Below are 127,581 nucleotides of genomic sequence, written 5' to 3' on the forward strand. Positions count from 1 at the left end.
TTTAGGTAAGCCTTCTTGGGAGAAGGGGGTGGGAAGAGAAGAGGGGAAAGTTGTTTATGGTGGATTACAAACCTCATGCTTGGGGCAAAAGCTGATTGCCTATGGGAGTCAGGAAGGAATTTTCTCCACCATCAACACAAAATTGACCTAAAGTGTGATGGAGGTTTTTTGCCTTCTTCCAAAGCATCAGGAACCAGCTTTTGGCTGGAACATTCTGTTTAGATGTTTGTTGTGCAAAACTTTGCTTCTAAAGAATTTATTAGCAACTAGTGAATATTTTGGAGGTTCTTATATATAAGATCCCATTTGACCATAAGAGTATTTACACATCTTTTGATCAATGACAAACCTTTTTCAGGAACCTTCCTACAATTGGATTGAAAGCTAAGTTAGTCCCAAGAGCTGTAAAACCATATTTAGAACATGTTCATAAGGAGTGTCTGCAAAGTTGCACAATCACTGTGTAAACAGAATGGGGAAGGGGGAAAATAAATTATTACAAAACATTTCTGGTATTTGAATTTTCTTTCATAATTTGTGGTTTGAAATGGAACTGGGCTACTAACTAGTCATCTATTTTTATCTATCCCTAGAAGCATGATCTTAATGATTATCACCTCTGTAATTTTCATGCCAGAGGGAATAACATCAAGGTGTTTGTCACCTTTAAGTTTGGGTAGTATGTTTTGTTTTTTATTTGAAATGAAAATACAAGTTTGAACATCATCAGCCAGAAACTGAGAAGGACTTGTCTTTCTGCAGCTAATACTGCACATTAATTAGCCTGGAAAGACTCGCATGAACTGATGCTGAGTGAAGGGAACAGAAAATGGAACACTATGCATACTTCACAGCAACACTGGGTGATGATCAACTATGATGGACTGTAGGTCCATGTCCTAAAATGGACATTTCAGCAGGATAACAGACAATTTTGAAAGGAAAATACCATTCAAATCCAGAGAAGAAGCTAAGTTTAAATGCAGACCAAAGCTTACTATCTTCAGTTTTTATGTATTTTTTCCTGCTTTGATTCTTCAACAACATGATGAATATTGATCTATATACATACATGTATAATCTATATTTGGTTTCTGTCAAGAAGGAAGAGGGAGAAAAATGTAAAACTCAATCTTGCAAAAAAAAGTTGAAAATTATCATCATATGTATTTGAAAAAATAAATGTTAATAAAATACTGAACATTAATGATTCCTAAAATCTTTTTTGTCACACTTGCATTCAAAAGGGGATGCTATGTCAATTCAGCTTTAGGGAAGGCACAACTTATCAAGTGCCTAGAACACACCTGAATAAACACCTAGGAAATCAAAGCATTAAATGCCACACAATACATTTCCATTTGGATTGCTAAATATGCCAGAGATCCCTACCTCTTGTCTTCTGGGATGAAATTGGTACCAAGATCCTACTCTAATTATAATATAAAATTGCTATGCTGTGTACCATTCATATTTCAAAGACAAATGTTTACCCTCCTAGTCTTTACCGTTTTCATCATTCATGATCTTAAGAAAAGCAAACAATCTTGAGTAGTAGTTGTCCCACTGCTGTCCAGTTGATTCCTTTTTTCCCTCTCCTGCAAGATATCTTAAGTTTACTGGCTAGATTTCTTAAGGCTTAAACCCAAATCTTTCTGGCTCTCATTAATTGGCTAACAATAAACCACAGATCAAGCCCCTACCAGGTCATAGTTTGGGCCTTGATTGGCTCAAAGGGAATGGAAATAGCAATTTTTTCTAATTGATTTTGGTCTGAAATCTGTTTTTACCTCATTTCCCCCTCTCATCCCCCCACTACACAAAAGGGGTCATTCACTGCTTCATTTCTTACCTAGCCTTAATCACTAAATAGGATTACTCAGTCAAACCAAGACCTTAGATTAAAAAGGTCAAGGTTTCCCACTGCATTCAGGGTTCTCATCTTGATCCTATCCATCTACTAGATGACCCACAAGGCTGTGTGACATTGCATACATCCCTTCACTTCTAATTCACTTGTATGTCATGGTATTACCACCCTGATGTCATGGTCCTCTTTGAGAATAGAATGAAGGACAAATAGTAACAATTATAACTTAATCAAATCTAAAACTCACTACTCCATACCTGTAACCCTGGGAACTGAGACTGCTCCCTCCCTTCAAATTGGAGAGGATGGACAGTGGAGAGCTTCTCCCAGATTCTTCTACTTGGCTATATAGGTCATGTCTCTGACTTAGGCATTCTTCTTTCCCTACCCCCCACCCCCGTTTTCAAGGCATTCTTCTTTCCCTACCCCCCACCCCCATTTTCAGTTTAGAATGTGAGCTCCTTGACAAGGACTGGGTTTTGCCTTTCTTTTTTGCTCCCTCCCTTCAAATTGGAGAGGATGGACAGTGGAGAGCTTCTCCCAGATTCTTCTACTTGGCTATATAGGTCATGTCTCTGACTTAGGCATTCTTCTTTCCCTACCCCCCACCCCCATTTTCAGTTTAGAATGTGAGCTCCTTGACAAGGACTGGGTTTTGCCTTTCTTTGCATTCCCATTCTACAAAAAGGATAACATTTTGATAACACAGAAAAATAGGGTAAAATGAAAAGTCATCCATAACATGGTAGTTATAATTTTAAATTGTTGGGCTTCAAACTTTCAATAGTTGGATCTAATCCCCATTTTTCAGAAGCACATAGAGTTGTAAGGCTCCTCAGTGAACTACCTAGCCTATACACCTCTTATAAAAAGGTGTGTGTGTGTGTGTGTGTGTGTGTGTGTGTGTGTGGATACAGATATGCACTGGTACATACTTGTGCATACATGTATTCCCACTTTTCAGGCCATTTCTCTAATATAGCAATAGACTGGGTCTTCCTTCCTTAAATGGAACTTTCTCAGTTCTTCAAAAGAATAAAAATTTCCACACCAGAAGAACGTAATTACCCATGATTCTCTTAACACATTACCATGCCCCATCCCTCTCCTCCCCAGTCAATGTTTTCAACCTCACACACACACACTCCTTTCCCAGCTCTGTACACCTTTGTGAATAGTTTCCCAGTCTGTTCCACTTATCTTTATCCATCTCCTTCAAATCATTTCCTTTAAGATTTCTTCCCAGAGAAAACCTAGCCCACTAATCCATCCTTCATCCTGTTTACCTTTAGAGTAGATGGTATCTTTGAAGGATATTAATTTATATTTTTACTTGTATACACAAAAAAGCATCCATTCCACTTGTCTACTGTATTGATGTTTTCAATAAGTTTTTCTCCCCTTTGTAACAAATTATTCAACACAGTGAGAGTTTTACTCACAGATTCTTTTTCTGTTACATAATGGTCAGTCTCTTGGTTGGCTTGATATTTTGTGGACGCATCTTATTTGAGTGTCCCTATGTGCAGTTAGTTTTGTGCTATACAAGGGCAGTTAGTCTTATGTATGTCTGGTGTATGTAAGCATTTGAGAAAACAGAAGTTTCTAAAACAGGGTCACAAAAGTCAAAGAAAGTTAATTTCAAATAGTAACCTTTTAATTAACCAGAGTTTGTTTCACTGTTTTCACTATCATTCTCCACAACCCCAAATGGAAACCCAATTTTGTAAAATCAATGGTAGTTTTAATTTCTGAATTTTCATACACTGCCACCTGCAACAGCAACCAATTAATACAATACACAACGCATACAACCCAGTGCCAAAAATGTGTTGATGCTTTTCAACAACAAAACCAGATGGTTCAAGTAGTTCAGAACAACTATATTACCAAAATTTTCTGTGTGCTGTGTAGCAAGAATCAATGGCCTTATAATGCTTTCACAGCTCAAAAACATTTGAGACCTCAAATGTGAAGTAGGATTTTATATGAGCTGAAAGGGACAATCTTATCAAGTTCATAAAATGAAATATTCCTTGGGTGAAGGGAAGAAATCCCATGATATATAATAAAATCATCTGATCATTCATGATTATTTAATTTTTAATTACTAATTATTGGTCTCTAAAAGGAAATGTATATACTGTTTTGCTACAGGGAAGCAGTGTATGGCTATTAGTAATGGAAACCAATAGGCCACTGGCCAATACATTTTTCCCCCCTAAGACATTTAGGCCCATCCACTAAGCTCTCATGATTTCTGAGTCTGGAAAAGTAAAGAAAATGCTTTCAAGTATTCAGTTACTATCAAAAACTGGTATCAAAAGTAATGAAGGACCTAATTTCTTCATAATTTCACTTTTCAAAAAAATAACTTAAGAGAAGCAAGAGGTCCCAGCCCTTTACTTTATAATAAATACTATAGAACAACTATAGTTTCTTAAAACATCGTGGAGAAGAGTCTGTGTTTAGCACCTCAATCATTGTTCTTAATGTTGGAAATGTCTCTGATACTGATGGAAGACTCTTGTAAGAAGGAGATAGACTGAAAGAGAAAAAAAAAAGACATGAAGACAAAACAATTTACCTAAAAGAACAAGATTTCTATTCACTATGTATTCAGCTATTCCCTAACATATAACATATAAGTCAAATAGGGTAAGGAGAGAAATTAGAGAAAACAGTTTTTTGTCAATAGATAGAAAACAATAAGGATTCATTTATTCAGTAAGCATTAGGTACCTATTATGAAAATAACAGACAAAACCAAAATAGTATCTGCCTTCAAAAATCTTACATTCTATGGGGTACACAGAGTAAAGGGGGGTGAAAATAGCATAAATTAAAAAATTACATAAGTATATAAAGCAATTTATATATAAGGTGAAGGGAATTAAGAGAAGCTTCCCCTCAAAGGTAGAACTTGAAATGAGCCATGCAAGATTTAGCTAATTAGTTGAGTTAGGAGTTTTGTCAATAGAAATATAAATGAACCTTTTATCCTCCTTTGTAAAGTGAATAGCTCTTTTTTAAAATGTTATTCCAAGGATAAGAAGATGGTTCAGAATTATGTGATAAAAAGAAATCTAACCTTAATCTAAGGCATATTTTTGAGAAATAGAAAATTTTATAAAAGGTAGTAGTCAACTGAATGAATGAACCTGAAATCAGAGAAGTTACTTGATAGGACAAAGAATGATTGTTTTCAATTAGCTGTTGACTGCTAAATTAAATATAGTTCAGAGGAATACATATCTGAAAGGCTATCCAGCACAATCCTTTCATTTTTAAATGAGAAAAATGAGCCCTTTGAGATAAAGAGACTTGCCAAAGTCACACAGGTAATAATCATCCAAAGCAGGGTGTGAATCCAGGAACTCTTGACACCAGAATGAGGGAGCTTTCTAATAACAAACTGGGTAAAAAGCTCCCTTTTAAAACTGAACTCACTTTAGAACTGACTTTAAAAAAAATACAAATTACTCAACAATTATGAGGGTGGCTACTCTCATGGATTTGAAAGAAAAATGAGTAGAGAGATAGAATCTCAAGAGTGGGGAAAATGAAAAAGGAGGGAATTCAGATAGCATAATCTGATTATTTCTCTGCAGCTCAAACATGTCTCACTTTGGACTGATTTAACCATCTTTGAAATTTCTGTTGCATTTCTCCTCCTACCCCAACATCTACGTTAAAGTCACTGACTTACTGCTGACTATTTGTAACTACTGAATAATAAATTCTCAGATGAGAACTTTTATGTTTGTTTGTATTTTGTTTTTTTAGGGTTTTGCAAGGCAATGGGGTTAAGTGGCTTGCCCAAGGCCACACAGCTTGGTAATTATTAAGTGTCTGAGGCCGCATTTGAACTCAGGTACTCCTGACCCCAGGGCTGGTGCCCTATCCACTACGCCACCTAGCCGCCCCAAGATGGGAACTTTTTGCTAACCTAACGATGAAGACATCTCAAAACTGAAAATAAGGAAAAGAGAAATTTAAGGAAGTTTTTTGCTTAATTAAAAATCCAAAAATTGATTGTACTTTCAAAAATTTAATACAGGACAAATGGCACCAAATATTTCAGATAACAAATTACTTTTCTAATGATGTGGAAAAAATATGATTATTTTGAAAATAGACTGGAAAAAAAGATTTTGTTTTATGTTGTAAAAAAAACTGTTTATAACTCGTTTTAAAATCCATCTTATTTCGATATACCAATTCTTTTAAATGCCCACTCCCCCCCAAAAAAGCTAAAAATATAAAACATAACGAAGTTCACTGGTCAAAAATGATGCATAGCTTAAAACCTGCTTCTTTAAAGATCTAAGAGTACTGAATAGGTACTTGCTATGTTCAATCTGTAGCAATTTTTAGCATTTCCCCAAAAAACACTTATTTACCTTTGTAAGCTCATCCAGCTTTTTGCTATTTTGCTAAAGGCCTCTGATCCTGGAGCCGTCATAGCTTCAAAGTCAACTAACTGGAGTAGGGGAAAAAAATGCAACTTTAGCGTAGGTAGTTGAATACTAAAGAAAATAGCTTGAAATCAATCAATTTGCCTTGAAATAGGAAGCATTCACAAACTGAAACTTAATATACAATTGACAACTTTTTATTTCAAATTCTGAACATACCTTTCCTTTGGGAATTTTTCCAGCTACTTCCTTTCCACTTGCCATCAATGCACCCACAATCACAGAATAAGCTATTACACTACATGGACAGAAAGCAACAAAGATCAAATTCTACTCTGCTTCTATAACCTTCTGTTCACCTTACCTAAACTTCCGTGTCTATATACAACAGTATTATGGATCCTAAGAATGAAATTCACACAAAGATTTTAGAGCTAAACAGGCCCAGAAGAGATCATCTAGTCATCATTATACTGATACAATCAGTTTGCCTTAAACCTAAATAATAAAACTCAAATACACAACATCAACTGAATTGTCTTAAGAGTACAAGTGGAAAATTAAATATCGAGAAAATAAAACATTAGCCAATAGTACTCCTTTCCTGTAACATGAAACTCAACTAAAATAGTTCCTATAAAGCATCAGATCATCAGAAAATGCCAGTTTTTTGAAATGGGACTTGTCTTATTCCTTGAAGAGATCTTCTGGGGATCTCCTAATACCAAAGAAGAAATTCCAAAGATGAACTTCCTGCCTTCAGTTCTATAAAAAGAAAATTTGTAAACAATATTATTCATGAGATTTAAATTGTTAGTGCCTAAGTTAATAAAGCTAATTTCCACATTGATATAAACAGACTAAGTTTTAGTACAAAATCATTTCCTTAGCCTTAGTCCGATCTTATTTTAATTACAATGAAATAACCACAAAGTTTTGGTCACTATGGTTAATGTTAAAAATATTAATAATGTTATTAATGATCAAATAGATCGATAATCTCATTGCTGTGGATGTCTGCTCAACATTCCAGATCAAAACCCATGTTTTCCCTGCTTAATCCAGATTTATTTGCCCCTTTTAGGTTTATAAAAAGCATTATTCATAATCATGTTGTGAGGTAGGTGCAAATATTTTCCCTTGTGGATGAGGAAACCTGAAACACTAAGAAGTTAACATGGTTTTCCCCAATTCTCACATGTAGAAACTATCAAAATTGATATTTGAATTCAGAATTCCCGATTTTCAGGCTCCTGGTAATTGTTGTAGGTGACCTTGAAAATAATACAGTCACTTAACCTCTTGGCAATCTTGGCAACTTTCTAAGATTAAAATATTCAAAGAAAGTGACAACCTGCTTGGTGGAAGGATTTTCCACACCAGAGAACACCCAGTGAAATCACACGTTCTTGCTCCCATGTCTGTTTTCCACAAAGTGCTACTCCAATGCCTCAGCACATATCAAAAGTGACCCTGGGTTCCCAAAAGTTTTTATGCATGTATACTTATTTACACATGTACAAAAAAAAAACCACTCCAGCTTTAAAACTTGGATCACAACATTCCATGGCAGTAAAAAGATAAACCCAGTCTCAGCATGTGAGACCAATGTGAAAAGTGACTTGTTATAAAAGCTTCCTTATTTTATTTTTTAAAGACTGACTTTCCCTATCTTTTGTCTAGGTTGGAAATTCAGAGGCTACTTCTACTTACAGACCTGACTCCTCTACTAACTAATTGGCTCAGGAGTCAAAATAAACCTGCTTTGGGTTTGAGCTCAGCTGGTTAGGAAACTTTGGCTGAACTTCTCTCTTCAGGAGCTCCTGGAATTAATGCTGAATTTAATGCACATGCTAATCAGGATAGATCAGAGAGCCTACAGTCCAGCCTAGCTTGGACTACAGGCATGTGGTATTATGCTTCCTTCTTGATAAGATACCTGGATGTTTTAAATCTGTACCTTCTTCATACACTGATGAGATACAGTTCAGTAAATAAAAAAAGATGATTTTTCAGGCCTTAAGCAAATAAGGTATATATGTGAAAATATTGATCAGAAATAGAATAATAAAAACATTAAAGATATGAATTTTAAAAAGGGTTAAAAATTAAATATCCTAACATGATCAAGAGAAGGAAGGAGACATGTTCAGCTACTTAAACTGAAGTCTTTTTATATCAATGTGGAAATTAGCTTTATTAACTTAGACACTAACAATTTAAATCTCATGAATAGTATTGTTTACAAATTTGCTTTTTATAGAACTGAAGGCAGGAAATTGGAATTCCTTCTTTGGTATTAGGAGATCCCCAGAAGATCTCTTCAAGGAATAGGACAAGTCCCATTTCAAAAAACTGGCATTTTCTGATGATCAGGAACTTTTTTAGTTGAGTTTCATGTTACAGGAAAGGAGTACTATTGACTAATGTTTTATTTTCTCAATATTTAATTTTCCACTTGTACTCTTAATGCAATTCAAAGAAAGGACACAATTTTTATAATTAAGAAACATTACTGACCTGGATCCTCTGGAGAGTGGCATTAAGTTATAGAAATAGTAAACTAAGGATAAGATTAGGTTGCAGACAGCATCAGCCTCCTGGAGAGGGAAACAAAAACCCATGAATATCAAATACTGGATTGCAAAATAATTATCCATAAGACAACCAGGAATTATTTTCATCAAGAAAAATGTTGGCTTATTCCTCCCTACAAGGAACAAAACTGTCCAGCTATCAACTTATCCCTAATAAGTTCTCAGGTGTAGTCTATACTGAACTATCTTCTTTCTAGAGAAATTGAATGATTTCCATTTTGAATGTTTTCCCTTTCCATAAAAGACAAGGCACACATGCAAACCTAGAACTAAATGATTAAAGAAATTTAGTTTAATGTGAAAATCAGATAAGTTTTAAGTCTTTTGCTAACATTACCTCATAAAGGCTCACGATGACATATACAAACTGATAAATTGATGCCACAGAGAGGAAGTGATTTTCCTGGGGTCACAAAGCAAATCACTGATGAGACTGAATTAGAATCTAAACTAGGCAAACAATCAAGACTTAAAGTTAATAAAATAGGAAAGATCTGAAAAACACAAAGCACAGATAACCTGAAGTGCACTCTCATTACTGTGAACAATTCAAAAACAAACATGCCATAGTTAATTTAAAAAGAAGGATTTCACATAAATAACTAACATGAATTGAAATATTTATTCATAGAAATAATGAGAGAAGGAAAATGACAGGGAAAAGAGCTCATGTCATTTTCATCATACAGCAGTTTCTCAAAGTGTTCTAGCAAAACCAAAATTATATCAGTCTACAGTACCTTGCTTTTAGCTGCATCATTTTGTTCCTAAAAATGGAAATCAATCATTTTGTTTCCTTTAAAAGAAGTTCCTAAATTCTAGATGATTATTATAGTTTTGCTGTTCTTATGTGGATGTTTAAAGAGCAGTGTCAGTAATTCAAGATCGTTCCAAGAATGGTATAGGTTTTGATAGTGGAAAAAGAATATTAGCAGAGACATAGAAAAAAAGATTTACATTAAGAATTAATCTCAGGGGCAGCTAGGTGGTACAGTAGATAGAGCACCTGCCCTAAAGTCAGGAGGACCTGAGTTCAAATTCAGCCTCAGATAGGTAATAATTGCCTGGCTGTGTGACCTTGGGCAAGTCACTTAATTCCACTGCCTTAAATAAATTTTTTTTTAAAAAAGAATTAATCCCATTTGGGGAAAAGTAGAAATAATAACCTACCCCAAGTTCTGATGAGAGAATTAATACTTTTCCTTTAGTTGTGAGATCTTTATACAGTGCATCTATTTCAGCATGATATAACTGTGTTCTTTCTTCTGTGGTTTGTGTTTCCACAGAAAACAATATATTGCCAACTCTAAAAACAAAAGAATGAACAAAAATGTTATGATTTACACAATTCATTGGGTGATTCAAATATTGAGGATAAAAGAAGCAAAACTGAGAAAATGTTCTTGATGTGGCAGGAAGATAAATAGTTAAAATTTGCCTATGTTCTCTTCCACTGAATTTGGTTCCTACATGTAATATGCAAGGAAGCCATTTCAAAAAATGCAAAATGTAAGCCAGTCTGCTTTGACTGGTTGTCTCTATGAGGTGAGATCAGGGGAAAATAGCTCCCCATCTTAAAGGCTGACTTAGAGCTGTCAAAGAATATCATTTGAAACAACAATTTATCAGAGAGCTGTCACTGTTAAGGTTGAGAGTTACAGATTCTAAAAGAATGGCACTTAACAACAGTGAAAACTAGTGTGGTAGGCAACAGTCTCTAGACATTAGAAGAAAAATTCATATACACTTAATACTAAACAATGGTCTTGATTCCACTGGAAGAAAACTAATCCTGGAAATCTCTTATAGCTAACCCAAAGGGACATAACTGTGCATTTTAGACTATGTGATATACTAAAATCTTTTGAGTATTCTTGATGGTTTGTTATAAGATAGCTCTAGATAGTTTATAGATGAGTGATTGTATGCAAAGGGGAAACAAGTGGCCTTAATCAAGAGCTTTAAACAAGGTACAAAAAAATGAGGAGGTTGAATACAAGGTAAAAATATAACATGCACACCAGACCTTGGGGAGGTAAACTGTTTTAGAACCTTAAAAAAAGGTAAGAGCCCTTAAAATGATTAATGAAATATAAAAATAAACACAAAATGAAATGGATCTTCTAAATAAACACCTCTAAAACATTAACTTTAACTTTACTAATAATTAAAAAACTGTAACTGTAAATGAAAATAAATTTGAGGTACCAGCACATATGTAAGAAATTGGCAAAAATATAAATGACAAACCTGTAAGTTAACAGGCACATTCATACACTGCTGGTAAAATTACAATTTGGTAGAATTTTTTTCAAAAGTGAATTATAAAATGGATGATACCAGTGGTGGGATTCAAATAAATTAATAACTGGTTAGCTATATCAGTTCTGTTGAATCAATCTGATTCACCTGAATTCCACCACTGGGAGAATTCTGATTACAAGTACAAACTTGTAATCAGTGTTCAACATAAAATTAGGTATCAGTTCTGCCGGAATCAGTGTGAAATGACTGAATCCCACCACTGGATTCCAGTAATTCCACTACTAGAAATTAAACAGAAGAGAGCTGTCCTTATAAAAATGTAGTACTCAAAGTTGAAAAGGATCTCAGAGATCAACCAAATATTTCGTTTTATAGAGACAGAAATGAGGGCTCCAGAGAATAAATTATTCAAAGTTACTAAAATAACCAAATCAGGATCTGAACCCAAGTTTTGGGGTCTTCAATCTAGTATTCTTATCATTGTACCAAAATGTCTTAGTAAGTATAGTACTTTTTCCTCCATACCAGGGATATATGCTGAAAGCCATTTGGATATTTATAGCATTCATTCAAGGGCCATACAAAATTTTAAACTTAAAAATTAACCTGCTAAATATGGTCAAACATTTAATTCACCTCTAAAGAGCTCCTAGATTTAATGAATTTTAAGTCTCCCCAGCAGGTACTGTGGCAGTACCAGAGCAAAAGATCTCTTGGGCCTTATACTGCCCACAGACCAGACCTTCCTCAACCCTGTTCTATACCCTACCACCTCTTATTAATAGCTTATCTATTATAGGTAAGCAAAAAATGAAAATGGACTATATATTCAATGGTTAAATAATAAACAACAGGCTGAATGAAAAACAATCAATGTAATGAAGTAAATTTGCTATTAAGGAGTTCAAATGAGAACCAGCATAGCACAATGTCTAGAGAACTAGAATCAAGTCAGGAATAACAATAAATAAGAATAATTAATATGTCTATGTATATACAGGTCATCATGTTTGATCTCTGTGACAACCTGGGGAAACCACTTAACATTTCAATGCCCCAGTTAACTCAGTGGTTATTATATGTAGATCTGATACCGATCTGAATAGGTGGAGGGTCTTTCTCACTGAAAATTTCCTAAACATACCAATGCAATCTTTTTGCCCTCCCCCAAAATACAGGGCAAGGGATCGATAAGAAATTAGATCAGATTGCCTTCTGTCAAGGGGAGGGAGGAAGGGAGGGAAGAAGAGAAATATAAAACCCAAAGAAAATTGTCAAAAACTACTATTGCATGTAGTTGGAAAAATAAATAAAATATTTAATAATAATAATAAAAAGAAACCAGATCAGACATGAAATAACTGGAAAAAAAACAAGCTACTTGGAATAATACTGTTTATTTTACCAGGTGAACATAATATGGAAGAGACAATCAAAGATACAGAAATGTAGGATCAACTGACAGAGAAGGAAGTAAGCATTACTCTGAGCTTTAGTGTTGCCATCTGTAAGATGGAAAAGTACAAAGTACCTACCTCACAAAGTTGTCATGGTGCTAAATAAAGAACATATAAATTGCCAAAGGGCCCAGGATTAGATAGGAAAAAAGAAGAGGAGCCTTCTTTCTTTTTTGAAATAACAAGTGTATTTTTAAAAATCATCCCTGACACATTTCTAGAATGGATTAATAAACTGATAATTTGTGAGGATTTAGAACATCTGAGTATAACAAGCCACTAAAACCAAAGCCATGTCAGACTAATGTGATCACCCCTTTTCTGACACGATTATTATTATATTGGTAGGAGAATGCTAAAAAGATAGTTTATCTGAATGTCAGCAAAGCCAAAATCTCTAGCGATAAACTTTGTTGCTCTGCAGGGACTGAATGATACTAGTTGTATATACACTGTAACCAGCTGAATGGATAGAGTAGTGGTTGGTTAAACTCAGGCAAAGCTTTGGTTTTCACTGTTATATCCAAAAGAACTCATTCATGCTTATCAAATTCTCAAGTTGATATCTTCTATGAACATGTCTTAGCTTCTCAACTAGACCCAAGAGTTCACAAAGGGGGACTTTCTTACTGTTTTATGTGTTCCTGAATCTGCAATGTCTACCAAAACAGATGCAGATGGTGACAATGACTTTTGTTTATCCAACTTAGTAAGCTACATCATGTATACCAATACAGCTCCCTTCATTTGGCTTAGGAAGATTATTTTTCCCCTAACATTCCCTGAACTTCATTATAAAGAAACTTCACCCCCAAAAGATCCATTTATTGAGGAATCCATTTATTTAAGGATCCTATGCATGCAACTGAACACTTCATAAAGTAGTATTATCCATACACACTAAGGAAGCAAAGATTGGAGACTAGCTCAATATTACATGATGCTTCATTTCCCTCCTGACCCTGATTTCTGAACTTTAAAACCATGCCCCTATGATTATCTTCTCCTGGAACTTACAGAATCTGGGCCCTCTTTGACCTGGCATGTAACATCCCTCTATGAGACTTATGTTCTTCTCCCATTGGGGAGTTCCTCCTGGAGATTCCATGATCTGGAGTGGAGGAGCTCAGGTTGTCTATCTTCAGTCTATTTTCAGCCCTATTTCTGACTTCTAAAATTCAAAATCACATAATATGCCAGGCCTTCAGTACCCAACCTCCCTCATTTTTCAGCTCCCTTTTGTGTATCATAATACCCTCCCCATTATAATGAATGTAAACTCTTATAGGGTAGGGGCTGTATTTCTTTTTGCTTGTATTTGCATCTCCAGCACGTGTGTGTGTGTGTGTGTGTGTGTTGAACAATACTGGTTTTGGAGTAGCCTGAAACATAATGATTGAAATAAAAAAAGTTAAGCACAGAAGTTCTGTACTTGATTTCCCTTAGACTTCCCCACCCTTTATTTTATTTTCTTCAGTTTCCATTTTACCCTTTCATTTCCATTCCAAATCATTTGCCAATGACTTCATCTGCCCAAATTTGATCACACTTTATTTTCAACTCATTTCAAGAAAAAATTGATTTCACAGCTCTGCCAGTGCCTGAGCTCTCTGTTTAATCTTTCCTCCCTTCCCTAATCACATGCAGATACAATTCTTCCCAACTTTGATAATCATTCAAAATTCTAATGGCAATTTTTGAGATAATCTCCTATAAGGTCAATGATTCAATATGAGTTTCCAAAGATAAGGGAAAAAACAGTGTTTTCTAGAAAGTCTATTAGAAAAAATAAGGAAAACTGCTCAATTTGAGTTCATCAGAAACTTCAAAGTGAAGACATGCAGTTATCTACTATATCAAATTAAATCTTCAGATACCCACATAAGCAGCTACTTACTTGGTAAAGACCTGGTGTCTTAGTGTCTTTCATTCTAATATGAAAATGAAAATTAACTAGATTATCTCTGTATATTTCTTATGCTATTCTTGTATGAAGATCACACACACACACACACACACACTTCATGTCCATATTTTTATACTCACACTTTTTAAAACATACATACTTGTCTCCTGTTATAGTAATTGTGAATCCATCATATTCCTTCCCTTGATCTTTGAGGCTGGGAACTTTTGTATTCACAGTGAACCCATCTCTTGTTTTACTGTTAAACTGCTTTCAGGAAGAAAGAAGAGCAATATTACTAGTCTGTAAATTCATGGCTGGTCCTTCCCAATGCTCAATAATACACATTTTTCATTTGGTTGTTTTAAACAAGGCCAGCCTGATGCAATAAATGAATTGACGTCTAACAATACCAATTAGTTAATATGGAATGGCATATCTTATTTGGTGGAGTGGAAAGGCCCAGAACTAGGAATCAGGAAAACGGGCTGTTCTATTTAGAAACTGTAGAATTTGGAAAAACATTTAAAATTTCTCTTAAGTTTCAGTTTTCAAAGAGTAGGTAAGCAGCACAGTGGAGAGTGCTGGCTCTGGAGTTAGAAAGATTAAAATTCAAATCCAGCCTCAGATACTTACTTCATGGCTGAGTGACTCTAGGCAACTCATTTAACCTCTACCTGCCTTAGTTTCCTCAATTGTGAAATGGAGATGATGATAGCACCCTCTCTGAAGGATCAAATGATAAAATACTTATAAAGTGCTTAGCACATTATCTGGCATAACATAAAGACATAATAGATACTTTTTCTTCTCCCCCCCTCCACCTCATATGGTGTATCAGGAGCATGGACTAAAGATCCTTCCAGCTGTAATATCAGATAATTTTAGCTTGTTGCATGTAACACAACAGATTCATTCTAACAATCTAAGATTCAATAAATCCAACTTTTAACTTATCCTTGAATGTAGCCTAGAAAAAAAAAAAAGGAACAGTTTATAGGCTACCCTGATCACCAGAACAAGTTCTCCTTTTTTTTTTCATTCTAATTATGGCCACCCACATCCATGTGTCTTGAGGAGCAATAAAATTAATTCCTAAGATAAAGTTAGTATTGTATGGTAGAAAAGAGCAATGGATTCAAAGTCAGAGGATTTGAGGTAAATTCCAACCTCTGCTCTTATTATTCATGTCGCCTTAGGTAAGTCACTTAACCTCATCATTAGTAAAAATGAGAGGATGGAAGAAAATGTCTTCTGAAGTCCTTTAAAATCCTAAACCTATGATCCTGGAGTGTAGACGGTGTTTAATAATGCTTGTTGACTGGTTGTGTGGTATGCAATGACTTTGGAGATGACTTACACATATACCATGTGTAAACCAATATTCCATCATCTTCATAATGGGCAAATTTTAACAAGGAAAACATGAAATGAAACTTTCAGTCTTTAGGCTGGGGCATGCACATCAGTACTTTGTATTCAGTGCACAATACACTGAGTTTAAATTGTTTTTTTAACAACTTAATAACTGTAATTTGGTCTATTATGAAAAACAAGCTAATTTGTGTCAGAGAACAAATGCCACAACTACTTTGTATGTACTGATCAATGAGAGTAATAATGCTAAAGGAGCCCAGGTCATTTAATTTTTTAATGGTTAACTTGCCAATTTAAAACTGAAAATACTATGGTATTTATGTTTAAAATAAGGCCTTTAATTTAAGTAAATATATGAAGGACTTTCTAAAATCACTCAATTTTTTATTTTGACAATACCTTTAAATCTCTTATAAAAGTAACTCTAAAATAATAACTCACTAAGTTAGAAACCTACCTTAATATCCCATTAATTCTCCTTGAGGGTATAGATGACCTCAGTTTTATTTTATTTTCTAATGCTTCTTAGCGTTATAAAATTACAAATAGAATTTGCCTAAAATATCTCAATATATGGCAGTAAAAACAATAAATAAATGATCATATAAAAATGAGACAAGGAGCTTTCACAGATGTTAAAAATTGAAGATTACTTCAGATACCAATTGAAAACTGATTTGTCTCTACTTCTCCAAAAGAGAAAAGCAGTCCAACACTGGTTATTTCAAATTGTTGACTTTCCAGGGAAGACAACATGAAGTGAAACACAGTAAATTAAGAAGTTGCTTGCAACAGCAGTCATGTGGAATTTGGATAAAGAGAGCAACAGAATAAAATAGAAACTCTTACCACACATATCAGAAGACCACTGAAAGCACTAGAAGGATAATAAGCAAGGATCAAAGAGTCTTGATATTGGCAACTAAAGTAACAAAAGTAAATTTGATACTGAAGCAGACAATATCTCACCAAAGTTATTATCCAGATGTAAAATGAAATGATGAAAAAAAGAAGTGTTATCTTTAACTTATGCTCCTGCTGTAACTTCTTAAGGTTTAGGTCCTTTATTACCTCTTGCCTGAACTATTGTAGAAGCCTCTTAAACTGGTCTTTCATTCTCCAGTCTAATCCTTCTCTAAATCCATTCTTCACACCACTGACCAAATAAGCTTCCCAGCAACACTGTCCTCTGATCACATCAGGTTCTTATAAAAAAAAAAAATTATTTAAAACCTTCAGTAGCTCCCCATGACCTTTCCCAATAAAGTATCAACCCTAATCCTTGAATTCAAGGTTCTCTGAAATCTGCCTCCAATCTCATTACAGCCTTTGTTCATAGCACTTTCCTTTCGCATACTTTTTGTTACAATAAAGTACTACTTGTCTTCCACTCCATCTCTCATTCTCATCCTGCCCTCTGATTTTCTGTGCTTTTGCTTATGCTATACAACATGCTTACAATGGATATCTTTTAGCCCCTCTCCCCAGTCCTATATATCTGCCTGCTAAAGACCAACATTTCCTTCAAAGACAAATTAAGGATAACTTCCTCCACTAAACTCCCTGAAACCCTCTGCCCTTAGCTGAACATGACAACCTCCCTTCACAAATTTCTCAGAGCAGGATGTCAGAGCTCTCTCCTTTGTATTTTACCCTCCTAGTTTCACATACCTTTGTTTAAATGCCATTTCTGGACTATTCAATTGAAAATGCCCTGAAAGTATATGTCATATCTATCTTTGGTTATCACCTTTTGCATATACTAGGTGTCTTGCATATATTAGGCATTTTATACTCAATTCTTTTATTGTATTTAAACCTTTTAAAAGTATATCTTTACATTTCCAATATTCTGTTATCTAAACACTTTATTTCACTTTTGAAAATAAAAAAAAGCCAAGTTAAAATACACACATATATATCAATGATCCCTCTGTACTGAAGCCAGCCACAAAACTGTTCCTTTCCCGTAAGTCAAAACCACCCCATAGTCCAAATGATGACAATATTAACAAATAGATGTATACACAAAAAAAAGCAGCAACAGGTACCCTGTCTTGAAGTAACAAAATTCGCTTAAACCCTCTATGTTCTTTATCAAATTTCCTTTTTGCTTTTTAAAATAAAGATATTTATAAAATACCTCCTTTCTTTTATAGATTGTTACTGCTTAAAGATGTTTCTTCTTATAATGAAGGTATTTGATATCTCAAAGATAAAGAGTATCTTGTCGTAATCCAATGACAAGTCTAAGTGACTAAAATGTTTTCATGTAAACTAACTATAAGGATCATAATTAACTATAAGAAATTCAGAAGTTTCATCACATTAAATATTAACTTGAATAAATGGAATCTTTTATTCAGAAACAACACTTTCAAAACAATTTTTACAACAATCATCAAATACACAACAACATTCACTTGAGGGTAGGTATAATTTAATAGTTAAAGAAAATGAAGCTCAGAGAGGTTAATATGACTTTTTTTCAAATTAAGTGGCTTTTCAATCAAACTAGGACTAGAATTCTAGTATCTGAACATTTAGTTCAGCAGTTTTTCACTAAGCTACCCAGCATACTCATTCAACTAATTCTTTGTTTTTAGGTTTTTTTTTTTTTTTTGGTAAGGCGATGGGGTTAAATGGTTTATCCAAGGTCACACAGCTAGGTAATTATTAAGTGTCTGAGGTCACATTTGAACTCAGGTACTCCTGACTCCAGGGCTGGTACTCTATCCACTGTGCCATCTAGCCACCCCATTCAACTAATAATCTTAAGAATAAATTATTTACATTTATACAACACAGAATAAAGTTCAGGAAATTCATGTCATATTTTAGAGTGATGATGAGTTAGTACATTTTGGGTTTACATTAAAAATAATAAAAGCTAGCACTTCTAAGTTTGTTATATATTTGATCCTTATTAAAACTTGTGAGATAGCATCTATTATCACCTCCATTTTGCAGATGAAGAACCAAGACCATTCCAAGTAAAGTGACTTGCCTGAAGTCACACAACTATTAAATGTCTGAGAAAGAATTTGAACTCAAGTCTCCCTGACTCCAAGTCTCCAGCACACTATTCACTGAAATACCTCAAAATTATGACTTATTCGATGAATTAAAATACATGATAAATCAATCCACTCCCTCTAAAATTTTACACACACACACACACACACACACACACACACACACACACACACACTCAATCACCACTCCAACAATAAAATAAAGGACAAAATCTTAACCTCATTCTTGGCATCTATCATTTATACCATTTGATCCAAAAGAAAAATCAGGCCATAATTAAATGATTTCACAATTAAATTGATTAAAACCAGTCATAACACAGCAAACTATGCATTTAACAGTACCTTCTTTTGTCAGTAGTTATATTTCCAAAAGCATCAGAAATTCATAACAAAGTTACCTTCATAATTGGAAGAAGATCTTCTACTTTGTGTACCTTTTCAAGAGCTTCTCTGACTTCTAACAGTCCTTTGGGATTATTAGCACTAAAAATACAGAGGTGGCAGTTAAAGTTAATGCATAAATGTAATAATTAGCCAAACTATTTTAGAGTAATTTTCCATTTTCAATTGAAGAAACTTTTTCTTAGTCATGAGTTATTCAGAAAGTGCAAAGTTAGTAATTAAGATATATAGGAATTTTCTGAACCATGAAATGGACTTGATGCTAATGAGCTTTGAGAAAAAGATGAGAACTTGGGTTTTCCCCATTGAATTGATAGCCTTGAAATTGACAGTGTGTACAGTGTTTGTGAATTAGCATGAATCTTTGTTTTTCCTATGCCAAAAATAAAAACTAAATATAGATTTTTGATTCCATTTTTCTTTCACAAAGTATATTTTAAAATTCAGTTAAAGAATAAAAACATCTGTTTTCTTGGGTGTTTCCATAACATTTCATATTTGCATAGAATTTACAATCATTTTTATAGAATGGTTGAATGAGATCCTTCAGCAAGTGGACAAGCTGAAAAGTAGAACTGAGAATTCTTTATTCTCAGTCTTATGTTTATTATATGTAAGCCATCAGTTCAGTTCAGTTCAGTCATTTTTTTCATTCATGTGCAACTCTTTGTAACCCAGTTTCTTCAGCTCATTTTACAGATGAGGAAACTGAGGCAAAGAGATTTAAGTGACTTGCCTAGGGTCATACAGCAACTAAGCGTCTGAGGTCAGATTTGAACTCAGGAAGATAAGGCTTTGTGACTCTAAGCCAAGCACTCTATTCATTGTGCCACCTGGCTACCACATAAGCATACTGCCTTGCAATTCATCTTCTTCCTCCTCCTTGATACTATCCCTCCAGAGTTTTTGTCACACTGGTCTCTCTCAGTTCTCTATTTGGGTTCTTCTCTTTCAGGTTTCTGGATTAATCTAGCTGTCTTTTTTTTCTCTTTCTCTTGGTGATTTCATCAAGTTTCATCAGGTGTCCTCTTACCTCTAGTCCCACATACACATTCCATACTAGATGTCCTACAGGCATCTCAAATTAAGTCCAAAACAGAATTCATAATCTTTCCTTCCCAAATTCACTCCCTAATTCACAGTCTCCCTATATCTGCTGGCAGTACCACTATTCTTTTGATCATAACTTTAATAGCCATCTGAATTTCTCATTCCCTTTCACCTCACAAGTACACTCAACCACCAAATCTTGTACCCATAATCACTGTCCCTTCTCAACATTCACATAGTCCCTTATCTTCATTCAGGATCTCATCATCTCTCACCTGGACTATGACAATAGCCTTCTCCCCAACAAGCTTCCCTTATTCCTGTCCTACCCCGCCTTTTCAATCCATCCAGTCACCTGGATGGTCCTAAAAAGTCTAAAGATAACATTCCCTTGGCTGCTAAGATAAGACAGAAATTCCTGCCCTTGATTTTTAAAGCTCTCTGAAATCTGGTTCCAGGCTTCTTTTGTATTACTCACCTCTAAACACTGTATGGTCCAGCTAAATTGGCTGATTTATTATTTCCTCTATACAACATTCTACTTCCCAGGTCTATGACTTTGCATAGGCCAGAAGTATAATGTACTCCCTCTGCAATGTTGCCACCTAAGACCCTAGATCCTTCAAAGTTCAACTCAAATGCTTCCAACATAAAAAGCAATTTCTCCTATCAATGTCAGTGCCCTTCTCCCCCAAAATTTATACTCTCTCTCCCTCTGTGTATATATGTGTATGTGTATCTCAAAGCTCATTAGCATCACATGCACACACACACACAAATATACACACAGTGTGTAATTGTATGTGTGTATGTGTGTATGTATGTATAAAGAGAGATCTGTATCTAAATCTATATGTATTGGGTTGTTACTTTTTTGGGTACATGTTATTTCCTCCCAAAAGAATGTAAACTCCTTGAAAGCAATGACTGTTATATTTTTGTCTTTGTCTCCCCAAAAACTAACACAGTACCTGGAAATTATGGAGTACTAAATAAATCCTTGGAAGGAAAGGAAGGAAGGGGAGGGAGGGGAGGGAGACAGGGAGAGAAGGAGGAAAGAAGGAAGGTAAGAAGTAAAGGAGAGAAGTAAGGAAGGAAGAAAAGGAATGGAGGAGGAATGGAAGAGGAAGGAAGTAAGGGAGGAAGAAGAAAGGAAAGAAAGGGGAGGCAGGAAGGGAAGAAAATGAAGGGAGGAAGAGAGGGAAGGGATTTAGACTGATAGAAGACTATGGCTTAAATCACAGGGTACAGTACAGATTCAGAGAAAATGCCTGTTCTTATAGGAGACCAGAGTTAGAGAAGTTAGACTGCTTTTTTGGAAGTTAATAAAAGACTAAACTCTAAAGATTATCACTACAGAGTTCCATGAAGTAGTAGTGAAATTTTTAGTATATCCTGCAAAGTTATTATGAGGGAGAGATAATGAAAAAGACTTTACAAATGTATTAATAAAAGTCCTACTTGGTCTATTTAGTATGTCATCTTTTTTTTTCACAAGGGAAATTAACTACCATATATAAGATTTATGAGAAGCAATTCAGTAATATAGAAGAGAAAAAGAAAGGATTACCCATGATAGACAAGAATCCTGTCTTTGATAAAATGAAGTATTTTCTCAAAATATTCCAGGTATCTCATGTTAATCACTTGACCCCTATAAGATTCAAATAAAATATGCTTGTTATTTAATGAGAAACAACAGGGTTCAAAATTAGCACCAATGAAAATGCCATTTAAGAGTTCTAAGGAGGGGCCGCTAGGTGGCACAGTGGATAGAGCACCAGCCCTGGATTCAGGAGTACCTGGGTTCAAATCCAGCCTCAGACACTTAATAATTACCTAGCTGTGTGGCCTTGGGCAAGCCACTTAACCCCATTTGCCTTGCAAAAATATAAAGAGTTCTAAGGAGAACCAACTTAAATAAGTTTGTGGAAATGGGCTCATTTCCCATTAAACAAAAAAGGAGAACTAAGACAGTAAGGAAGATTCTCAGGAGATCTCATGGCTTATCAAAGGCCTGTCTGAATATGAAAACACAAGGTGAGCCAAAGTTTGAGGACACAGGAGAGTCAAAAGGACCAGTTTCTTGAGATAATTTTCACACATCAAACCTCTTGGCCTTCTACTTTCAAGGTATCAGATGCCTTAATAGGCACATAATTAAATTGAAACTTCAATATCAATTCCTTTTTGCCTTCAAGCATATTTAGTCTTTAAACCATAAAAATTCTCTATAAAGGTCACAAATTATTTCATAAAAGAACTCAAGAGATCATGAGGGGGCAAGTAATTCATCTCCTGAGAATGAAAAAAATTCAAGCATAAAAAAATTTCCTTTTATTAAACATAAACAAATCCAAATGTCAAGTAGTTTTGTAAATTAATAGTCTCATTTTTGGAATTAGAAACATTTAAAATGTGAAAAAAGATATATTAATTTTTACCAAAAATTTAGGAAATGGGATCTTGCCAAGAATGGAGAACTGTTTTCCACAGGCCTGGCAACTTACAGAGAAATAAAAAAGTTTATGTTGGAAGAGATAAAGAGTTATTATGAAGGGTTTTCCGGAACAGAGTTAGGGTACAAGTTTCCATCCCTACAAGGAAATGAGTTGTGGATCATCCATGATCTGCCATAATCTATTCATTAGGATAAAACTCCTTTTAAAATAGAATAATGAGCAAAAATTCATACCTGATTAGATTGATGTGGTTATTAAAGCCCCTACTAAGACTTCGAGCTGGCATTTGATCTAACCATAATACAGGCTGGTCTGGATCAGCAATCCTACAAAACAGAGCCTATTAAAATCAAAAAATTTATAAGGACTAGAAATGATCGAAGGTTTTTTTTTAAAGTTATGCAAAAAAAAGGTACTAAAAATAAAAGCTGGAAGTTTTTTTGTACCTCAGAATATGAACTTGGAACTCAGAATATTACAAAAGAAATAGAACAGATTTTATTCTCACAAAAATGAATCTCAGAGGAAATTCCCTCAAACTATGCTTATCTGGTTGAGTTAGGTAAATTGTGAACAAGAGGAATCTATAAACCATGGCCAGGAAATATTTGGCCAGCAGGTTGTATAAATCATTTGGTCTGGCGCTGTTCAAGGCAATTGCAGTGGGACTTGAAATTCAATAAATTTAGGTTCATTTTAATGGTGAATTAAAATGTTTGATCAAATATAGAAGACTCATTTTTAAAGTTGATAATTTTGTATGGCCCTTGAATGATATAAATATCCAAATAGCCCTTGTGAGAAAAAAAGGTTCCCCATCCATGCTATAAACTCAAATACCTTGCAACAAAATAAGTGTTCTTTTTTCAAAGGGGATTGTGTTGCACCTCAATATAAGACTTCATTTGCAAATGTTTCCAAAGACTTGGACAGAATCACTTCAAGACAGTGACTGAAGCAATCTCATATTTACATATTTACTGTGTGTTGGGGAGCAGAACACAAGTTTGTGATAAACCTAGAGAGCAGGGATACCAGGTCTGAAGTAGTACACACTAAGCCAAACAATATTCAATGCCTTTGTTTTGATTAAGTCAATTCTTTTGTTCATGTCAACTAATATCACTTCAAAATGAAGCTTAGAGCTCAATCCTGGATCATTACCTTCGCCATTTTACTGCAATATCAAACATATCTCTCCACTGCATCAGTCGGGTTTTTCCATTCATTCGTACTTTTGAGTTGGCCCATGTCCTTTGCACAGCTTGCATGACTTCTAATGCAGCCAAACCCATTGCTAAAGGGCAAAGAATGTTCAAGAAAATATGTACTGTGAGTTCAAGAGGGAAAAACTAATTTTCAGACTTACTGTAAATTTTACTAGTAAGGAAAGCTGAGATATTTTTTAAAAGAATAAAAAGACTCAAGAACATCTCATTATACTAACCCTACTTAAATCTCTAAATGGAAATGAGAAGTTTCTCCAAAGGGACTCACTCACTTCTATGCTTGTGACTAAAACTTGAAGAGTATCAGAGTCCCTTCAACAGTAACCTCAGCTCAGCAGACCATGGAATATTAATTACTTATATCTATAATCCAAAACTAAGAATAATAATTACAAATAATATGTGTAAGTTTTAGAGTATTCTTATCCCTGACTCCCCCCTCTAATTCCCACTCTCAAGAGTGGTGATATCAGCACAAAGGTCTATTCTGATCAAATGCCAATCTGATAATCTTCTTTTAGTTCTCTGGTATAAGAATTCAATAAGCTTAGCATAGGTCCTATACATGCTCAAGATGGTATGACATTTCATGCATAAATTATTCATAATTTGGAATAGCAAAAAAATAGTATGACTTCTTAAAAACATAATTCTCCATTTCTATTGTGATCTACTAAAGAGTTAAATTAAATTTAAAAAATGTCAACCTCAACAAAGAACAGGGAGAAATTATTTCCACTTTCAGATCCAATTTCTAACACACCTCGGTGTATTCTCTTATTTGGCAGGAAACCAGGTGTTTCATATTGCATGAGTGATCCCAAACGGTCAGCTACACAAATCAGCTCCTGCACATCAGGCTTGTAGCTCTCAAAATTCTGAGGCAACACATCTCTGGAAGAAACATTACGCACATGATAAGGGCTTTTACAAGAATCATTTGAAACCCAATTCCACCTAAGGAGAGATCATTTCCTCCTCTGGGAAAATGAATAAGTCAGACCTAGAACTGAGCCTATGCTAGCAAAATATATTACCAACACAATCTCTACTTTGATCTCTCTGCACTTAACCAAAGTCTATCAAAAATGAATCAATTAAAGAGGGAAATTACAGAGTCACAGATATACACAGCAGGAAGGGACATCAAAGGTCAGATTTGTATGAGTCTTTTTTTAAAGTTATTAAATCTTTAAAACTGTTCTAGGAATTTTGTTACCCTGTGTGAACACACACACACACACACACACACACACACACGCCTTAAGAATGTACAACTGCTGAAGAGACAAAGGCAAAATAAAACAATCCCTGACCAAGTCATTTGTGATACTGAAGCTGAATTCATACATTTTTACCAATAGGTTTAATTAATTGAAACTTTCAGTGTATATATGTGTGTGTGTGTGTGTGTGTGTGTGTGTGTGTATGTGTGTGTGTATATACACACACACACACATATATGTATGTATATCTCATAAGATTTTGATTTCCAAATCACCTGCTTTAGGTATTGTTCGAGTGGATAGGAGAGATGGTAGAGAACAGCATATATCCTTTCTTGGAGCGAACTAGTTTGAACTGATAACATTTAAAAAAAACAAACTTATTCTGAAGGAATTAGACTCTAAATGTCTCACACACCCATAAAAAGCACTTTTAGTTTGGATTTCAATTTGGGGCTATAGTAAATCATATAAAAAATACATAAACAAGAGGGAGAAAAGCTATCCTTAAGCAAGTTTCAACTTGTGCTAAAAATATTCTCAGTTCTATTAACTTCAAGAAAAGTTAACTTGAAGGAACATGTATTGAAAGTGTTTCTGTGCATGTACATGGCAATGAGCTGGAGATCAAAAAAAAGACCTTCAATTCAATCACTTACTTGATATGGGGTTGTAGACCTGGCTGCTCTTCATAATCCTCTATGAGAAAGGGCAAATTTTTAGCCCAGTGATCTTTGAAGCTTCCAGGCAAATCTACATCAATATTATACTCTGTAAGCGGGGTATCGAGGTGTGCATGAAGATATCGAGAGTACTCTGGACAAAAGGAAGAAAGTTAGACCCACTCAAACAAAGTGCCAACAGCATTTTATTCCCCATGGCTAAGTGCCTCTATTTGGGAATTCAAAATGGTCATTCTAAATATTCTGAATTTAGTAAATCACCATGATTAAATGATAATAAAAAATGAAACAACTCTGATTTCAGGTGTTAAGCTAAAAAGGTCAAATGAATTAAAGTCATTTTAGATTAAATTCACCTTTCCTTCCATGCATAATAGCAAAGATCTGATTGTCTCAATCCTAGGGTCAAAAAGATTTTAGATGACTTCAGAAGACACATATTTATCCTGAAGAAGATGACATCATGAAACCAGAGTATGAGTTTTATTATCATCATCACAATAGCCATCATTTCCACTGAGCTTTTAAGTTTTCAAAGTTCTTGACTTATGTAATCTCATTTGGTCATCACAACAACCCTGTGGGGCAGAGGCTACAACTGAGGTTGTAAAATAATTTGCCCAGAATCCCAGAGCTAATAAGTAGCTGAGGCAGAATATGAACCCAAGTTCACTTGACTCCAAGTTGGGTGTTCTGTTGCACCACCTGACTGCTTCATATGAAAGGCTATAGACTAAAAATGTCAACTCAACCCCTAAGTCAGAAAATATGGAAGTTAATAGAACAGAGAGGAATAAAAATAAGGTGAAACTGTGAAAGACATGATTTCAACTTTAAAGAAAATACTACAATGATAAAAGAAAAATGCTGAGCTCAATGATTTTAGAAAACATAGAAAGACTTACACAAAATAATGAAGAGTGAAATGAACAGAATCACTGGTGAATTGAATTAATATGGCTCCAAAGGAGTAAGAAATGGGGAGTTGTTGTGGTTTTTTTTGTCATTTTGGCCTTACCTCGGAGGTATTTCACTTTCAAATACTCTGGGCTAGCCTTCTGGCCTGGGAGAGGGTCATTGAGCATAACTTTAGTTTGTGCTTTTATTCCTTCATAGAAGTGTCCCATTGCCACATGGCTGAGTCCTTTCATATATTGGCACACTTCATTGTATGGCTCTAGTTGCAAGCACCTCTGGAGATTGATTAAAAAGAAAATATTATCACATAATATGTCAGGATTAAAACAACATCCAAATTCTTTATTCAGAAGTTACCTTTAAATTAGTTACTAAATTTCTATACTATCTTAAACCAGATCAAATGCTTTGTAAATGAGCCTCTGTGGTATTTATCATTGGATTTAAGGATTATAGATTTAGAGCTAGTGGATTTGAAGTTCAACTTATTCATTTTACAGATAAGGAAACTGAGGTCTAAAGAGGTTAAATAAATAACTTGCCCCCAATCATTCTGGTAATAAGTGACAAGAGCAGGATTCAACATTCTTTTTCACTGAACCATGTTGTGCCTGTTATATTCATTTTACTGGAGCACACATAAAAAAATGATCATTCAATATTCTAAGAATTCCATGCATGGTGCTCACCTTGAAATTCTTTAGGGCTTCCTGTAAGCTGCCATGATGATAAAGCATCATCCCTCGGAGTTGGAGGGTCTGTACGTGATTCTGGTTGAGTAGAAGGGCCCTTTGAAAGCTCTCAGTGGCTGCTTCAAAGTTGCCCAGTTCTCTATGTATGTCACATGATAGTTAAGAACAGTGTATGGACAAAATTAGTTATCATGTAAAATCTGAATTCTAATCAAATTTATAATGTGCTTATTCGTTTTGATGTCAATACTGTATCCCAAACAAGACCACTGACCAACTATATGAATTTTGGCATATTATGTTCTTAATTCTTCCACTAAACCATTATCCAAATGTTATAGTAACAAAAAAAATGGCTGTGAGGCAGATTGAACTCTAGAGAAAAATTTCACCTTACAAAAAATTGTAGGAAATGTAATCACCTTGACCCATAAAAGCAGTTTGTGCTCCTAGAAAACAAATTTGCATTTAAAATAGTAATTTTTAATCATTTTTTTGTAGCATGAACCCTCTGACAACTAGAGGAACCTATGGACCCCTTTTCAGAACAAGGTTATTTTTGTTTTTTCAAGGCTTAAGTGACTTGTCCAAGGTCACACAGATAAATAGATATTAAGTGTCTGAGGCCAAATTTGAGCTCAGCTCCTCCTGATTCCAAGGCTTGCTGCTCTATTTACTGAGTCACCTAGCTATCCCTCAGAACAAGATTTTTAAATGTATAAAACAAAATACAATGAATTTCATGGGAAACCAAATATAATAGAAGCCAAATGAAACTCCATACAAATAATGTAAGATGATCACTTTGATTCATAAAGGGATTCTGCTCCTAAAAAAAAGCTTTCTAAATTAAAGATTCTTAATCTTTTTTTTTTTGTGACATGGCCCTCTTTAACAATCTGAAGAAATCTCTGGATTCATTCTTAGAACAATAAAATAAAATATGTAGGATTTCATGGGAAACCAATTATAGTAGAATACAAAAGAAACCATGTAGAAAGGTTGTTTCATATGTGTGAATGTGTGTGTGTGTGTGTGTGTGTGTGTATACACACACCAAATATATTGAAATAGTTACCAAAATATTAAAAAACAAGCACATTTATATATTCTGGATCAAGAATCCCTTATCTAAATAGTTACTGACCTGAAAAAGACAATACTTCCCTTCCTTTAAAAAAAATAGAATTTTAAATCTGTAGAATTACAGACTTTCAGATTACTACTATAGCTAGGGAGAGTTGAAATTACTGACCCTATTTTACCCAAAATCAATTAAAGGTCAGAGATGTTAAGTTAAACTTAAACTTACCATTAATTCCTTGCCTCTCATTCATTTCCCAACCCCTTGTAATCTGGTTTCAGCTGTACCACTCCCTAAAACCCTACATTCTAAAATTGCTCTCTAACAAACTGTAATATAAGAATGTGATAGAGTATTATTATTCTGTAAGAAAAGCCTGGAAAGCTGTGCATGAACTGATACTATGAAGTGAGAAGAACCAGGCAAATATTGCACACATTAATAGCAACACTGCATGATGATCATCTTTGAGGGACTTGTCTTCTTTCAGTAGTTCACTGATCAAAGACAATTTTAAAAGACTTGTGATGGAAAATGCTATCTACATCCAGGGAAAAACTATGGAATCTGAATGCAGAGCAAAGCATACTATGTTCCACTTTCTAAAACTTCTATTAGGTTTTTCTCCCCCCTCCCCTTTGGTTCCAATTCTTGTTTCACAACATGACTAATATGGAAATATGTTAAATATGATTATTGTACATGTATAACCTATATTAGATTATTTGCTGTCATGGGGAAGGAGGAAGGGAAGGGAGGGAGATAGAAAAATGTGGAACAAAAAAGTTTACAAAAAGATGAGTATTAAAAACTATCTTTGAAGAAAACAACTATCTTTGCAGCTAATCAAAAAAATAAAATAACATTTAAAAAAACTGCTCTCTACAACAAAATTCCCTCTTTTGATCACTAAATCTGCCTTTTCTCAATTATGATCTTATTTGATCTCTCTGAAGCTACTGACCACTCTCTGCTTCGGGGTACTCTCTCCTCTGGCTTTCTTGGCATTTCTCTCTTTTGGTTTTTCCTCTTACCTGTCTGATGAACTTTCAATGTCCTGGGTTGGATCCTCCTCTTCCAATTCACTAAAAGTAAGCATCTCTCAATTTCTCTGTCCTGAGACCACTTCTCTCTCTATAATCTCTCCTTTTAAGATTTCATCAGCTCTCATGGTTTTAATTATTGTCTCTCAGATTTATCTACCTAACCCTAATTTCTCTTACAACTCCTGTCTCCTATTGTCAACTAACTACTAAAAATTTAATTCAGTAGTTAAAGAAGCATTTAAAGCAGCAACTACTATGTCTTAGGCACCATGGGAAGTGCCAAGGAGTCAAAGACTATAAACAATCCCTGATCTCAAGCAACTTAAATTCTAGCAAGGAAGATAATATTTAAGAATCCAGCTTCAGGGTGGACAGAAAGGTCCAGAGGTCTCTACGGTACTTCCAAAGGTCAGATAACAATACCTAGGAGTCTAGTATGGCTCAGAGGGAGCCAGGTCTCAGGGCGAGCTAGTATATGGAAGGAGTGTGAGAGAAAGAGGCCCAGCTTATTAAGGGGAGTTTTTTTCAATACAGAAAAGAAGTTTCAAGAGTAGAGAATTAGAATAATGTTAGAGTAGGACTTGGGCAAGATAGGGTTGAGGAGGATGGGGATAAAGGAATCCAAATTAAAAAATGGACATGATTTCTTCCTGCATGAACAGTGACTGATTTATAAAGGCACCAAAGAGAGAAAGAGGAGAAACCATACAGTCTCCAAGGGTTAGTACAAATGGGGCTGAATTGAGAAGTTGGAATACAAGTGTTAGAGATGTGATGTAGTTGTTCCCAAATTAGCAAAGGGTAGTGGTCAGTTAAGTCTTGGATCTGAGGTCAGCCTTGAACTATAGTTCTTTCTGGGGTGGCTAGGTGGCGCAGTGGATAAAGCACTGGCTCTGGAGTCAGGAGTACCTGAGTTCAAATTCATCCTCAGACACTTAATAATTACCTAGCTGTGTGGCCTCGGGCAAGCCACTTAACACCATTGCCTTGAAAAAAACTAAAAAACAAAACAAAACACTATAGTTCTTTCTGTTTCTCTTATGGGAAAGTATAGAAGGTGGTGCTCTTTCTGCTGGCAGTGGATGAGAAATGCTATGCAATTATAATGATCAAACAGAGCTCTCCAAGAGAGGTATGAGATGATACCTCCTCCATTTTTTTGCTCAAGTGGGGGACTATGAGTGTTGGGATACAACATAGAATGACAGGTTTTTTTGGATATGCTGTTGAAATTTTGTTTTCTTTCTTCTTTTATTCATACTTTATTTTTAAGAATAACTTTCTAGGAAGGATGGAAAATGGTATAAAATATAGATGATGTAAAAATGAAAGATATCAATGAAAATGTTTTTTAAAAAAATTTTTAAGATAAATAAGAGGAGGTCCAGGATAGAGTCTATGAGCACAGACTATGAGGCATGGCTCAAGACCTAACAAAGGGTACTGAAGAAGAAATAGAAGAAAGCTCAAGAGAGAGTAATCTCAAACAGAGGAAGGCAAGAATATCTACTAGAAGATGCTAATTAGAATGTCAAATGCAAAAGGATTGGGAGGGGGTAACTATTTGATTAAGTAGATAATAGAACTTAGGTAACCTTGGAGAAAAGTTTCAAGTATATGATCAGTAAAATAATAGGCATTTTACTATTCTGTACAAAACTACTTGGAGTTTTTTTGTTTTGTTTTAAGATTACATCAGAGTCTAGTAAACAGGGCTATCTGTCATGCATAAAATAGATTTAGTTTAATTTTTTAAAAGTGATTATATGAAAAAAGATTAGGTTATTATCTCACTGTTACACATTCATATATACCTGTGTAATGATCAATCTAATTTTTTATATAATAAAATTTTTTAATTTAACTAAATCTGTTTCAGATCCCCTCCATTTATTAAACTTTAGCAATCTAAAGAAAAAAAAGAACAAGAGTTTTGTACATAATGGTGAAATACAATGGGGGAGAGCAGTCTATTATTTGATTACTACTACTACAGAAGAATTTAAGATGAAAAACATTTGTTACTTCTTTAAAGTCAATTTTCTTCATGTTTTTTCTTTGTTCTAGGAATTTCTACTCATAACCTTTTGTAATGTCTTATTTTTGTCTCTTTGTATTATTTAATTCTTTGCCTTCTGTCTCTTTTTTAAAATTATTTTTCTTTTGTTTGTTTTTTGACTTTCCCTAATTCCAGGATCTGCTTTAGATAAATTGAGCAACATCAAACATACATTCTCAGTACTTTTTTTGGTACTGAACAGATTTCACAGTAAAGTATCTAAAATTCTTTATTTTTTTTGACAACTAATTTTGTTTTTTAGGTTCCCTTTGCACTAGACTCGGGCAAGTCTTCCAACATCATAAATGGGAGAAAAAATGGTATATCCTACGAACCACAGCTTTTTACCCCAACCTAATATTAAAAACTTCTTTTAGTGTTACTATCATTTTGGTTGGTACTCAAATCAGCCCCAATCTCAAAAAATACCCAATCCCTTTCACTCACCTGTAGGCCTGACCAAGACTTTTATATGCATCAATAAAATCAGCTTTCTGTTTCAAGGCTTCTTTGAAAGACTCAATGGCTTCCTATAAAAAAATTTAGAAAATTTGTGTAATTCTATTTTGTGTTTCACTGATAAACGAGAACTTTTAAAATATATAGATACATATGTATTATGCAAGACTTCTTACAGATTCTTTAGAGAAGACTACCAAGAATGTGAGAAGAAGAGGGTGCAGCAAGACAAAAGAAAGGGCACTAAATACTGTACGAATCAAAAGGAAGCAATCTCCCCACTCAATGGAAAGAATAAGTTTTCTAAATTTCTTATTCCATTTCACAAAGTACATTTATAAATCATAGAATTTTAAATTCTGCTAAATAATGACAAAATTCCTATGGCAATACTACTCAATGAATAAAGGTCTGGAAAAATATGGTTAGTTACGTCATTACATGGAGACCTGGTCTCAGAATAAGCAAGATCTGGGTTCAAATCTCGATTCTGATATATGCCAGCAATTTAACCTCTTTAATGCCTGGAGGCAATGTTTAAATGCTTTAAGTTGTAGAACAACTGCCAAGCTCCCTTATTGAGGGAGTTTCATGATAATATCACAATAATATCCTACAAATGTTGAATCCATCCATATAAATCTTTATGGTATGCAAAAGAACTTTATATCCAACATATTATTTTATCCCTAAAATAATTGTGTGAGTTAGGTACTATTAAAATCTCAATTCTACAGATGGGGATAATGGGACTAAGAAAGGCTAAGCAAATGCAAACCCCTGGGGAAAGATTCAAATCCATTCTTCTTACCTAAACATTACATCCTGTAGACTATGTATAACAGTCATTAACATACTGAATTAGTTCAATACACTAATAAAGGGGAGGATCAGTAATAATCAATCAATAGCTAATAATAATAAAAATAATAGCTAACATTTCTATAGCACCTACTGGCCAGGAACAGTGTTAAGCCCTTTACAATTATGATCTCATTTAATTCTTGAAACTTTGGAAAGCAGGTACTACTATTATCACCACCATTTCAGAGATGAGGAAACGAAGATTTGCAGAGGTCACACAGTTACTAAATATCTGAGGCCAAATTTGAATTGAAATTTTCCTGATTCCATGTCCTGTATTCTAATTCCAGTATTCATCAAGTTACCCCAATAAGCTAGATTTCAAAAAAAATATATTAAGTCTAAATGAAAGTCTTCATAAACAAGGGATAATTCCAGGTTCTGAATTCCAGAGGATTTAAATATGCTAAAAAGACAAAAGAACAGCAAAATTAAATGTCAATCCACCTAAGTTTGGAAAAGTTTGCAAAATTGTTATTAATAAAACAAAAATCAATTCATTCTCCTGGAATGACTTAAATGCTTCAAAAGTTAGAGGAAATTAAAAAAAACTAAAAAAAGAGGAAATTATTTACTGGAATACTATTTTTGGAAGCACATAGTGTGCTCTAGTAACATGAAAATATTTGGCTATAAATAACCTATATGTAATATGTGTCATTATATTTATGGCATATTGTAAAAGTTAATAGTAAACAACCTATGCTGTTACATTATTAAATACTAGATGTAGAGAGAAAATCAACAATCTTCACCCATGTCTTCATTATGCACCACAACAAAAAATTGTGAAGGCATCTTACAAACTTGTATGCGCTTCCATCCACAACAAAGAACAAATAAGTTCTGACCAGAACATCTGTTCTTGCATTATATAATCTTCAGTAGTTTCAATTAAAAGGATTTCACTTCAAAAATTCTGAATGTATATAAAATCACACTTAGTGAATATATTTAAAAGATTACAAGAACCTTGTCTCTTATACATAGTAGGCACTCTAGCAGTATTTTCCCCAAACCACTACAATTTCACTTTTTAAATTAGTCCTTTCTTCATGTCCCCTCTTTGCTTTCTTATGAGCGATCATCTTTATTAGATAGAGCAAGCAAAATTTATGTTTGTTTTTATTTTTAATTTTTTAGAAGACTAATTAAAAGGGCAAAAATGCTTATTTGCTAATCCAAGTGAATTTAAATGTATATTTCAGCAAAGAAATACAAAGAAAAGTCAAACATATATCTTTTATTTTACACATTTTTAAAAAATAATTGTGATTAGGTTCTTTTCTGGATACCAAATATGTTCTACCTATTGTCTTGAAAGATTACTTTTTAAGCCCTAAAGTTGACTATATTCTGCTTTGTTCTAGCCATTTCATCTTTTCTTTTGCTACCTATGCTAGTTAAGTCATTCTTTGACTTTCTAAAGTATTCATATCAGATTTCCCTTTTTCTTTTAAAAATGTGGGGGGGGATTTTTTCTTTCAAGTTATTTCTTGACCAGGTTATATTTTTCTGTATTTCCCTTTATCAAAACACAGGAAGGGGTCAGGGGCGGCTAGCTGGTGCAGTGGATAGAGCATTGGCCCTGGAGTAAGGAATACCTGAGTTCAAATTCAGCCCTTAGACACTTAATAATTACCTAGCTGTGTGGCCTTGGGCAAGCCACTTAACCCCATTGCCTTGCAAAAACCTAAAAAACAAAACAAAACAAAAAACAGGAAGGGGTCATAAAAGAGGCAAGACTTGAAACCCAGTACAAACAAAAAGGCAAAAAAGATCACAAAATGATCTATATCCCATCTCATTCTGAGGCTGTCTAACAATACTAAGAAAAAAGACAGAAGTGGTTTGTAAAATTATAGGCAATTCCAAGTAGCTAATGGGAACATTTCAGGGATACAACTTGAACCATGCAATTTTGGATTGTTCTAAATAAAAGCTGACATTCAATACAACTGTTAATTTGTGGCATTTTTCTCAGTTCAACCTAGGTATTTTCTGACATTATTTCTGTTACTTTTGACATTTGTGAAATTTTTTAATGTAACATCACCTCAATTCTACTTAATGCTATACACTCAAAGCTTTGCTTTTTTATTGCTACTGTTTTACAAGTCATGTTTGAATTCATTTTTAATTCAATTTAGATCTAAAGGAACTATTTTAAGAATATGAAGGTAATAAACTCATTGGTCCATGTAATACATAGACTCTAAAATTCACAAGAGGGACAATATACCCAATTAGCCAGAGAATCTGAATTAATTGGTGTAGTTTTTACTTTGTCAATGACTCAGTCTCCCATTCCATAATTCACAGGCTTGGTAAAAAGATGAGCTATTCTCCACAGAGTCATAATCTTCTCTGAGAGAACTGCAGTAAAAAAAAACAAAACACAATGGCTATTGCTATTAACACTTTCATGTTATGTTTGTCAGAATATATTCATTAACTGAGAAATCTGAAAATTCTGACAGCCTACTTCACTTCAGGTTACTTAAATTTTAAATAAATGATTAATATGATATTTCTAGGTTTCAGTCACAGAGCTCCAAAGTAAACTTAATTTAGTAATACAGTTGTACCTTCATTGCTAACTATACCCATCTTAACATCAATGTGCAAATATTGTAGATGGGTATAGTTTCAAATGAATTGTTATCTGTCCATTTTGTTGTCTGCCAGATTTTAAGGAGGCAGAGACAGAAATGCCTTGGTCTTCATTCTGCTAATTCCTTCTCAGTCATTTTACTGTGATAAAAACAAAACAAAACAAAATACAAGTAGAACCATTTGCTTGCTGAGATCATTTTAAATATTTTCAAGCTTTGAATAAAATCTTAGCATATGAATTTTTTTTTAATTCTTTACAGAGAAATGTGTGGGGTAGACTAGGCCCAAGTCTTTCTTCTTCCAGGTGATATGAAAATAAAGGGAAAGAACAGAGGATAGGCATAGGCAAGTTGCATACATTTATTTGAGAGCTCCAAAGAATATCTAAGGGATAAAGGCTCAAATGAGAAATTTGTAACAGATAGTAACACAATGCCTAATACATTTTAGATCCCTTAATATTCGTAAGTATTTACTTATTCCCTTCTCTTTGAAAGTTTGTATCCTTGCTTAGGAATAAGAGCATGGTAATATAATATAATAAAAAGAAATAGAACTAAAATTCAGTGTGTTAAAAACCCAAAGGAAATAAGATTAAGAATAAAATTAAACTTTTGTATATATTTTCTTCTTGGCAAGAAAATGCATATGTATAGTATGAGGAAAGTAAGGACAAGTAAAACATTCAGAGATGTTTGTGAACTGATATTACTGTGAGGGAGGGATGGATATACATGTAAAAAGTCAAGCTGTATTCTTCAATCTATTAATGATCGATCAAGTTGGCTTTTTTTTAAATTCACAACTCATCTAGTACAAACATGGCTAACAACACACACCCTTCCCCTATACACACATACACAGTGGCAAATACTTCTCTCAAGACAACACAATTATAGGACAGAAAAAATGTACATATATAGAAGCAAAGAGTTAAAGGGTTTTCATTGATTACCAATTAAGTAGAATGGCATGGTTGTCACAAAAGTTGATGCCATTTTAACATATTAGGAGAAGTACTTTCTTTATCTCATAGGTTGCCATGGACAAAAAGAAGTCACCAACTTAACAGCCTAATGAAAACAGGTCTTCTCAGTAATTAACAAGGGTAGAACTCAGAAAGCAGATTTACGTTACCAGTATCATATTTGAAGCCTTTTTAGTATCAATGAACCACTAAAGTTGGTTCAAGAGTTCATGCTCATTTCCACAGTATGATGAGCCACACAAATAGAGCTTGGAGAAGGGAGTCTCACATAAAATTAACATCAAACTGAGGAAGGAATGAAAATGAAACAATAAAACATACAAATCATGGCAACAATCTCGTCAATTTAAGCAACTTACTGATGCTGAAATATGGAAAACAGATAAATCAACAAGGATCATTATTATTTCTTAATGAAGTTTACTTAAAGTCATCATCAAAATAAGATAATAAAAAGGGTCTAGAAACCACCTTAGCTTACAATACTTGATCTATATAACAAATGGAAAAATATAGAAGCTACATTAGTCATAATAAATTCAGTTGTAAGATCTCATAGAGAATGGCAGAAGATGGTGCCCAAGTGTATTGCTTCACAAAACAGTAAGAAGGCATGAAGAATACGCTTAGGAATTAAGAGTATAGTAGTATAAGAGGGAATACCAGAATTCAATGTGTTGAAGGGAAAAAGAAGCTTCCAGAGAACTTGATGAGAGACTTGCTAATTAAAATAATCTTAAATGCATTTAAAGATGAAACCAAAAGGAGGATCATAAATAACAAATAGAAAATATCTGAAAGAGTTCTAGTTTCTCCAGCAACAAAAGTAAAGTTGGCACATTTAGATTGTAGCATAATAATCCCTGATATCCCATGAGATTGGAGAACAGCACAAAAGAAACGGATGTAAAAATCAAGTGGAGTAGATTGAGAATACCCAAAGTTGGATGTGACAGGATTTTCAATCTAATCTAGGTATCTGATTTAGGAGATAACAAAGACTTGAGGAAAAAAATCTTAAAACTTATAAAATAGATAAAAAAAAAAGGAAAAGGACCTATCTGTACAAAAAATATTAACAGCAGTTCTTTTCTGGTGGCAAAGAAATGGAAATTGGAGATGCCTCTCATTTGAGGAATGGCTGAAAAAACTGTGGTATGTGATTATGTTGGAATACTATTGTGCTATAAGAAATGATAAGCAGGATGCTCGATGAGCTAATGCAAAATGAAATATTACAAAACATCAGCTGTGAGTGACTTAGTTATTCTCAGCTATACAATGATCCAAAACAACTCTGAAGGATTTAGGTTGAAAAATGCTTTCCATCCCCAAAGAAAGCACTGATAGTGTCTGAATATAGATTGAAGTATATTTTTTTACTTTATTTTTCCTGAGGTTTTTTTTGGGGGGGGCCATCTATATTTTCTTTCACAATATGATTAACATGGAAATGTTTTATATGGCTACCCATGTATAACCTATATCATAATGCTAGCTTTCTCAATGTGTATGGGGGGGAGAGAGGGAGAAAATTTGGAACTCAAAGTTTTAAGTTATTCTTAAAAATTTTTACATATAACTGGAGGAAAATAAGATACTAAATATATTTTTTAAAAGTGACTAAGAAAATCAAAAATAACTCAACCACATACCTACTTTTCCCATCTCTTAAAAAAGAAAAGTCTGAATGAGTAATCTGCACATAAGAAATAGCATGGTAAAATGAATATAAAGAAAAATTTAGAGTTAGAAAGTTAATGAGCTTAGATCTGGTCTCTTAAACATGCTAACTGTATTACCAAGGACTAATCATTTACCTTCTTAGTGTCCTTAAACAATAATGGAAAATTATTTGTTACAGATTAATTGCAGATAAGCAAAGGTTAGAATTTCTATAGCAGGGATTCCTTAAACCAAAAATCTGAGGTGAGGACAAAAGATAAGTTATATTCAAAAATTATGTTCTATAAGAGATCATATCTTTCATAACTGACTTCTTTAAAAATTTTATTTATTTAAGGCAATGGGATTAAGTGACTTGCCCAAGGTCACATAGCTAGGCAATTTATTAAGTGTCTGAAGCTGGATTTGAACTCAGGTACTCCGACTCCAAGGCCAGTGCTCTATCTACTGCTCCACTTTGCTGCCCCTCCATAATTGACTTTTAATGATTATTGCCGGTTGACATTAAATTAAGTAAAACAAAAGTCAACTTGAAGATAATCTTCCAACAAGTAGGTTCCCATGAATACTTTAGATAAGTGCTATGTTACCCTTAAAAAACTATGCAAATTTCAGTTATTATTACTATTTTTAAAGCCATAAAAAATTCCTTGAAAGGTAAAATAATAAAAGTAATATTATTTGATGACCCTCTAATCAAAACCAAGGCAACAGACAGGGAACCATATGCTCACTATTGGAGCATGTCCAAATAGAGGAGGTATTCCCTAGAGCTAGTAAGGTCCTCCAGATGATTTTATTTGTGACTAACATTAAGCTAACTTTAATAAGACCTAGAACATTTTACATAGCTTCATGAATTAGATCTGGAGCTTGATACAATCAGTAAAATGTCACCTGCCATTTAGATGGAATCCTTTGTTAAGAATGGAACCTGCACTGGATATCCTCCATGATACTGCCAAATGCTTTTAGTAAGCATGTACCTATCCCCTGTTCATGTCTAATTTCATGTTAATAATAAGATCACAGAAAATCATCTCTGTTAAAGCATCTAGAAAGTGACTTTTTATGACTTTAGTTTATACAAGGAAGATACCTTGTTAAAGTCTTTCCAGCTGTACTTTACTCTACTGAATGTTTTTTACCATATTGACAATAAACACAAAAATATTTTGTGATCTTACCTTTTAATCAACTATGAAATTACAGACCACTTGTGAAAGCCTGTAAAGTCCTTTCTCATACAAAAAGGAATTTGGATTTAGAGCTGGGAGGGAATTTGGATGACACAGATGATGAAACTGAGATTAGTTGGAATACCCTCATTTCAGATTTTTTTTTCAAAAATTTTGTAGTGTTGAGAAAGTAGGCATATGAGTTAGTTAATATTTTTCCAGTTGCCTGATTACAAGAGTAATAACATCTGTAATTTTTCCAAGCTTTTAACACTTTACCTTTATTCCAGTTATCATAAAAACTGACTATCACGACATATTAAAAATTATATGATCTCAAGCAGATCTCCTCTGTCTATGTACACCTCCCCAGTTTGACTGCTCCTTCCATTTCTTTTTTTTTTTCATTTGGGTTTGGGTACTTTTGGCATGATTTCTACATATTCATGTAACAAAGCAGTAACTATGGGGCAGCTAGGTGGTGCAGTGGATAGAGCAGTAGCCCTGGAGTCAGGAGGACCTGAGTTCAAATCCGCCCTCAAACACTTAAATAATTACCTAGCTGTGTGACCTTGGGCAAGTCACTTAACCCCAATGCCTTTAAAAAAAACAAATTAAGAACTGTGATGAAAGAGTTCAAATGCTGCAAGCTCCACTGTCAATGGAGGACAAACTTTGTAAGAGAAAATTTTTTTGTACTTAATAGTATTTTATTTTTTCCAATTACATGTAAAGATAGTTTTCTTTTTCTTTGTTTTCAAGAACATCATGTTTACATGACCTTTTTTCACCATTCTTTTTTATTTTAAATTTATTTATTTTGAATTTTACAATTTTTCCCCTAATTTCACTCCCCTCCCCCCACCCCCCACAGAAGGCAGTCTGTTAGTCTTGTAAAGGAAATTCTAGGAGACCTTTCCTATTTTTTGTTTATTGTCCCAGCTTGACCTTTAAGTGCTCTTGGGATAATTTGTTTTAACTGAATCTTTCACCAAGCTTTCAGTAAAATTATATGGGATGGTACTGTTCATAATGCAATTAGTAGACAGTTCAAAGACTTTACTAGTGTTCTCATGATATTAGGAGAAACTGAGGAAGGCCTCCAAAATACTGAGTGATTCATTGTGTCTACTTTATGAGAAAACAAGAAACACAGATGTTAGGCATGAATGAAAAAGGTTATATCACTGGAAGAAAACAACCCTATCAAAGAAATTATAGATCTAATTTGGATCTCCTCAAATTCTTCCCCCCACTCTTCTCTAAGATTGTAATAATGAGTGAATACTATAAAATAGTATTAATTCTGGCTTCCACCTCTTTCTTTGAAAAGAATATCAAGTGTTTGCCAATCAATACATTTTCTACATATGTCTGGATCCATAGTTATTGTTATTACTATACATTGATTAGACTTCCGAAAACATTGATAGTGTCAATTTCTATTGTTTGTATATTTCCCATTTTTAATATCAATCATTTAAAAATGTTGAGCCGGATCAATTTTAATTGTATGCCAAAGATTCTCATTGTCATTTTTTTTTCTGATTTGATTTTAGGGGCTTGGACAATTAATTTTGAAATAACTCACATGTCACCAAGCAGTGGAAGAACACTAGATTTGGAATCAGAAAATATAGCTTCAATTCCTGTCATTTATGAAATATGTAAACTTAGGTTTATTTAACGTCTCTTGAGTCTCAAAGTCCTCATTTATGAAGGGGACTTGATAGGTGATACATCTATGATCTTATGATTTGTAACCAGTTGTTTTCTATACATTAAGATAGAGCCAATTTCATGTTTTATGATGTTCATCAGGACTTGCTATGCTTGATGTCTCCAAAAAAAATGTTTTCGGGGCATCTAGGTGGCACAGTGTATAGAGCACCAGCCCTGAAGTAAGGAGGACCTGAGTTCAAACCAGCCTCAGACACTTAATAATTACCTAGCTGTGTGACTTTGGGCAAATCACTTAACCCCACTGCCTTGTGAAAACCAAAAAAACAATGTTTCATGATACAAAATATGTGATATTTTTCAAAACTTATATACTTTGGGTTTCTAGTCTCTTACTCCTAGTTTCCAAAATTTTTCCACTGTCCTTCCCTATGTTCATTTCTGCATTCTACTTTTTACGTGTGAAAGTACACGTTGGTTTAATTTGGAACTTTTAGGAGTTATTGATATAATTTTCCTTGTCTTCTGCATTAGATGTTAGAACCTGAGCTTCAATCTTCTTCATGGCAGTCTTTTTACAGGTGTCTATCATGAGCAATACAGCATAAGATAATCAATTGGTTCAAGAAATGCTTCTTGTTGCTTCTAGCCAAAGAAGAAAACCCAACTTTGACAACTCCTTTAACTGCTACTCCAAGAAGAGCCTAGGGAAACATTCTTCCATTTACCAGAAACTACAAAAAGTATAAACCTTTATGATTTTTGTTTATAATAAGATCAATAAAGATATGATTTGGGTCAACTAGTAATAGTAATTTGCTGGTCATTGGACTAGTAGCTGACATTTTAAGAATAAATAATTGAGATTCTATTTATAGATTGCTTTAAAATGGTATCATTCTTAGTACCTTCTGCCACTCCTCCTCTTTTGTTGTCCTATTCTGTCTTTAAGAATTAGGAACAACCATGCACATAGGACGGAGGGTCCCTTTATGTTTCCTTATATCATAGGTAGTCAAGGTCAAAGACTTCATTGTTGAGTCCGGTAGGAGGGAACTCAAGCAGACACCAATATGATGCATAAGCTGGTTCATTTATTGATCACAGGATACATACTTTTATACTCTACATTTATGTAACCAATTACATAAGCATATTAGCAAGCATTTTTTTCACATGCATACCTTGTGTATGTCTTAGGTGAATGTTTTGAGAACCAAACAGTGTTATGAGAAACAGAGTGCAGATTGTTTTGAGAACAGTGCAGAAGGTAATTTTCTCAGAATGTGCTTTCTTATCTGAGCCTGGAAATACATCTTGTTAGCTCAGACATGCAGCTACTCCCTTATCTAAGCTCTGAAGTACATCTTGCTTGTTAGAGCACATAGCTATTTCTGTGTTAACCCTTCATAGCTCTTAGCCTGGAACACATATGACACCACACTTCATCACCTCTTGGCGAGCCTACTGGTGAAGTGCTTCTCTATTCTTCACTAGAATGGTCCTCAGAAAGCAGGTCCAGTCTGATGTTAGGACCAAGCATACAGTCCTTATAGTACAGTATATGAGGTCATAGTTTAAGCCTGCTGTCATATTCTCCCAGATTCAAAGATCACCTCCATACTACAATAAGGCATCAAAGTAGGAAATTTTTCTCCAGGGTTTCATGTACAACATACAATCATTTTATCTGAAATCCAACTTATCAAGTTAAATTTACTAACTGGTTTTAAAGAGTTGCATTGGTTTCTTTGGTTGTTGATTTTAAATAGTCTAAAACTAGAAACACATTAATGAGATCCAATGTATTAAATAAAACAAGTCATTAAACTATAATTTGTAGACCAAATCTGGGCCTCTTTTAGTACTGCCTGCAAGTTAAGAATGGTTTTTATAAAGCTTGCTAGCTGCTGCCCTAGAGAAAATACTTTATAACAAATTTTAAAAATTAATTGTATCTTAAAAGAAGCCACTATTTAAACCTATACAAGAATACAAAAAAATCAGTCCTTCAGAAATAGTTTCCAACAATTCCCATATTCTAGAATCAAAGTAGCAATTTTTCTGGTAGCAAAAATCTAGAAATCAAGGGGATATCTAAAGTACTTGAACAAACTGCAGCATGTAAACATACTGGCATGTTATTTGGTACTAAGAAATGATGATTACTAGAAACAAAGAAATAGAGGAAGATATATATGAACTGATGCAGAATGAAGTCAAAACAAGAGAGTAATTTATATATAAAGACTAGAATAATAATCAACAAGAACAATAAAGGAAACTGACTTCTGATGTGATTGAAATAACCAATTTTGGCTTTGTAGAATAGATGATTAAACACATTTCCCTCCTACTGGTTACAAAAGGTTGTATATACTGATAGTCTTTGTCAGAGTTCATTGGTTTTGTTTCTTTCCCTTTGTTTACAACAGAGGCTAAATTTGTCGAGAGAGGTGTGAACTCTCTCCATATTTAACCACAACATGAACCTTCTGCTTTCCGAAAGGGTCTGCTTTCCAGAAAGGAATGTTGTTAAAAAAAAAAGATACCAACAAAATGTATTTATCAAATAAATCAATATCTTATAAGGAAAGATTTGTTTTACAATATTTTTACCTTCAAAAGGCCTCTGTGGAAGAAAGTTAAACCTTTGTACAGCATAGCTATAGGCTGGTTTTTGTTCAGTTCTAAAGACTGCTGAAAGTCTTCATGGGCTGTTGCATAGTCCTACAAGAAGGAAAGGGAAATCATTGAAAAATAAAAAGTATTCTTTGTCAAGACAAACTTCTAATTCATTTTGTTACTAAACATAAGCATCTGGTTTTGGGACTCAATTCAAAATTTATATTTCATTCACCAAGATGCTTATGATTTTCTTAAGAAAAATTGGAAAGGAAAAATCCCTCACAAAGGCTAAACTACTTTTTATCTCAATTGTAAATTGAATGTATTTCATAATGTGGCTACTTTAGCAGTCAATTCTTATTTTCTATTTTTTTCTCAACACGAATCTTGTTTTGGCTCCACCAAAAACTACTAAGAGGACAAATCTCCTTGTAATAAACTCCAAGGAACTGTTAAAATTATTTTGTTACTATAATCATCAGAGAAGCCACAGTCACATAATATTTGGCAGACTCAGAATCAAAGCTAAAAGTTAAATTCTGATGTTACTAATATGAATCTATAATAGCTTTAAGGGAAGTGAAAATACACCTTCTACACCAAATTTTCTTCTTCTTAGTTTTCTTATCCTAATCCAACAGTCAAGTAATATAAGCCACGAAAGAAAGAAGCAAATACAGGTCCCTTAGCATTTTTCTACAGAATCTTACTGTGGGGAAAAAAAAAAGTTTTCAAAAATACTTTCTACTGCAAAGCCAAAATATAGTTAGACCTACAATCCCTCCCATCATTATCACCAACAACAGTTTTCCGAAGCAAAGGGAAAACCAAATCTTCCTTACCATAGTGGAAAATGTCCCAAAGCAAAAACAACTCACCTCTGATATGAAATGCAAGGTGCCTCTATGTCGGTAGAGTCGTGCTGATGGCTGCAGTTGAATAGCTTTAGTGAGATCACTTACTGCTTCACTGATTCGTCCCAGAGGGGAAAGTATCTAAAACCAAGACGTTCCATTAAGCAAGAGGGAGATCTAGGTCACCTTAAAATTGATGAACCCTTTTAATATTTCAATACTAATTCCAAAGTTCTGTTTTAAAAATCAGTTTTACTTAGCAGAACTAGTGGAACCCTTTGTACATTGCTCAAATATACAAAGAAAACAAAATGAGATATTTCTTTGTCTGATGAAGAGCACTGGTGAATTGACTCCACAGCAATTGCTGTCCTATTATTTCATATTCTGAGTTATAATAGATCCTACTTTTCTTAATATGTACACATTTTTCTTCTCTTGTTATTTAGTTTCAAATTCTTTTGATATGCATTGCTTATAGCTAAAAGGATTCATCTGGGTGATGCCTCTGAATACTAAAACTAAATCACATTTTTGGACATATTTCCTTGCTTACCACAATCTTTAAATATACACTCCATGGTAGCAAGTTCTATATATAGTTAGGTTGAAAGACAGCTTGCAAATTTCCAGCCCTTCATTTGTGTCTAACTTGATAGACACTATTTTCACTGGTTAACTTTCTAAAGAAACTTTATTCTTTTAGGATATATTTTTATGTTTGACCTTCACTTGAAGATGAAATTAAGATCTTGAAAGTTAAAGAGAGGGGCGGCTAGGTGGCACAGTGGATAGAGCACCGGCCCTGGAGTCAGGAATACCTGACTTCAAATCTGGCCTCAGAAACTTAATAATTACCTAGCTATGTGGCCTTGGGCAAGCCACTTAACCCCATTTGCCTTTCAAAAACCTAAAAAAAAAAAAATGGGGAAAAGAAAGTTAAAAGGAAAAGATAAACTGATGACCATATGGCAAAGAGTAACCCTTAAATTATCAATAGGCCACTTATGCAGCAAGAGCATCTCTCCAGAACATAGGTGGGAACCTAGAGATAAGCCAAATTAAAAAAAAAATGGGTTCTGAGCAGTTAAAATTGGTATTAAGAAATCCAAACATTGTACTCAAAGTAATCATTCTCCTGTCTCAATTAGCAACTATTTATTCTCAGATATAATCCTAAAAATTATAGAGTGCTGGACTCAGAACCAAGAGAACAAAGTCTAACATTAAATACATGAAAATAAGACATACTATACTGTGGGAAATGTGCTTTACAAACTCTAAAGCACTAGATGAATATGAGATTTTATTGTCGGGTTTCTCAATTCACTGCAAAACTGAAATGGATGAAGCTCAGAGTTCAGAATAGTGACAGCAAGCAATAAGAAAAACAGAAATATGATTTTAAAAGCAGACAATTAAGAAATCAAAGATCGCAGTAGTCTGGGGTCCATTATTATATATGTGTATACTGCCCCATGTACTTCAGCAACTCTTTAAGGTATCATTAATCATCAGTACAGAAGAAAAATGGATATTCAAAATGATGGGCCTTAGTCAACTACATCCAAAAGATGTTTTTTCTGACCACTAAAATCTATTTTTAGGCAAAAAAATTTCAAGTGGAATTGCAATCAACATAGTAAAGGAGATTATAAAATTTCATCAAAACCCTTACTATGCAATTAAATCACATTTCTAGAAATGCTCATTCTGCATATTTTTAGCACAGTCAAAGGTAATCAGGCCCTTATATCACTTTACTTAGGGCAAGGGGATAGAACATGAACATACTTTGTACCCAAGAAACAAGAGCACCAAATCAATCATTACTCTTATATATTAAGCACCCACTTATACACAGTACTTCTTTGAGACCATGTAAATAAGAAAATAAATGATTCTATTACCAATTTATAATAATACATATTTCACTCAATTTTTGTTTCTGATTCTTATCCAAAACAAAAACAGAAAAATTGTGGACTGGCAATCAGATGTCTTGCTTTAAGAAAGATTTAAATTAATTATCATCTGAGAATTGATACCTTTTTGATAAATTTTCATTTAAGAAAAGGTTTTTAAAAAATAGTTTAAAATAATCAATACTTATTTCCTTTTCTTTATCTGAGCTGTATAAAAAAATGAAATCTTTAAATCAAATGGGAAAACTGTCACCAGAAAATTCTAAGATCTATCTAATTAAATGACATGTCAGAAATCACACAGAAATAAGTTGCATTTTGGCTACAGCAAATATGAGTACATTGTGCATATTGGTACTTAAGTATGTTTGCTAAATGACAGAATAAAAATATCACATAAATATGTAAAATGAATACAACATGAAACACTAATAAACTGCTATATCTTCACAGAGATAAAAATGAAATTTTACACAGCTTTTGTGGTTTTTGCTTTTAACTACGACCATAGTTTATAATTATTTCTAAAATCAACTTATCATCTTATATTTTACTTTAAAATTTCACAATAAAAACCAAAAAATGATGCCATAATCCCTCAAAATAACAAAAAAAGTTATTTTACTGTTTTTGTTTATTGTGGTCCTTATACATGAGCTCAGAAATATGAAAAATTTTCTTGTTAGAACAAGTACCTTTAAAGAATTTGTTACCAATAAAAGAACATACAGTACTAGGATAGAAAAATTTGAAAAGGTGAAAAATTAAGAAGATAAATTTAGAGACACTAAAATCCAAAAAATGTACCAATGACTGGAAAGGTAAGGAGAAAGTTCAGGAAACTCACCTCGGCTCGCTGTTCAAATACTTCTGGACGATCTGGTTCTAAGGTAATTACTCGACTCAATTCAAACAAAGCAAGTTCAGCATTCTTAATGTCCTTATAAAAAAGCAATTAGAATTTTGTATAAAATCTATCACTTCTCTTCAAATGATTTTCTGATAAAAATATTATTTAAAAAAGCCACAAATGATTAGATAGAAATCAATGAGTAATGACAGCTATATCCAATACCCTTAATCAAAATATAACCAATCATTCCTTTCTACCATATCACCAATAACACCTTTTGAATTAATGAGGTCTTAATTAAGTCCACCTTAATCTAACTAACTGTACTTACAAATTAATGCATGTACTGGTCTCAAGAATTTATCTAACATCCTAAAAATGCATTTTCCCAAATTTATAACAAAAACTCTGATGGAGACCTAAAATCTCAATTTCTATGATTACCATTAAAAACAAATTCTCTAAATATGCCCTTACTAAGTAAGTAACCTTCAAGGGCATCAGTTTTGTTAGGGCAAAGGGAGAAAAATGTACTAAATCACAGTCACTATTAAAAACCAAAAGCATTTAACTACAATTTACCTATTCCTTAAAAAGAATGTAAATTTTAAAATTAATCTTGAGCCAGGCTATGAAGTTCATTGAGGAGACAAAAGAGAGGCAGCTCATGGGCATATTTCTAGAACATATCTATTTCTGAAGCAATGAATTCCTTAATTTCTGGATGAAAACAGGTTCCTCGACATACTAAATGATCCAATTTAAGTTTTCTTTGTATTAATACAACAGGATCAAGAAAAAGGAGATGTAACTTCCTTGAGAGCAAAGACTATATTTTCATTTTGTCTTTTCAACTTGAGTACATAGCACAATACCTTATATTACTGAATAGTTTGTTTGTTTTATTCTGGATATGTGATTTTACTGAAATTCCATCTAAGTAAACTCTACCATTCTACTTACAAGTTTGTTGGCCAGTTCTGGATTTTTACAAACAATTAGCGGTTTCTAAATAGCAAAAGCTTTAAAAAAAAAAATTTCCTTCCCCAAAAAGAAAAGCTTCAGTAATTTACAGTATAGTATTCATGGCAAGCAAGTTTTTAAGCACCAAGTTTTAGACCAAGCACTGCCTCCAACACCCAGTTCTGCCCCTAATTTCATGTCTTTGCTACAGCTGGCATTTATGACTGTTTAATATTTCTCTCTCTTCCTCTCCTCTCAGAGGGACTGAGGGAGGAAATAAATTAATACCTGAATATTCATTTGAGCTCTGAAGAGTACTAAAAACAGCATCTGGAGTCTCAGAAGGACCTGAGTTCAAATTTGACCTCAGACACTTAATAATTACCTAGTTATGTGACCTTGGGCAAGTCACTTAACCCCATTGCCTTACAAAAATCAAAACCAAAAAAAAGAGCAGTAAAAACACCCAAGATAATATTTATGAAATATAAGAATATATTTTTCCCCCAAGTATAAGAACAATTCAAGGATGTCTAAGGAAATCACAGGAGAATTAAAAGTAGCTTCTCATTAAAGTTAAAGGCAATCCCTAATATATTTTCAGTCCTCATCATTTGCTTTTGATTGTGTTCCCATAGGATTCTGGATCTGAAATTCAGAGGAATTTTAAAAGCCACTGAGTTCAACTTCCACCATTTTAAAGACGGTGACTTGAGGTCTAGAGAAGTCAATTCTAATAGACTGACAGCTACTGAAAGGCAGACTTTTTCATTCTAGCAAAACTTAGCATCTCTGCCACCACCAAAGCATTTAGCTGACTCAATCCAGATTCTTCCATATCTATCAAAGTCAAATAGAAACAGGGGCCACCCTTTCCTACATAAGGATTCTAGTGATTACATACTGTTTTAAAATATAATGGTATTCATGTGTTTTCATTTATTGGGTTAAATATTTCCAAATTCTATTGTTATTTTGTTCAGCTGCCCTGGAGAGTATTGCAGGCTGCATGGTTGACAGTTGTATGTTTGACCCCTCTCTGGTCTACATCATATTAACTCTCCACTGCTTCTGGGGGTATACCAGCAGTCCTGGTCCTATTCAACACTTCTTTGGTCAAACTTCATTTCAGGAACTGTAGAATAGATCTGGTCTGATTTAATATAGCACAATTATGTGAAATATAATTTAGCCTTTCTTTAAATGATCCAAAGATAAACAATGATTAATTGCTTTTCTGTGCTTTAATGTCCTCAAAGGCTACTGAAGTGTATAGGGCTGTTGTTTATCCTTATACCAAATGACTCCGAACCACTTTTTTAATTTGCTTTTAGAGCTTTTCTGTTTCCTCTCTTGTACAATATATTTTAAAGGATTTTCATGAAAAAATCATTCAAATAAAAGAAATTATAGTATTTAGAGGGATGTGCTTCAAATACTTAGGGAAAATCCAATTATATTCCTTGATGATACAAATCAACACAGTCTTCCTACTAAAGTCATCATTATCAGTTACTTACCTGTAGTCCCTTCTTTCCATAAGCTATCCCACGGCCATAAATTGCACTAACAAGTTCTGGCTCCTCCTAGACAGGAGAGTAAAAAGATAGCAAGGCATTAATAAAAGAAATACTAGTTACTAATTACGGTAGGGTATGCCTCAGGTAAACACTTTTTCTTCAATAGGCTAATATCACCTGTGAGTTAGTTCAAGCAGGATATTCCAAGCAGCTTCTTTTGGGAGAGTATTAGGTAGAAGGGAATCAGAGGATTCAATGCCTGTTTCCATGGGGACCAGAAGGCAAGGGCTGTAACAACTTCTGTGAAGGCATCTGGGGATGATGGTAACAGGGTCTCTGGTAATGATGGCTCTTATGGAGCAGCTGCCTAAGTAGTTTCTTTGATAAACAGTTGGATGGGGGTGAGAAGCAAATGAACACAGTCAGTTTTGACAACAAGAAGATAAAAGAGCTTGGAGGCAGTTGGAAATGATCTAGTAGTAAGGTAGGTTTGGTGCTAGGGTGCAAAGAAGTTTAAGACTGCTATGGAGGTGAGCAGTAGTAATACTGAACCAACTCTAATAATGGGTGGTAGATAGGGAAGCACTAGGGGTCAACAGCAGGGCAATTCACAGGCAGTCAAACAAAGTTCTAAAAGCAGTGTGCAAGAAGAATCAGGGTCCTTCCTCTAAATAGAATTGTAAGCTTCTGGAATGGGGTGACAGACCTGAGATAGTGTCAAAGTAGTAGAGTTTAGGGATATACAGAAGAGAAGGGCAAACTCAATCAAAGAGGAAAGGGGTGTCTCTAGAGTTATATGAGCCAGGGAATTGATTCTGCAAAACTGACTAATGTTGTTATTGATGTTCAATCTTTCTTTTTTTCCCTTTCTTTTATTTGTTTGGGGGGAGGGCGGCAAGGCAACAGGAGGTTTAAGTGACTTGCCCAAGATTACACAGCTAAGTATTAAGTGTCTGAGGTTGGATTTGAACTCAGGTCCTCCTGACTCCACGGCTGGTGCTCTATGCACTGTTCCACCTAGCTGCCCCCACCCCCAACCTTTATTTTCAAAGAGGACCAATGATATCATTGGGTGGTGTCTTGACTTGCACATAAACTGGATTAAGTGAAGCAAAGTTGTCCAAATTTGACAGCATCATTCTCTCTTCCTGAGTCATCCAAGTCCAACGGCAAGACAAAAGTCAAGACAACCAGCAATGCCAGGATGCAGTGGATGATGATGGCATCTTGGAGGTCTGACCAAGTTATAAATACTTCCTAGTACCAACTTAAGTTGGAACAGGATATTTTCATCCTCCCATTCCACTGGGGAAGTCTTCACATGTTTGGGGTAGACCTCCCCTAACTCAACAATAGGTTTGAGATACATCAATTATCTTCGACCTAGTTTAGCCAGTATGTTGAGACAGTTTTACCCAGTATGGCCTCTGTACATAACTACAGTTTCTTAGAACCACAGGCAACAGTTGAGTACCAGGTGGACACTAGAGGAAGATAAGCAGCTCTGAAAAGGGACTGAAAAGCCCCCTCATCAGAAAAAGGGTAAAAACATTACTTGTACAAAAATATTTATAGCAGCCCTGTTTGTGGTGGCAAAGAATTGGAAATCCGAACCAGAAAAACACTGTACACCCTAACAGCAACATGGGAGTGATGTTCAACCTTGAAGGACTTGCTCATTCTATCAGTGTAACAATCAGGAACAATTTTGGGCTGTCTGCAAAGGAGAGTACCATCTGTATCCAGATAAGGAGCTATGGAGTTTGAACAAAGTGCAAGGACTACTCCCTTTAATTTAGAAAAAAAAACAGATATCTTATTGTCTGATCTTGTTACCTCTTAGACTTCTCTTTAAGGATATGATTTCTCTCTCATTACACCCAATTTAGATCAAGGTACAACATGGAAACAAAGTAAAGACTGACAAGAGTGCTTTCTGTGGGTGGGTGGGGGGAGGGAAGCAAGATGGGGGAAAATTGTAAAACTCAAATAATATCTTTAATAAAAATAAATTTTAAAAAAGCCCCCTCATCAAAGGTGTTAATCCTTCTTAATATCCTGTAAAATCCTAATGTACTCTTATACACATTGGTTAAGGAATCAGAGTAGCATTGATGGTAGGAATCCCAATAAAATTACAGAATTCTTTAAGCATTTTGAAAGGCTGGAAGAATCCCACTCACTGAACTCATTACCTGTTACCACCTCTGCAAAATAAAACAGGTATCTAGAACACTCATACAAATACAAAATTCTAATCACTTTTCTATTAACTTGTAAGTATTATACTTTTCTTAGTCCCCAAGTAGGACATTATAACTCAGGGATTACTTGTAATCAGAAACCTTATACTGAAGGTAGGATAGTTTTCCAGGTTCAACCATAGTTTGAACAAAATAGTAAATCTATATACCTCCTTCAGTTATTATTCCATGCTTACCAATAAATTACCTTTTTTTTAGATTTTTCAAGGCAATGAGGTTAAGTGGCTTGCCCAAGGCCACACAACTAGGTAATTATTAAGTGTCTGAGGTCGGATTTGAACCCAGGTACTCCTGACTCCAAGGACAGTGCTCTATTCACTGCACCACCTAGCCGCCCCCAATAAATTACTTTTCATTACTAATTAAGTTCCCTAGGTATCTTGAAACTTAGAGATTTCCCCTAGTAATAAAATAAGAATATGCCCAGTCAGCAAAAAATTTTTGTTTCTATTTTAGTTTCTTGTGAACTTGGCTAGCATAAATCAGTCCTCTTGAAGCTAATCATTCCTCAATGACCTAATGAAATTGGATTTCATTTAGTTTGGACCTCCAAGACTAAGGACAAAGATGACACCACAAATAGACATATAGCTTTTCTTGAGACCCTGCCAGCCTCTTTGTAACCAACTTGATTATAATACAACTCATTACTAGAACACTATGTCTTATTTCTAGCCAGCATTTTCTACTTCATAAAAATAAAAATTTCTATAAAGAAATTCTAATTTAAACCACATTGCAAATATAAATTTAACTTTAAAGAATCCTACAACATCAGCTTCAGTGAACAAGACATAGACAATATTTTTATGGCCCTCTGGAACTTCGTTGTAAGGAAGATGTTAAATGAAAAACATCTTCCATTCACAGAATGCCAATTTCCACAGTGTATGTATTTTAAACAATCCAATAACTTTTTCTTCTGTGAATCAGTTATATGTTTCAAATTGTCTGTTATCTCCACCATCACCTGATTATTTCCAGGAGTATTCAGTATACTGGTGTAACAATAACAATAGCTAAAATTCACAACCTAGAACCTACTTCCAAAGAAAAACTGCACACAACTATATATATATATATATATATATATATATATATATATATATATATATATATATAAATAAAATTAAAAATCAGTTATAATCCTATCAATACCATATTTTCTCAAATTCAATCTACTAGTAAATAAAATACATTACATTTACAAAGTTATAAGTGGTTTTTTTGCTTGTCAAATCATAACAACAGATTGTTCTCCTTAAACACATGTACTGGGAAGGCAGCCAAGAGAAAGAGTTCTTGAATAATGAGTAAATTAGACAGTTACTGATTTCCATAATTGCTTGTTACAAATAGTTGTCAAGAATAAACCAATGTTTGTGCCTGTAATTGTTCCAATGTAAGTGAGCCCTTTCTCGATCCATGCAGGTAGAATCCTTTGATGCAAAGGCTTCAATTTTATAATGTTTGAATGGCTAGCAACCACTACCTTTTAAGAAATCATTCATAAAGTAATTCAAGTCTGCACTGAAGTCCAATGAATGAACAATGACAATCCATAACAACTTTCTAGGATTTTTAAAATTCACTAAAAAAAATTAATGCTCCAAATAAGAGTATAAATGTCATTCTATTCCTTTTTATTTAATAAATCCTTAAACTGGTTATTCTACCGATACTCATGCAGAATAATCATATATATAAATGAAAATCTTTGAGTACTGCTTAAGGCAGATAATGAATAATGATTAAGAGAAGGTATAAATCAACAAAATGTAATGAGTAATAACAGAGAACATAACTAAGTAGTAAAAGAAGGAAAAACCCAAAGAATCTGAATTACAATTTGTGAATGCAAATAATCTTTCTTAAAATCAACCAGCAAAAAAAAAAATAAAAATTAAAAAAATAAAATCAACCAGCAATCTATACAATGGTCCATATATCTCCTTCAGAGAAAAAAAGCCATAATTGGATTTTAACTAATCAATTTCTTTGTGCAAAGACAATTATCACTTAGTCTTAATTCAATGATTCTCTGCCTGTAAACTAGATATTATGATTAAAAATTATTGCTTGGGCTTGGCAAACTTATCTTCTACAGACCAAGTAATAGTTTTGCATAAATACATTATTTTTCAACTGTATGTAGATCCTTTTATGATTAATAAAACAAAAAATTAATTTGATAGAGAAAAAAGGAAGAAACAATAAACCAGCAATTATTCCAACCACCTAATCTAAAAGAGAGCCTTGAATACCATTCCATAGAAAACATTTTGCCCTATGTGAATAATCTTTAACATGGTCAAGACAACAAATTTTAAAATTATATTACATAGAAGATGAAAAATTACCTGGAGCATAGATGAAAAATGTCGTATTGCTTCATCATATAGACCACTGCCAATCAACACATAAGCAATAGCTACAAAACAAAATGGAAGATATATAAAGTTATGGTAAAAGATAATTAAGTTATGTAGTACAGTAGATAGAAATAAAGAATATTTATCTCCCTGAGTTCAAATCTGGTCACAGACATTTCCTAGCTATGTCGCCCTAGGCTATTCATTTAATCCTGTTTGCCTCAGTTTCCTCATTTGTAAAAACGAACCGAAGGACAAGTCAAACCACTATAGTATCTTTGGCAGAAAAACCCCAATTGAGGTCACAAAGAGTCAGACATGACTAGCTGTGTGACCTTGGGAAAGTCACTTAACTCCATTGCCTTGCAAAAACAAAAACAAAAGAGTCAGACATGACTAAAAACTACTGAACAATAACAATAAAATAATTACACAAAATAAAAAGCAAGCTGCTCCCTTTTCTGTCAGTCCATCAGGACAGGAATTGGAGAAGTGGGTATTAGAGTTAAATGCAAAACATCTGCAGCTGGATTTGAACTCAAGTCTCCAGATTCAAGGCCCAATGCTCTATTTACTCAGCCACCTGGCTGCCATTTGATATAATAATACATAGATGACACTGAATTTTAAATATGCTAATATGCAGCCCAAGAGGATCTTTATGTATATATTAGTGGACCTGTTTCCTATTTGAAGTCACTGATCTAGACCATTTAAGTTCCATTTAAACAACTAAATATATTTTTATCATTTTCTTACTATCCATTTAAAAAAAATCACCTCATTTCAAATATTTCAATAACAAAACAAACAATATTAACACCTAATTTATAATAGTGATTTAAAAACAAATATGTGAGGCTGGTTTTATCCAGCAATAGAAATTTCTATTAAATGGCAAACCCAGGTTTCATGTGTATAACAATATTAATAATAACAATCCAGTATGGAACAAGAAAGACACATTATATACAGCCTAATTTTAGTGCTGAACATATTTTCTATAGTATAATTCTCTGAAAAAAAAATCACAATATAAGTATTTTGGCAAGGTAATGGAGTCAGAGATGGCAAAGACATCAGCTACTCAATTCCCTCACAGAAGAATAAAACTATTTTTAAATAGATTAATAAATAAAAAGGAAGAGGAAAGGGAATTAACTAAAGAGATTTAAATGAAAATAGCCCTTGAATACAGAAAAGGAAAAGATGAGGAAATGAGCAATCAGTAGTAAAAAGTTTCCAAAACAATGAGCAAGCGGATTAAAAGATCCTGAAAAGAAGTCACTAGTAGGAAAAAAAAATAAAACATACTAATCAACAGTGGACTAAAAAAGGGAGATGGTCCTAATATAATGACATTTCAAGTAAATAATAAACATATTTAAGGAAATTAAGGGAAGTCTAGTATTAGTAAGATGAGTTTTAGCACTGAATAAAAAATTTATAGCAAAAGTAAAAAATGCAGATAAAACAAAGAATTTGAAGGAATGGAATAAAGGTTCTGGTAACAAGGCCAACAGTCAGAAGAAGCAGAAGATAAGGGAAAACAATTTTTAAAAGACTCAATTGGGGAAGAGTTGTAAACTTTATAAACAAAAGACAAATAGAACTAGGGAAGAGAGATCAAAAAGACAAACTAAGAATGATGAGATGATTCAAAAAATGCAAAGAAAATGAAATTTTAACCACAAATTATCAGAAAATTGCTTTAAAAAATTTCCCCAGAATCACTAAGACCAAGAAACATACCAGGATTTTTTTTAGCAATCAAGAGAAAATAAAATCACATCTCGATTTAATTCAACTAGCATTTATTAAGTAACTGTCTCCTGAGTACAAGTAACCATGCTAGTCACAACAGATACAAAGTAAATCAAGGTGCTTACTGAGGGAGAAATAATATGTACAGTTGTCCCTCAACATTTGTGAAACTCACATTCCTGGTTTTGGTTATTTGTGGATTGGCCATCAATAATTAAATGGGAATTTTTGTGGATTTGCAGTATACTGAAGAAAATTGTAGACAATATATAAATGTAAAGAAAACTTTAAAAAATTAATGTCTTAAAATACATCATATTTATGCATTTATCATTTATTACCATAAGTACATATACATAAATTTATTCTAAATGGTTAAAATTTTATTAGAAGTTTCAGAAGTTTGAACTACACACTTTCTTTGGGAACCCCTCCTCTGTCTTCCTACCATTCAGACTCAATCATGTGCTTTTCTCTCCTAATAACGACTGGACTTGTGCTTTTCTTAGGAGGAAATTTGTGAAGCAATTGCTGCAGCTATAACAGCTACAGATTCAAAGACTGTGTGTAAGATAACTAATCTCTCTGATGTACAACCTGCAATTATGTTATAATGCAATGTGTTGTGTTACTTGTTTTACATATTAAATAAATACTATTGGAATTATTAAAGATAAAGGTTTGGAATGGAGTCTAGGGTTATTTGTGATTTTTCACATTTGCAAGGGTACTACTCCCCTAATCCCCCTCTAATGTCAAGGGTTCGACTGTCCAAAATACATATTTATGAAATAAATGGAAAGTAACTGAAAAGGGATTAACACTTAGGGATCCAAAAAAATTTGCAGAAGGTGACATTTGAGGTGAGCCTCTGAAAGATCCTAGGGGTCCCTAAAGGAAACTAGAAGAGAAAGAGGAAGAGCATTAGAGACAAAGAGCACAGTTCATGAAAAAGTAAGAAGACAGTAGATGCAATGTCATATATGGAGACAAAGTAGATCAGTTTATCTGGAACAAGGTGAAGAATGGAATGGAAAAGTACTTAAGCATTTACTAGGGGGCTAAGTGATGGGGATAGATACAAACTGAAAATCAAGACAGTCTCTATTGTTTTAAGGAGCCTATATTTTGGTTGGGGGAAGCAAAAGGAGGGCTCAGGTTTATGTTGGACAAGACACATAGTACTTGGGAAAGAAAGTAGCAAAGCAGATTTCAAGGTCCAGAAGATCTTAGGCTGTAAATCTCCAGGAAGATGATTAAGTGTCCTCCCAAAAATATGGTGTATTCAAGGATCAGAGAAGAGTGGAGATCTGGAGGTATTTGTGACAGAAGTAGGGATTTAGAATCAATTTGGAAAGACAGACTAGAAAAAGTTGATGGACAGTTTTAAATGACAAGGAAGTTCTCTTTTACCCTAGAGCAATAAAGAATCATGGAAGTTTCTTGAGAAGGAGAGTGATTCAAACATGTGCCTCAAAAGTAATAATTTGGCAATTAGGGGCTGAATATACTGGGGTTAAGGAAAGAAACCATATAGGCAGGGAAAGCTGTTAGAAGGATTTTTAAAAGTGTAAGATGATCAGGGGTGATGAGTTGTTTGATGATGTTTGTCCTTCATTGTTGTTGTTGAAGACCATGACATCAGCGAAGGTGTTGCCATGACAAGCACATAAACTGGATTGAATGAGGGGGTGCTGTGCTAAGTCACCAGCCTCATTTTCTTCTCCAGAGTTATCTGGATCCAATAGCCAGATATGAATCAGGATAACTGGAGATGGGCCTGGATGTGGAACAGACAGGGTTAAGTGACTTGCCCAAGGTCACACAGCTAGTAAGTATCAAGTGTTTGAGGCTGGATTCAAGCTCCCATCCACCTCCTCACAGACCTACTCTACCAACTTCCCTAAACACAAAAGAAGAAGCTAAAAGAGAAGGAAATAATGAAAATATAATCATTATCATAATGATCAACTTTTTAAAAATCATGACATAAAACATACATAAACTTAAAAATTCCATATAGAATCTGGCCCCTTCCTTTTTCAATAATGAAACTGAAGTTCTGAGAGGTTGACTGACCTGTGAAGTTGAACCAGCTAGTTTAGAATCCATATGCCCAGGCCTGTGCTTGCTATACCCACCACTGCTAAACTGATTTGAATGTGCTTATGAGAGCAGTATAGATAAACACTGATACTTCCAGAATATCTTACCTAATTCTTCATTTGTGTTGTCATTATCAGTAGCAAAAGGTAATCGCTTTTGTTCTGCAAGGGACTTTGCCTGGTTCTGTAAAACATCAAATAATCACTTTCATAATTGCAGGGATGTAGGAAAAGTCCATTTTTGAAAGGTACATTTAATAACCTAAAACTAAAAAAAATCTAACAGAAAAAGAATAAAAGTAATTATGAAATTATAGCAAATACTATAATGTATTTGTCTATGAAAGAGGCAACAAGAGGATTGAGAGTAAATCAGTTCTATAAATTTTAAAATTGGAAATATTATTGGCTAGTTGCACAAAAGTTGGTGCCATGGTTTTAAAGGTTTCTGGCAGCAACAACTCAATTATTCTATAAAGAACATAAATTAGGAATTACTCCTTAAACATGGGCAATAATTAAATATGGAATTATAAATGTGAACTTTAATGCCTTAGAAAAAATTACGGCAAATATTGAGACAATCATAGAAAAAAGATAAACAGATCCTGATCAACAGTCCAAGCATTCAATCATCATTTAAAAATAAAAAACACAAGTGGGGCTTATTTCTGTAATCATTCCCATTTAGAATTGTGCAACATTCTTGAAAACTGACTCTTGTCCCCACCACTCAACTGAAACTGTTCTCAAAGGTCATTGATAACCTAATTATTGAATCTAATTACCTGTTTCTCAGTCCTTATTCACCTTGTCCTCTCTAAAGGACAACACAGGGCTATCTATTCCTTCCTGATACCATATTCCTTAGTGTGGTGTATAATCTTATATTTTTTCTATCTTATTGAATTTCTTTGGTTCTTTTTAAAAGTTTTTCTTCCTCTTCCACTTTCTAAATGTAGGTGTTTTTGTCTTTAGCTCCTCTGGTAACAACTATTACCCCTATGCAAATAATTCCTAAATTTATATTTCTAGTTTTGATTCCTGGCACAACTCCCCACCACCAACTGCTTTCTACCTGAATATCTCACACTAAAATCTCAACAAGTGCAAAAGAAAATTTTTCTTTGCCCTATCCCTCATCCTAACCTCTCCATTTCTGTTAAGCATACTGACAATCTCACATTATTTTAAACTTCTAATCTTTCAGTAGTTTTTTTAACTGCTTTTTCTCCCTCCCCCATCACATATAAACCAGTTGTCAAATCCTGTCAATTCTACCTCCACAAAACCTTTTGCATCCACCCCTACTTTCTATTCTCATCATCTTCCAGGGTTCTTAACAAGGAATCTGTTATGTGGGTAAATTTCAGGAGATCAGTGAAAAAAAAATCTTTATTTTCACTAACCTCTGATTTACTTGTAACCATGAGTATTTTATTTTATACATTTAAAATTATTATTTCTGAGAAAGGGCAGCAGACTTCCATAGGGGTCTATATCGGAGAAAAAGTCCCCAAGTCCTATACTTTCAATACCTCTCAACTGGACTGTAACAAAAGCCTCTCATACTGAGGTCTCTCTGCTCTAATCTAGTCTTCATATTATCAGGGTAATTTTTCCTAATGTACATCTTTGATTACACTATTCACCTGCTTTAAACTGAGGAAAATATTCTCCCCATACTCACTACAAACCTTGCAAGTTCAAACTCCTTAAATTAACCCCACAAAACTACAACATAACTTTCCAGTCATATTTCATACTACTTCATTTATTCTATGTTCTTGCACTGAGCTTTAATGGCAAACCCAATAAATACTGTATCCCAAACTCATCCAAGTCTTCTTCCTTTAGGCCTTTCTTTGCTCACCCTGTCAACCCATCCCTCTCACTCTTAATTAATCTGTTTAACCATATTTGACCATGAAACTTTCTCCAATCACCTCACAGGAGGGGTAAAAATGTTTCCCTCTTTATTCTCCAATAGCAGTTTCAGACTCCTAAGGAATTATATTCAAATTGGTATTTTATTTATCTTAATTACCCCACCCATTATTGAACTGTAAATTCCTCAAAAGCTTTACCTTAAGATATCTTTTCTAATAACCTATATAATATCTATTTCAATTCAATTCACATTTATTAGGTATCGAAAAGTTATTAAGAGAAAAAAATGACAAAATAAAGGCAATTTACTTTTAGTGAAGATAGTTTTGCCTGTAATAATTGAACATTTTTTTACAACTATGGCTCTACCATGTTTTTGACAGTTCAAAAAGGTATCTCTTTACATATTTTCCTGACCAACAGGAAGAGATTTCTATCTCAATAAGTAATTGTAAAATGCTGGACAAATTGGATCCATAATAAAATTATAAATTCATACTAGATTCATCTGAGGCATATAACCTTGTAGTATAATATAGATGAGGAAAACTAAGGCATGTGAGGGGTGAGAAACTGCTCCTAGCTACGAGTGGGATTTAGTGACATCACAAAGTTTTAAGCATATTTAGCAATTTTCTTTAAAATAATTTTTGGTGGGCAAAGCCAAGATAGCAGAGGAATTCCTAGAAGCTGTCCCTCAGACCACTCCAAATGTCTTAAAGTTATGACTTTAATTAAATTCTAGTGGCAAAAGCCTCAGAAAGATTGAGTGAAACAATTTCCAACCCAAGACAACTTGGAAGATCTATGGGAAGGGTCTGTTCCACCAAATTAGAAGCTCCAATCTTCCAGGAATGACAGTTGGTCAAGGTCACTGGGGGTGCCTGGATCCATGGCAGCAGTTTCCAGACCTCTCAATCCAGGGATTGTCAAGCACAACTTAGGTCAGCAGGAAAACTCTGTCACACCAGAGTGAGCAAAGAATCCAGACCAGCTCAGGCCTCTGTGCAGCCTCAGCCCAGGAACCAGAAATAGGTCTGCAGACTTACTCAACAGCTGCTTCCAGAGCACTCAGCCCACAGATGGTAAGCGGGTCAGGGGAGACTGCAAAGGTCTCTCTGCTAGCTCTTGGGTAGGACTTTGTTGTGTTGCTCATACTCAGATCCAGGTCACAGTCTGGGGCCCAATACTGCCATAGTGGAGCAGAGATCCTCCTCTTATCTCCAGGGCAGAGGGGAGTGCTTATAGCCATCCACAGGACCAAGCACAGGCCAGGAGAGCAGTCAGAGTCTCTCACCTTGAAGTAATTGAGGGGGGGAGGGTCCCAAAAATCCTCAAAACCTTGGGAAAGTGTGAGCTCCACCCTGGAAGCAGAGCCTCACATTAACAAAGAGTTAAAAGCAGGTCAAAGGATGGGGAAATGAGGAAACAATAGAAGAAAAATAATCTGACCATAGACAACTACTTTAGTCCCATGGAGGATGAAAATATATACTCATAAAATAACAAAGTCAAAGCTTCTTTATCCAAAGTCTCCAAGAAGAATGGGAATTGGTCTTAGTTTATGGAAGAGCTCAAAAAAGACTTTGAAAATCAAGTAAGAGGAGATGAAGTCAAGATGGCAACAGGAGAAGAACTTTTCTTAGGTGCTCTCACCATAATATTTCAAAAGTCATAAAATTATGACTAACTAAATTTTCAAGTGACAGAACCCACAGAGGGATCCAGTGAGGCAATTCTCCAGACCAAGGTAACCTGGAAAATAGTGGAAAGGCTCTGCTCCATGGGGTTAGAGTGGTGGCCCACCAGAGTGAAGGAACTTCAGCCTCCCAGGGCACCTGGGAGCTGCAGCTTACTGCAGCAGGGGCAGTTTCCTGACTGGGAGCACCTGGCACAACTTGCCCTCAGGGCACTCAGCTAGCAGTGGTGGAAGCAGCCCAGATCCAAGAAAAGGAAGCAGGCAGCCCAGATGTAGGAAAAGGAAGCAGGAGCCCCCTGCAACTGAGCCTTGAGTGCTGAGCCTACCAAAGGTAAGGGAGTGGAGAGAAACTTCTGAGGTCTGTCCTCTGTACCTGGAACAGGAATCTGGGGCTCTGACCACATTCAGATCCTGATCACAGTCTAAGACCCCCCATAGAACACCAGCCCCCCCCCCACTTCAGCCCCATGGCAGAGGGGTGCACTTTGTGGTTATTCACAGACCAGGAGGGAAGACAGAGCTTCACACACTGAGACCCTTGTGAGGGAGGGGTGTCCCAATAATACTCAAAAGTTCAAGAAGCACCCCAAAACCAGGCACAGGCTGGGGAAATTAGTAAACAGAGAAAAAAGAGGAACACCATTGAAAAATACATTGTCTATGATCCAAAGAAGGATCAAAATACTCAATCTGAAGATAAGGAGGTACAAGCTTCTACATCTAAAGACTGCAAGAAAAACAAAAATTGGGCTCAGGCTATGACAAATCTCAAAAAAAAGATTTTGAAAATCAAGTAAGGGAGATAGAAGAAAAATTGGGAAAAGAAATGAGAGAGATGCAGGAAAAACATGAAAAAGAAGCCAGCAGCTCAGTCAAGGAGATCCAAAAAAAAGTTGAAGAAAATAACATGTTAAAAACCAGCATAGGTCAAATGGATAAAGAATGTTTTAAAAAGCAGAATTGGCCAGATGGAAAAATAAATAAGAAAGCTCTCTGAGGAAAACAAATCCTTCAGATCTAAAATGGAGCTAAAGGAAGCTGTTGACTTTACGAGAAGTCAAGACACAATACTTCAACACCAAGAGAATGAAAAATTAGAAGAAAATGTGAAACATCTCATTGAAAAAACAACTCATCTGGAAAAGATCATTTTAAAATTATTGGGATACCTGAAAGTCATGATCAGGAAAAGAGGCTTGACTTCATTTTTAAAGAATTCCTACAGGAAAACTGCCCAGATATTCTATAAGCAGAGGGCAAAATAGAAATTGAGAGAATCTACCGATCTTCCCCAGAAAAAGATTTAAAAAAAAGTTCCCAGGAATATTATAGCCAAGTTCCAGAATTCCCAAGTCAAAGAGAAAATATTACGCAGCCAGAAGGACACAATTCAAATATCATGGAGTTACACTCAGGATCACACAGGACTTAGCAGCAACTACATTAAGGACTCACAGGGCTTGGAATATAATATTCCAGAGGGCAAAAGAGCTTAGAATGCAACTGATAATCAACTACCCAGCAAAACTGAACATTCTCTACCAGGGGAAAAGATGGAGTTTCAATGAACCAGGGGAATTCCAACTGTTCATGTTGAAACAACCAGAGCTGAACAGAAAGTTTGATCTTCAAATATAGGACTCAGGTGAAGCATAGAGAGTGGAAGAGAAGGGTAAAATATGAGGGACTTAATGATGATGAACTGCATGTATTCCTGCATAGAAAAATGATACTGATAATACTCATAAGAAACTTCTCATTTAATAGAGCAGGTAGAAGAAGCTTTTATAGATGAAGCACAGGAGAGAGCTGAATTTGAGGGAAAATGTATTTTTGTAAAAATTATTTTTGTAAAATTTGAACGTAAATTTGAATGTAATTTGAATGTAAATTTGAATGTAAAAATGGAGTCAGTGGCTAAAAGGGAAATATAATAGGATTAAGAGAAAGGAGAGGTGGAATAGGCTAAGATATTTCATATAACAAGATTTTTTATTATTGCAATGAGCTATTGCAATGTTATGGAAGGGGGTAAGGTGAGGAGGAATGAGGGAACCTTCACTCTCATCAGAGGTGGCTTGAAGAGGAAACAAAATATATATATATATATATATATATATATATATAAATATATATATATATATATATATATATATATATATATATATATATATATATATATAATGGTGTATAGACATCTAGAGTAAAAAGAAGAGAAGAAGGGGGACAGGGGAAGGGGGAATGTGAGTGATGTAGGAGAGGGTGGACCATGGGGGAGAGTGGTCAGATATAACACATTTTCATTTTTACTTCTTTCAAGAGGCTGGGATTGGATGGCCTGTCCAGGACCAAAGGGCCAGGTGGTTGCTGGGCCTAAGGGGTGGTATATGAGCTAGTGGCCTCTTGGTCCCAGGGCTGGTGATCAGTCTGTTGGGCCATTCAGCTACCCTACAGCACATTTAAGAAGAGGGACAGAGTGACAGGGGAGAGAAAATATAGTATATGGTAGTGGGGAGGTATGAATGGAGGGAGTTGCAATCAGCAATGGCAATAGTGGAAAAATATGGAAGTAGCTTTTGTGATGGACTTATAAAGAATATGATCCACCCGCAACAGAGTCAGTGGTGTTGGAACAGAAACTGAAGCACATTTTTTTTTATTTTTGTATTTTTAATTTTTTCTCTTTCCTTTACTCTATTGCTCACGGGGGTCTATACAGGGGAGGGGTATTATGTTTACTCTTAAACAAGAATATTTTAGTAATTATTAAAAAAAACATCAGTTGTACAAAAATAATGTGTGTGTGTGTGTGTGTGTGTGTTTGTGTGTATGAAAAAATCAAGTAGAGGAAAAATTGGAAAGAGAAATGAGAGCAATGCAGGAAAATCATGAAAACCAAGAGAGTAGTTTGGTGAAGGAGATACCAAAAAAAAAAAATGAAGGAAATAATATCTTAAAATCAGTTTAGATCAAATGGCAAAAGCAGTCTAAAAAGTCAATGAGGGGGGCAGCTAGGTGGCGTAGTGGATAAAGCACCGGCCTTGGAGTCAGGAGTACCTGGGTTCAAATCTGGTCTCAGACAATAATTACCTAGCTGTGTGGCCTTGGTCAAGTCACTTAACCCCATTTGCCTTGCAAAAAACCTAAAAAAAAAAGGCAATGAGGAATACCTTAAAAAGTAGAATTGGCCAGATGGAAAAAGAGAGAGAACTTTTTTGCTCTCTAAAGAAAATAATTTCTTCAAATGTAGAATGGAGCTAAGGAAAGCTGATGACTTTGTGAGAACTCAAAAAACAAAACAAAACCAAAAAACTGAAAACCTAGAAGAAAATGTGAAATATCTCATTGGAAAAACAATTGACCTGGAAAACAGATCCTGAAAAGATAATTTCAAATTATCGAGCTGCCTGAAAGTCATGACCAGGAAAAAAGCCTAGACTTCATTATTCAAGAAATTCTCCAGGGAAAACAGACCTGATAGTCTAGAAACAGAGGGTAAAATAGAAATTGAGGTAATCCACTGATCATCTGAAAGAGATTCCAAAATTAAAAACTCCTGGGTATATTACAGTCAAAATCCAGAACTCCCAAGTCAGAGAAAATATTATAAGCACCCAAAAAAAAACCAATTCAAATATCATAGATTATCAGTATTAAATAGGATTTAGCAGCTTCTACATTAAGGGATCATGGGGTTTGGAATATATATTCCAGAAGGTAAAAGAGTTTGGGTTACAATCAAGAATCTACTACCCAGCAAAACTGACCATCCTCTTTCAAGGAAAAAGATGAACTTTCATGAAATAGAAAACTTATAAATTTTCCTGTTGAAGCAACCAGAGCTAAACAGAAAGTTTGATCTTCAAGTACAGGACTCAAATGAAGCAGAGAGAGGGTGGACAGAAGGACAAATTATGAGGGATTTAATGTTTAACCATTTGCATTCCTGCATGGTAAGACAATACTGATAACATATGAACCTTCTCATTTATTAGAGTAGTTAGGAACATATATAGACAAAGTAGAGGAGGGAGCTGAATATGAAGGTATATATTGCAAAGCTGGAGCTAATGGGTGAGAAAGGAGTATACTGAGAGAAAGGGAAAGGAGAGGCAGAATGGGCTAAGATATTTCACATAAAAGAGGCAAGAAAACACTTTTGCAATAGAGTGGGGGGGGGGAGTTTAGTGAGTGAACCTTCATACTTATTGGAAATGGCTTGGAGAGGAAATAACATACACACTCAATGGGAGACAGAAATCTGTCTTACCCTAGAGGCAAAAAGGAGAGGAAAGGGATGGGAGAAAGGGACAGAGGGAGGGATTGGGAGGTGTAGGCAACAGGAGAAGGAAGAGAGTGGGAGGGGCAGTCAGATATCATACACTTTTGAGGAGGAACAGGGTAAAAGGAGAGAAAGAATAGAATAAATGGGAGTGGGGAGGAACAGGATAGAGGAAAATGATAAAGAATGCAATCCATCCCAGAGACAGAGCAGATGGTATCTGAACACAAAAAAGTACACTTTTTCCCCTCTCACTATATTTTTCTTGAGATTTCTCTATCTTTGCCGGGGAGGGGGGGATTCTATATACTTTTACAAGAAGACTATTATAATAATGTAAAAATTAATTAGATGTAAATTGCAACAGGAAGAATGTAAGTTAGACTTTGGGAAGAATTTCAGGATGACAAGAGATTATGCTGCTAATTAAATAGCCTGAACCTGCTGTGATGCCAGGTAGTTGGAAAGTTTCCAGATAACAGCAGGTCATTTGACACTATTTCTTCTCTTTTAAAAGTTTTAAGAAATATCCATTACCTTACAGATCATCAGATAAAAGTTCCAACAGAACTCTGTGGAATGAGACCTTTTGTATTGTTTTTGCATGCTAATCAATAGAGAAAGGGTACTTGGGACAAAACTGACCTTGCAAACATTGGATGAATTACAAGACCCTGAAGATTGACTGGTATACTGCAGACTGTATGACACAGAAAGGAAAAATAAATGTTCATATAAATAAAAAAAATTGTTTTTAGTCTATACTACTGCTAACATTTCTCTTGTAAGTATGCTAGCAATTTAATAAAAATATAAGTGGCTATTTTGTGTAGGCTATGATATTGGACAACTGTATTGTTAAATTGTGAAGCTAAACAAATCATCAAAGTGATCTCCCCAATTCCTCTGACATTGTTTACATGAAATTCTTTTAGCTACAAAAAATGAACTGCTTAATGCATCTGAGTCATTTATTGCTCTAACCCATGATCATGGAAACTAAAGTTACTTTTATCCATATTATTACTATTAAGAGTAAGAATTTCAGGGGCAGCTAGGTGGCGCAGTAGATAGAGCATTGGCCCTGGAGTCAGGAGTACCTGAGTTCAAATCTGGCCTCAGACACTTAATAATTACCTAGCTGTGTGGCCTTGGGCAAGCCACTTAACCCCATTGCCTTGCAAAAATCTAAAAAAAAAAATAATAAATAAGAATTTCTCATTAGGACTTTATGATCATTTTAATTGGTGTGTTTCCTTTTCTTCCTGTGAAAAAGTCAAGATGATTTGACAAAGTCACATATCAAGTTCATCAGAATGCTAGTCTTAGAATTTATAGACTTTGATGTTGATAATAACAAGGAGATAGTGAGCATTTTAAAACTTTGTAAGTAAATACTATTATTATCTATATTATTCCTAAATCTGAGGCAGAGTGACTTGTCCATGGTTAAACAGCAAGTGTCTGAAGTAGAATTTAAACTCAGATCTTCCTAACTGCAGGATCAGCACGTTATCCACTGGACCACTGAGCCCAAACATTTGTGTCACTCTTCTAAAAGATTTATGTGCTTTTAAGCTAATGACTACTGTACCTTAGCTAGAAAAGATCCTGTGAACCATTAGGTTTTATTGAATTAAATTATTGGGAGAAGGTGATTTTCATTAGCAATCTTATTACAAACACCCCAAATTCTTGTTAATGTTCAGATCATACAGAGACAGTCTTAACAGGTAAAGAAAAAAATGACTCGTTAAAATACAGATGACTACTTAGAATCAGTTTGATGCAACCTAAAAGGATACCTTGTGGGACAGCTAAGTGGTGCAGTAGATAAAGCACCAACCCTGGAGTCAGGAGTACCTGGGTTCAAATGCCGTCTCAAACACTTAATAATTACCTAGCTGGTGTGGCCTTGGGCAAAGCCACTTAACCCCATTTGCCTTACAAAATCCCAAATAAATAAATAAACAAACAAACAAATAAATAGGATACCTTGTAAGAAAAGTTTCACCAATTCACTATTATTATTCTGAGAGATCTAAGATTCAAAGGACCCACAGGACTAAATAGGTTTAAAAACATAAAACATATGGATAGTCCATCAATTCGTCCTAACCCCACAAGACTTATAACACTACCCTGTGGGTTTAGACTCCTATTAGGTAAATATACCTTGAGAATAATAATTAAATAGCAATCTCCTTGACATCAGACTTTCAAAGTCTAATTTACATACTGGATTTGCTTTCCAAGTATAATACATCTTGGGAAGTATGGAACTGATTTCTTTTGTCTTCAAGAAGCATGCAGCATCAGGAAATTCCATTCTTCCTCTAGAAAATTCAAATCCTGAGGCTTTAAACTTGCAGTCTCTCAAACCTGGAACACCTGAATTTAGGACAAATGAGCAATCAGTTATCTGCTTCTGCTACATACTTCTACAGGAAATCTCCCAGTGCCTGAGATGGTATAAATTCCATTCTCAGGAACTCCAGTTTCTGACATATATAGTATCTGAGAAACTTTAGGAGGTGAACATATGTAATTCTCATGTGCTACTAACTCAAACTAGGAAGAGGGAGATGGCAGGTATAGAGAAATTTGGTTCCTTCTTCTTTGCTGAATTCCAGGCTCAAGGGAAAAACCAAAAATAGGAAAAGTACTAAAGAAAGATTAAACTGATCTGTCATCTTTTTTTTTCTCCTGGATCCCTTCACTTTCTACATGGTCCTACAATAGTGTCCTATTTGGAAACAAATTCAGTGAGTTACTCAGGCAGGGTAGATCCAATGGAAAAAGGCCCAAGTATGAGCTACAGCTAAGATTTACTCTGAAAAATTTTCTTGAGTAACAACAGGTGGGGGCAATGAACCAAAGAAAGAAACTGATATTTATGAATTAGCTCCCATGATAAGATCTAATCCTTATGAATCCAGACTCCTGAGGGACATAGGAATCTTGACCTACATATTACTAAATATCTGATTTCCAACACACCTCTTTTGGATAGTTTCATACACTTACGCTGGGGCCTCATACAAGTAGCTAATTTATTTGCATGAGGTATGTTAGAACTCTGCAAGAACCTCATGCTAAATTGACTTTTATACTGCAGGGATCCATTAGAGAAATTTTCATAAGACATCTCCATTTTGGATTGCCCTATGAAATTACAGAGATCCTTTGGGTTGAGGATCTCAAACTGGTCAAGGTCTTTTTCTTTCTCTCTCTCTCTCTCTCTCTCTCTCTCTCTCTCTCTCTCTCTCTCTCTCTCCATCTACTCTCATTTTCTTCTGTCACTGAAATGTTCATGCTTTGCTTCTTCAAGAGAGGCTTTGGGGGCAGCTATGTGGCATAGTAGATAAGAGCACTGGCCCTGGAGCCAGGAGGACCCAAGTTCAAATCCAGTCTCAGACACTTAATAATTACCTAGGGCAAATCACTTAACTCCATTGCCTTGCAAAAACAAACAAAAGAAAAAAAGCAAGAGAGATCATTTCCATTCCATTTCTGCCTTAGAGAAGAGGTACATTCTGGAACTTTAAAACCTCCTATTACTCTAGGATAAAATTTAAAACTCCAATGTTTTAACTTTTTTAAGGCCCTCATAAAATGGCCCCAGTCTATCTCTCCAGGCTCTCCTAAATGCTGGGTTCAACCAAACTGATCTTTCCCTTAATGTTCAACATACAACATTATCTATTGTTTTTTCTGTCTCTGTACTTGCTATTCCAATAATTGAGATGAACTCCCCCAACACCTGTACTTCACAGAATTCCTCTTCCTTCAAGATAAAGCTCAAGAGCCATCTTCTTCAAGAAGATTTTCCTGATCCCAAGTGGTAAGTGTCCTCCACTCCATACAATTTTGTATTTAATTACTGCTAATTTATATACACACACACACACACACACACACACACACACACACACACACATATTTACATAAGTACTCTCCCACCATTAGAATGTAAGCTCCTTTTGAGACAGGATTACTTTACTTTTCATATTTTCATTCTCAAAACAAAATGCCTGCCACATAGAAAGTACTTAATAAATGTTGACTGACTGCAATTTAAGTACACTTAAAAATTTAACAGATTTAAGAAAATCTAAAGGATATGTCATGTCTGGTGTGGCTGAGTGTGACCAGAATACTTTTCCTTCCTCTTTGTGGAGCAATTACAACACAGAATCTGAAATGTTCATGCCAAGCAGGTTGCTGGTATGTGTTAGCATATACACTATAGTCTTTTTTGCTGTTGTTTGGTCTTAAGAGATAGAGCTTGCCACCAAAATCTTGATCCAAATATTCAGAAGAGAAAAAAAGTCTATGGTTGCCTCCTCTAGAGGCTCAAGTTCTCCGCCAAGAAGAATGATTGGTGCATGGTAATTACCTAATTAAACATTTTGATTAGCAAACAAGCAGAAGCTACTGAGGCAGAGCCTTGAGTCAAAGATGTTCTAACAGTAATAGGTAAAGTGTAAACTTTACACTTCACAAATGCTATGTAGAACATAATCTTGCTTAAGAAATAAATGTCAGTTCCGGTCAAGATGTTGGAGAAAAGACAGGCACAGTTCTAAAGTCTCCTGATCTCTTCCCCATCTATCACATGAAACAAACCTCTTAAAAGAAATCCGAACCACGAAAGAAAAGCCAGGAGAAAGAACATCTAACTCAGGATTTGTCTCCCACAGCAGCCTTGGCTGGGTACTGGCGGGTGAGTCTGGGCTCAGAGGCAGGATCAGCCCCACATCAGCCAGATTAACAGCTGAATTGGAACTGGGAGTCTGAGGGCCCGAGAGCCGGACCTGCTGAATCAGTGGTGGGGCTGGACGAAAGGGGCTTGGGTCCACGGAGAAGCAGAGGCGCTGGTGTTGGTGCTGTCCCCCTGGAGCTTGGGGAAGGGGCTGTAGGGAGAGGTCTGGTGCAGAAGAGCTGAGGACACCATCTCTGGGCTCCTCGGGTCTGAGAAACTCTGAGTCCACACCTCCATTGCACTGAGGCCTCCTCCAAAACAAACAATTGCAAACTACTTCTGCCTCAGGCCCAGGTGTGTGAGCAAAAGAACCAGCCCAGCTGAGGAATGACCTCAGGCCAGGGTAAAGCCCACCACTGATTGAAGGCAAAAGAATTCAATAGCTCCAATTCCTTCCCTCAAGCAAAGGGAGAAGGCCTCTCAACCAAGGTCACAGACACTCCTGAGAAAGCAACCAGCACCTCCTACTGGCCAGCCAGAGAAACTGCACTCAGTAAAGCCTTAAGGGATCCCAACCAAGCCCAGGTGAACCAGCCCCGCCCCAACTCAAGGTCTTAGCATAATGAAGAAGGGTCAGTAGAAAGGCCTGGAAGGGAAAGACCCCAACTCAGAGAGACCTGGAACCTCTGAGGAGAATACAATCTGGTCCCCAGCACAGAAAGACTTCCTTGAAGAAATAAGGAAGGAGCTTAAAAATTTGGGAGAGACAATTAATACCTTGCAACAAGAAAACAAAACCCTAGAAAGTACAATTGGACAAACACAAAAGGAGAATAAATCTCTCAGATCATCCATCAATTGGACAATTACAAAATGAGAATAATTCTCTCAAATCCTCAAATGAGCAAATGCAAAAAGAAATTAATTCTCTCAAAATCTTAATTGGTCAAATGGAAAGCTCTTTCAAAAGTAGAATTGCCCAATTGGAAAAGGAGTTGCAAAAGGTTAATGAAGAAAACTCCTCCCCCGCCAAAAAATAATGGAGTCTACAGAAACTAATGATTCCACGAGACAGCAAGAGTCAGTTAAACAAAATCCAAAAAAATAGAAAAAATAGAAGCAAATGTAAAATACCTCATCAACAAAACCACTGACCTTGAGAAGAGATCAAGGAGGGGAAACCTGAAAATTATAGGACTTCCCGAAAACATTGAAGAGAAAAAAAGCCTGGACTTAATATTACAGGATCTAATGATGGAAAACTGCCCTGATATCATGGAATCAGAGGGCAAAGTAGTTACTGAAAGAGTACATAGATCCCCACCAGAAAAAGATCCTAAAAGGAAAACACCAAGGAATGTTGTGGCCAAACTGCAGAACTATCAGATAAAAGAGAAAATCCTGCAAACAGCCAGAAAGAAACAATTTAAATATCAAGGAGCCACAGTAAGGATCACGCAGGACCTGGCTACATCAACTTTAAGGATCGAAGGGCCTGGAACGAGATATTTCAAAGAGCACGGGAGCTTGGAATACAGCCAAGAATCTACTTTCCTGCAAAGCTGAGCCTTCTCTTCCAAGGAAAAAGATGGACATTTAACGAAATGGAAGAATTCCAAAAATTTCTGATGAAAAGACCAGAGCTAAACAGAAAATTTGGACATCAAACAGGAGGTTCAAGAGACACATGAAAAGGAAAAAGAAAAAAGAAAAAGGGGGGGGGGGGCGGTAAAAGGAATAAAAATGCAATCCAGTAAGTTGAAACTGGCTACATCCCAGCATGGGGCGGGGGGGGGGGGGGGGGAACTCTCATAAGTCCTGAGAAATGTAACTCTAACAGAGAGAATATACCTAGCCAGAAATGATGGACATTCATGACCTATCCATGAGATTGCTATCTAATGAGATGTAACTGGCTTTAACCCCACTTGGGAGAAAGACTCTAATAACTCTCAGGAATTTTGACTCTATTCAATAGAATATACTGAACTGGAAGGGACAGAAACTCAGAATTTTCTATGACTTAGACAGAATGATCTAAAAAAATACACTACCTCCCTAAAAAGGGGGACAGGAAAGAGACGGGAGGAGGGAGGGGATTGAATGGGACAAATCTCATTACACTAAGAGGTACAAAAACCCTACGGTAATAGAGGGGAAGAAGGGAGCAGAGTAGAAACACCTGAATCTTCTTCTCATCAGACTTGGCTTAAAGTCAACCTACACATAACTCAGTTAACTTATAAAACATCTAACCTTTCAAGTATTAAAAGGGGAAAAGGGGAGGGGGGGATGAGAAAGGGAAGGGGAGTGGGGGAAATAAGGGGAAATAACAAAAGGAAGGAAAGGGAAAGGGGAAAGAAAGGGGAGGGTGTGATATAGGAGGGAAAACACACTGAAGGGGGTGGTATTCAAAAACAAAATACTGGGGAATATGGATAAAAGGGGGAGGGGGAAAATACAAACAGAGGGAAGATAGCACAGAGAGCAATAAAGAATTAGTAACCATAACCTTGAATGTGAATGGGATGAACTCTCCCTTAAAACTTAAGCAAATAGCAGAGTGGATTAAAAATCAGAACCCTACAATATGCTGCTTACAAGAAACTCATTTGAAGCAGAGAGATACATATAGAGTAAAGGTAAAAGGCTGGAGCAAAATATATTTTGCTTCAGCTGAAGTAAAAAAAGCAGGGGTAGCAATCCTTATCTCAGACAAAGCAGCAGCAAAAATAGATAGCGTTAAAAGAGATAAGGAAGGAAACTTTATCCTCCTAAAAGGTACCATAGACAATAAAGTCATTTCAATATTGAATATATATATATATGCACCCAGTGGGACAGCACCTAAATTCTTAGAGGAGAAGCTGAAAAAATTACAGGAAGACATAGACAGCAAAACTCTACTAGTGGGAGACCTCAACTTCCCGCTATCAGATCTACATAAATCGAATCATAAAACAAACAAGAAAGAAATTAGGGAGGTAAATAGATTTTTAGAAAAATTAGATATGGTAGACTTATGGAGGAAACTGAATGGGGATAGAAAGGAATATACTTTTTTCTCTGCAGTACATGGAACTTATACAAAAATTGACCATGTACTAGGACATAAAAACCTAATGATCAACTGCAGAATGGAAGAAATAGTGAAAAGATCTTTCTCAGATCACAATGCAATAAAAGTCACATGCAATACTGGGCCAAGGAGATACAGAGCCAGAACAAATTGGAAACTGAATAACCTCATTTTAAAAAATGAGTGGACCAAAAAACAAATTATAGAAAGAATTAACCATTTTATCCTAGATAATGATAATAATGAAACAACATACCAAAACCTATGGCACTCATTCAAAGCAACTCTCAGGGGATACATTATAGCTCTAAATGCTTATATGAATAAATCAGAGAAAGAGGAAATCAATGAACTAAACATGCAACTAAAAAAATTAGAGAAAGAACAAATCAAAAATCCCCAATCAAATAACAAATTAGAAATTCTAAAAATTAAAGGAGAAATTAATAAAATTGAAAGAAAAAAAACTATTGAATTAATAAATAAAACCAAAAGTTGGTATTATGAAAAAACCAATAAAATTGATAAACCTCTGGTCAATTTGATTTTAAAAAAAAGAAAACCAAATTGCTAGTATTATAAATGAAAAAAGGTGAACTCACCACCAATGAAGAGGAAATTAAAGTAATAATTTGAAATTATTTTGCCCAACTCTATGCCAATAAATTTGATAATCTAAGTGAAATGGATGAATATTTACAAAAATATAAGTTGCCCAGGTTAAATGAAGAAGAGACTCAATACCTAAACAACCCTATCTCAGAAAAAGAAATTCAACAAGCCATTATTGAACTCCATAAAAAAAAAAACTCGAATTCTACCAAACATTTAAGGAACAATTGGTTCCAATCCTATATAAACTCTTTGGAAAAATAGGGAAAGATGGAACTCTGCCTAACTCTTTCTATGAAACCAATATGGTACTGTTACCTAAACCAGGAAGAGTTAAAACAGAGAAAGAAAATTATAGACCTATTTCCCTGATGAATATAGATGCAAAAATCCTAAATAAAATCTTAGCAAAATGACTACAACAAGTCATCACTAGGATAATACATTATGAACAAAAAGGATTTATTCCAGGAATGCAGGGTTGGTTCAATATTAGGAAAACTGTTAATATACTCAATTATATCAACAACAAACCTATCAGAAATCATATGATCATATCAATAGATGCTGAAAAAGCTTTTGACAAAATACAGCATCCATTCCTATTAAAAACACTAGAGAGTGTAGGAATAAAAGGACTGTGCCTTAAAATAATTAGCAATATCTATCTGAAACCATCAACAAGCATTATATTCAATGGGGAGAGGCTAGAGGCATTCCAAATAAGATCAGGGGTGAAACAAGGGTGCCCATTATCACCACTAACTATTCAATATTGTATTAGAAATGTTAGCATCAGCAATTACAGAAGAAAAAGAAATTGAAGGAATTATAACTGGGAAAGAAGAAACAAAACTCTCACTCTTCGCAGATGACATGATGGTCTACCTAGAGAATCCCAAGAAATCATCTAAAAAACTACTGGAAACAATTAACAATTTTAGCAAAGTTGCAGGTTATAAAATAAACCCTCATAAATCCTCAACTTTTCTATATATGTCTAGCAAGAAACAGCAGGAAGAGCTAGAAAGAGAAATCCCATTCAAAGTAACCTCAGACAGTGTAAAATATTTGGGAGTCTATTTGCCAAGACAGACTCAGAATCTTTTTGAAAACAATTATAAAACACTTCTCACACAAATTAAATCAGATTTAAATAACTGGGCAAATATCAACTGCTCATGGATAGGTAGAGCTAATATAAAAAAATGACAATTCTACCAAAACTATCTGTTTAGTGCCCTACCAATCGAAATTCCAAAAAATTACTTTAACAAGTTAGAAAAAAATTGTAAGTAAATTCATATGGAGAAATAAAAAGTCAAGAATTGCCAGGAGCTTAATGAAAAAAAGTGCAAATGAAGGTGGCTTAGCACTACCCGATCTAAAATTATATTATAAAGCATCGGTCATCAAAACTGTTTGGTATTGGCTAAGAAATAGAGTGGTGGACCAGTGGACTAGACTAGGTGTAAAAGCAGGAGAGGATTATAGTAATCTGCTGTTTGATAAACCCAAAGAATCCGGCCATTGGGATAAAAACTCCCTCTTTGATAAAAACTGCTGGGATAATTGGAAGTTAGTATGGAAAAAACTTAGGTTAGACCAACACCTCACACCCTTTACCAAGATAAGATCCAAATGGTTACAGGACATAGACATAAAAAACAATACTATAAGCAAATTAGAAGATCAAGGACTAGTCTACCTGTCAGATCTATGGAAAGGGGAACAGTTTATGACTAAGGAAGAGTTGGAGAACATCACTAAAAACCAATTAGATGATTTCAATTACATTAAATTAAAAAGCTTTTGCACAGATAAAACCACTGTAACCAAGATCAAAAGAAAAGTAGTAAATTGGGAAACAATCTTTACAACTAATGATTCTGACAAAGGACTCATTTCTAAAATATACAGAGAACTGAGTCCTATTTTGAAAACAAAAAGCCATTCCCCAATTGACAAATGGTCAAAGGATATGCAAAGGCAATTTACAGATGAGGAGATCAAAGCAATCCATAGCCATATGAAAAATGCTCTAAATCATTAATTATAGAGAAATGCAAATTAAAGCTTCTCTGAGGTACCACCTCACACCTCTCAGATTGGCCAGTATGACCAGGAAGGATAATGATCATTGTTGGAAGGGATGTGGGAAATCTGGGACACTATTACACTGTTGGTGGAGCTGTGAACTCATCCAACCCTTCTGGAGAGCTATTTGGAACTATGCCCAAAGGGCAACAAAAATGTGCATACCCTTTGACCCAGCAATACCCCTACTGGGTCTATACCCTGAAGAGATGAGGAAAAAGGGTAAAAACATTACTTGTACAAAAATATTTATAGCAGCCCTGTTTGTGGTGGCAAAGAATTGGAAATCCAGTAAATGTCCTTCAATTGGGGAATGGCTTAGCAAACTGTGGTATATGTATGTCATGGAACACTATTCTATTAGAAACCAGGAGGGACAGGATTTCAGGGAAACCTGGAGGGATTTGCATGAACTGATGCTGAGTGAGATGAGCAGAACCAGAAAAACACTGTATACCCTAACAGCAACATGGGAGTGATGTTCAACCTTGAAGGACTTGCTCATTCCATCAGTGCAACAATTGGGAACAATTTTGGGCTGTCTGCAAAGGAGAGTACCATCTGTATCCAGATAAGGAGCTGTGGAGTTTGAACAAAGTACAAGGACTATTCCCTTTAATTTAGAAAAAAAACAGATATCTTATTGTCTGATCTTGTTACCTCTGAGAATTCTCTTCTCTTTAAGGATATGATTTCTCTCTAATCACACCCAATTTGGATCAAGGTACAACATGGAAACAAAGTAAAGACTGACAGAGTGCTATCTGTGGGGTGGGGGTGGGGGGGAGGGAAGCAAGATTGAGGGGAAATTGTAAAACTCAAATAATATCTTTAATAAAAATAAATTAAAAAATAAAATTAAAAAAAGAAATAAATGTAAATTTATGTGAATTTTTGTGTTATGTGTTAAAAGAAAATCATATATACATAAGAGACTCACCAGTGACATAAAAATTTACTAAAAAAGCTATTTAGATAGCCAAAATTAGGAAAAGCAATTTTACCGACACAAGCAGTAAGATAGCACAAAGGCCAAAGTCAAGAATGAAACACTTTAATGGAGAACAAAATTAACGAACATGGAGCCAGAGGACCCGAGATTCAAATTCTTTCTCTATGATTTACTAATTGAATAACCTTGTATAAGCCACTTAGTATCCCTCAGTTTCTATATCTACAAAACAAAGGGACTGAACTAGCTGATCTAGGTCTCTAATAGTTCTAAATAGATGAACTTAGGTGGATCTTGTCTTTCCTTATGGAAGAAGACAAATTACAGTGGTCTGACAAGCTGAACCGTCCAATATGAGCTCAGAATACTCTACCACAGGTCAGGCACAAATAGTCCAAGTGCTGGGGGTGGGTACTCTAAACTTACATATGTCATGTTTCCTTTGAACTACTTCAATTCTGCCCTTCTCATAGAGTGCAGCACCATCACTGATGAGGGCATGCCAAACTGAATGGTCCTGTGCTAGTGTCTCCCATGTTACACAATCAATTCCAACATGCTTGAGAGTACTACAGGGTGTCCCAGTATCACTTCTTCTGACCCCCTTGTGATTGCCCTGTGTGAGTTCTCCATAGAATAATCTTTTTGGTAAGCATTCTTCTGGCATTCTAACAAGACCAGCCCATTGTAGTTGCATTCTCTGTAGTAATGTTGGAATGCTAAGCAATTTAGCTTGAGAAAGGATCTCAGTGTCTGGTATCTTCTCCTGCCAAGTGATCTTCAGAATCTTCCTAAGACAATTTAAATGGAAGTAATTCAGTTTCCTGACAATGTGCTGGTAGACTATCCATGTTTCACAGGTATATAGCAATGAAGTCAGCACAACTGCTCTGTAGACCTTCAATTTTGTAGTTAATCTAATACCTATTCCCTCCCACACATTCTTTTGGAGCCTCCCAAATACTGAGCTAGTTCTATGTATACTTCCCTGGAAAGAATACAGCTAAGGTAGGTGAACTTGTCCACTCAAAACTCCTCCATTTGCTGTAATTGATGGTGTGCTATTGACTAATGGAGCACCTTTGTAAATTAGCACAAGCAGGAGAGAATCAATCTATACTACAAAAACCTCTTCAAAGAAGATTCCACTCACCATCAGTGCATGGAACATGCACACACTCATAGACAACAACACAAGATCCAATAGACCTAAAAGATCAACAGCTCTTGTTTCAAGAGAACTCATCAGGTATCATATCCAAATAGTAGTGCTGAGTGAAACAAGGTTGGCAAATGAAGGTCAGCTGACTGAAGTCTGAGCTGGATATATTTTTTCTGAATTGGCCATAGTGAAGGGGAACATCATGAAGCTGGGGTAGGTTTTGTAATGAAAACTAATCGAGTCAACATTCTTGACCTTAGGCAAAAACCATGATAGAGAATACTATCTTCCTATTTCTTATACTAAGAGTATAAATCCTCTCTATATAGAGGTAAGAAATAATAATGGAAATATACCACAAATACCAACCTCACTATTAATCATTATATAAAGCACTTAAATATTTCAACAATGTTGCCTTATTAATTTAGCAACTGATATTAATTGACAATTTAAGAAAACACATTAAACTTATTTATATATATTTTAAATAACCTCTTAAAGGTATGGTAATAAAACAAATTGCTATCTTGGTTTCTACCTTAAGAAACTACATTGTATTACTCAAAATTCATAAGAAGATCACGGTGATAAATGACAACACAAATGTAGTATAATGGAAATAGCAACGAATTTGGAGTTAGATTGTGTGGAATGGCTAATCAAATTGTGGTACATGGTTGTAAGGAAATATTGCTGTGCTGCTGAGAAATGATGAATGTTATGATTACAGAGAAGTATGATGATTACATGATTTCAGAAAAGTGAAATAAGTAGGGGTAAGAAAACAATATGCACAATGACTATGTCAGTGCAAATTAAAGAACCATCCAAGAAAGTGAAATGTTACAGAATTATAAATAAGTATAGTTCATAAAAACAGACATGAGAAGACAATCCCACCATAACCCATTGCAGGGGCAGGAGGTCAACAAGGGTTAGTCATTATATATTTTTCCAAACTTTGTCAATGTTTTTATCAATTATGCCAATTTGATTTTCTTTTTTGTTTTTTCTGTCTTTAAAAATAATACTTACATGGGTTGGCCTTCTAGGGTGAGAAGAACAGGGAAACAATCTGAGGGAAATTGGAGAAGGAAGGAAGGAAGGAAGGAAGGAAGGAAGGAAGGAAGGAAGGAAGGAAGGAAGGAGAAAATTTTTTTTTGGTTTTTCAAAAAGGAGAACCTGGGCTCAAATCCTAGGTATTTTTTAGCATTTGTTATAATCTTGGGTAATTCACTAGCTCTCTAAATCTATTTCCTCTTTTGTAAAATGAGGCAATTTAAAATTTCTCAGGGCCCTTCCATGAGTTTTGGATACAAGTGTTACAGCATCAGAACTCTCATAGGCTACAAGGAACTTCTTTATTACCACAAAATCACTTTGGCTTCCCCATTTAAATTAAGTCACATTCATTCATTCAGGTTCTGATTGCCATTCATCTACTTACTTGGCTTAGTGTTGAAACAGTCATATAAATTTGTTTTCTTTAAACTCCAACAACCCCCAATTCAAATCATCATAATATTACTGGGAATATCATAGAAATTCTAGTTAAGGAAATGTTCCTAAGGATATTTAAAACAGTGATAAAGGCTGTTACCACTGCCGCCTCTAGGAACTTCTCTCCCCCAAACCCCCAATCTCAACATCTCCTCCAGGTCACTGATATATCATGCATCTCATGAATCTGTGAGTCTCATGGCAATGAATTCTTCTGTGAGGTAAAAGAAGATTATATCTAGGATAAGTTCAATCTCACAAGGTCAATAAATAGAAATCCCACTACAGGCAACCACTACTAAACAAAATCCTTGATTTGGAACATATAAGTTGAAGGGTTGAGGGAACCTGTTAAGAGATCACTAGAATGACCTAATTAAGGAGACAGGCAAGATCTCAGATGGCATTTCCTAGATGTTGGAAAAGTAATAGCAGGGAGACTGTCCCTGTGTATATTGTAAAAACCATATTACCCAATGGATTGTCAGAAATACTGATCATGGTAAAGCTTTACTGACTTAAATGCTTGGATGTTTCCACACCCAAGTTGCCCAGGCACTGTCACACAGATGGTGCTTTCTCTGGCACTGACTTTTCCCACATGCAGTTCATGGTGCTACCTAAATACATGTGACCTTCCAATCAATGTGTACCTAGGCTGTATGGCTCCATAGCCTATCAATTATAGCTTCAGGCAGGCAGCAACTTCAAAAGCCTTATCAAGAGTATCCACTGTAGGGACAGCTAGGTGGTACAGTGGATAGAGCACTGGCCTTGGAGTCAGGAGGACCTGAGTTCAAGTCTGACCGCAGACATTTAATAATTATCTAGTTGTGTGACCTTAGGCAAGTCATTTAACCCCACTGTGTTGCAAAAACCAAAAAAAAAAAGATTATCCATTAACATGTCTCCTCCTCATCCCCCCACATCTTAGACCACATCCCTAAAGACATATACTTTTCCAGAACCCCAAAAGTTTTCAGTTTAAATTAAAATGCAATGATGTGGTAGAAGTAGGAAAAAATGTATAAGAAGGAAGGAAGGAAAATTATGGTGAACAAGAACATATACTATTACAGTTTCTATAGTTAAGTATGCATTAAAAAAGTCCCCAATTTTAAGTTATATATGAACTTATTACTATTCGGTTGGAGCGATGTTATTTATCCTACATTCTCAAAAAAGACCATGATATCAGGGAGGTAAAGCCATGACATGTACCTGCATTGGATTTGAGTGAGGGGGTGCTCCTTCTCTAGAGTCACCTGAGTCCAACAACCAGACTAGAGATGGTGCTGGGTTCGAGGTAATCAAGATTAAGTGATTTGCTCAAGGTCATACAGATAGTAAGAATCAAGTATCTGAAGCAGGATTTGAGCTCAGGTCCTCCTGACTCCAGGGAAGGTGCTCTATCCACTGCACCACCTCATTATCATTAGTATTGTGTGATAACTGAAGAGCATGGACTTGGGAAATGAGACCTCAGTCTAAATAGCAGCTGGGACATGTTGCTTGCATGATTTCAGGCAAGTAACTTATCCTCTTCAAGCCTAATCTTATCTCAAGTAAAATGAAGATTAAAAACTTATACTAGTTATATGGGGGGAGAACATTAAGGATTTTGTAAATATTAAGTCAACCTATAAACATGAACTATGATGGTAATTGGTAGAACAATCAAACTTTTAATTTATAGAAAACGAATGATGGAGATAAATAAGATTGAGTCTCAGGGGTGGCTAGGTGGTGTAGTGGATAAAGCACCGGCCCTGGAGTCAGGAGTACCTGGGTTCAAATCCGGTCTCAGACACTTAATAATTACCTAGCTGTGTGGCCTTGGGCAAGCCACTTAACCCCGTTTACCTTACAAAAAAAAAAAAAATAAGATTGAGTCTCTCTCTCAAAATTATCATCTTGAATCAAATGAAACCATTAGTATTCATAGTTATTTTATGGAAAAACTATAAAGTGGGTTAGGATAATTGATTATTTTCTGGTTTGTCAGGTACAATTATTTTTAATGATACTGGCATTGAGAAAAAAAATTTTTTTTTTAAGTCCAAAGAATCATATCAAATCCATAAATGATTAAAGTTTGCCCAGTTGAAAATCTGAATAGTGAATAAAAACATTCTGGATACATAATTATCTGGAAAGTTGTTTCAGTAATCTTTTCCCTGCATAGGATATGAGATACATTTGAATGTAAGCTGAACTTTATGAAAATTCCACTACTATTCAACCTTGGAGTAAAAGAGGGAACCATTTTGCACACTCTTGACTATAGAGTCAAGAGATTTATGTAAATCCGGGCTGGAAAAAAGTAGGTTATACTTTCATTTAAATTATAAGGTCTTCCATCCTAAGAATTATGGATATTCCACTCCCACCCATGGTACTCAAGGAGGAGTCATATGACCTAGGAGGATCAACTTATCTAATTCATAATCAATGATTCAATCTATATTGAATTTCAGATGACTCTTGTTTATGATACACATAGGTTTTATCCATATAATTAATACTAAATTCTGGTAACTTAAAATATCTAGAATTTCATCTTTTATTTAGGTCACAAGAAACAGAAAGCAAGGATAGGAGAAACATACCAGAATCTTTTCAGCATTAAGGGAAAGCAAGGAGTCACAGGGTGGTGATCCTTTTGGCTCACAGTCTGAAGAATCATGGAAGTTCAAAAAAGATGCCTCTGCAAAACAGAAATTTTTCTGATTATTTCTCCCCTACTGAATTCATGGCATTTAATCATGTATTTCAGTCTGAGTTAGAATTGTAAAAAATCCAGAATTGTTTCACATATAATTCAATGTAATCAGCAGTCTTGTTGGTGAGAATTATAGAAGTACAGAAGCTATGGAAACATCTTTTACCTCATTATCAAGCCAACATATTCCCGAAAACTACATTCAAGTGGTAAAAATGAGAGAACAACAGAAAAATAAGCCACAGGAAGGAAATTCAAGCTCTTGAGAAAAAGTTACCTGAGGAACTAATGAAAACCTCCACATTAACCAACTAGCAAATATTTCTCTAGAAGCATCAGGGTTAGGTACTGTCAGGGATACAAAGCAGTCTAAACTTGGCCTGTGCTGTCAAAGACTTTACATTCTATCTGGGGAAGATAACTTTTGGGTCACGTAAGCCTTATTTAACAATGTAAGAATTCAGAAAAGAGAGAGCTCCTTGTGGACTAAGGCGGTCAGGGAAGGCTTCATAAAGGAGGGAGGATCTGAGCGGGATCTTGAAGGATGGGTAGGACTCAGATCAGCAGAAAGGGGGGAAAAAAGGTCATTTCTGACAGAAATAGGACAGATGAAGGCATTTCCAGAAGAAGGGCTTTCCACCAGAGGGAAAGGCTCCTGTCAGGTAGAGAAGGAGGGCTCAAAAGATAGCTGGAACTAGATTACCACAAGTCTCTGAATTTAGGGGGGGGTCAAGATTTTTATCTTTTTTCAAATGAGGAAACTTTTAGGATTTTTAACAGGGAAGTGATAGAATCAAAGCAATTCATTAGGGAGACTAATCGGGTAGCAGTGTGTGTGTGTGTGTGTGTGTGTGTGTGTGTGTGTGTGTGAGATGGACTGGAATATGAAGAGATCAATTAGGTAGGAAGACTAACTAAAGAGGTTGCGATCCAGGCAAAAGACTAATAGGGACTTGACCTACTGTGAAAGCAGCAAGAATGAAAAAAGGAAATTACTTCAATGGCACTGGGATTAATCAATGGAAAAATATTTACTACCTACCTATCATGTGTCAGGTACTATATTTGTAAGATTTCCTTAGACGTGAGTACTCATTTCAAAAATGCATATCACTATTCATACATTTTCTTTTTTTTTTTAATGGGTTGCAATGACCAAATAACTTATCACTGTGTGGCTAGCCTACTGACAATGAGTTTTTCTGAGGCTGATGGGCTTTTCCGTAATAAGCTAGGCTGGTCTTTAAAATATGAATTCAGTCTGTTTTGGTGACCATATTTGAAGTCTTTCCAACATGACAAAATCCACCTGTAGACTATAGTGAAGCATCCTTAATTTAATGGAAGGGGAAAAAATGGGAAAATATTAAAATGGAAAAATCAACAGGATTTTACTCCTGAATCAACAAAAAAGGTGGAGGGATAAGGCAAGAAGGTATGAAAATGAGAATGAAGAGTCAAGGATAAAAAGGTCAATTTTTTGTTTGTTTTGTGTCTGAGCAACTGGGGCTGCTCCACCAATGATAGGGAAAGGAATTAATTAGATTCTTAAAAAAAAAAAACCAATTAGGGACAGCTAGGTGGCGTAGTGAATAGAGAGAACCAGGCCCTGGAGTCAGGAGTACCTGAGTTCAAATCCAACCTCAGACACTTAATAATAACCTAGCTGTGTGGCCTTGGGCCCGTCACTTAACCCCATTGCCTAGCAAAAACCTAAGAAAAAGAAAAAAACCAATTAATTTTAAATTAATTTGAACAGTTAAATGTAGATCAAGGACTAGAGCAATAGGGGACTTTAAGAGATCATTTACTTCAACTTGCCCCTAAAAGCTGGGATCTCCTCTAAACCAGTGGTATCAAATGTAAATAGAAACACAGGGGAGTGGGAGACTTCTCTATTCATAAAAATCCCTGCGGGCTACATAATGACTTAGTTTAAAATGCAATGTTATCTATGTTTGGTATATTTTTATTTATTTTGTTAAATATTTCTCAATTACATTTTCATCTGGTTTTGGCAACAATGGCTACTGCTTGACACCTCTGAACATTCAAAACAATTTAAACTTTTGGCTTGCAAACTTATAACATGGAATTTATTACTATTTGGTTCTCCCCTTTGAAGCAAAAAAAAAAGTTTTACTTTCTGTTGTCTATGATAACTTCAAATATCTGAAGATAGTCATCATGTGGCACCTAAGTCTTTAATATTTTCATTTCCTTCAACTATCTCAAACATAACGTGAATTCTAGTTAGAAATCTCTAAATGAAGAAATGCTCCGAGAGTGCTGAAAGTCTGCTTTTCTCATTCTACACACAATAGAGTGCTTTAATTTTTAGATTTCAGATGTGATTTCTCTAACTGCACAGAGTTATAGATATAGGGTTGATGGAGGCTTAGAGGTCATTAAACATACTACAGATAGAGTAACAAGGGCCCAAAGAGGTTAAGTAACTTGCTTATAAAATTACACAACTAGTCAACAGCAGAATCTATCAATTCCCCTCAAAGTGTGGTACCAAAAATGAGCACACTACTTCAAACGTGGAATAACCACTACTTCATATAAAATCTGACTATTATGAAGGACAACTGGGACTATTAGATCCCTGGATCTGGAAATTAAAAACATTAACTAATAATACATTAGCCTATTTCGTAGTAAAATTGTAGGGTTTTTGCTCATAAAGCTCTCAAAACAGGTGCCCTATCTTATGATTATGTAATACTTATCTTTTGGTTTTTGGTGTATTTGAGGATAATTTGGAATCCTGATTGTGTCATATAAAGATTTAGCTTTTGATAAGCAGATATTTGTCTGAGATGTGCTCATAGAGTGCTTTAGACTTACAAGACTTAAAAGTTTAAAGACATCCTCATTTGATCCTTACAAACTCTGTGAAACAGCTACTACAACTTACCCCATTTTACAGATGAGTTAACTGAGGTGCCAGGAGCTTACCTGACTTGCCTGAGCTCACAATTAAGTATGTAGTAGAATAGATGGATGATGAATTTGCTTCTAACTCCCAGATTCTGTGATTCATGTGGCATTCAGCATCAGATTACTATATGTTATTTATTTTTTTGAATCTATCTTCCCTTCTTTTTTTCAGTGCTTTTCCCTATCAAGCATAAAAGAGAAGTGACTGCCCTCTTTGCTTTACAAGCTAAATTAACAATCAATCCAATCCCCAGTTGTTATCTGTGTGTTACTTTATTACTAAAATAGCAAAGGAAAAGATTTAATCATTCCATTTTATCTACCTGAAGGGGAGATATATGGTATGAAGGCATTACATCTTTTAAGCAATTTAGGATTTGTAAGACACACCCTGGATAACTTGGAAAGAGTTGTATTCTATATTCTAAAATGTGCTGAAAGAAATCTGAAAAGGCTTTGAAACGCTATCAGTTTGCATACTTAGCTCTCCTGTAAGAGATCAGATGTTTTTGAATTCTAGCCAACCAGAAACAATTTCTTTTTCTGGGTCTTTTGCAATCTAGTATCAAAATAGGAAACAGTATGGACTCAGTGGATCTAGCAACAAGGGAAAACACTGAGAACATCTGAGTTCTGATCTCAGATCTGTCACCATAGCCCTGAGAAACTTGCTCCCTGGCAAAGGAACTAATGCCCTTTGCATTTCATAGGATTGGACTTACCAGACACAATGTAGGAAATTGCAAAAAATTATAATAAACCAACTCCCCAAAATGAATATCAAATATATCAATAAGAAGATGAACAAAGTACACAAAGCTGAAAAGATCCTGTTTCCTTGCAAACTGTATATTCTAAAATATTTTATGAGTATACAAGATTACCTGGGATAGGAGTTCTTAACCTGGGGTCCCATGGATAGATTTCAAGGGGTCAATGAATTTGGATAGGCAATTTGGATAGTATCTCAACTAAAAATTAGCATTTCCTTTAATACTTAAAAAAATAATTATATTATATATTATTTCATCAGGCTGCTAAAGGGGTCTATGACACTAAAAAAAGTTAAGAACCCCAAATCTTGACTGATACACAAAGAAATAGATCCATGAAAGGGGAAATTTTTTAAATAGACCAATCTATTTTTGTGCTTTGCTAGATATATTTTAAAAATAAACTTAAAAAATTGTAATAATAGCTTTGCTTAATTTATAAGAATATGAAGCATTTTCCAATTGATCAGTGATTAAAGGATATGAACACATTTTAAGAAGAAAAAATAAAATCTATAGTCATATGAAAAAATGCTCTAAATTGCTATTAATTAGAAAAATGCAAATTAAAAATACAAATTAAAACAATTCTCACAACTATCAGACTGCCTAATTGACAGAAAAGGCAAATGACAAATGTTTGAGGATATGAGGAAAAACAGGGGACACTATGCATTGTTGAAGTATGAGGCGCTCTCCATTCTGGAGAGTAATTTGGAATTTTACCTCAAGAGCTATAAAACTGTTCATATCCCTTGATCCAGCAATCTACCACTATTAGCTCAGTTCTCCAAAAAAAAAAAAGATCAAATAAAAAGGAAAAGGAGTTATAGTTACATGAATATTTAATAGTAGTTTTTTGTGGTGACAGAATAGAAATTAAGAGCATGCCCATCAATTGAGGAATGGCTAAACAATCTGAGGTATATGATTGTGATGAGATACTATTATGCTATAAGAAAAGGCAAACAGGATGGCTTTAGAAAACTCTGGGAAGACTTCTAAGAACTAATGCAAAATGAAATGAAAAGGACCAGAAGAACATTGTACACAGCAATAGCAAGATGAACAGCTGTAAATGATTTAGCTATTTTGAACAGTATAACGATCCAAGCCAATTCCAAAGGACTTATGATGAAAAATGACGTCCAATTACAGAGAAAGAACTGACTGACTATGAAGACATATTTTTTAAACTTTATTTATTATTGGGAGGGTTGGTATGTGTTTTCTTTTACGACACTGTTAATATGTAAATGTTCTACAAGGAGGGGGAAAATAAGGGAGAGAATACGAACTCCAAATTTTTTAAAAACAAATGTTTAAATTTTTTGTTTACATGTAATAGAGAAAAAAATAAAAATTAAATGTAAAATAATAATAATAATAATTGTTTAGCTGGTACATCAGTCTTATTCTCCAACAACATGATTGCTTTTCTTTTCATTTTTTTTTAACATCTTAGGACTATCGCATCATGGAAAAGTAGAAAGGTCTAAAGTGTTAATTCTGGCTTGCTTCTTAAAAAAGCAAACTCAATAAAAGAATATGGACAAATTAACCTCTCCAGTCCTCAGCTTCCTCATCTGTAAAACTGAACTAGGTGATCTCCAACAAGCATATCCATCAATGTAATGATTCCAAAGTTGAAAAACCTGACTCATAAGTCTAAAGAAAAAGTAAATGTTTAACTGAAGATATGAAAGCAACAATTCTGCTTTTAAAAAACAAAGATAATCCTCTTAAAATAAGGAGTTTGTGATTGCATTGATCAGAATGCAATCATCATAGGCCATGGGATCGAACATCTTCATATTAATTATGTTACAGAATGATCTTTCTGAAACCACCTGAAGAGCATTTTCTTTCATAAGTGAACCATGGCATACCTCCAATAGAAGGGCAAAATCACAGTACATAAAAGTTGTGCTTCTCACTACTCAGACTTCAACACCATGACCACCCTTATCCCCCCTTTTCCAGTTCCTTTCCCTAATCAGAACAGAGGCTCACTGAGGACAGAGATTATCTTTTTTTGTTTGCTAGCTCACCTGGTCCTAAAGTCAGGAGGACCTGAGTTCAAATGTGACCCCAGATACTTTCTAGCTGTGTAACCTTGGATAATCTAGATGGCCTCACATTCAGAGCTAACTTCAGTCTCCTGATTCATATCTAGCCACTCGACCCAAATGGCTCCAGAGGATGAAGTGAGGTTGGTGACAGCACAACATCATTATCATCATCATTTGTATTCCTATAGCTTAGCACAAATCATGCAAGGTAGTGTTGTTCAATCCTGCCAGTCCTTTCATGACCCCATTTGGGGTTTTTCTTGGCAAAGATACTTAAGTGGTTTACCATTCCTGCTCCAGCTCCTTTTACAGATGAGGAAACTAAGCAAACAGGGCTAAGTGACTTGTTCAGTGTCAACAGCTAGCAAGTGTCTGAGGTCACATTTGAACCCAGTTCTTCCTGACTTCAGGCCCAGTGCTCTATCCACTGTACCACTGACATATCCCATCCACATACTTGGTAAAAACTTAATAAATGCTTGTTGCCTTGTCTTGCATATAAAGAGTTTTTGAATAATTGTATTTAAGCATTATGAAGGTTTGATATTTAGTTACTTCTGAACTAAGTGAAAGAAAACATTTAGAATTTTAACTATCAAAACTGTGTAATCTCTTCCAAAAGCATTCTACTGATGCTCCATCAGTTTAGATGACTGGTTTCTGGTTGGATTATGCATAAGGCCAACCATTAACACCTAGTCTTGAGCAGTCAGTAGATTAAAAATACAGAGTTGGAATCAAACTGTTACCTATCATATCAAAAGAAAAAAAAATATACTTGTAAAAATGGCCAACATGGAAATTGCTTGGCTTGATTAGAATAAGAAAGGCAGCTGTAGAAAGTTGCTTTTGCATATCGAGAAAAATTAGAGGGAAAAATGACTAAATCATTCATTTTAATGATTATTAATACAGTACTTGAAACAGTAAATTATCAGTGTTCATAGTTAAGAAGTTAAACAAGGTGTGATTAAAAATAATACATGGGTGGAAGCTGATATTAGTAATCAGATAAGAAAAAAGTCCAGAATACATTAAGAAGCAGGGATTACACGATTCAGAAGCCAAGGGGAAAAGTGTCTGAGGTGACTATGTCAAGAAACTTAATTATCTATGTAAAAGTCATTCCATAACATCAAGACAACAAGGAAAAGCAAAGATTTACTTGAAGTAATAAAAAGAAAAACAAAATATTTTGAAAATTGTTTTGTTCCACACTATTATTCTATTAGAAACCAGGAGGGATGGGAATTCAGGAAAACCTGGAAAGATTTGCATGAACTGATGCTGAGTGAGATGAGCAGAACCAGAAAAACATTATACACCCTAACAGCAACATGGGGGTGATGATCAAGCATGATGGACTTGCTCATCCCTTCAGTGCAACAACCAGGAATAAGTTTGAGCTATCTGCAATGGAGAATACCATCTGTTTCCAGAGAAAGAATTATGGACTTTGAACAAAGACCAAAGACTATTACCGTCAAATTAGGAAAAAAGAAATATTATTATGTAATTTTACTACCTCATACTTTATTTTTCTTCCTTAAGGATATGATTTCTCTGTCATCACATTTAACTGAGATCAATGTATATCATGGAACCAATGTAAACACTAACAGAATGCCTTCTGTGGGGGGTGGGGGGAGGAAAGCAAGAATGGGGGGGGGAATTGTAAAACTCAAAATAAATAAAAAACTCTTTCTTTAAAAAAAAAGAAAGAAAATTATTTTGTTCTAGTAATTGATCAAAATATATGAACTGGCAGTTCTCAAGAGGAAATCAAGTTTTTAGCAATTATATGGAAAAAAAATCTTCCAAAGCAGTAATAAGAGAAATGGAAATTGAAATAACTGAAGAGCTCCACCTCTACATGCATAAAATTGACAAATATGGCTATTGTTGGAGGAGATATACATACATTAACTGCTGGTAGAAATGTGAACTGGTCTAGCTAGTTTAGAAAGCAATTAGGAACTTTGTTCAAAGTCATTAAACTGTATGTATAACCTTTGATTCAAAAATTCTACTACTGCTCATACCCTAAAGATTTCCAAAAAAAGAAGAGAAAGATCCATAGAAATAAAAATATCAACACCAATTCTTTCTATAGTGTCAAGAAAAGGGGGGGGGGGGGAAGTTAAGCAAATGGTTGAACAACTATGGTATATGAAAGCAATGTTGCCATAATATGAAGAAATGGTTTCAAAGAAACCTGGAAATACTTGTATGAATAGATGCAGAATGAAGTGAGAAGAACACAGAGAACATTTTATAATAATAACAATAGTGTAAAGAAAAAACACTGAAACACTTAACTTTGATCCACAAAAGAACCACTCCAATTCAATTTCAAAGAACCAGTGCTGAAATACTTTCCCAGTCTCCTCAAGGTTCATAAGGAGACACACATTTGTGGATATGACCAATATGGTAAATTGTTAAACTTGATTAAGCATGGTTGATACAAGAGTTCTATTTGTCTTTCTTTTTTCATAGTGATAGGGAGTTCATTGAAGAGAAAAGCGGGTAACAATGGGTTTACCAATTCTTTAAGTTTGAAAAAGGTCACCAAGAAATGAGCAGAACCATAAAAACACTGTACACCCTAACAGCAACATGGGGTGATGATCAACCTTGATGGACTCACTCATTTCATCAGTGCAACAATCAAGGACAATTTTGGGCTATCTGTGATGGAGAATACAATCTGTATCCAGATAAAGAATCATGGAGTTTTAACCAAGTCCAAGGACTATTTCCTTTAATTTAGGAAAAAAAAACCTGATATCTTATTGTCTGATCTTGTTATCTCTTATACTTTACGTTTCTTCCTTAAGGATATGATTTCTCTCTCATCACACTCAATTTGGATCTATGTACAACATGGAAACAATGTAAAGACTGACAGATTGCTTTCTGTGGGGGTGGGGGGAGGGGAGGGAAATAAGATTGGGGGAAAAATTGTAAAAGTCAAAATAAATAAAATCTGTAATAAAAAAAAAACGTCACTGAAGCATTTTTTGAAAATGCATAGAAGGGGTGGCTAGGTGGAGCAATGGATAGAGCACTGACCCTGGAGTCAGGAGTACCTGAGTTCAAGTCTGGCCTCAAATACTTATTAAATACCTAGCTGTGCGGCCTTTGGGTAAGTCACTTTAACCTCATTTGCCTTGTAAAAAAAAAAACTAAAAAAAAATGCACAGAAGACAACAGAATGAAGGTCATTGGGAAAAACAGCTTTGGAGAATTTGTTATATGCTTAAAATAACTAGCAAGGTGTTCATAAACAGATATGCCACTTCATATACAGACCTCTTTTTTTGGATTTATATATATGAAAATGCTCATTTTGCTTAGTGTTGATTAAGTTCAAAATAAAAAGCCAAGAAAGTGATTTCCTTCTATGAGTTTTCTTCAAAAGGGCATGCAAAACATATTAAATGGTTCATAGCAGACGAATAGAACAAAAATCACTGATTCAAATGAGTCCCAGTGTGCAGTGAAGCAGAGTATAAAGAGAATAGACTGAGATGCAGGAAATATGGGTTCCAGTCCTGGTTTTCCCCACTGTTAAACTCTGGACAAGTTGCCTGACCCTTCTAGACTTTAGTAGCCTCATCTATTTCAGATCCAGAATTCTATGATTCAAAGGAATACTTTTTTAATTTTTTTTATTTATTTAAGGCAACGGGGTTGAGTGACTTGCCCAAGGTCACACATCTACACAATTATTAAGTGTCTGAGGCCAAATCTGAACTCAGGTCCTTTCCTGACTCCAGGGCCAGTGTTCTATCCACTAGGCCACCAAGCCACCCTTCAAAGGAATACTTTTGAAAGTAAAGCACTGGGGCAGCTAGGTGGCCCAGTGGATAAAGCACTGGCCCTGGAGTCAGGAGTACTTGGGTTCAAATCCGGTCTCAGACACTTAATAATTATCTAGCTGTGTGGCCTTGGGCAAGCCACTTAACCCCATTTGCCTTGCAAAAACCTAAAAAATAAAAAAAAAAAAGTATTGTTGACTATAACAGTATGGTCAGGAATAGAATTTCAATTGAATTTACTCAAGATTAAAATTTTTAATAAATATAAATAGGGTCATTACAGACCATAGAGTTCAGTTTAAATCCAAGGTCCATGAATTTGTTCTTAAAAATATTTTGACAACTGGTATCCTTTGTAATCTTATGTATTTTTAAAACATTCAAAAACATTTTTCTGAAAATTCCATAGCCTTCACTAGACTACCAAGAAAGTCCATAATGCAAAAAAGATTACAATCATATGACCACATGACCAATATGGTACCTGACCTGGAGTCAGGAAGGACTGTTTAAATCTGATCTCTGGACACTTATCAAATGTAGTCACTTAGCCAAGATGGCAAAAGGCAGCAACCCAGCTGAACTATCCCGACATTCTCCTCCAAACAATTTTAAAAATAAAGTCTCAAATAAATTTTGGAGCAGCAAAGCCAACAAAGGGTCAGGATGAGACATTTTTCCAGCTTAAGACAGGTCTGTGACATCAGGGTAGAGGCCTTTCCAGAGGCAACAACAGCAGCTTCCATAATTCCCTGTCTGAATAGTAAGGGTAGCAGACAACTGGTCAAAAAGAGATTATAGGGGACTCTTTGCTAGTACTTGGACCTGATTGGAAACTTTACTGTCCACATACAATTCTGGGTTGCCGAGCTGGAGAGGAGAGCTTATGGCTGGTCACAGGGGAGCAGAACCCTGGTTGCAGTTCCAAGGCAGAGAAACACTAGCACTTGTGAATGGACAGATATAGGGGACCTAGTCACAATTCCAGGGCCAAAAGAAGAACTAGATCCTTTAGCAGGGATCAAGAGGCCCTTCTTGGATAAAGACTAAAGAGTAGAAATGAAGAGCACTAACCATACCTCTCCCCACATCTCACAACCTTTGAAGCACCAAAACCTTGCAGACCCCCAGAACTAGCTCTGAAAACAGTAGCACCAAAAAAAACCCTGCCGCTTGCCAACAGTGCTACTCCCTCCAAAGATAAACAGAGACAAACTTTAATATAAAGTTCAAAGTCAAGAAATAGCTTGGAAAATTTTAAAACAATAACAGCAACAACAAAAAACTTGACCATAAAAATTTATTAGTGACAGAGGGAAGACCAAGACACATACTCAGAAGAAGACACCATGAAAATGATTGATAAATGGTCAAAGGAGAAGAACAGGCAGTATTAAGAAAAAACTTTAAGTAATTTGATTAAGGAATAAAAACTACCCATAGTCATATGAAAAATGTTCTAAACTACACATTGACTACAGAAATGCAAACTCTGGTATATCATCTCACACATCAGAAATGAAAAATTCTAAAGAGATTGGAGGGACAATAGATACATCTAATAAACTGTCGGTAGAGTTACAGTCCAGTCATTCTGGAGAACAATTTGGAACTATGCCCAAAGGGCATTCACTGTGAGAGACCATTTCTCTAATCTGAGAGACCACTACCCTGATCAATACATGGATCCAAGTCAATTCCAAAGGATTCGTGATGAATCATGATGTTATCCACCTCCAGAGAGAGAAATGATGAGCTCTAAGTGCAAATTGAAGTATAACTTTCTTGCTCTATTTTTTTCCTTTTTTTTTCTGTGATATGGCTAATATGGAAATGTTTTGCATGATTTCCCATATATAATTGATATCATTTTGCTTGCCCTTTCAATGAGTGAAGGAGAGGTGGGAAAAGAAGAGAATTTGGAACCCCAAATTTAAAAAGAATGCTTAAAATAAAATTTATTAAAAAGATAAAAGCAAGATCAAATGTGTAAAGCAATGTGCTCACTGTTACTATTATTATTATTATTCCTTCCTTTTACAAATAAGAAACCAACTCAGAGAGATCAAATATCCTGCCCCACATCATATATTTAATTAGAATATAGCAGAAACTAGAACCTAGATTTCCTAACTCCAACCAAATATTCTTCCATTTTTTTATTTGTAGATCTCAGAATATGTAACAAAAAGTATCTGCCAGGGCTTATAATTCCTTATATCTGGGCATTTTAAAATAGATTCTACCAAGCAACCTAGAAATGTACAAAGAAGGTTAAAAAGAAGGCTTAACTAATAGGCAATCATATTATTTCCTTAGTATACTCACTTTTTCATATATTTAATTGCATAACAGTCAAAATAATTAAGTGTTCAGGACAGGAAGTATGGCCTGGAAGACAGATTACTGGACTGAAAGTAAAACCTCATTCAAATCTTACAGGGGATACTTCACAACTGTGAGCCTAAGCGCTTAAGTCACTTAACGTATCCAAGATTCAGATTCCTCATCTGTAAAATAAGAGAGTTGGACTTAAGGGCTTCTGAAGCATCTTCCAGCTCTAAATTTTTGACTATAAAAGCCTAAAAAATTCAAAGAAATTAGGGGAAACTGAAACCTGGAGATTAACTTAATAAAAAGGAAGGCATCAGTCATAAAAGTATTTTATATTGCCTCTTTCTGATTTCCTCTTTCTTTGATCTCTCTGAAAAAGTCTGAAGGTCAATCTGAATGAATTTGATTCAATTCAACAAGCATTCAAAAGCATATCAAAAGTGATAGCCCTGGGAATAAAGATAAAAGCAAAACTTCTTGCCTACAAGGAGTTTATATCCTATTAAGAAACACACAACATTACACAGGTAAGTAAATACAGAATTTATACAAAGTAAATACAAAGTAATTTCAAGGAGAGAATCAGGAAATATCATATGTAAGAGGTGGCAAGTGGGTTGGGCTTGAAAAGAGGTAGGATCCAAGAGGTATTGGTGAGGACAGAGAATACAATGGGCATCAAGGTAGTTGGCATAAAAGCAGTCATAAACTGTTTTCCACATACAAAGAATAGCAAATAGGCAAGTTAGGCTAAAAGGCGGCACATGTGAGGGTTAGAAATGTGAAAATTTAGAAAGATAGACTCTAGCTACATTGTGAATCACTTTAAATGTCAAACAGATGAGTTTATATTTTTATCCTAGAAGCCAACTGGGAGCCTCTTAACCTCCTTGAGCAGAGAAGTGACACAAAACAATATTTTAGAAATATAAATTTATTTATTTATGTGTGGAGGACAGACTGCAAAGAAAAGAAGCAGGGACAATACTTGGGGGTTTACTGCAGATGAAAGGTGATGAGGGTCTGAATTAGGGTGAAAGCTGAGTAGAAAAAATTGATGAGTGATACAGTGAATTTATGAATGGAAAAATTTTTTATTAACAACTTACTCTATACTAGACTCTGAACTAAATGCTTTGGAAGAAGATCTTCTAATGGACGAGAAAAGGCAAGGATGGGCTAAAGAAAAATCAAGAGTTAAATAAGGCCCTAAAGTTGTGAAATTGCAAAACTGGAAGATAGTAATGCTTTTGGTAGAAAAAGGGAAGTGAGGAGTAGGGGTATGTTAATGGGAAAATACAGTAAGTTATCATTTGGATAGATTGTGTTTGAGGCCCCAATCTAGACAGATGCCTATACAAAGTTCAAAGGATCACTGATTCAAACTTAGAAGGAATCTCTCATCTCATGGATAAAGAAACTGAGGTTCAGAGAGGTTTAGGTGACTTACCTAGGGACACACAGCCATTAAATGTCTGAGAAACCAGGACAAGGAGACTAAGGATTTAAGATATGAGAAGAATGAAAATTTGACCTGACTCACTATAGTGTCAAGACTGTAAAGGGAGAAAAGGCCAGAGAAGAGATTAATGGAGGAACAGATAGAAAGAGGGGAAAATACTTATGTGGGGAATAAAGAAAGATGACAGTTAGGAATTTATGGTTTTCCAAGCAAGATAGCTCTGGAACTACCATGTTGAATAACATATATACTTTAAAAGAAACAAACAAAAAGCAATTGTTCATAATAAGATTACAGACTTAATATATAATCTTTTTCTATTCTTATTTCTATATGGAAATGTTTGGATTTGTTTGTGCTTGTCAAGTTCTGGAAAAAAAATTAAGTCATGGTCAGATAAGAATTTCAGTTTTGAATAAGGGAGGTCAAATGAACTATCATTATAGCTAATGGGGAGATCAAAGATATGACTATTTCTTTAAGTGGTGAAGTAAAAATGGAGTTTATAGGAAATGAGAAGACTAATTAACTGGAAGGACAGGGAGCTTGAGAGGCTTAGCAAATAGAGTGCTGGAATCAGTCAGGAAGACCTTCCTTTCAATCTTGTCTTAAAGGTTTATTAGTTTTGTGATTAAGTCACTTAACCTCAATCTCAGTTTCTTCAACTGTAAAATAGGGACAATAAATACCACTAGGCACACAAGGTTCTTGTGAGGATCAAATGAAATAATGTGTAAACTGTTTTGCAAACTTTAAATAACTTACATATTAACTATAATTACTATCACCATCATCATCATGATGTCCCTAAGTATGAAGATAAGAGTTGGAGCTGTATGCCAGATTCTATAACTCTTTTGAAAGAAGAATGACTTTGACAATGGCAAATAATAGCAACTAGGATCTGGATAGGATCATATTGGTATAAAGAACGAACTTTAGGAGAAAAACTTATTCAGTGATGCAAAGAGAGGGAAGGTTTAGAAGTAACAATGAAGAAACTAGGAATATGGTTACTCTTCCTCCTCCTGGCCTAATATGTACTTCAGGAGGTTGTTAGGAATGTAATGTGTAAATTAGGGGATCAGAGTAAGACAACAAAAAGGAGTAGAAGATATACAGAAGGCAGTTATTTTTTTTGGTTTTCTCTTGTCTGTAAATGGAAGATGGGATACATGAAGATACTGCTGCTCTCTTACCCTAGAATGGGAAGTGGGAAGGAGATAAAGATGTATGGGAAGGTGAGAGACCTTCAAAATGAGATCAGAGAGAGTCAAACAATTTCTGAGATTGACATCAGAATAGATTCTTAAAGAATAATTGTATGAAATTAGAAAAAAAAAATTTTAACTCTGTTCCCTTTCCTATCACTTAACATATTTGGATATTCACCAATTTTAATATGTCAGGAACTCACAATTTAACTGGTGTGGATACTCCCTTATAGAAATTCCATGGTATGAATACTTCCTTACTTATAGAAATTCCATGAACTTCTAAAGACCAAAAAAAAAAGGCACCAAGTGACCAATACTCTGGTGAGCAGTATGGTTGAATTTAGGTCAACTAGTCCTCAGATAACTGCCTAGATCCATCTCCTGGAAGAGGCCATGCTGAGCTTGAATCCCACTGATAATCTTCAAGAATCCAGGATGATGTCATCTCCATGCCACAAAGAAGCAAGAGGACTTTAGTAGAAGAAAATGTATCTGAAGTTGGGTCAAGTATTGTGCAGGTCACCAAGTCAGCTTAAAGGACAGTTTGGCGATCCTGATGTTAAAGAATGATGAAAAGTTCCCCTTGTATAATTTTCCATTTCCCTTTTTTTTTATACTTCTCCACCACCTAGATTCTTTCTAGCCAAGAAGTCTTTAAGTTTTGAGTGCAAGTGACTACAACTTCTACAACATACTCCTTGCACGACTTCTTCCTCCCCCTTTTGGACCCCCCAAAAACATCGATCAACAGAATAAGGAAGTGAAATAACCCCTAATATTTTGTGTACCTCATGCAAATTAGGTTGTGCTAATCCTAGCCTGGTTTCTCCCTAATATACCTAAATTTTACCCAGCCATTCGTGCAATGCAAAACAATTCAGCTAGCTGCAGTCCTTGCAAATTCACTTCACTAACTCAAACTCAAAAAGGAAAAAAAAAAAGTGGGGGGGAGGAAGGGGATAGGGAAATCCCTTCACTTTCCACCCAATTAATGCCTTTGAAAAGGAACTTGTACTACCAACTCAATACCAGAAAGTCACACACACACACACACACACACACACACTATTAGCACCTGATCCACCGGCAATAGTATTAGCTTTGTCTGTGAAACATCTCCCATTACTCATTACACCGGGGCCAGTGGTGTTCGGGCTTAAGGAACGAGCTGGCTCGTCTCCAGTGTACACACACAACTTCTGGACGGACACACTCCGAAGCTGCGGGATCACAGGTCAGTCTTAATGACCGAAACTAAGCAAGAAAAAGAAAAGTTCCCCTGCCCCCCCCCCCCCCAGGCCTGGGCGTAAGGCGGGCGGTGAAGGCAGGGGGCCGGGGGCTTCGGCCGCTTTCCCCTCCTCGGGCTCCGCTGGGAGAGGCCGGCGCCTTGGGGCGCACCGCGGGGCGCCGGGCAGGGGTCCCCGGCGGCCGCCGCCGCCTCCCCCGGGCGCACCCCGCGCCGACGCAGCGCGCTGCACCCCGGCGGGCCGTCTCCCTCGGCTTTCTCGTGCGGGAGCCGCGGCCGGGACGAGCTGGAGCAGTCCCGGGGCGGCCGGGGGCGCGATGGGCGCCGGGGCCCGCGGCTCCGCTCCCCGGGGGAAGCCGGCGCTCACGTCGGGCCCCGGGCCGCTCGGCGCTGCCTACTCACCGCTGCACTCCGCGGAAGCCTGGTCCCCCCAGTCCCCGGAATGCGGGTCGCAGCCGCCGCCGCCGGCCCCGGGCGCCGCCCGCTGCCGCTGCTGCAGCTCCTGCTTGAGCAGGGACAGCGGCGAATAGTACTCGGTGCCGAGGGCTCCCGGCTGCGGCTCGGCGGACAGGGCCCCCAGGAGCAGCAGCGCCAGGAGGCGCCCGGCAGCGCCGGCTGCGGACACAGCGCCGCCCCAGCCGCAGCAGCAGCAGCAGCGGCAGCCGCCGCCGGCAGGTGCCATCTTCCTTCACGGCGCATGTGCGACCGGCTCCTCCGCTCACCGCTCCAGCTTCCCCGCCTGAAGCCCGCGGCCCGGGCAGGTGGGAGGCGTGAGGAGGCGGGACTCGAGAAAAGGGAGCGAGCGCCGCTTCCTGGGAGTTGTAGTCCAGAGCGCGCTCGGCCCGAGCGCTCGCAAGCGGGCAGACGGACTACGACTCCCGAGAGGCATTGCGCCGCGTAGACGTTGGCTCTCTACAACTTCTCCCTCCCCCTCCGTCCCTAAACCAGGAAGTCGGGGGCTAACTCGAGCTGCCGCGAGGGAGGCGGCGTCGCGGGCCTGGGAGATGGGAACCGGCGGGCGGAGCGGGCCGCGGGCCGGCCGGGGAAACGTGGAAAAAGCGGCAGCGAGCGGCGGCTCCTCAGCCTCCTGCCGCTACCGGTGCATCGAGTGTAACCAGGAGGCCGCGGAGCTGTACCGGGACTATAACCACGGGGTGCTGAAGATAACCATCTGCGTGAGTGCCGGGGGCGGGCCCGGGAGGGGGCGGGGCCGGGAGTAGGCCCCGGGAGCCCCGGGGGCGGAGTGGGGCGGGGGGACAGCGCGCCAACCGAGGCGGAGGGCGGCCTCGCGGCCTCAGGTCAGCGCACGGCCGGGGACAGCTCTCGTCTAGCCTCGTGGGCGTCCTGCAAGACCTTTTTTTATTCTTTTTTTCTTTTCCTTTTTTTTTGTTTTCTAAGACGTATCACTGCAAAGTGTCTAAAACTGTCAGGAAGACCCGAATTAGAATCCTGCTCTGTGAACCCTGGTGACCCCCCCCCCACCTCGGGTTCCACGGTGGTATTTACGGGAGGTAACCTACCTGTAAGGTGCCAAACGCAGGGGGATGCTGAACTGCTATACCCTGGGGAAACGTTGCCTCTCCCTGTTTTCTCTTTTAATCAATCAATCGGGGGCGGCAGTGGAGAGAGCACCGGTCCTGGAGTCAGGAGCACCTGAGTTCAAATGTGCTCTCAGACACTTAATAATGACCTAGCTGTGTGGCCTTGGGCAAGCCACCTAACCCCATTGCCTTGCAAAAATAAAAAAAAAACCTAAAAATACCCAACAAATCAATCAGTCAATCATAAACAATAAGCGACTGTGCTCATCTCAGAGGATACAAAAAAGAAGCCAAAGACATTGCCCTGCTGTCAGGTAGTTTACAGGCTAAAGGGAGATGGCTGAACCCTCAAATATGTGTGTGTGTGTGTGTGTATGTATGTATTATGAGTGCGTTTATATGGTTTCCTTTTAACCTTCAAAGTCTTTGAAGTTTTACCTTTGAAGTTTAACCTTCAAAGTCTTTACTCTTTGAGATCTTAACCAGAGCAATTTAACTTTCAGCTCTCCATCCTTTTTTTGCTCAGATTTTTCCCTACTACAAGTCCATCGCCATCTCCCAGTAGACAGATAGGTATACTGCTGGAATTATACAGGGTGTCCTAAAGTCAGACTACAGTTTTAAGCTTTATTTAGAAAGAGAGAGGAAGGAGAAAAATAAATAAATCTGGAGCTTTTCTATTATTATGTGAAATTAGGCTTTACTTAAAACTCTGCTATGACTTTTTGGGACTCCATATATAAACTATGACCTGGAAGTGAAGTATTCTTTGAAATGTGGAGGTTCCTTTTATGACATTTCTGTCCCCTCCAAGAAGCAGGGCTATAATAGTCATGTTATGCAAAACCCTGAAGTTCCTGGTAAAAGCATGATTTGTCCTTGCTCTCAAAAGACTTGATAGAGTTCTTGTTTTGTGTTCGTGATCTAGGCTTGTGATTGCATTAATCTAGTCAGCTCCTTTGCCTATGCAGATCAGTTATTGAGCAGCTTGGAGTGGTGGAGAGTTGCCTAAGTGACTTGCCAAGGGAATGATGCATTACAATCATTATGTCAATAGGGCAGTTTGAACCTCAGTAGTTCTGTCTCCCCAGCTGGTACCCAAGACCCAATATATCATGTTATATACAGGTTAGGCTATCACAAGGGCATAATTGAGCATTAAGAAGGGAAGAATTAGAACTAGCTGGGGCAAATTCAGGAAGGTGTCTTGAATTGAGTCCACACTTGAACTCATATTTGGTCCCCCAGACAATCACTCTCTTCATTTGGAAGAGAAAATTGAGGTTAAGTATTCTCTTAAAATTCAAAAAAGCAGGTTTTTAACTACTAATTTTTCACCATCTTGATCTTTTAGAGTAGGGATTATTTCATTTTATATACCTTCGTAGCATAGCACCTCATATATAATTGGGCATTTAATAAATACTTGTTGGTTGATTAGTAGGGGAAGAAATACTGTACATAAATTCTGTTCTTAACTGAATGAGTACAACTGACTTAATTAAATAATTCATCTTGAAAAATGAGCACATGCAGAAAAGACTGAGAAGGAAAAAATCCCTAGTGCATTTCATGTATTTGCAATCAATCACTCTTAATGTTAGAATCTGTGCTTATAGGTCATTGGCATTATACTTGTATCACCAAATATCTTTTTAAATTCTTCAAAAGCAATGTTTTTTGCTACTTTTTTGAGCTCCACAGAGAACACAGTTTTGAACAGTCTGTAATAAAATGATTCTATTATGGGCCTAATTTTGTATAGAGTTATTATTCCCCTATGAGGTAGATCGTATAATGAACTCATTTTAGCATGCTAAGCAAAGTTTAGCAAAAGTTAAGATATTTTGGAGATTTCCACTTTGTATTGTCTTATATCTCTCCTTTTCCTCTGGATTAACTAAACTTCTTGAGGAAAACCACCAATAATTAGTGCTTCCACTTCCCTCTCTTCTCTCTCACTTCTCACTCCTAGACAATTTGACTTCCAGCCTCATCATTCAGATGAAACTGTTCTCTTTGAAATTAGCAATAACCTCATCATTGCTAAATGTAATAACCTTTTCTTTGCCCTTATTCTTTTCTGTTTCTCTAAATCCTTTGACATTAGCAATCACTCTTATTTCCTTCGTGCTCTCTCCTCTGGTTTTTGTGACTCTACCCTCATATTTCTTCTACCTGACCATTCTTTCATGGATTTTGATCCTAGTCACAGTCATCCTAGGATTTTTCCCTAGGATCTTTTTTTAGTTCCTCTCTCTAAACCAAAAGTTCTCATGGTATTGGCCAAAGTCCCCTGGAGGTTCCTAAGATCTTTTAGAGGGTCTATTTTCATAATGGGCAAACTAAGTGGTGCAGTGGATAGAGCACAGATCCTGGAGTGTGCCTCAGACACTTGACACTACTAGCAGTGTGACCCTGGGCAAGTCACTTAACCTAGATTATCTTCCCCAAAAAATTTATAAAAAGCTTTTGAGAGCAAAAAATTTGATAAATGTTCTATACTATTCAAATAGTCAAATGAGATAGCATATAGCACTTAGCAAAACTTAAAACACTATATAATATTAGTTGTTATCTCACTTGGTGATGTCATCATCTTCCAGGGATTCAATAATCATCTTAATGCAGATGATTCCCATAATTATATATCTTGATTTAGTTTCTCCTGAGGTCATTTCCCATCATCAAACAGCCTTAAACTGGAAGTCCCATTAATATCTCATACTCAATATGTTAAAAACGAGATTCTCACTATCCTTCTTGCAAAATGCTTCATTCTTTTGAAACTTCTCTATTACCATCAAAGACCATGTTTAGACTCACAATTGACCATGTTTAGGCTCACAATCTCAGTGTCATCTTCAACTCCACAGCTGTTCTCATCCAAACTCTGTAATCCATTGTCAAGTCTTGTCATTTCTCAATATCTCCTTTCTGTTCCCTTGTCTTCACTCACTGTTAACACTTTTCTCCTGAATTCAATGGCCTTCTGGTTGGTCTTCCTGGCTCAAGTGTTTCATTAAATTAATCCGTCCTCCATTCAGCTGTCAAAAGTGATTTGTTGACTCTAGTGGCTCCCTATTACTTTCAGGAAAAACTATAACATTCCTTTTGACTTTTAAAACCCTTCACAACCTGGCCCTTGCTACCTTTCCAGTCTTCTTAGGTTTGACTCTCTTCCATATACTCTTTAATTACCAGTCCAGGCATTTTTGCAGCTTCTCAGAGATGCCATGCTGTTTCACTGACTGGCCCCCATGCCTGAAATGCTCTCCCTTTTTGTCTCTTCCTCCTGGCTTCCTTGATTTCTTTGAAGATTCAGTTCAGCTCCTACCTTCTGGTAGGTTTGGTCTCCTTCCTCTCTTCCCCCACTCCTCAAGTGCCTTTCCTGAGATGGTCTTCCAATTGCATTGCATGTATCAAATTTTCATCTCTGTCTTAGAGGTGCCAGTTTGGTCTTTGATAAAGAAGGACAAGAACCATGTATCAAGCATGTAAAATTTTTGGATGTTGAATGTGAGTTCTTTGAAGGCAGGGACTATATTTTTGTCTTTTTGTAGTTTCACTATTTAGCACATAATAAACTACTGCCTTTTAACTAACTGTTGACTAATATTCTCTATCCAATAAAACTAGTTTATAAAAGCTAGTCAATTAGATTTATTTAAATTATGACATGGAAGTCTGAAATGCATTTAGATGTCTTGCTTCCCATAAAGTATTTGTTAAATTGGAGTGGGTGGGGGCATTGGGGGTAGGGGGAATTGATGGAATTCATGCTTTAAAATAAAACTGGTCTAAATACAATAGAAGCAGCTTAGCAAATAAGTGGTACATATATGCCCCACCTTTTTTTTATTTCTTTCCCACAATATTTCAACCAATTTTATTTCATTTCCTCTGTACCACCTCTTGCTTATCCAAAGCACCTCTCACTATACTCATCTTGTTTCTCTTCCCTAAAGCACCTTGCTGCTGCATACAGCTTGTCTTTTTACCTATTTTCCTGATTTCTTTTCATAGCAGTATATAACCTGACTTGTATAGTTGGGAAGATGAGATCCAAGGAAGCTAGAATTAGTGGAAGGAGAACAGTGGCTCCAAAAGAAGCAGGATTTAAACACGTTTCCCAGTCCTGACTTTATCAACTAGGCCACTCTGCTTCTTAGACAACAGTCCTCCTAACTCCTAGTGTAGGATTTTGTCTGTTATACTACCTTTATAGCTTGGTTACTTCAGAGATAAAATGAAAATGAAAATATTTCTGCCTTCATTTATTCAATTGAGAACTTTAACTTCTTGTTGCTTTTTACTTTTTTCTCCAGTAAAACAACTTTTTTATTAGACTAGACTTGTGGAGTTAGAAATTAAATGTTTCAATTAATTTTATCCTTTTTAGCTCAGTGATTTTAATTAAGAATCCATGAAATTACTCATACTTCCTATATTTTTGCAAATTTGTCACTTCTTCACCTGTCAAATGTTTTCAAAGCTTCAGTAGCATTTTCTTGAGACTTTAAATTGTTGCTTCAACTGTGTGTGTTGTTCATATAATTCATTACTGTTGAAATGTGCAAAATATAACTTTTCTAGTGAAGTTGGTCACTTCAATAAATTAGAATTCTTTCTAAAACTCCTGCTCCAAATTCTGTCTCCCCAAAAGGAGTCCCCAAAAGCCACTAATTAGACCTGGAAGCCTGGAGTCCATCCTGAAAAAGCCAAGTTTGCTCATCTATTACACATAATTCCTCAAATCCTTCTAGAGCAGCCAAGAATCCCTACCCTGGCCCCATACTCACAGGCATCTTTCCAAAATTACATATTACTAGAGAGAGAACAAGACTTTGCCTTTCTTTCCCCCATCCTGATAGGCCCATGAATATTAGAACTATACCAGGGACTTCTTTGCCCCTCCAACTGTAGGTATAAAAACCTCTGAATATAGTAATAGAATTCAGAAATCCCTAAGTCAAGTAATAGGTTCCTAATAGCCTTCCTTTCCTAATAGAAAACACATTGCTATTGAAACCAAGTTATATCTTCACTTTATTTGTCTCAAAAATAATCAGTTGACAGTGGTTTTTCTCCAAACTCTTGTTCAGTACATCAGTATTTCAGTGGATCTGTAATCTTACCAACCTGGGTATTTCTTTCAAGGATGTAGTTCATCCTATCCAGTCCTCACTGTTCAGCTCTTGCCCTGTTGGTCCTCCCAAGGGGATTCATCTAACTTGCTGAGGATTTTCCTCTAGGCCTGTTAGCATTGCCTAAATAACTAACTCCTTTGTTATGTCTTGTTCTCATACAAAAATGACCCACCATTTACCATCTTAACACTGCTTGACTTGTGAAATTAATTCTTCATTGATAATATGTTGAAATTTTCACATTCTCCATTGCTCTTTGGTTGACCTGCAGTTTGAGTCCTTCAGAGATAAGCATTCTTTAACTCATAGATATGTGAGTCAATCAGAAGAATATCAGTGTTAAAAATGTAAAAATTTGTTTCAAGAAAAAATTTGAGGTTATTAAAAACATTGCAGACTTTCTCAAAGGAAATGCTCCCTGCTCTCTTCATGTGCATTTCTGGATCCAGTTTATTTTTTTAATTGATATTTTATTTTTCCAGTTACATGTTATGAATGTTTTTCAACATTCATCCACGATTATATGCATATTTTTAAGCTACATAATTTCCTTCCACCTTCCTTTCCCACCCCTCCCCTCAGCAGTGAATAGTCAGGTGAATATTATACGTATACATTTGTGTTTAATATGTTTACAGATTATTTGTTTTTGGTATGAGGAATTAGTATTAAGGGAAAAGAAGAAAACCATGAGATAGGAAGGAAATACATAAGATTTTTTAAAAAAGTGAATGTAATGTTCATTTAGATTCTACAGGGTTTTTTGTTTTGTTTTTCTTCCTCTGGGTAGGGTAGTAGCATTGTCCATAGCAGGTCTCTTAGGGTTGTCCTAGCACTGTGACCTGAGAGGGGCTGCATCCATCATGTTCTCTTGGTTCTGCCTCCTTTGCTTAGCATCAATTTCTGTATTCATTCTATGTTACTCTAGAGTCAAACCATTCATTGGACCTAGTTTATTGTCCACATTGTCTGTCCAAAATGTATACTGATGGATCAGTGAATTTGTTCATCTATAGATCTGGATAATAGGTCATCTTCATTCTTTTGACTTTTTCTCTGTGATTTATGGTGCTGCCAAACTCTTTTGAGTAATTATGAATCTTATTTAGAAAGATATGAAATGTCAAGATAACATCATCCAATAATTGCAAATGGGAGACTTCAGAATCTATTGGAGTCCTCTCCAACTTTGATCCTGCTCTGTAGATCCCACTAGACAGCAGCAAATGCCTTCAAGCTAACTGTGATACCTGACTTGTTATTAATAATCAGTTTGTCTGAAAAAAAGTTATCTTCTTAGATCTAACAAAAAATCTTGTATAATTTTAAAATAGGCGTGGCAGACACAAAGGCATCTTTTTTACTCTCCCAAATCAAGTGTTTTATTAACACCAACAAAAAGTGCTCTATTATTTTGTATCTCTACACTTCTACTCAGTTGTGTGATGATATAGTTATGATCTGCTATACAATATCATCTGAGAAAGTCTACCATATTTCTTCTCTTTCTCTGCTGTGTTTGTGACCTCATCATCTTCCATAGATTTGTCATCTTTTAGTAGAAGACTCCCACATTTTCATGATCAGCCTTAATCCCTCTAGCTGCAGTTCAACTGCCTAATGTACATTTTAAATTGTATATTCTCACAAAGATCTCAAATCCAAAACAGAACTCATTTTTCCACTAAAACTCACTTCTTTCCAGAACTTCCCTGTTTCTGCTGAGGATACCATTATCATTTCAGTCACTTCAACTTCAGTCTCCCTCAGTCCACATATCCAGTCACATGCTAAATCTTGGCAGTTTTCCCTCAACAACTTCTCTCATGTCTCTCCCCTTCTCTCTGCTCAAATTAATTAAGGCCCACATTTTCCACACAGAAAAGTTTAATGTGTGCTTGTACCTCTCCCATCCATATAGCTACTAAAGTGATCGACTTGAATCACAAGTCTAACGTATCACTACCCTTTTCTGTAAACTCCATGGTCCTAAGACCTCTAGGATCACATACAAACTACATTTAACACCCTTTACAGCCTGGGTCCACCGTGCCTCCAAGATGATCAGGTATTATTCAAAAGAAAATTGAGTAATTATTTCATGTACTCTCTGTTATACTCATACTGACCTCCTCACACTCGCCTCCTTACGTAATTTGTCCCCCATTCCAGGAATTTATTTCCTCTTTCCTGGTCATAGAATCCCTACTTTGCTTCAAATTTCAGCTCAAGTGCTATCTTGTATCCCAAAACCTTTCTTGATTCCCCTCTACTTTTTAGTGTTTCCCAAAACTACCTTGTATTGATTTTGTATTTAAATAAATTTGAGCATGCTCTTCAATAGACTATAAGCTTTTTAAAGTCAGGGACCTCTTCATTTTTGTCTCTGGATCACTTCTATCTAGCATAGTGCATAATAAAAGTTTGTTTATTTATTATGCCTTCCATTTTCTTTAAGGATGCCCTTCATGATTATATAAATTATTCTTATAAAGATTTTATAAAAATGGTAAGGAAGGGGGAGGGGTGCCTCCTGCCACTGCTGCAGCCCTGCGCCGGGGCGGGCTGGCCTGGGCCTCGGCCTCTGGAGCAGCGTGGCGGGACCAGGCAGCAGGTCACACTGGACCCAAATTTGACATCAATCTACTTGTGTCTCTCCAGAGGCAAGAAAATGCAAAAGACATTTGTGTGATCCAGATTTCTCCAGAACTGAAATACATGGATTATTTTGTGGTTGTGAGTGGAACCTCCAGAAGACACTTGCAGGCTATGGCCCAGTACATGGTAAAGATGCATAAGTTCCGGAAATCCAAAAGTGAAGCTTATGTTCGAATTGAAGGGAAGGATGCAGATGATTGGCTGTGTGTGGATTTTGGCAGCATGGTGATTCATTTCATGCTTCCCAAGACCCGACAAACTTATAAATTGGAAAAGTTATGGACTCTGGGCACTTATGATGATCAGTTAGCTGAGATCACTCCAGAGTCGCTGCCGGAAGACTTCATCCTCGGGTTTCCCCCAGAAGAGGAGCCTGCAGCATGGTCTATAAAAGAGGCCAAGAAAAAATAAAGTAAGCTTTGGAGCCACTTGAATTGGGCACTATCATTCTGAGGGTCTCTGTTTGGATCTGCGTTAGGATGAATGAAGTTCAGAGTCCTGTGATGTTGTTGCTCTGGGTCAAGCCCCCCTGATGTTGGAAACTGGGCCGTGGACCTACTCCAGGGACTCACTAGCTCAGCCTTCCAGACAGACTCCCTTAAGCACAAAGCCCTGCCACCAAACATCCACGCAAGTGGCTGATTTAAGCAGCTACCCTAAATTGCTTCAGCATTTCTCTAATCAGATTTTTGTGGAGCTGTTTGCCTGATTTGACTTCTGCTCACCCCTGGAGGAGTCACTTCTTATATCATTTAAAGAACTCTTTTCAGGGAATGAAATGTGGAGGTGGAGTTAGCTTATAAGTTTAGTAAGTGCAGAAACACCCCTTTATTTATGGAACAACTTACATGGGGAATCATCTATACTGGGTCTCTATTTTTATTTGTGGGAAGAAAAGAAAACCTCCATATGAAAAGTAGGCACCTCAACATGCACTGTTTCTAGATTTGATATTAAAAACACTTGAAATTAAAAAAAATTATCTAATAGAGAAAAAATGGTAAGGAAGGTATTTGGGTTAGTGGTTAATTAATATTTTCTTAGTTGCCTTTTTATTTGATGGTAATAAGGTTCATCATTTTTTTAAAAACTTTTAGTATTTTCCTTTCTTTCATCTGTCTTGAGAATCCACTTTTAACACCCTTAAAATTGTGTTACCTGCAGTTCATAGCAATTCTGTATATATTTGATCCAGTCACACTTCTTTTTCCATATTTGTTTTCTTCAATATCATTCTGTTTCCTCATGCTGATAAGGAAGAGCTTTTTTGTCATGGAAATCTCAATAGATCTTTTCCCCTATTTTATCTCTTTATTGCTACCCTTCCATTTCTGTTTTTAAAATACCCTAAACTTGCTCATTCCATCAGTGCAACAATCAGGGACAATTTTGGGGTATCTGTGATGGAGAATACCATCTGTATCCAGAGAAAGAATTAAGGAGTTTAAACAAAGACCGAAGACTATTACCTTTAATTTAGGGGGAAAAAACTTATCTTTTTATGTAATTTTGCTGTCTCTTATACTTTGTTTTTCTTCCTTAAGGATATGATTTCTTTCTCATCACATTCAGCTTAGATCAGTGTATACCATGGAAACAATGTAAAGACCAACAGACTGCCTTCTGTGGGGGTGGGGGGAGGGAAGCAAGATTAGAAGGAAAATTGTAAAACTCAAAATAAATAAAATCTTTCTTAAAAAAATAAAATAACCCTGAATCTTGTAGCATAATTATGTCTGTCCCTAAACAGCCTATGGACTTGCATTATTTCTTATTTTATGAAGTGCTACTCCTCAGAATCTCCCATTATGTTTTTCTATAAGTCTAAAAATGCTCTGTTATCTTTCTTCTTCACAGGAGTGACAAACTCATTTGATCTGAACAGTGCAGTGATCTCAAGGGCCATCTATGCCAGGCATACCTTAACAACAATCTTCTTTTCAGCATCACTTAAAAGTGGTCATTTCTCCTTGAAGATCCCCTCTTCTAGATAGCTCTTAATTCTTAGGAAAGTTGTTTCACGCATCATATCTCAATTTGATTCTTTTTAGCTTTTATCTATTACTCCTAGAGTTCTGCCTTGAAAGAATAAATAAAATTCATCCAGAGAACAGTCTTTTAGATATTTGAAGATGGCCATCCTGTCTGCCTACTTCCACACCTTATCCAAGTTTTATTTCCCTAGTTCCTTCGACTGGTCCTCATGTAGCATAAACTTGAGACCATTCACCATCATGGTTATTCTTCTCTTTCAGCTTATTAGAGTCCTTCCTAAAATATGACACTCAGAACTAAATACAATATTCCAGATGTTTTCTGAATAATGAAGAGGACAACAGGACTACGGCCTACTTTGTATTCTATGCCTCTCAGTGAAGCATTAAATTTAAATGATTTCACCAATTTCTAGATCCTTTAGGACTCCTTGCATTTTATTTACTTCCTTAGGAGACATCGTGATAGTGTCTCCCAGTCTGTTACCTTATCCATTTCCCATTTATCAGTTACTTGTTTCATTTCACCACGTTGGTTTTGTCTCATTTGAAAACTATACTTTCTGGAGCAGGACTCTGGGGTTCTGACCACATTCAGATCCTAATTACAGTCTAGGCCCCCCATAGAACAGCAAGGCCCCTCCCCACCTCAGCCCTGTGACAGAGGGGGGCGCTTATGGTCATTCATAGACCAGGAGGGAGGACAGAGCCTCACACACTGTGATCCTTGTGGGAGTATCCCAAAAGCTCAGGAAGCACCCCAAAAATAGGCTTAGGCTGGGAAAATGAGCAAGCAGAGAAACAAGAGGAACACCATTGAGAAATATTTTTCCTGTGAGCCCAAGAAGGATCAAAACACTCAGTCTGAAGATGAGGAAGCACAAGCTCCTGCATCTAAAGACTCCAAGAAAAACAGAAATTGGGCTCAGGCTATGACAGAGCTCAAAAAAGACTTTGAAAATCAAATGAGGGAGTTAGAAGAAAAACTGGGAAACAAAATGAGAGAGATGCAGGAAAAACATGAAAATGAAGTCAGCAGCTTAGTCAAGGAAATCCAAAAGAATGCTCAAGAAAATAGCATGCTAAAAACCAGCTTAGGTCAAAATGGATAAAACAGTTCAAAAAGTTACTGAGGAGAAAAATGCTTTAAAAAGCAAAATTGGCCAGATGGAAAAAGAGATAAGAAAACTCTCTGAGGAGAACAAATCCTTCAGACAAAGAATAGAATTCAGGGAAGATTGGTGGGGTTGGAACACAGACTGAAGCACATTTTTTTATTATTATTTTGGGGGGGTGCAGGGCAAATGGGGCTGGGTGGCCTGCCTGGGGCTGCATAGCAGGGTGATCATTGGGTGTTTGAGGCCGGATTTGGACCCAGGTGCTCCTGTCTCCAGGGCTGGTGCTCTGTCCACTGCACCACCTGGCCGTACCTACAATTATTACTATTATTTTTTTTTTAATTTTTTTCTCTCCCCTTTATCACTCAAGCGAGTCTATATTGGGGGGGGGGTATTTTGTTTACTCTTAAACAAGAATATTTTATTAATGTATAAAAAAATTTGTACAAAATGAAAATATTAAATTAAAAAACTATACCTTCTAATTGGTACAAATATTGTTATTTACTTCATAATTAATGGAATTAATCATATACTGAGAGTTGAATCCCACGTTATTAACCACTCTCTTCTTGATATTTTTTAGGTCTTTACTTTTAACACCTACCAACTTTTTCCTTGAAGAAAGTATGTACTCAGGGGCAACTAGGTGGCGCAGTGGATAAAGCACCGGCCCTGGAGTCAGGAGTACCTGGGTTCAAATCCTGTCTCAGACACTTAATAATTACTTAGCTGTGTGGCCTTGGGCAAGCCACTTTAACCCCATTTGCCTTACAAAAACCTAAAAAAAAAAGAGTACGTACTCATGAAACATTAGTGAAGCTTATGTAAACCGCAAACCTTTAGTCTCTCTTCATTTCTTACTCTTGAACCATGTTTCCCAAAATATTGTTTTGGCATCTTCCCCAAGCGCATCTTAATGTACTGAGTATTGCAGTATATACTAAATAATACAGAGAGACTTACCAAAGTTTTTTGGTAGAACTTCTTCACTTCCTCAAACTCCACAACATTGGCTTCATTTGGTGGTCTTTTTAGTAAAAGCTTATGTGAGGGGCAGCTAGGTGGCGCAGACCGGCCCTGGAGTCAGGAGTACCTGGGTTCAAATCCGGTCTCAGACACATAATAATTACCTAGCTGTGTGGCCTTGGGCAAGCCACTTAACCCCATTTGCCTTGCAAAAACATTAAAAAAAAAAGCTCATGTGAACATTGTAGCATACAATGACCAGACATCCTTTGGAAAGGAGTTTTTGGTTGCATTTTAAATGCTGATAAAATCAATTCCACAAACTTATATTATTTACCTTTACAAGGAGAACTTGTGAACTTTCATCCCATTTAGCTACAATTAACTTCCTTTTGTTTTCTGGTTTCATTTATAGCAAGAATTTTTAAATAGATATTATTTAGTTCCTCCAATAATCTGTAGACACAGCAAGGTTGCAGAGTGGACAGACTGCTGAACTGAGAGTTAGACCTGAATTCTAGTCCTGCTTTAGCAATTTAACTGTGTGATCCTAGGCTCCTTTGGTCTTAACATCTTTAAAGTGGGGATAATAATAACTCCTACTTCCCAGGGTTGTTGTGAGACTCAAATGTGATCATAGTTTTAAATCACTTAGCACACTGCCTGACTCATAATAGTCATTCTGTCAATGCGAACTGCTAGTATTAAGAATTTATATACTATGTGTATATACATATTACAGCACTATATAAATGTTAGCTCTAAATTGAACAAGGCTCTCTGCATTAAAGGATCAGCAGCTAATAATGTTTTAGACACTAAAAGTTGATTCCTGCTTCTGCCTTCTGCCTTTCTGCTACTCTCCCACAAATGCTGACAGACTAGAAGAGAACCACAGTGATTCTTTTGTGATGGTATGGACTTGATTTGGTTCTCAAGGCTTGATGTCAGCAAAGCTAAAACTCTCAGGTTCTACCAAGATGGAAAAAATTCAGGTACAGTCCCAGTGTTGTCTGGTTTCTGAGGACCAGGATATCTAAGAATGAAGAAAGTCATTTTTGGCAACTCATGAAACTATGTTGAATGTCAACCTTTACATGCAATTTTACATATAGTGAAGACTATATAATTTAGAATAGACTTTGGAATCATATATGTATTTAATTAAAATTAGTGAAAATGGTAAATATCCTTCAATTGGGGAATGGCTTAGCAAATTGTGGTATATGTATATCATGGAACACTATTGTTCTATTAGAAACCAGGAGGGATGGGAATTCAGGGAAGTCCGGAGGGATCTGCATGAACTGATGCTGAGTGAGATGAGCAGAACCAGAAAAACACTGTACACCCTAACAACATGGGGGCAATGATCAACCTTGATAGACTCATTCATTCCATCAAAGCATCAATCAGGGACAATTTGGGACTGTCTGCAATAGAGAATACCATCTGTATCCAGAGAAAGAGCTGTGGAATTTAAACACCAAGGACTATTACCTTTAATTTAGAAAAAAGAAACTGGGGTGGCTAGGTGGCACAGTGGATAAAGCACCAACCCTGGAGTCAGGAGTACCTGGGTTCAAATCCGGTCTTAGACACTTAATAATTACCTAGCTTTGTGGCCTTGGGCAAGCCACTTAACCCCATTTGCCTTGCAAAAACCTAAAAAAAAAAAGAAAAAAGAAACTGATATCTTAATTGTCTGATCTTGTTATCTCTTATACTTTATGTTTCTTCCCTAAGGATAGGATTTCTCTCTCATCACATTCAATTTGGATCAGTGTACAACACGGAAACAATGTAAAGACTGGCAAATTGACTTCTGGGGGGGGGGGAGTAAGATTAGGGGGGAAAATTGTAAAACTCAAAATAAATAAAATATTTTAAAAAGTACAATAAAATTAGTGGAAATGACAATATAACTTTATTTTCTGGCACCAAAATAGCACAGATATTTTTAAATCTGTAAAATTTCATAATGTGAGTTCACTTATTCTGACAATCTTATCTTGAAATATTTCAGAAGTCTTGCCAGAAGCCTGTGGACAAGTACATTGAATATGATCCTGTTATCATCCTGATCAATGCCATTTTGTGCAAAGCACAGGCCTACAGGCATATTCTTTTTAATACCAAGATAAATGTAAGTTGTACATTTTTCTCATTTTTACTTCATTTGAAAAGTATTTTAAATGGCTAGAAGACTGATAGATTACAGCAATATTTCTACTTTTTACAGGTTTCACTATTCTGTACCTAGTTATTTTTGGTAAATGTGAATATAGAAATGCACCCTCCTGCCATTTAATCTTTGAAGTCTTCATGAAGTAGGCTTTCTGAGGTTCATTTAATTTATTTAATTTAAATCTGTTTAACAATTTAGATCAGCAAACTGCATAAATAAAAAGATAATAACAGAGCTGTTTGCTCAACATTGGGAAATCTTAATGGTTTAAAATAACATGAGAGAAAGTTCATGCTTTCTGGACTATCTGACCACATCTCCCCAGCAAGCTTAGGCCTCATCCCTTCTGCCTGTATAAATTTTTAAGTTTAGAAAGATTTTAAATTATATACAAGATACTTGTAAAGTACATGTCAAAAAGATCAGTTTGAATTTCCTATTTTATATTTTTGCAGCAACTTTAAACTTTGAAATTTTCAATTCATTTGTAATTTGTCTATGTTATTTTATCATGCACAGTCTAGATTAAGGACTAAAATCAGTTTTATTAGGAATTTTGCAATCAGTACAATTGGCTCTGGGGGACAGCTAGATGACACATATAAAGTATGGACCCTGGAGTCAGGACGACCCAAGTTCAAATCCAACCCCAGACACTTAATATTTACTTAGCTGTGTGACCTTGGGCAAGTCACTTGACACCATTGCCTTGCAAAAAATAAAAACTAAAAGACTAGCAACTTGCCAAAAAAAATTTATATTGTCCTTTTTTTCTTCTCCTTACAACTACACATCACTATTTTGTTCTTTTTGCTGTGGGAAAGGAATTAAAGAAGAGCTTACAAATTATATAATTGATTACAGAAGTGTTTTAAAGGACAGATGCAAATGGGTTGTTAATTTGACAGTCCTAAGTGTAAAAACTATTAGGTGGGAACTTTCTTAATAAAAAATAAATACTTAGAAATGTTCATTTGGACTGTTGTTTTTTTTTTTAACCTGTCTTAAGTGCCAGGTGTTTTTGGTTATCAGATCCATGGGAAGCTCTGCATATTTTGTTTGCTTTGTGAAGCATATCTGAGGTGGTTGCAGCTACAAGATTCAAGCCAGCACACTGACCCTGATGACTTAATAAGATATGCCAAAGAATGGGATTTCTATAGAATGTTTACAATAGCTTCATTAGGTAAGAAGTCATTCTTTATATCCCTCCTGAAGTATTAATATTCATCAAAACCTCAAAGAGGCTTGATCAGTGAAGCAAAAACCATTTACTCTGTTTACTATACTAGACATTAAGAGGTCAAAAACAAAATTATCTCTGCCCTCAAGGAGTTTATATTCTAGTAGAGGTTACAATCTTTACATAAAATATGTAATATAAGGGAAATTAAGAAGGGAGAGAATGCTAGCAACAAGAGTATTTTTCATAGGATTGCTGACTTTTGAAGGAAGTTAAGACTCCTAAGGAGTAAAGGTGAGAAAGAGATATATGCCAAGCAGAACAAATAGCAGTTCAAGGGCACAGAGATGGGGAAAGGGACTGCTATGTTCAGAATGAAGTGATCAGATGAGCTGGAATGGAAAAAACTAAGATTAAATTCTGACATCTGCCACTGACTGGTTCTGTGATTTTAATAAAAATTGCTTCAGTGTTTTTTTTCCTTTTCATAGAGTGGGAAGATCAAATCAAACAACTTTTAGAAAATGTGAAGTACATATAAATTTGTCATCATCATAATATATCTCATTAATTCATTAATAGGATATACTTATTAATTTGGTGACCAGTTATCCAACTTGAAGGATAAATAAAAAAAAATCCATCAGGTAAATAGCATATATAATCAAATTCCTTCCATTCACTATCTTTGGAATAAATCCTCTAGTTCAGAATTCAGACCTCTTGTCCCCTATTCACTTCTTTCTTTTTTTTTCTGTGATACACATCAAAAATCACAGATTTTTGGAAACTAAATTATCTCTACATAATAAAGAAATAGGACCTGAAAATCTAAGAAAAAAAATTTCATGTACTTTTTCAATCTCTGGTAGAGTTGTATTATCTCATTGCTATAAGTAGGAAAACACATGAATCAAGTTGAATTAAATTGTTTTTCAGAAATCACATTGGCACAGTTTGACTAACAAAATCCAGAAAAAAAGATAAATCATGATAAAACATTTCTCATAAAGTCTACTGATCAGTTTTTGGAATTAGGGTTTATTTATTTTTAGGTTGGGTTTGGTTTTGATGTGATGACTCACACTTTCCATTTTCATTTCCTCTATAGAACAAATGGCTTTCTTTATTGGGATTTTTACTGGTTTGTGGCTAATCCAACCCACAACACTGAGAAGAAAGTCCAATTTCATTTTGCTTTTGAAAGCACTCCTATTGTCCAGCTATGGGAAACTCCTGCTGATTCCAGCCGTCATTTGGGAACATGACTACACTCCTCTGTGCCTCAGACTCATAAAAGTATTTGTCCTTACATCAAATTCTCAGGCAGTCAGAGGTATTTATATTTTAATTCCTGTTTGTCAATTTCCATTCTATATTTGACATAGAAATAATTTAAACCGATATCTCGGGTTCATCATCAAATAATACTCCACCATACTTTTGAACAGTGCTTGTACAAGCTTTCAAAGCATTATTACATATCTGAGTGAATAGTGCAATGACATGATTATCTAGACAAGGCAACAGGTATTATCTTCATTTTATTAATGAAGAAACAAAGATTCTGAGACATTAAATGACTTGATCATGACCCTACAGCTGGTAAAAGTGGAGGAGTTTAGTACAAAAGCCCTGTTCATTTCTTGAGGGTTTTTTTTTTAATGCCAACCCAAATCAAGTAGTGAACAATGAAAGTTACTCTTAGAAAGTGCTGATTTGAACCTGGTACCTGTTTATCCATATGATAACTGTTCTCAATCTTTCTGCTGCCTTTAGTATTATTTGTGTTACCTTTCTCCTTTATATTATTTCTAATAACATCTCTTTACTGGTTTCCTTTTATCTTGGGTTTTCAATGGTTTGATTCTTCCCATGGAAGGTGAGGAGACAGTGTTACCACTATAAGCAAATTTTTGGCCTCCTTCAATCTTGTGATACTGGTGACAGTAAAAGGCAAACAAATGTAAAGGTATGGGAGAAGATGGCAGCACTGGTAAATGTGGTTCAATGCAGGTTCCTTAGAACAAATACATTAAAAAAAACTTCAAGCCACAGAGTAGTCTCTATAACCATGTAAATATTTTAAATTTAACCAGTTCATTAACTTTGTAAATATTGAGTGATTTTCATTTCTTTTTCAGTCACCCTAAACATCAGCCGTAAGCTGTCATTGTTGGCCATCCTAAGTGGATTGATATTAGAAAGCTGTATGGTCTGGTTCTTCCAAAGAATGGAATGGGATGTAGAAAGTGATTGTTCTATCTATAAAACTTAAGATTTCTCTTGAAGATAAAGAAGAAAAACCTCTCTGGTGATGATGACTTTCAAGAGACTCTTTGTTATGGACATGAATTTTTTTTTTAATAAAAATTAACTAAATAAAGAAACATGCACTAGACAAGTAATTGGGGATACAGTACTACTTTTTCTGGCATCCTGGTTGTTTTTCAATACTTTGCTGGTTCTAATCTATTATCTATCCCAGTCTTCTGTCCTAGATCATTCCCCTGACTTTTATTGTTCTTACAGGACCATACAGAATTTCTGGAAAAAGTTACAAAAATATTCTAAGCCCAGAATATTTTCATATTACCTTGGTTTAACTGGGCCCTCACTATTGCTTTATCCTTTTTTTTAATTGATGGTTGTTCCAAAGCATCTTTTCTGCTTAAGTCACCAATTCTATCTTCAGTCCCTACTTACACCAGATGAATTTGCCTTCCATTTTTTTATTAGGAAGATGTAAATCATGAATTCCTAGAGTCATAGCTTCATAGACTCAGAATTTTGTTTAGTAGAAACTTAATAGATCAACCAGTTCAATTTGTCCCTGATCAGGAATTCTCCCTCTACAACATTCCTGTAGAGAGGTCATCTAATCTCTACTTCAAGTTCAGATGGGGGGGTGGGGAGAATTGCTGAAATCTGCCTTTTCCTCCAAACTCAAAGGTGCTCTCACACTTCTATCTGTCCAGGGCCACCCTCTTTCTTCCCTTTCTCAAACCTGTCCTTTCCCACCTCCTGAGAGACTTTATTAAATTATCCCTCATTCTTTCTGTCATTTTCATTCTCTCCATTGCCATTGAATTGGAATTCCATTGCCCTAACACATGAACTCTCCCCCTTTTTCTTTTGTTTTTTTTGGCTAGGTAATGGGGTTAAGTGACTTGACCAAGGTCATTTAGCTAGGTAATTATTAAGTGTTTGAGGCTATATTTGAACTCAGGTCCTACTAACTCCGGAGCTTGTGCTCTATCCACTGTGCCACCCAGCTGCCCCAGCTCTCCCCTTTCTTGAGAGAAACTTGTTCCTGCCACTCTTCTGTTCACTATTGTATTTTTGCTTAACAGACTTCAAGAGGCAACAAGTATATACTAATTGCTGCATTTATTTTGTCACCACTAGCTTCACTTCAATCTGACTTCTATGACTTTATTGAAAGTCATTAACAATCAAATTAGTTACCAAATTCACTGTTCTTTTCTCTATCTTAATTTTTTTTTCCTTTTGGTTTCTCCACAATTTTGACATTTTCCCAATTAATTTTTATATCTCCAAGTATCAGAAATTTTTCATTTGGATAACCACCTATCACCACAAGTTCAAGGTGTCTCCCAAATTCATTATTTTTCCCATCTCCTCCCCAGGATACCTTCTAAAGGAATCTCAACCCCCCACCAGTGGCAGCAACATTCTTCTAGCCAGGCACAGAACCTCAGCTTTCTTGCATTTCATCTGTGCTCCTCACATTCCATCAGTTACTGTTCCCTTTCTCACCTTGCCTTTGCAATTTGTCTTACAATTGCTCATTTCTTTCAGTTCTCAGTATCCTCTCAATTCAGGGCCTTAATTATCTGTGCCTAGACTATTTTAAGTCTCCCAACTGATAAGATCCTTGCCTTGAGGTTTTTTCCCTCCAATCCAGTTTACACGTAGTTGGCTAATTCTTCCTGAAGCACTGCCTTCATCTCTTCACTCTCCTGCTCCAAATCCTTCAGTGATTCCACATGACTTATGGAAAAAACCCCCAAACTTCTCCTGACAGGCTACTTTTGATTTTCCTTCAGTATTAGAATCCCCATTGTGTTCCAATTTCGCTGTCCTAATTTTCTCTTCCTATTTCTCAGTTCATACCTCTCATTTCCAGATAGATTGATCTACTCATTGATGCTTGGACATTTACCATACTTGACCATTTCCCATTCTTTCTATTGGCATCTTTTCTTGTCTACGTAGTTAAATGTTTAAGACCAGGTTCAAATCCTTCCTACTTGAAATTTTCACTCCAACTAAGAACTTACATTTGTTGTATATCAAACTTAGAAGTTTAAGCTGTTTCACAAAAACATGATTTTGTATTTAACTTTTATGTTATTTTTTCATTCATGTTTTGTTTTCACCTGTATTTTGTCTTATTCTATTTATCTCCCATAGGACCTCACACTAATTGGTTTAGAGTAAAATACAACCTTAAAGGCTCTCCTTAGAGAGAGAGGAGGGCAACCCAAAGTGTGAATTAAAGAGATTCATTCTTCTCTGCTCAGGCAGACAATAAGAATTTATTAAGTTCTTATAATGTATCCAGCACTAGGCTAAATGTTGGATAAAAGAAAAAAGCAGATAAAAGCAAAAAGGAGATAAAAGCAGATAAAAAAGAAAAATAGTCTCTCTTCAAGGAGTTTACATTCAATGGTAGAAGACTACATAGAAAAAGGAGCTGAAACACTGGGGGATACCCTCAAGTCTATAGGGAAATGAAATTTGATCCAGCTATCCTCAAAATGGCAGCCTCAGAACCAACTCACCAGTGGTAGAAGGGGCCCAACATGACAGAAGGATGTTCTGGGATGAAACAAGGCCTAGGCATGAGGGAAGCCCCCAAAAGGCAGCTGAGATATAAATACATCTGCAATCACCTGGCCACCACTTCCTACTGCATCCCTCTCTCCCCACCAAATAAACATGATCAAACAGCTCCATCATTGTCCCTAGATATGCTGTATTCACCCACTCTGCTTTAACTCCACTCACTTTCCCTGTAGTTTAACCTTCTGACCACTACTCCAAATGTATTTTCTCCTACAACAAAAGCATCTTAAGGGCAAGGATTGTCTTTGCTTTTATTTGTGCTTCCCTAGCATTTAGGTCAGTGTTTGAAACATTCTAAGTGCTTAAAACACTTTCCTTTGTGCATTCATTTTTTTTTTGTCAAAACAACCACAAAGATCAGTTAGAATAAAGCAGTATATACTCAACAAAGCTGTTCTCTATCATGGAGGATATTCTATACCAAGGGTAGTGTGGGGTTCACTATAGATGAAGTTCTTTATGTTCTCTTATTTGAAAATGACATTGTGCTGATTTTTTACAAAGATATCTCTGAGATTCACAACTAATTGATAGATTAACCTAGCATTACATATAAGAATAACTGGAAGGAAAAATTCTTATTGTCCAGATTATGTACCATATAGCTAGAGAGACAATCCATTGAATTAGTATATGTGTCTAGGACAAGCACTGCAGACACAGACTGAGTGGGATCTAATATTGAATAAGAATGAAAGTGGACTGAATTATATTTAGAAAATTAGTATTTTGTATTTTTAAAAGGTTTATTACTACATTTTGATAAAAATAGACATTTCCCAACACTATAAATGGCCCTACTTATAAAGTACCTTACCCCAAAATTAACAGAACTGTTTCCTAACTTAAACAGGAGAGTAGTGTTTATTTGACCTATTTTGTGATCTCTCCACATTGACCTTTATATATTCATTTTATTTATTGTTCTTTATGTTCTGCTTCATTATGTATCATTTCATAGCATTTTTTCTCTTTCTACATCAAGTATCAGTGATTTTGTTGTGGAAATTCTCTTTACCAGCACAACCCATTATTACTTAGTTGATAAGTCACAGTAACTAGGTATTAGATGCAGAATTTGAATTCAACTCTTAATGACTGAATTCCATGAATGAAAACCCACTAGATTACATTTTCTCAGAAACAGGTTTTTCCCTTGTTTCTAAATTCTTAATATTCATCATTATATGGCACAATTAATATTCTGTTGCATGCATAAATAATTTATTCATTCACAACTGTTCAGTGTTTTAAAATATTATTTTGTTTTATTTTCCCCTTACCCCTTGCAACATCCCCTGTAACAAAGATTTTAAAGTATTGTGCAAAGAAGCAGTTCAAAACTGCATCTAAAGCATCTAACAATATTGCTATATTTCACAAATATTGCCATGCACACTGACCTTCCATGAAGAGAGGAATGAGATGTTCATAGTGCTTTTATTTATCCCAAATTTTCCCTGATATCATATTTTAATTCCCTTAGTCTTTCATTGATACTGAAAATTCTAGAACACATGACCATCAAGGGATGGACATTTCAGATGACCCCAAGTGCAATGGAGAGAGACATAACAGACATAAGTAGAAAACACACCTGAATTTTATTTCCAATGATGACTTACCCATAAGAAGTGGTATAAGAAATACCATTTATCCAACCAGCAAACAACTTCCTTATATTCCTTATATTTTGCAGTGGCCACAAAATATAACTTTTTTTTTTTTGCCTAAAGGTAAGCTTGTGCAACATTGGGTAGAACATTCATGGGAAAGCATATACAAGATTCAATGGGTCATTGCAAGGATGGGTAATAGCCATCTTGATGAAATCACACATTCATTAAAGGTCTGGAGTATCAGAATGTCCCACTTGAGCCCCTGCTTTTATACTCAGATTGTTATTTTGCTGTACTTTATATGAACTACATCAGAAGAAAAAAATCTAAGATGAAAGCCAAAATATCTATTCATACCAGTGGAGAAGAGATTAGGAAACATGTCCTAGGAGAAATGATAGCAATTGTCATGACACACATAAACTGTTTCTATTTTTTTAAAAAACTATTAAAGAACTATTAATTTCAGGTTACATCCCTTTTCCTCCAAATGAGCACAAGCAAATTCATAATTCATAGATAATAAAAGAATTACCCTTCTCAGATATTTTTGTTGGTCTATTTGAATTATATTTAAAATCCTATTACTGGCTTCAATATTTTCCAAGAAAGAAAGTAGTACTTAGTAATAATGGGTTTCAAAATAAAACTTAATTTGAGTTTACATGTAATTGAAGTTTGGGGGTCTTCTAATTTAATTATTTTTCCCTATCCCTGAGTTAGCCTATACAAGTGGCAAAATACAAATAAATGTCTTACACCTTAAGGTTTATGAGTTGTTAATAGAAAGTTCTCAGGATTGAAATAGCCATCTTTTATTTCTGTTTAGTGAGGTCTACAACCTCCAGGAAAAAAAAAAACTCACTTCGATTTCATATCTATAGCCATAAATACCCCCATTCCCATGGAAAGAGGAATGAAGTATTCAAAGTGCTTTCATTTATCCCAAATTTCCCCTGACAGCCATATTACCACCCAGGTCTGGGAGTAATCCAAATGATAGATAATTTGCTCTATAACTCATTTTTTTCCATCTGCCTTCTGACAGATGCATCTCAGAAATAAAATGGATTTCCTAGAGACCTGCCTTTGACTTTTGCTGATAGCACAATTGAGCAAGAGAGTGAACTGGATTACATTGGAAAAATTGTACCAATACTTTCAAAAACCCCAAAAGCTACTCTATACAACTCATCCCCCCCCACCACCAGTGTTTGCAGTGACAGGACTGAAAATCATGTCTCGACATGATTTTCAAAGATTCAAAATCAAGAGACCAGAAGAGTGATAGATTCTTGAGGGGGTATACCAAGAAAGCTTGTACATAAGAGGTAATAATCATAATCCTCCAGGTCAAATTATTGGAAAAGAAGGTAGGAAGATTTGCAAGAATAAGGAGGGATCTGTTATTCTGAATAAAGGAGTCTTCAATTTTATAATGGTAGGGGCACCTAGGTGGATAGAGCACCGGCCTTGGAGTCAGGAGTACCTGGGCTCAAATCCGGTCTCAGACACTTAATAATTACCTAGCTGTATGGCCTTGGGCAAGCTACTTAACCCTATTGCCTTGAAAAATCTAAGAAAAAAAAATTTATAATGGTAACCACCAAATTTTTTGTCATCTTATAGAAAGCCTCCAATTATGTTGGATTGTGCTTCTTTCAGGTTTCATGTAAGCCCATAGACAGAAATTAGAATAAAAAGCTATTCTCCCTGTTCCTTTATTACTGTACCATGTATTTGGAATAGCTTCAATCCCTGGCCCTTCCCCACATCTTTTAAATTCTGTTTAAATTTCTTGTTTTTTAAGGCCATGACCTAATGGTAATTTATAGGCTCATATGTTTTGAAGTCAGAACATAGGTCATTTAAGTTGATTTGCCCAAGATGACATGACAGAGGTGGTGATTGAAATAAGGTCTTTTAACTCTATATCCCATGCTCTTCACAGTACCCTCCTCTGAATCGTTCCGGTCAGTAACAGCTCTTTTACCCCACCCTTTGACTCACATCTCTTATGCACTTATTTCGTATTATAATTATTTGCTTTCCCTGCCATCACCAGTTTCACCTACATGGATCACGTCTTATTTAATCATTTATCTCTCCTGTTCTTAATACTGTACTGTGCATATAGCAATCACTTTAAAAATGTTTATCAAAAATAAATAAAATGACATCCAAATCCAAATGGAACTTATAAAACTGTGGAGAAAGTGAAGGTATCCCAAAGGCATAAAAATGAAGGAAAAGATTCCCCAACTGAAAAACTGGTTGACCTTTTCTTTTAAATCCTTGATAAATTAATAGCTGAAACAGTACCAGATTTGGAAGCAGAAGGCATATACTCAAATCCCTTCTTCATATCAGTGTAACCCTGAGCATGTCACAATTTCTTTAGCCCTCAGTTCATCTGTCAAATGGATAAATTTTTAAGATCCTTCCAATTCCATGTTTGACCTGGAATTTATAAGAACAGCTGTTCTTTTCATCTTAGAATTTTAAGCAACCATATATTCAATACTTTATTCAGGGTATCAGTTATGACCTAAACTATCCCTCGAATAGGAAATGAAACTAGGGGAATAGTTCATTTCAAGAACTTTTTCTAAAAGGTTCCCTGGCTTTTTCCTTTACTCTGAGTCAACTTTAACTCAGCCCTGCCATCTAGTGGTACAAATCAAGGAGGAATAAAGGAAGCAAATTTCTGGTTTTAAAATTTTAATTAGGACCTTAACATGCCAGTTGAAACACACTTATTTCAGTGAAATATGAGTATGTTGGCCTTTGAATCTTTTTTTTGGATCCTTATGTCTACAAACTATCATAAATACTGTAAAGATCCTTTTCCATGGGACATAAATTAGGTCCTAAAACAAATCAGTGGTTCAATTTCAATTCCATTCCATTTTGCTTAAAAATTGAGCCATTCACTCTCACTTTATTCCTATTGTGAGAGATGGGAAACAATTCATCTTTGCCTTTATAATCTCTGTGCTTCTTGTCCAGATGATCCTGTAAATCTGTTTAGAAAGGAGGTATAGCCTCCATCACTTGATTTCACATAGCGTCTAGAAAGGGTGAAGATCATCAAATCCTAATTCTTTAGAGGTCATAGGATTTTTTTACAGATCATTTAGCCCAACCATCACTTTAGGGATAAGGAAACAAGGACTTTCAAACCTACTTAGTAACTAGGACTAAGAACCAAGCTTTCCTGATTTCTGGTCCACTGGTAGATCTATCTGTCCATCATCCTTGTTTGAGAAAGAAATAAGTAACTCCCTTTCTGTGTCCTCTTACACAGAAACCATTAAGTTAAAAAGTCCTGGGACAACAAAGCCAGACTAAAAAGTTGCTTATTGAAGCAGTATGGTAAAGTGGAAAGATGGTTAAATTTGGTATTGCAACCTAGGGATCAAATCTTGGGTCTCTATGAACTGGGACACTTGACCTCTCTAGACCAGGAAGACTAGAAGTTTCCTTATCTGTAAAATGGAAAAGTTGGACTGAATGACCTCTAAAGCAATCCCTTCCAGTTCTCAATCTATGATCCTAACATCTCCCACCAATTCTATCTCCATTAAGGCAAGCAACCAAACTACAAAAGGGAAATATCTCTTACACCAAGAATAACATGCCTGCTTCCTAATGCTGGCTCTGAAAAAATAAAAGTAACAGCCCATTCACAGATTCACCAAGTGCAAGATGCTGAAACAGCAGGCCAAATGATCTGGTAATGTTTAGGAACACTCCACAAAAACAAAAACAGAAGAACTCCAAGCTTTCACATTACATCTAGAGTAAATGAAGAGTCCTGAAGAAATATGAAGAACAAGAAGGAGCTCTGGACTTGGGAGGTAGGAGGCTCAGCTGTACAATTATTGGCTAAGACAGTTTTATACCTTATCGATTCACTTGAATTGGGCTTTATATTCCTGGACTCTGTGCAGTACTTAACATGTAATATGTACTTATTATTATTGTTGTTGAATAAATGAATGAATGAATGTTATTCCCTTCATTCTGGCCCAATTGAACCATTCCTATTTCTGTATAGAGCTTGTGCTTGCCTACCTCTGTGCTTTGTTCCCACTGTATCTGTGCTTAAAATACTTGTCTCTTTTCCCATTCCTATTCATTCAATTCCTATTTATTCTTTAAAACCTAACTCAAATGCTGTATCTCCTTCAATTTCAGTCCCAACACTGCTATTAATCTTAAAGTAATGAGTCTAGTCAATCTAATCATTCTATGTCTTAGCTAAAAAAATATAATCCCCTATAGAGACTATAAGAATACAGATTCCTTAATTAACCACCAAAGGTACTAAAATCCTACCTTTACTTTGATTTTGTATTCAAAAAAGATGAATTGGACTATTATTCTTCATTATAGAGAACTGAACTGTCAGTTCCCCTATGGTTCTATAGCTGATCTCCTCTTCCTTCAATCCCTCTCCCATACTCTAGCTACACAGAGAGCAAAGGATCTAACTCCTATTTTATTCTCCCTTCTCTGTTTCCTAAATTTTTTTAATTTAATAATTCAAAATTTTTTCTTATTTACACTTGAATGCTTCCAATTTCCTCCCTACCCTCTGTCTCCCTTGCAGTCTGGTTTCTACTTCTGTGACTTTTTTCTCAAAAATCACCAGTGAATCTAAAAAAAAATCACTAGTGAACTATTGATCAAAGTAAATGACCTTTTTTCAGTCATCATTTTCCTGATCTCTACTACTTTTCATAAGTTAACCACTACCTACTACAAACATTACTAGACACTTCTCTCTTTTTTGTTTGTTTTATTTTTTATTTTTGCAAGGCAATGGGGTTAAGTGAATTGCCCAAGGTCACACATAGACATGTCTCTCTTGATACTTCCTCCTATTTCTGCAGATATTCTCTCTCCTTGGCTGTAGAGACTTCATGCTCTTATAGGTCCATGCTCTTCTTGTCTCTCTATTAGCTCTAAATCAATGATCCTATGGTCCTTTATTGGTTTTGTCCTTTGCTAAGGAGATATCTCATTTATCATTACAGCCTCAACTGCCAGTTCTATGCAAATGACTTCTGAATCTATTTAGTCTTCATCACTGTGAGCTAAAGACACACATTTCTAGACAACCTTCAGGACATCTCTACCTAGATGTCCTACTAGCACTCAAATTCTACACAGACAAAACCCAAATTATCTTTCTAAACCTGCTCCCTC

The 127,581-nt window shown here is 35.8% G+C and overlaps 2 protein-coding genes and 1 pseudogene across 4 annotated transcripts; 2 read left to right on the plus strand and 1 right to left on the minus strand.

Annotated features, from left to right (window-relative positions):
* Window positions 1–3,505: 3,505 nt before the first annotated feature.
* TTC13 (tetratricopeptide repeat domain 13) lies at window positions 3,506–99,777 on the minus strand. Of its 3 annotated transcripts, none has more exons than XM_074223043.1 (23): window positions 99,478–99,777; window positions 83,089–83,186; window positions 58,607–58,682; window positions 54,618–54,688; window positions 49,994–50,059; window positions 47,505–47,597; window positions 44,757–44,873; window positions 43,870–43,980; window positions 32,227–32,309; window positions 27,588–27,729; window positions 26,999–27,173; window positions 25,957–26,113; window positions 24,835–24,965; window positions 24,007–24,139; window positions 23,076–23,168; window positions 21,951–22,034; window positions 19,327–19,411; window positions 14,674–14,780; window positions 10,056–10,191; window positions 8,809–8,888; window positions 6,508–6,586; window positions 6,274–6,353; window positions 3,506–4,415 (listed from the first exon to the last, which is right to left on the minus strand). In XM_074223043.1, the coding sequence occupies exons 1-23, from the start codon at window positions 99,755–99,757 to the stop codon at window positions 4,301–4,303; spliced, it is 2,592 nt and encodes an 863-aa protein (XP_074079144.1). In that variant the 5' UTR covers window positions 99,758–99,777; the 3' UTR covers window positions 3,506–4,300. The 3 variants fall into 3 exon arrangements, with proteins under 3 accessions (XP_074079144.1, XP_074079143.1, XP_074079145.1); XM_074223042.1 differs by having other exon boundaries at window positions 14,674–14,783; XM_074223044.1 differs by lacking the exons at window positions 83,089–83,186; window positions 99,478–99,777 and adding an exon at window positions 68,609–68,680 and having other exon boundaries at window positions 14,674–14,783.
* Window positions 70,498–81,227, plus strand: LOC141510857 (casein kinase II subunit beta pseudogene; annotated as a pseudogene).
* Window positions 98,873–118,565, plus strand: ARV1 (ARV1 homolog, fatty acid homeostasis modulator). The gene is made up of 6 exons (XM_074223045.1): window positions 98,873–99,063; window positions 100,024–100,250; window positions 114,532–114,651; window positions 115,726–115,879; window positions 116,988–117,212; window positions 118,021–118,565. The coding sequence occupies exons 2-6, from the start codon at window positions 100,080–100,082 to the stop codon at window positions 118,152–118,154; spliced, it is 804 nt and encodes a 267-aa protein (XP_074079146.1). The 5' UTR covers window positions 98,873–99,063; window positions 100,024–100,079; the 3' UTR covers window positions 118,155–118,565.
* The last annotated feature ends 9,016 nt before the right edge of the window (window positions 118,566–127,581 follow it).

The sequence above is a fragment of the Macrotis lagotis genome, chromosome 2 (assembly GCF_037893015.1).
Source record: "Macrotis lagotis isolate mMagLag1 chromosome 2, bilby.v1.9.chrom.fasta, whole genome shotgun sequence".
Classification (NCBI taxonomy): domain Eukaryota; kingdom Metazoa; phylum Chordata; class Mammalia; order Peramelemorphia; family Peramelidae; genus Macrotis; species Macrotis lagotis.

Coding starts and splice junctions, on each gene's coding strand:
- TTC13 (XM_074223042.1), bottom strand. CDS start 99,757: ATGGCACCTGCCGGCGGCGGCTGCCGCTGCTGCTGCTGCTGCGGCTGG. Junction 47,598..49,993: donor ATGGAAAGAAGGGACTACAG/GTAAGTAACTGA, acceptor CTTTTTTATAAG/GACATTAAGAATGCTGAACT. Junction 24,140..24,834: donor AAATAAGAGAATACACCGAG/GTGTGTTAGAAA, acceptor TTTGCCCTTTAG/CAATGGGTTTGGCTGCATTA.
- ARV1 (XM_074223045.1), top strand. CDS start 100,080: ATGGGAACCGGCGGGCGGAGCGGGCCGCGGGCCGGCCGGGGAAACGTG. Junction 100,251..114,531: donor TGCTGAAGATAACCATCTGC/GTGAGTGCCGGG, acceptor GAAATATTTCAG/AAGTCTTGCCAGAAGCCTGT. Junction 115,880..116,987: donor GTTTACAATAGCTTCATTAG/GTAAGAAGTCAT, acceptor TTTCCTCTATAG/AACAAATGGCTTTCTTTATT.